Below are 119,738 nucleotides of genomic sequence, written 5' to 3'. Positions count from 1 at the left end.
GAGCAAAAGATGTTAATTCCTGCACAAATTCACACTAAAATATAAGATAAGGTAAGAAACACCTTTACTGTCCCACAATGGGGAAATTTGGGATATATAACATAAAACAAAACAATGTAAGAGTAGTTAAGCTAGTTTCATGAAGAAAGAGTGGAGCTATTTAACAGTAGCTAGATTGGCCAAGTCTTGAAAAAGGTGTTCTTAGTGAGGTGAACAGCATAAGAACTGAATAATGACTGTGGTGCTAGGTGTATTCAGGTGCCGCCTGTCTTCACATGTCATTTGTCAAAAGGCTTGATTCAAACTATTTTCAGTCAGGCCACATAGGGGCGAGATATCCCACACTTTATGTGTCAATCACTCTAGTCAAAACCATCTCATCACTGAGGCTGTTTCCACCTTGCAATTGTTCTAAAATAGATTCAAGTTCAAGGTTGGACATATTAACAATAAATATTTATAGGGACGTCCAGACATAAAATAATTCAAAGTTATCTTAAAGGCATACTATGCAACATTTTTCAGTTAGTTAATGTGTTCCATACCGTTTTGGATGATTAAATGAGTCATTTCAGGTCGAACAAAGGTTTTCTCGGCCGCCCTGGTGGTCTGTGGGGGAAATACCGCACTTGCAATGGCGTACCACGAGCAAGCTATTTTTAGAAACGTAATGTCACGATGACGTCACATCACGTGGTACGCAGTAGGGCAAGCTTGCATAGTCCGCCGCTGTGTCGCTGTAAAAGAGACGTGCGTTACCCTTGGTTTTACTCGGTAAACGACTGCTTTTTCCAAATCTAAGACCATGGTTTTTAAACATTGTTGCTATGGAAGGTGCAACAGCGACTCGAGGTACGCTGATCGGCCGCATATGAAGGATGTTTTCTTCAAGACTGCCAAGGAGAAATGTGTGCGCTGGGTACACCGGTGCGGTCAGCCTACACAACAGTTCAACCCGGAAAAAGTTACCAAATTCAAGTACATATGTAGCAAGCATTTTGTCGGAGGAAAGGGCACAACCGAAGAACATCCTGACCCAATTCCAGCGACATCAAGTCAAGGTAAGAGTATTTTGGTGGCCGACATGTTAATAATGAAGCGCCTGCTACCATGATAGCATATAGGCTATCATGGTAGCAGGCGCTAACATGATAGCCTGCTACCAGGATAGCCTACTCAAAAACATTTCAAATAAGACAAACATTAAACATTTCTGGATGGTGATTACAAACAAAAAAACGGCCGATGACTTCATGAACGCCGCGCAGGAAAAAAACAAAGCTTACCGTTCGATCAACTCGGCCCGTTTTCCGGTCTTTTTAAGCCCTCGACACTCAAGCCATCGTTTGAGCTGAAGGTTGGTGTGTTCTTCGACAGTGTGACCAGTAAACCGTGCGCCTGGAACATCGTCTTGGGAAAGTTTAACGGCTGCAAAGTCGGTCATATAGCTGGTTCTGTTGTGTGTGTAATAGCTGGTTGCTACGGGCGTTCTCTACCTGTATGCCCTACCTAAGCGGCAAAAGGGGCGTTGCTCTTGAGATGGTGACGTCACGTGCGCAGTACGCTATTGCAAGAGCCCTCGGCCCGCACCCACAGGCTCAGAAGTCTCGTGCACGACCGCAAGAGTCGGTCTTGCTTTACAGCGAGAACTCCATGTGTTTTTTCCCTGCCATTCACTATATGCACACGCGAAAGCATCAACAAAGAACCGCATGTTAACGTCAAATAAACATGCAAGCATATCAAGTTTTATTTTTTATATATTTTTTTTGAATATTGGCGAGCCGCCTCGCCAAGATAGCGCTGCGGGAAACCTGATGTTCATACTTTCACTGTGTTAGTCATTGTTTGTACTGCCGTTTTTTTTTACTTTTCGTTGCGTTCGCCTGTCTGCTAAGCTCAAAACAACCGCGCCTGGCTTGATGGAGAAACCAGAACAGCTGAGCATCTTTACGACAGTGCACTTTTACTTTCGCCCTCTGGGGGGAGCCTCGTTGGAAAATCAACCCCGGTTGCATAGTATACCTTTAATTTCTAACTTTAGTCCTATATTGTTATTGGTGCAAATAAGCAGGACTTCAGACAAACCTTTTTGACCATAAAAGTTTAGCAAGGTTGTACGCTCATACTTTGGACAGCCCATAAACTCGTTCCATTGCAGTAATGAGTTTATTTTTGACCAGATCTATGGTTCTTCAATGACCTTGAGAAAAAGCAGCTGTGTACACCGGTCTTTCACGTCTGATCACATTCTCATCTCAGGTGAGCAACACTCTGGAGCTCCACGCATGTTTGTTTGTAAACTCCTTCCTAATCCAGCTCAAGCTCAAGCATGTAAATCCTAAATCAACATTTTACCTCTATCTCCTCCCCAAAAACCACCCCCCTCTATGTACATCCTCTCAAAGGATCTGATTTAATTACCGGTAGCCCTCCTCCGCTATGGCTGTGGCAGAGACCTACAGTGTCACATTGCATAACCCATGCACAATGAATAACAAGCTCATTTTGCCCAGAGGTGACGCCGATAGCCTCAGCAAGATCATATTTATGGCTGACTCTTTTTTTTCCTGTAATTAGACATCCACAAACCTCTTCAATTACCCAAAACCCGGTGCGCTGACATTTCCACTTCTCATTAAAATAGGACAACGTACTTTACAAAGGTGAAGTGGACAAGTCTACACGAAGATATGTGGTTTGGGAGATACAATCCTTCTAGCGTCACCGACAATAGAGGCATTCTGGATGTAAAATAGCTCCTTTTCAGGCTGCTGAGAGGATAGCATACATCTTAATGGGCTTCAAATGAATCCGTTCCTTGAGCTGAATCCCACTCTTCAACAGTTCTAAGGAGACTATAAATGTTTCAGCATGGAAATGATCTATTTCCAGACTTAGAATTGCAAATTCACTTTCCTCCACCAGTTAAGGATCAAATTACCCTCTTGGCTAAATCGTGGCAGAATTTTACTGACCCGTGATAAAGCTTTGTCTTTCTTGACCCGAACGGGTTTGCAAATTTATGTCGACGTCCACCTCATCTTAAGAGATGAAGAGACAAAAAGAATATCCATCTTACTTAACATCAAGTTTCGCAGTGGGAAAAGCTTCAAGACATTACATTTAACGATGGTCATATTTTCTTTAATAATAAAGAGGAACTGGAGTATTAAAATGTGAGATAGAATAAGAAGTGGGATTAGCGCGGTCCAGCTATCTTGGCAGGGGAAATGTAAAGTCACTGTGTGTGGTCAGAGGAAAAAAAACTGCTGGGACCAAAGGTGATCCATGAAAAACTGTCCTGGGATGGGTTAGATCTAATTGCTGCAACATTTTCTACTCTTATTGTTTTAATAAAAAATAAAAAAAAAGCCCAACAACATACACTGAAGACAAAGTCTCTCCATGCGGCCAACAACTGGTGTCCACCTGCACCGGCTTTACCACTGAAGCTTTTGTAACCAGACGTGACAAAAAAGCGAGGTCCGAATGAAGCCCCTGCAGCTGTGCACACACGACAACACTGCAGGAAACTAGTAAAGTTCAACAGTCAAGCAAAAGGAGCCCAAACATAAAAGAGATGCAAGGCATTCACAAGCGGGCTGCTTATTTTCAGAAAAAGGAATCCCCGGACAGAGTTGGTAGCATTTATTTATGCCTCCCTGTCCACGTGTGTTAGCGTTATCTTTCTGCTTTTACAGCCCTCAAGAACGGCTGAGCTGAGTTTAGACAGGGGAAATATTGGAAGGAAGCCTTTCAGTCATCATGTGCTGGAATCTCATAATCATTTTTAATGTTTTAATTTAGCAATTCTTATTTCCAGATGGACTGACAATTTTCATTGACTTTTAAAGGAAGAATTGGTTGCTCAAGTTTGAATTTATTGTGGATTTTATCTCATCCACACAGATTGAAAATTATACATTCAGGATCAAATCGGTACATAAATCCCCCACTAATATTTGGATAAATGTCCCCTTCTAAAAAGAGAAACCAACCTTTTTTTGTAATCATTGTACAGTTCTGAATAAATAGTGGCTCACCCTTTGCAGAAATGGTAGACTTAATTCAAATTGATTTTCCCCTGCAGGGATCTCGCTTTTAAGCATAAATCACAAATAAATCTCAATGCAGTTCAAGTCGGGGTTTTGAGAGAGACCATTCTGAATATTGAATGTCAGCTTTTCCAAACCAGTTTTGTGTCTTTTGTGATCACTGTTCTCTTAAAAGAAATCTCAGGATGATCTGTTGGTTTGAGGCGAAGCTGTTGAGTTTGGAGTCTGTCCTTTTGTTGGGTTTAATCACTTTGGGAATTGCACCAGTACAAACACCAGCAAAAACACACTCACCCTTCTCATGATGCTTCCACCACCATGTCTTACTAGCATACTTGTCAGTAATGATAAACTGCTCAATGTTCGACTCGTCTGACCATAATCCTTTTCCCTGGAAGGCCTCCGGCTTCTCCATGTGGACTGCTGCAGATTTCAGTTGAGCTTGAAGGTGTTGATTATTGGAGCTGGCTGCTTTCTGGGTTTTATCTTCTTGGTCCACACTGATGTTGTCATGGTATAGATTTGGCTTGGCTGTCTTCCCCTGTTATTTTCCAGCACCTCCTCCTCTCACAGAGCTCAGCCTCCACTCCCTCAGCAATCAGTCACACCTGTTAGGCACCAATCAGTCAGAACTCACTCCACCTGCCAGCCTCTCTACAAAAGCCTCCCTCAGTCTTCTCTTCCCCGCCGGTTCGTCATCAGACTCCACTCACACCACGTCTGTCAGCCAAGTAAGCTCTCAGCTGTACTGCTGGAACTCCTGCTACCCCAGTGCTCCAAGTAAGCTCTCTGCGGTGCTACTGGATTTCCTGCTACCCCAGTGCTCCAAGTAAGCTCCCTGCGGTGCTACTGGATTTCCTGCTACCCCAGTGCTCCAAGTAAGCTCCCTGCGGTGCTACTGGATTTCCTGCTACCCCAGTGCTCCCAGTAAGCTCCCTGCGGCGCCACTGGAACTCCTGCTACCCCAGTGCTCCAAGTAAGCTCCCTGCGGTGCTACTGGATTTCCTGCTACCCAAGTGCTCCAAGTAAGCTCCCTGCGGTGCCACTGGAACTCCTGCTATCCCAGTGCTCCAAGTAAGCTCTCTGCGGTGCTACTAGAACTCCTGCTACCCCAGTGCTCCAAGTAAGCTCCCTACGGTGCTACTGGATTTCCTGCTACCCCAGTGCTCCAAGTAAGCTCTCTGCTCCACTACGGAATCTACAGCAGCTCCTGCACCTCCAAGAACTCTCTCCGCTGCACCTCTGGTTCCACTGCAGCCCTGCATTCGAAGGACTCTACCTTTGCTGTGCTCCTAGTCAGCTCTCTGCAGTCCTGCTCGTTCTCCTGCTACCCCTGCACTCTCTGGTGCTCAGTTCTCTCCAGTTCCCCAGCTCCTGCCATTTCCATGCTCCTGCTCCAGCCTCTGGTTACAGACTCTGGTTCTGTTCTTCTAAACTCTCTAAACTAGCTCCGTGTGTGGCGTATGTTCGGGTTCATCAGGACAAATTCTGACAGATGTTAAATTCACTTCACTGCGAACCGTAACATTTGTGTTACAGCAGCTTCCAGTTCAAAGTTCTGTGATGGTTTCTGGATTTTTCTTGAGCATCCTAACCGATGCCTCCTGTCAACTGAGGATGTCAGATGGTTGAAACCTGGAGGTAGTGTTGCTACAAAAGATTCATCCCAAACTACATAAAAATACCAACAGGCTTCTAGAATTTGAAGACTATGCTCAAAGGTTGGGTCTGTAGCATAAAACCAGCAAATTGTTTTGTTTTTGTTTTTTATCACTGAAGCTGCTTCTTGTTTCAATCCACGTTAAAATAAATCAATAAAGTGGAAACTATATAGAAACAAATGCACATCATGACCATCTTTACATTTTTCTCTTGCTCTGTGTGTCCTGTTTTACAACATCAGTGCAGCAAACATACAATCACAGCAAAGAAGCATAACAACAATGCTGCAGAAACAGCTGTGACAGCCAAAAAGATAATGAAAAAGTTGAAACAACCAATTTGTTTTGTTGGAATAGTTATTATGGTCTGGATACTTTATCGTTTTAATTCCTGCTAATCAACTGTTGCTGTATTTGAAACTGGTTGTCACTGTAAAATGCAAAACAAAGCAAGGCAATAACTGTAATAACTGCAGTGACAAATGATGGCACGGAGCCAACATCTTTATTGTTTCCATAGTGAGGAGTTAAAGCTCATCTAATTTTACATTCATAGGATGAATATATAGATTGTCCTTCATTTTTTTTCTACATAATCTTGGATGCAGGAAATTAAAAAGGCAGCTGTTTTGTTGAGATAAGCCAATGTTCTTTTTTCTCCTCATATTTATGGCATCTTGCATGCAAATCAAGTTGCGGAAGCTCTGTAATATGCTTTTCTTTTTTTTTTCCTCCCCCTTAAATCCTGTCAGGTGGTAAATTGTGAGAACCGTTCCCAAATCTGAGTCAGTTGTATGTTGTCTATGGTTTCTAAATGCTTGATCATGTGTGTATTCAATTAAGGCCCGTTTCAGACAGCACAAGCTAATTATTTGTCAGGCGGTCTGTGCAGACGTTGTAATGTTTGGTCCGCAGTAAAATAGCAACTCTCTGGTTTCAGAAGGGGGCATAAATAGGAGAAAAGATAAATATGCTTCCCCTGCTCAAAATGAGAAATACGATATATTTTTTAATGAGAATTTTCACATTCATGTCTCTTCCTTGCTTGAGCAGACAATTTACGAGCTTCCCTCCGTTGCTTCTGTTGCCGACTGTGGCTGTAATTTTCCACAATATCTAGGTTAATAGAATTTTGCGAATTCATACTCACACCTTATTACCAAAGGGATCAATGCTGGTGAACAAACACAGCTTTTCAAATGGCCGTCGTGCACAAGAACCATAGATCTTAGCATATTTCAGAGTGTCAAACTGACTCTCATTTGCAGCATTAATGTGATATCATTAAAGGAAATAATTCAGTCATAAAGATTCAAATTCAATTTTACAAAATCCTGATATTTGATCAGTTTTGATGCATGCAAGCGTTCTAAAAACCTTTTTTATAAGACGATTCAAAACCATTAACACCATGTAGCTCAGCGGATGTCATTTATACGTGTGTCTACAATATAAATGGATTTTATGCGATACTGATGTCCGCCGGAGAGCAGTAAGAGGTTTGTGTAATTTAACAGAACAGATTGTGATAGGCAATATTGTTGGAGTCATTTGCTATAATGATTTGAGTCACAAGCTCGTAAAAGCTCTGAAGCATCCCTTTAAAGATAATAACAGCATTTTGTTTTAGGCCATATTTCCAACGAGAACCATTTAAGCCCGTGGATCCATTCGTTTTCAGCGTAATCACTACAGGTTTGGAGATGCAAATGGTATTTGTTCCCTCTACTCCTATCTTAGAGCGCAACTTGGATCATATGCACAACCTGTTCAACTTTTACCTTTTCAACTGCGACTGGATTTGTAGGTCACAATAGTCATATTCATTTATTTATTTTCTTTTTTTTTTTTTAGAGGGGTGGGGGTAAGCAAAGACAGTCCAGCCTAATTTCCAAGAGACACAAACATCATAGTCAGGCATCACATAGCACAATAACCACTGATAGCAAAAGTAAAAACAGCAAAGTCCCCATCTAGGATGTGGTGTCTGTAAGGCAATGAGTTATATCTGGGGTATCCATTTGTAGCCCTCGAAATTATTTTGTGCAGCCCCCCGACTGCAATCCTTGTCGCTGAGAATAGCCTATGACAATTGACCCAAAAATGTCAGAAGTTGAATGTCTTTCGTACAATAAGGCAGAAGTGCGAGATCCATTTTATAGTTTGGATTGCATATGAATTGCGAATTCATTTCGTCATTCAAATATTCCATGCTTAGTTTATTGCTGAGCATGTAAAAGTGTTTAAAAAAATAAATGAAACGAAATGTTTTTTTGTGGGGTTTTTCCCATGTGGCAAAAGGTTTTGGATGCCACTCCTTTATATGGTGACTTGCTCAGTATGGAGCAGGAGGCGACCAGGAGAAATGTTGTTGTTTGAGCGTTAGCTCTGAGATAATCAAACCAGCACCTTACCCATGGATTTTCTGACCAACATTCTATGTTTGTCCATTAGAAAGATAGATTCTGTGAAGAAGACAACTCATTTTCGGGTTTCAACTAGGTAGCTCCACACCACATGTCATTGTCAGTTCATTCCAGGTTTAAAAGGGCGTAGCTCTTGCAGAAAAGTGCATTTTAAAATTGCTTCTCTGGTTCGACACACAAAGGAAATGCCAATTGTGATATATTTAGCTTTTGCAGTTTTTAGATCTTTATCCTTTCTGGCTCTTATATATTATTGTTGCTATTTAAACAGGCCATTGAGCTGCTAAACCTGTAGATGCTGCAAAGGATTATTCAATTAATCACTCAGGTCGAGATTGCCAGACTTTAATCAGCTCCACATAGGAAGAGCAATTAGAGGGAATTTCTTTAAGGTGATATAATGATCCTAGGCGGAGATCATTATGTCAGAGGTGTCTGAACACAATGCAGCGTGTGACACCTATGGCAAGAGAAGCACAACACACTGTGATGGGCTAATTGTTATGCACAGGAAGCTCAAACGGCACAAAAAGGTCAGTCTGAGCATCTGATGTTTACCGAAGCACGGCCGACGACTCGGAAGCACTGCGGCGGAATACAAGTTTGCAACATCTTCACTCGATGCCCAGCATGCAGACGTTTGCTTTTAAAGGGGAATAAATCTGAATAAATCAGTTTACATGAAAAAAAAAGTGTTGCTGTTCCTTCACCACACTTGATTTTTATGAAATTTAAGATTTGTTCAACTAATCTGCCTTTCTTGAATGTAGCAAGGTGGGTAATGAGTGATCAAGTTAAGGAAATAAGAGCCTGAAACATCTCAAAGTCTGTGCAAAATCAATAAGCTAGTCTTTGTGTTGGAATACCGCATATGATTGCTATATCACAAGTTAGCAAAATTCTTGGGATCAAGTAGCCTGCAATCTCTTCCACACAAGGTCTCATGGTTATTTTCAGCTCTGCTGACTTTATGCTGTTTCTATTCTAACACAATGCCGAGGCAACACAGAATACAGGATCCCCCAGTGGTATGGGCTTAAATGAAAGACTATTCTGTTGCTAGAATTGTTACAGCACAAGGCTGATTGTCATTGATTTTCCATAAAATTAGGCAGAATTTGATACGTGCATGGAGAAGCATCTAAGCATTTTATCAGTCAAATGGCATGTTAAGCACATCTGCTATGTTAACTTGGCTGTAATACGTTTAGAAAGGCGGCGTGTGCTCCAGCTGTGTTTGAGATGGCAGCCTGCACCCTGCAACTTTAAAGCCATTCTTTTCACTCTGGGGTGTCGCTCTTTCATGTCCTGCTCTTACATCAGTGTAGAATTCAGAGCCTCTCTGTGGCCATATGGGCAGAGAAGGACATTTAGTGAAGGAGAAGATTACAGATGTCAACTTCTGGCTTTCAGCACTAAAGGATGATGCAATGGAACAGGTGTCTTCCATATACAAGCCCTTGTATTCACACCAAATGAACCTTTTTAACATTTTGTCACTTTACAACCATAACCTTCAAGCTATTGATTTGTTTTTATGACAGGCCAGCATAAATGAGCTGGTATTGTTCAGTAGTGCCACTAAATAAAGTCCAGTGGAACCCGATTGCCACAAGTCCCGTAATTATTACTTTAGTAATTTAATCTAAGTAATTCTTTGAGGGCTTCTGGCGTTTGTTGAAGAAACAGCCAAGAAGTTCAGGGAAACTCTGGAGGACCTGCAGAGATCCCCAGCTATGGTGGGAGAACAGGTCAACAGGACAACACAAATCTGGCCTTTATGGAAGAACCACAAGAAGAAAACCATTATCCAAATGTTTTGACCAAATGCAAAACGTTATGTCTTTTTTGCAGAAAAACCAACAGTACACATCACCCTAAACACATTATACCCACAGTCAAACATGATGGTGGCAGCATCATGCTGTGGGAATCGTTTCCTTAGGCAGAGACAGAGAAGCTTTTGTGAGTCGAGAGAAAAACGGATGGAGCTAAATACAAGGCAATCCTGCAAGAAATCATTAGAGGCTAAAAAGCAGCTAGAGCTTTGACCCTAATGTACGATCGGATCCACAATGGAAAGTTGTACAACAAGATGTTCATGACTATTTGTTATCATGGCCTAGTCAAAGTCCAGATCTTAACCCAATTCACAATCTGTGGTAAGGCTTGAAAATAGCCGTTCACGGATTCAATTACACACGTTTCAGATTTGTAAAAGGAATTTCAAAAACCTGCATTCCTCTACTTTCCCTTTAAATGTATGCACTTTTACTCACATAAAATATCAACTACATTTGAATTTGTGGTTGTGACAGGACAGATTCTGAACAATGTTCAGGACTACGAATACTTTTCCAGGCCCAGTTATGTAGCTTTACGCAGACAGCGAGAACAGCGTCACATCTGAACTCAACTGGCGAAGTCGGGTCTCAAACTGCTTCAGGTTTGTGTTGCATCAGAGTCAGACTGGAGAATCCTAGTTGTTTCTGCTGCTTCATCCAGTCAGAAGGTTGGAGGGAAACTAGAGCGTAAGGAGAATCTGTTGAGGTGTTGAAGCTTGGAGAGGCTGGGAGGGTGGAGGCGGTGGTTGCAGTCTGATCCTAAAACACAGGTGCAGCCTTCCCCCTGCCTTTGAGCAAAATGTACACCATACACCCCCCACCCCTCAGCTGTGAAGTGTTTGTCCGTCTGATCCTCCATTAAATCCTGATTAGTATGGATTCGTCTTGTCCCAAACCTGTGATTTGCACAGATGAGCGTGATGGAGGTCATCGATGTGTAAATAGATCTGACGGTCGGGGCAAGTCGCTGGCAATCAAACCAAGAACTAAGGCATCAATTTCAACGCTGTTAAAGGAGCAGAAACTACTGTGAAATAGGGTAGAGAGTATGAGGCGCCGTCAGAAGACATGTAATTGAAGTGTCATCGGTGATTGCGCTCTGTGGATTTAGTTTCAGCTGGTTTTACAGAGAAAATACCGCTTTTTTTAGGGAATTTCTTTACAGCAGCCAAGACCTGAGCTGTAGCCCACTTCTCTCCAGTGCACAGCAATAACAGCAAGGGGGGGGGGGGGGGGGGTCTGGGGTTATTGGGGGGCTTCCATGCGGCGTCACGCAGAGCCCATCATTGTCTCTCTCACACTTTCTAACAAGCCATTTCACAACATCCACGCAGCGGATCGGACTGTGCGCAGCAGCGGAGACGCGCAGCAGCTTTGCCCTCAGGGCTCTTTTCTACTCTCACTCTCCCCCCCACCACCTCCTCCTTCCTCCACGTCTTCGACCATAACTAACAACCTGGATGAGGCCAATTACTTGGACTAATCTCTCATAATGTCTCCGTTCCGATCGACCGAGGTGGAGTGGGTTGAAGCGATGGCTGGGGAGATCCGAGTCCGCCGGGTGCGAAAGGTGGCAGCCTGAGATTAGAGAGACACTTTTGATCTGGCTGCGGAGCGGACTCGGGAGGAATCGATCCGACGGACAGCGCCATGCACGGAGCGGTGGATTTTCCACTCAGACAGCCCCTGAGTGCGTGTGATTTTGGATTAGTGTGACAGCCTGGCTGTCTGAAGGGAGATTTGTTTCCCCCCCCCTCTCCTATTTATTTTTTATTTATTTTTTTGGTCAGGAGTGCGCTTTCCTCCGGGTTCCCGCAGAACTCCCGAGTCGCAGAGAGCCCATGCAGCCGCCAAGGTTGGTTCTGTCTCCTGTTCTGCGTTGGTTTGACACGTTAAGCCTTAAACTTCCTTTTTTTTTTTGCGCGTCGTTCTTCGCGGTTTGTCCTAAATTGGGCTATATCTGCTTTCCCAGAATCGCCGCAATCTGAACCAACAGTTTGAGTCAGGAAACAAACGCAACTTCTCTTTAAAAAAAAAAAAATCCAAATGTACCTGCTTTGCTTACTCCTACAGCCTTTTTTTTTTCTTTTGCAATGACAGCATTTAGACTAGGAACAGCCACTTTAATGTGACACGCTTTAAAGTATGAGCTCCTAGCCTACAACAGGTAAGAAAAATGCGCCCGCTGGATGGAGATTTTCGCCCTTTTAAAGGCTGACAGCTCCAATTAGCGCAATAACCGAGCTGTCCATGCAGCTCACATTTAATGACAGGTTTGCTTGCCCTCGTAAAAGCCATGTGCGTTTGTGTCAAGATTTCAGCTCCCAGATCAGATCTAACAAGCGCCATCTGTTGGGGGAAAGGAGAGGCTGTCGAGGTGGATCCGGCTGCATTTAAGACAGAACGCAACAGCTCACTAAATGTTTCATTTTGATCTTAAAGTGTTTCCTAACACCAATGGGTGGCTTTTCGGATTTATTATGTAATAGGATGCATAAGACCACCTGATTTATGCATTGTTTAAAATGTTCATTCCACATCTAAAATGAGAGACGCACATGTCAGACTACCTGGCCGATACCGATACTGGTTTATTTTAAGGCCTGACCTGCTAATTCCGATTTCAAACATGCAGTTTTTGGTTTTGGGTTTTCTCACACTAAGGACTATAACACAGATAGAGATTAAAAAAAAACACACACACACACACACATCTGCTGCAGGTTCAATAATAGAAATTCAACAGTTTTGAATTCAACAGAAAGGGAAACAAATACAAGATCAACACTATTTATGCATCAAAGTCTCTTAACAGTCTGTTTTTAGTATCATAAAAAATTTAATAATTGATGTAAAGTAAATTGATGGTGCGTTTAAGGACTCTCTGCCACAGTCCAATCGAAGGAAAATCGGGCGATTCTGATCATAGGCCAGTTCATTGGTGCATCTCTGATCACAGCTGTATGGGAAGCCCACATTCCTAATTTGTAAATAGAGCCATGCATTCAGATGTGAAACCTTACTGACAAAATCCAGTCAACTAATCAAACCATGATATTTGGTATGCTGCGTATTTTTATTCCTTAAAGTGAGATGTAGCTTGATCAGAGCCGGCAGCTAGTGTGAAGGATTCCCAACCTCCAGCTGACATGGTGGCATGACAGGAATATGGGCTATGGAAACAGATTTAGCTTAACTATGATCAATGTATATTGAGCTTTAAAATATCCTAATATGACATTTAAAACTGCCTTTGTGAGTGTGCACTGTAGACTGACAACATCTAGCAGTAAAATGCACGATTTACAAGGACATTCAACTGAGATTTTAAAGGCTGGGAGCTGAAAGTGTTCAAATAATTTTGGACTGGTGTTATTCAAGAGTGCAAATTGGAAATCATTACAAAGTTCTGCTTAGGCATGCTTTATTTTATGCTTTATACAGTACAGTATTGACACAAACATTAGATAAATATGCAACAAGAACAAATTTGTAGTTCAAAATCATAAAAACAGTCATTATTACTACAGCTGCTAAATAATATCAGATGTTTATTATTACAGTTTATGTAATGTTGTCCGTAACATTTCTTAATTGTTTTTTGCATATTGATGCATAGACTTAACTTGTTATTTAGATAAATGCTGATAAAACTATCACAATTTAGGCAACAAAATTGGTGCAACAATTTGCATATATTTTATTTGGATAGATATTTAGTATTTATGAGTGGAAATTAATTGCATTTAAGCTAAAATACACTTAAAAGTAAAAACAAAACAAAAATAGAAATCTACATTATTTTAATTTATACTAATTTTAATTTCATTTTAATTCAGTTTATCATTTAAGTACTTCACAAATCAGTTGTATTCAACTTATTCTGTTTTAGATTGACTTAACCTTTATACACAACAGTCGATTTGCATTCAACCAGTTAAATATAACTATAACATGTCTCCACAATCACCAGTTTATAAAAATATGGTAATATGTGTTTTAGATGAGTTGAAAGTCTTTGGCTTGTCTTCTCATGTTAAAAAATAAGATTTGCTTGCTATTAAGACATGACAGATTATTGAAATAGTAATGAACTTTTGAAATCTATTCTAACAAGGTGGTGTGTAAACCAATTCACTGAAAAATACAGCTAAGATGTGCCATTTGACTACCTCAGCGCTACGAAATTCAGTTTACTAGCAAGTCTGACTTTAGGATTAGCACTGTTGCTGAACATGCTAAGGATGGATGCAAACCTAAACTCTTCCTTTAACGCATAACATCCTTATGACTTTCATTCTTTTCATATCCTGTGTTGTCATATTCAGTCATAATGGAACATCACTGTCATTACTGTTATCTGCTGAAAACCAACAAAGAACAACAATACCATTTGACTGAACCACCATCTTCAATCAATTCTAATTAAAATCTTTTAGGTAGGATTTGTTGCAAAAATAAAGCAGTTAATGTGATCAGAGTTCAACCATCCTTGAACATTACATTTACAAACGAGTTTGCTTGAATAAGATTTGCATCATTTAAAAGGCTAATTATCAGGATGCAAACTCTCTCAAAAACACTTTTTATACTGTATTTTGTATCATTGTGCACAGTTGTGCTTTCTTATCTTTAGAAGAGGAAAAAACAATAGGAACATAGGAAGTTGATGATATCTGTTATTTAGTTTGGCTAGCGGCTCTGATTGTTTGCCTAATGGATACACAGCTCATGTTGTCAACTGTAGCTTTAAAACAGTGTTACATAGTGTGTAGCGCTCGTTTAGTTTCCATACAACGTATAAAACGGCAATTTATTGTTGTTTGAGTGTCAGTGTGCACATGATCAATATCACAATGAACTTCTTGCCTGCAATACATATCAGTTGACTATACAAGTACCATGCATGCTGGCTTTCTATGGCAGTAATATTTTTTTAAAGTACCATCTTTTTTGGACTATAAGGACCGAACTTGATACACCGAGCTGCTCCAAGCAGGCGGTTGCAAGGACGCGCGGCATCACAGTCCCTCTTTGTTCTCACTGACAGGTGTGCGGTGGGAGGCTGCTGGAAAAGAAACGGCTCTAGGTAGCTAATCAAACATTTTACCATCCGTTCCGCCACTTCGTCCCACTGGCAGAAAGTATGGGAACTGTAGGAATTTGCCACAAGAAATGTTGGCAATAGTACGCTCCACTATGAAGGGTATAACATCCCTGAAGAGCCAGAGCGGAGTCTGCCAAGCTCACAGTATGCGCACAGTACGTCCGAGTATGTGGGAGCCTTTGGGCAGCCTGCGCCAAGAGTACGCGCTAGCAACAATAAACATAGTAAGTTAATTCAATATAAAAGTTAGGTTTATTTTGGGCATATGATAGAAACAGGGTAGTGTAGTCCAACTATTCTGTCCTCCCAACTGAGACGGATAGCTCTCCCTCCCAGGAGAGAGCTGTGTACGTGAAGGGGAGGAGTGATATTACACATTTGGGAAGAATATTTAGTGCGCCTTATAATCTGGTGCCCCTTATGGTCCAAAAACTACGGTATATAGTGATTTTTGGTTTTCAGTGCAGTAGAAAATGTGTTAAGAAGGCTTTAAGATGTTCTTCTAAAGACATTAAGAAACTACAAATAAGTTATGTAATAGCCAAAACATTAGACGTAACCAGGTTGGCATCAAATCCAGTGTTTAACGTCGGCGACATGACCAGTGTTTTGTAACTTACATTTGTTTTTAACAAAACAACCTAACTTGTCTTTCTTGTAAGCGAGAGTAAAGTGTAAAAGCCTTTTGTTTTCAGCCAGCTCTTGGGCAATGTGTAGCAATGGGAGGATGAATGATCTATAGATTACCAGTAAATAATGCAAAAAGTATACTATTTACGAAGACAAACTGAGATTCTAGAGGCTGGAAGCTAAAAGGGTTTGAAGTAACTGATATCGTTCAAGAGTGCTGGTGGGGGACAAAATAACACGTTTTACTTTAACTTCTGTATTTACTCTACAGTTAAACTTACTTTGCAGCTTCTTATAAGCATTTAGTGGCCTTTTTGTCACACATAGAGGCTCTAACTACAATCATTTGTTAACTAATTTTGAGCCTCAGCGAACTGTGCAACCAGTGGAATAAAAGATGGAACGCACATGGTCACGTTTGGTCTGCTCCAGGGCTTTTCCAGCCAGCAGTCGACCAAAAACACGTCATAAAAATATTCCCATCAAAGCCTTCAGGGTGTTAAAAGACAATTTAACTCCTGAGTTGTGCAGCAGCCACAGCCTTGCTGCCACAGCCCCAAAAATATTCCATGATTTATCAAAAAGATTTTCAGCGAGCTGCAGCTTAGAGCTTTCAGCTGCACTCATTCATTTCAGATGTGAATGCTGGGTATATTAGTGTTGGATGCAAGCCTTTACGCAGGGCCACCCCTGTTGAAAAACATGTGTAGGCTCAGACCTCATTGTATGGGAACGGATCCATCACCCGCGAGAGGGGACAGCAGCCACACAGACGTTCACCACTCCTGTGGAAAATTACTGTAGAGCCAGCCACAACCTGAGCGTATATGCAGTCATCCATCAGGTGGGGTTTCAGCTTATATGGCAATGAAAGGCAGCAGAAAGGTTGCCAATTGTGAAAACGAAAGCTAATCAAGAAAGTGTGTTGTCTGTAAGAGGAGTTTGAGTTTGGTTCTGTGAGGAAAGTTTGTCGAATTTGTTGACATGACATCCAAATGCAGTTAGATCAACTCAAACTAACATCAAAAATTAAATACTCTTCTTCTTCTTGTACAGGTTTGAGATGTACCAATCAGGTGTTTCACAGCTGATACAGATTTCCGTTATCTATGCCCACTCATCTGTGCAGGGACACAACCAGACGCAGAGACAAACAACCGTGCAGCCATACCTAAAGGAAGTTTTGAGAGACCAGTTAAGCTGACAGTCATGTCTTTTAGACTGTGGGGGGATAACAGAGTACCCAGAGAGAACACATGCAGGCACAGGGAGAACATTCAACAATTCAAAATTGAGTTAAGAAATGTCCAACAAATTATTAAAAACTGGAAGGATAGTGGAGACCCGTCGTCTTCGAGGAAAAAATGTGGCCGGAAGTAAATCTAGAATGATTGTGATCGGCGATCACTTAAAGCTACAGTAGAACTCTGGGCTGTGTTTAATAGTGAAAGAGCATTTCCACATGCACAATGCGAAGGGAACTCAAGGGACTGGAACTGAACAGCTGTGTAGCCTTAAAGGTATTATATGCTTAGAAAAGACAAAATGGATGGATGGATGTTTTTAGTGAAGTGGAAGTATATATTTTCACAAACGTGGTCCACAGCGCTGGTCTATTAGTGGGTCTTCGAGGGTAGAAAGATTTTAGTTCAGTTTGTGAACACAAATCAAGATCGATCGACTGTATCTGTGGCATGGAGCCATTGTTCTCAACCTGTGGCACACACACCGCTGATGGTGCTTGGGATATCTTTGGTGCTACTCTAAAGAAATACTGATATTAATTACTTGCAAGGCAGCAAATTAACTGTAACGTAGAGCTCATAAGCACCAGCAGCCAATAGAGATATTAATATTTGCTTGAAATGAAAGGTACTCAACAAAGCAGTGCAGTGGAGAAGATTAAGAGAACTCTCAGCACAAACTGAGGCAGACAACAGTGAACCAGGAACAAGCGCCGGTGGCCGGTGCTCCATGTACCTCTGAAGTCAGATCTGGAAACGACAACTAACTCAATATAATGAAAAGCTGCTTTGCTAATTGATAGGCTCAGTGGCAAGGCTAGAAACTACTACCAATGCTAGTCAATAATAACGGGCAGGGTTTACCCCAATGCATTTTACTTACAACTCCAACTCCTGCTCCCACTGGCAAGGCTCGGCTCATTTATTTTAAATACGTTCTTTTATTTTTTTACAGCCCGGTAAAAGTGACACCAACATTAGAATAGAATATAGGTGTCAAAATAATTGTTGCTTCCATTATTGAGAGCAACATACAAGGGTAAGTGCTCCTGTTTCTGCGACAGTGTTGTAGTTACCCCCCCACCCTGGACAACGTAAGCTAACGCTAGCTGTCATTAGCTTGCCGGACACAGAAAGCCCAATGACCGCCTTACTGTTGGTCTGAGCTCCCCCCTCAAGGTACCTAATGCTGCACCACACAAAGTTTCATGTGCACCCTACTAACCACCCCCCACCACCCCAGCCCCCCCTCCTCGTTTTTTACTAACTACTGCCAGGATTAGTTAGTTTTTTGGGGTAAACCATGATTATGCATATCAGTGCATTTTCCACTTTCCAACTATCACCACAATATGATTTACAGCATGCTTTTGAAAAATCAAATGACATATAAATCCTCCAAAGTACAAATAAGTCATTTCATTGGCAGCTGTCACTAAACGTTCCATGCAAGTCAGCCATATTGGATTTTAAGTTCAGGGATGGTGTGAAACCTCAAACATTACCATTTAAAATTCTGACTTCAAAGATCGTTTGTGGTAACGACGAACTAAGTCCTGTTGGAACACTGTTACTGTTGAAAAGGTATGTTTGTACTTAAAAACATCATTTACAGGATTGGTACTTTTTATAAAAAGTGTTAAAACCTGCATTAGTGAATAGAACAGGCTTAAAATATAAGTTTTTTGCACACATTGGGCTTTGTTTTACCTGCTGAACAGCAATGTAGTTGTCAAAATGTTCTGCTTAAGGCACCATCTGTCCAGCCACATAAAATCTGTAAGACCGTCTGCCATTCGTTTTCTCACAGTAACATGTTGTTTGGTTCTAAAACGTCTCTTCAAGCTAATGATATGCATCTGGTGGATGGGAGGAAAGTCATAATATGACATGCAATGTGATGTTAATCTGGCTCCGCTGTTGCATCTAATTATGCGGAGAGTGGTTATTTGTTTAATAAAAACAGAAATCAGCGTATCGTAGCCAAAGTGTAAATAACCCATTTTTCATGCCGGGTGTCTGTAATAAGTTTTATAGGCAAGTTAGCCACATGGGGCTTTTAAGGTCAGGGATGGAAAGAAACAATCCCATTTGGAATTTCAACTTCAAGGGACCCATTTGTTAATTTTTACAACAATAGACTGTAAAGCTTCAACTTTTGAGTAAGAATGTAATGCGCACACAAATGGTTTCCTTTAACCAATCAAGCAGTCTCTATTCTTTCTTCTTTTTATGACAAGCCCAAACAAACCAGTGAAAAAGTCCATCTCTTTACTCAGGCAGTACTTTGACCCATGGTTCTCATACTTGGGGTGCCTTTACTAGTTTTTGAGAACTTCCAGTAGGAACCGAAGTGGATGATGCTGAACCAGAAACAAGTGCAGAGGAATACTTGAGCTATGTCTCATTTTTTATTTTTTATTTTTATTTTTTTTTTACAAAAGTTGTAAATAATAGCATCAAATCTAACTTAAAAGGTAACTGACCCCCATATGAAAGCACAATCCTGCCCCTGGACAAATTAAAAAAATGTGTCTTATAGTGCTAAGACAGGACCATAGGACAACCCTGTTAAAACTTTATTAGCAAAAAAAAATTGGATTTGGAGGTGAGTTACCCTTTAAGAGTGTTCCAGATCCATAATTGAGAAGCAGTTGGATTTGCAAATTGATGTGCTCAGCAACAGTGGTGGCCAAAGGCTTTATAGGGCCTTAAGCAGAATTTGATTTGGAGCCGCTCTTCCTGTTAAGAACATCAGCACCACTAAAAGCGTTTCAAGTTTAATTGGGTGAGCTTAAAAGGATTATGGGCTAATTGGTTATTATTTGATGAGATGTATTTGTGAACAAGCAGAGCTCAAACACAAGGGAAAGACTAAAGTCGTAGCATCAGACGTTAACCATGGTAACGCAAAAAAACAATGACAATTTTTCGTTGCACTATTTCCATACTAAACATGGCAATTCCATTACATTTTGAATTTAAACTTAAAACAAATTGAAATTTTAATTTATATATGATGAAACCGTCAAATGCAATTTAACACCATCTTCATTCAAACGTAAACATTTTAGATCTATGGTCTGTACTGAAGTTCAAACATTCATGAGACACCCCTGACGACTTGGGGGCCCTGAGTTGGCTGGCTCTGCTCTTCAATAACGCTACTGGTATTACAAGCTAGTAATAAAAGACATTTTGATATACAAATCCTGAGGTTTTTTTAGTTTTAAATTGTATATATTTTTTATTATTGCAGCTATCACAAAGTTTTATTCATAAATGGCAACCATATTGGAATGACACATAATCAAACCCTGTCATTTAACCAACAGAGCAGTAACAATGGATACCATTTCTTTTATTTTTAACTCCTTGATTTGTTGTTGTTTTTAATGACACAACATAATAAAGATGAAAAAGTCCAGTTGTTGCACTACTACAGTTGTGTCCAAAACCTTTGCCGTGGGGGCCAAAAATGTCAAGTTTAAAGTATTGAATGGCCTCAAAATGTTTTTTTTTTAATTAACTTTGCAAAAAAATCATGCAAAAAAAATATAACCTTTTCATTTGTACCAGTTCAACAATAAACGAAACACACATTTTAATGAAACAAGTAGAAAAGGGATCTGCAAATCATTGTAGATTTGAAACATAAAAGAGTCTTCCAGCTTTGCCCTGTTAAAAAAAAAAACAGCGAATGTTTACCTAAATTTCTTTGTGTGCCTTTTTTAGCAGCTAGAACAGAACATGGCTCACTCCTGCTTTATATGGGCAAGTTTAGTAAAAGGGAGTGTGCAAGTCTGCTTTTTAGGAAGTCACTTGATGTCCTATTTACCAATAGAATGAAAAGATGAATATGTTGTGTTGCACTTTACATTTGCCATTTTAAGAAGATTTTAACTAGTAGCGTCTTGAAAATGCCTAGCATATTCGGAAATAGCACCCTAACATTTTTTTTATGTGTGTCTGCGACAAATTTAGGTAATTCTTGAAGAGGGATATAGGGCCACAAATATCTCCTGGGCCACACTTTGGACACCCCTGCACTAGTATTTATTTATTTTTACCTTAATAATGTTAACTGGTATTTAGGGGATTGGAACCTGTTACAAAAAGTTTGGGAACAACTGGCACAGACAGATTTATGTGAAGTGACCAAAAAAGGATATAAGTATGACAGCCAAGTCCTGCATGTTGTACATGCTTTTTTTTTTTCCTCCTCTGTTTATTAACATTAATCACTTCTTCACACTTTTTTTCCCCCCACTGAAGTTCTTCTCTTCTTGCAGTAAAACAAAGGTGTCTTGCATATGGCTTTGGGGGGCTGCAGCTCTGTGGGTCGTTAAAAGTCGAAAAATTCGCCACATTGAGGTGAAACATGAGACCCTCATGCAGAAGCGGGGTCGAGGGACGAGGGGGGGGGGGGGGGGGGGAGCGGCTGTGATTGGCTGAGTGAGCCCCGCTGGTCCCACTAGTCCGCGGAGGGAGGACGTACCTTCTCCGCTTCTCTGGGAGGAGCAGAGCTCCGCAACCCGCCGCGCTTAGAGGCGTCTGTACCCGCATACATGTCGGCTGTGTGTTAAACCCAGGTCCAGATTTTCTATTTGTTTTAAAAGGCTTTAAAAGCATAATCTATTTACCATGAGAGGAGGACGGCACCCGGATTTGGACCTGTTTTTGTGGAGCGTCTTGCTGGGAACGCCGCCGCAGCTCCGCCGCTAAACTTGTCTCCACTGTTTAATCCCATGTGAGCAGGAAGAGGAGCGAAGCTGGATGGATGGTTATGGGGGAAGGAGGGAGACCCTCGGCTCTTGACGTGTGCAGAGTCCTCGCTGTGTTCTTCGCACTGTTCCCCTCCGGTAAGAAACTTTCAAATCACTGTTCAGACTTTGCATGCTCGCCTGACACCCACACGGATAGAGGAAGGTTACACTGGAGAGATTGTGTTGCCTGTGTTTAACGCGTCTCTTTATAACCTCCAGGTCCCTTGTTTTGTTTGGTTATTTAAAAAAAAACACACAAACACAAAAGAAAGTAAACTTTTGTAAACAGTCATATTCAATACATTGTTGAAAAGTTAATTTATTTCAGAAACTCAATTCACTAAGGGAAATACAGTACATGGTATAAAGCTGTTATTTCTGTTAATTTAGATTTTCTCCCCCTCCAGCTAATAACAACAGTGTTTAAAATCAGTATGTTGCATCCAACTAATAAAAAAGCTACAGATATGTGGGCTTAATGAAAAGTATGTATTAAAGTTTTTTTTATAAGGTACTTTTAATCTGACACCCTCTCTAAAATGCATATTCTAGTTTACTGAATATGAATTATGGCTCGGCGATATGGACCAAAAATAATACCTTGATATTTTTAGGATAAACACTGATAAATGATATTTACCTCGATATGTTTTTCTTCTCATAAAGCAATTGTTTTCAAAAAGTGAAGACATCTCTGTATCAAAGCTTTAGCCCAAACGTCTCACAGGCAGATTTTTTTTTAACTAACAGCTGCAGATAAATATGAGAAACAGTTGAAAAATAACCTACTGGTAAGCATAAAAGTATAATTCTAATGCAACAAAGTCCATCTCGATATAAACAATGTAGTTTCAATTTTTTTTATCTCTAAATGTAGTGTGTGCGTGTGTGTTCATGCTATTCACTATCAACATTCAGAATGGTTTAGCTTGGTCGTCTAACAAGGACTTGATGTGGCCATTAGTGTTGTTATTATTAATTTTCATGGTTAGATTAAAACATCATCCAGTTGTTTAGTTTTCCAGTCTCTGTGCATTGTATGTTTTTTACTAATTGGACTTTAATGTAGTTATTGACTTTAGTGTCAGATAACATACTCTCCGAGCTGTTATTGCCTATGGATTGGTTTCTGGGTTCCTATGCATTTTTTCCCCCAAATTCACGTACCTTATTTATTTATTTATTTATTTTTGGGGGGTGGGGGGTGTTGGAATGTTATGGACATTTGAATGTGAAATGTTATCCACGATCTTAACTATAGGGATTATAAATCATAAAACAGCACAATGCTGAGACTGACTCTTTTGCCATCTGGACTCACTTCACATAAATCATCTCTGTTTCCAATTCCATATCTTGTACTGGTTAGAATAAGGAATGGCCAGTCCCGCACTAAATGCTAAATATTTGTGTGTTGGTTGGCATTTCTAAGTAGACTCAATTTAAGAACCACAGGTGCTGTTCAACTTGAATTTAAAGTAGTCTAGAGCCCATAAAAAGTAGTATAATAGCCTAGCATAATAGTGTGCATTCAGTCAGTAGGTCACAAAACAAAAATGTGAATGGTTAAAAAAAAATTATTTTTCAAATAAAAGATGAAGCACACATTTAAATATAAACTCATGTAAGATTCACTGAATATATAATCATTATATTATACATAATATAAGCATTGGTTTTGTCTTTAGAAAATTGAAGACAGATTATAAAGCCTGAAAACGAGTCCTTTTGTCCACGCTCAATTGTCTTTCATTTTCTAATTTCATCCAGACCTAGAAAATTATAGATTAAAAAAAAAAAAGATTCCAAACATTTCTTCTGGCTGTTTAAGACTACACAGAAACTGGGTGAGAAAAAACTGGATATTATATAACTGGATAGGAATTCGACTAGTTTACCCTTTAAAGTGCCTTACAATTATGTTTTCTGTCAATAACTGCATTATACGTAAGTATATATTATCAAATTCTCTTCAGAGTTACAGCTATACCCATCCAGAGTGACTCTTAGAATATATTCAGGTGATGAGGCTTACAGCAACCTTCTAAGCCTTTGGGATTGAGAAAGTGCTGACGAATAGAAAACGAACTGAACTATTCTGGTGGGCAACACCTCGCTCAGTTTATTTTGCACATTTCTCAGTATTATCAGCTTTTCCCACTAAACCACTGACCATTAAACAGCAAACTCATAAAGCGAAGATAGCTGAGATGAAGACCGTTTTATGTCAGGTGGGTGGGTGAGCGCTGAACGTGGCAAAGCTTTTTCACAGAAACGTTCAAACCGCGACTTCAAAGCGTTGCTATGTCTTTTGCCTTGTAGCAGTCGCCGAAACGGCCTTTACACATAAATGCCTTTATTAGTCCAAGGTGACGCTTTGTCAAACACGGTGTCGCAATAAGGCGTCCTGAGATATGTTTGAACAGTAATGGCGTTCAACCATCTCCAGAACAGCGCTGATAGATTATGAGTGGACTTGTAGATTAGTGCCAAAAGAGGGGTTTTAACCTAAAACTTAAACGCTAGAGAAATTCAATCCTTTATAATGAACTGCATGCCTTATATGTTGTTTTTTTTTTTATTCCCGAGTCTGGTTTTGCATCTGATAGATGGTTTAAACCAGGGGTGTCAAACTCATTTTGGTTGAGGGGCCGCATTCAGCTTTATCTGATCTCAAGAGGGCCACACGAGTAAACTCATTGCAAGATTAAATAGAACTAATAAATGTGGACTTATTGTTGATTTTTATGTTAAATTCATTTCACTTTTACACAATATATTATGAATAACCTCAGCGTTTTTAAGAAAAGTATGTACAATTTCAACAAAACTTTTACTCAGTTAAACATTTACTTGTGCATTATGCATAAGAACTGATCAGTGATTGGACAATGTTGAAAAACATTTATTCAAATTTTTTGGTACTTAAAAACACTGTCCTGCATGACAAAATACATCAAACAGATAAAAATTAAGAAATGATTTAAATTTGTCCACACCTGAAGCTTAATCTGCTAATTAAAACACAGCGCCCCTCGTGGACAATATAGGAACTGCATATTTTTAATTAAGCGAAGTACATGTTTTTTTCAATAATTGTTTTATCATTCTCTTCCTTTTATCTCCTCTTTCTTTCACCTTTTCTTTTTTCTTCTTGTTCTTCCTTTCCTCTCCTACTTTCCCATTGTAGTGTCCATATTATTTGAGATATTACTCGCATGAATCATAATAAAACTATTCACATTCATAAATCAAGCGGAGCACTATGGCAAAAGCAGTACTGCTCCACCAGTGAAAGTCAAATCCGATGAGCTCTTTTTGGCATTAAGACAAAAATTCTTATTGCCACATTGCATTAAGCCACAGGGCCGGCCCAAATTGTTCGGCGGGCCGGATGCGGCCCGCGGGCCGTATGTTTGACACCCCTGGTTTAAACTGTGAAAATGTTGCTTTTAACTCTCCGCATGCCAGTGTAGGCCATTGTAGATTAATTTTAGAAAAAGGAAAAAAAAAAGACTATTCTTTTTATTTACAGCTTTTGCACGTTGCCAGACGGGTTGTTGGTTACCTTGCCGATTCCCTTTGTCGCCCTGACAGTGAGCCTGCAGTGCAAGGTCATCAAGTGTACCACTGAATATCTGGCCATCACCTCGAACTCGGCGCTCGGGGAGGAGGAGTACTGCACGGCCCTGCGGGCGTACAAGAGCTGCGTGGGCCGACTGGCGCGGAGCTGCAGGGGCGACCTGGCCTATCACTCCGTCCAGCATGGCATCGAGGACCTAATGAACCAGAAGAACTGCTCCAGGGAGGGGCCGACGTTCCAGCCCCGCGCCAGGACCCCGCCTCCCCCGCCCCCGCCTCCCCCCGTCCTGACCGACAGCCAGGAGCGCTCCGACGGACCGGAGGTCTGCCACTACGAGCGCAGTCTCACGCGAACCTCGGCGCCGCCCAACTACACCCACTGCGGCTTCTTCGGAGACCCCCACCTCAGGACCTTCGGCGATGACTTTCAGACGTGCAAGGTGGAAGGAGCCTGGCCCCTCATCCACAACAAGTTCCTGTCGGTGCAGGTGACCAACTCGCCCGTGCTGCCGGGGTCTTTGGCAACCGCCACAAGCAAGGTGAGGGTCTTTCTCTTCGTCCTGTTCACTTAAGCCCAGTTTAAGGCTGGTTGCTCGTTCTTTAACACATCTGCTGGCTAACTTCCCTGCAGAAAAAAAGGCCGTTTTACATAACGGACATAAGAACTCTGACAGTCATAGTCAATGATTAATTATACATTTTTTTTGCTAAATTTATGTTGCTGACCTCATAAATTTGATGCACGCATGGTCCTGCAGGAAAACTGCTCGGTCAAACAGAAAGAAGTGTCCCGTTCTAAAACTCCAAAATGAATCTTGATTAGGATTTTCATTTCTGCTGTAAATATTTTATGGTTTTTTTCCCCGGCGAAAGAGGTTCGTCACATATTGCAAACTGTTAAATAATCGGCGCGTAACCTGGAAAAGGGACGCGTTAGACGGAGCTTTAAGTCCGTCGCAACATTTTTGTTGCATTCATTGCGGTAATGACCCAATTGATGCTGAAACGCATCTACAGATCCATTGCGGTCCGTTTTGCCGGGAGATTCTACGGTTGTGCCTGCAGGACACTGCAGGGAAATGCCTCACAAACACAAACGCTGCTATCAAAGTAACAAAATAAAAAAGCCCAGTAAGAACAACTTAACCATTATTGAACAGCTCCATCACTTCACGTAATCATATTTTTGAAGACCAGAGCAGGAAGGTGAGTGGAGTTTTGCGCGCGCCTCCTCCTCGATGTGGTCGGGCTCTGAGAGCTGCCAGCGCCGCTTCTCTCCTGTCAAACTCTGGCGTCTGTTTAGTGTTTGGAATTAGCTCCGTAATAACGGATCGAGAAGTCTCAAGTCCCGGTCTGCCATCGCGGGGATCTTGATAAGCCTCCTAAACGACATGTTGCAGCAGAGCAGCATCAGATGTTTACGCGGGGATTTATCTCGGCTTCGCCCCGGCCTGATGTTTTCTGCTGCTCGGGGTGGAGCCCATTACTGTCTGCATACTTGTTTTTTTTTTTTTTCTCATATCTCCATCTGCAGAGTGTACTGGATTATTACTTTGTTCAAAGGCACAGCGGATAATTTGGACGGTTGTTGTGAAATTGTCTTTTAGTATCATGATGGAGTTGGCCCGGATTTGGCCGAGCCTCAGGAGCATTTGTAATTGAGGTCCAAAACTGAAGTACTTAGATGGAGGAATAAAAGGACTCACGTTTGTAGAAACTGTAATTTTCTGTAATCAGGGCTTCTTAATGACTCTTATTAAGCATCCGTGGCTTATTTAGCTTTTAAGGGAATTACATTTTTTGTGCCGCTATTCTTGGAAGCGAACGAGACAGCTTTTTTTTTAAGAGCGCTCGATTCTGGATAAAAGGGGAAACAAAGCAGCAGCAAGTGCCACCTGTGCAAACAAGAGCCTTCTGGTGAAAGATCCTGCTTTAAATAGCAGAGCGCCATGTTGGTTAGTAACACCATTCACGCCGCAGCAAATAACCTTGAATCAGAGGGAGCACCGGCGGAGGCTGGTGCCTTTCGTCCGCCGCGGTGAAACGCTTAAGAGATGAGCGGCAGGAAGGTGGGCCGCAGGGTGGGTGCGACGCTTTAATTGTCAGGCTAATAGAGTGTCGTGCGGCCCCTCTGTCGGAAACAGGCCACAGAGCATTTGGCTGTCCTGGCGCTGCTGCTCGGACAATGGCCCATTGGTGTGTGTCCCCCCCCCCCCATGAAACGGAGCCTGCAGAGCTCTGACCGGCCTCGCTTAATTAGCTGCAGAGTGTATCGTTGTGTCCTGGCCCGACGCCACTCCCCGGAGCATAGTTCTGGGGGTTCACAGGCAGGTTTTTCAGCGCTATGAATAGCTCGTCTTTGTGTCTGCAAACTGAGGGCTGATTTTTACATGGCCAGGGACTCGTGTTTTTGGAGGGCGTTTACCTTGGCCTCCCCCCATGTCGAAGCCAGCCCTGAAACGCGACACTTCGCCGGGGTAGAAGGGGATAGATGTAGCACAAACTTGTCGTCTGTGCCAAAGTATAAACCTTTCCATTTTATTATTATTATTTTTTTATTCTGATGTTCGCAGCCTTGCAAAAGTATTTATCCCCCTTGAACTTTTCCTCATGCTGTCACATTACAACGGCAAAACTCTGCGTTACCTGTTTGGATGGGATATTATGTGAGGTACCGTCACAGAAAGTAGTGCATAATTGCGTAGCGGTAGGAAAATGAGACGTTGTATTTAAAGTATTTTATATATGAACATCAGCGGCACGCTTCTGATTACAGCCCCCCCCCTGGAGTCCGATACGCTGGGTTTGGACAGTTCACGGAGCACCGCTCAGGTTGTCATATAGAAATTGAAAGAGTTGACCAGAACTGCAAAACTACTGAGACGTGGCCCTCCGCCTAAAATGATAGGTCAGGTCAGGGGAGCATTAACCAGAGAAGCAGCCAAGGGGCCTCTCTGGAGGAGCTGCAGAGATCCGCTACTAGTCATGCACTCCACAAATCTGGGCTTGATGAAAGGGTGGCAAGAAGAAAGCACTGCAAACTAAAAATAAGTAAAATGTTCTTAAAGTTAGTGTATTTGTCCTTGATTTGAGCAGGTAAATAAGATGATTTCCCAATGGAATAAGATTTTTGCACTTAAAATAGGAACAACTCATCTCCATCATCTTATTTTAAGTGCAGTATGTCTAATTATCTTATTTCAGGGGTCAAAATACTCATTCCATTGGCAAATAATCTTATTTACCTGTTCAAATAAAGTACGAATACACTACAACTTTAAGAACATTTTACTTATTTTTAGATACGTTTTTGCAGCGAGCCAAAACTGACTGAATGTCATAAGAAGTCGTGTCGACGACTCGAGAAAGATGTGGAAGAAGGTGCTCTGGCCAAAACGGACATTTTAGACCTTTGTGCAAAATGCTAAGCATTATGTAAAAGTAATAATGCACCTCTAACAAAGCGTCCACACTGTGAAACACAGGGGTGGCACCATCATGTCGTGAGGATGCATTTCTTTAGCGGGGTTACAGAGCAATCCTGGCAAATAAACCTTTTAGAGGCCGCAAAGGACCTGCGCCTAAAACGGAGGTTCACCTTCAAGCAAAACGAGAGCTCTTAAACGTAGAGCCAGCGCTACAATAGAATGGTTCATATCAGTGCAGAACCGTGCATGAAATTGGCCTGTTTTATAGTTCATACCTAAATGTAATTAACTATTTATTTTTGTTTAAAAAAAGTTCATACATAAATCTGAGTATCTGCAGCAAGGCATGGAAACTGATGCTCACAGATGCTGTTCATCAAAACCTAACAAACGTGTAGTCAGTCGATGGAAGAGCAAAGCAGGCAGAGATATAACCTTAAAAGACCTGCAGCTATTTTTGCCTAAAAGGTTGAACTGACTCAGGAGGGGCCGGAAAAAAAAAGAAAAAAAGTCCGAACCCCCCACCTTTCAGATTTCTGTCTGTAAAGCAAACAGCAAACCATGTATCTGCTTCGTTCCACAATTACACAATATTTTGTGTTCATCTATTGCACAAGATTCCAATAAATTGAATTTAGAGATTATAATTTGACACAAATGTAAGTGCTGTTAATACCTTTGCAATTTACTATTGCAATTTACTGGATTTATTACAGTTTGCTGTGATTGATTATACAACCTGTCTTTTTTTTTTTCTTCTTCTTGCAGCTGACAATCATCTTCAGGAACTTCCAGGAGTGTGTTGAGCAGAAGATGTACCACGCAGAGACCGACGACCTGCCGGCGGCGTTCGCCGACGGCTCTAAAAACGGAGGCGACCGCTACGGGGCCAACACTCTGCGAGTGGTGGAGAAGGCTCCCGGGCAGCACGTGGAGATCCAGGCCAAGTACATCGGCACCACCATCGTGGTGCGGCAGGTGGGCCGCTACCTGACCTTCGCCGTGCGCATGCCGGAGGAGGTCGTGAACTCGGTGGAGGAGGGCGACACCCAGGACTTGTACCTGTGTCTCCATGGTTGTCCCGCCAACCAGCGCATTGACTTCCGGAACTTCAGAGCCCGGGCGGCGGAGGCGACTCAGGGCGCCAGTAGGACCAGGGGCGACGCCGGCACGCACGGCTTCACCTACAAGTCGGCGAAGGCCAAGTGCAAAGAACGGCTTCCGGTGGAGGATCTGTACTTTCAGTCCTGCGTGTTTGACCTCCTCTCCTCCGGAGACATTAACTTCACCATGGCGGCGTTCTACGCTTTTGAGGATGTGAAAATGCTCCACTCAAACAGCAAGAGATACCACATATATGAAAAGGACGCTCTAAACAGCGCGGCACAGGGGGGCAAACATTTCCTTCTGGTTCTGGTCTTCAACCTCCTGGCCGTACTGCTGTGTGGCGCGGCCCTTCTGTAGCTTGTCCGACGCGGCCTCCTCGTGTCGCGTCTGTCAGTGAATGTGGAAGTACCATCGCTGTGTCGTGTATTGACCCCTCCAGCAGCTCATTTTGGTGGTTCTGATGTCAGGCTGATGACAGGACGACGCTCACCACTCACTCGCCCGCCTGTCATCGCATGCATTTAGCTGCCTTTGCTCTTTGAAGGGAGCCCGGAGAGCTCAGGATGTCCACCTGGGATTAAAACGTATGAATAACCCCCAAGATGATCTTCCGCAGAAAGAGGGGCCCGCTGATCCTCCCCTCCTCTGATCCGCACGTCGGTGCCAGGGCCGGCCGTGGCTCATGTGGCCGAGCGGGGATTGGAGTGGGTGGGGACTGCGACCTGACAGGGGGCTTTTGTTAACCTGAGGCCAGAGGCAGCTCCATGTTTGATTAGTTTCCAGCTTTGGAAAAGCCTGAGATTCTCCGAGGAAGCTCCCAGCCAAAAGGATGTCAGAGCAACGTCTCCAGTTGTCTGCAGCGGAGATTAATGAGTCATATTGTTAGGTTTTTGTATGTGTGTGTGTGTGTGTGTGCAGTAGTACAATGTGAAGAGCATCTGTGCTTAATTATGTGTTTGTGAGAGCAGGACTTCCACATATATATATATATATATATATATATATATATATATATATATATATATATATATATATATATATATATATATATATATATATATATATATACGAAAACATCTCCTGGGGGAGAGATCTGTCTCTTGTCTTTGTGTTGCTCCCAGATCTTTTTTGAGAGATGGAAGACAAAACAGTCTCCATCGGCCAAGTCGCCGACTGGAATTAATAGAACCGCATCATTTGTCAGTGACACACACAGCCGTTGCCGCCATTGTTTAAGCTGAAACGGTGCTTTTCAAGCCTGTCATGTGAGCGCGGCAAAGAGGACCAACTTTTCTGCTGCTTCTGAGGAGGTAGATGAGGCGACGGAGGGCCCCCAGTTTTAACGGCGACAAAGACGGTGGCCGTTCGGCTCAAAAGCCGTCACATCTGGTTAGTTTTAAGCGTTTGCAGACCAAGAACGGACTGAGTCACAACGGCTGAGCAGCAAGCACGTCTGTAAGAAAGAAAAAGGAAAAAAAAAAAAAAAAAAAAAAAGGTGATCTCATGACTGAACTTGTTGCCAAAGGACGCCCTCCTGTGCCAACAGTTTGCCTGCTTACAACTGAATCTTCAGCTTTCAGCCTCAAACTCTTTACAGTAAGGGACGCTAATTTGTTGTACATAAGTCGTGATTGCCATACAGTGATGAACTACAGTTCTTTTTTTTTTTCTTATTCTGGTGTGTTCATGTTTATACATGCTCCTCGGCAGACGACATCTTCCAGCTGCAGCATCTGCTCCGTGCCGTCCCTACCTTCCCTCTCGGTGGTCTCGGCGGTCGTTTATGGTTTGCGCTGAAGTGTGTGTTCTCACGGCTGTTCTGAATGTGGGTTCTAAATACGCTCCAACAACACAACAACAACAACAACAAAAAAAGTAGTGGTGTCAAACCTTGTGTTAATAGATGTAACTGTGTGTTTTACAGTTTCTGGTGCGACTTGTATTCTGTGAGAATTGTACATATGTTTTGTGCATTGTTGTGTTTAGATTTGCATATCCCCAGTTTTTGAATTTATCCCTTCAGATTTGTAAAAAAAAAAAAAAAATGTTTTTGTCGTGAATGTGAACCTCTTATTCTTTTAAAAGAATTTTTTTTTTTTTATTATTATTTGTCAACAGCACAAACGCCGCAGAACAGTCTTCATGACAGTACACACGCTTGACGGACTGAGAATCTCCACTTGTTTACACTTAAACGTTTTAACGCAGCTCACCTTCCCGAAAAAGAGAATGTAGGAAAATGTTCTGTGGCGTTTGTGTGTTTGAGTTTGATGCACTTTATGTTTGTTTTTTTTTTTTCATTCTGATGGTTAAAATGAATGGTACAAAATAGCTGACCGGGAAAAGGCCAGAAAGATCAAACTGTGTTTTAATGTAAATGTTCTGTGGTCCCTCATGCCAGCTGTCGATACTGTAAGTTATTTATTGAATAAAAGACAACGTCTTGTCAATAAGCTGCCTTCCTTTGTCTCGGTGCTGTTCCAGTGACAACATTTTTATTTTATTTTTTTTTAAATCACTTTTTGCCAACGATTTGCAGTGTTTGACTGCCCCCTGCTGTTAAGGCGTGGATTGTGGAGAGACAGGATGTTTTATTGCTACTTTTAGTTTGTCACTCGGGAGAACGCGTGACTACAGCTTCACAAGATAAATTCAACTTTTACATTCTGCAAAGATAAATAGATTACATAGGCGCACATGTTACTGCTGTATCAGGAAGGGATGCTGAGCAAAATGTTTGTTGTTTTCTGTTTCATGAAAACTTCCAACTTACAAGGTTCCTATGTGATCTGGATATTAATGATTCGATTTCAGTATTCTCCAGGTCTGGATAAGTATGGAAAAAATATTAGTTTTTCTCCTATCCTATTATTTAACTTGTATGTTCTTCCTTCCTTTCCTTGTTTACTTATTTCCTTCAGTTTTTCCACCTCCTTTCTTTCTTGTGTCCTTTTTTTTTCATCTTACTGGTGGTCCTTCCTTTCTGTTTTGTCTTTTCTTCCTTATATTCTATTCTCTATCTTATATAATATTATATTCTGCCTATCTTCTTTCCTTTCTTTCTTCCTTCCTCGTCCACTTTCGTCTTTCCTTCTTTGTTCCAGTTCTGTTTTATCCACATAGGCCGAACACATTCACTCAAGGCGAACTTAAGTGTTTCATATCTTTATATAATAAAAATTAATATGAAAGACGTGTAACTCAGGCAGTTTGTGTTTGATGTTTTTACATTAAAACACGCGAAGGAACCCGGAACTCAGCAATCAGCTTCATCTTTTCTTCATAGAATTGGATTATCATTGACAAGAGTCCCCAAGTGAGTTCGGTGATTAGCTGTCTGCTGGATAAGGCGCCCCAGAAGCTCATCTAAGACATTTAATTATTTTGTAATTAAAGTTAAGCTACATAAAATGTAGTTTGAGGAGGAATGAAGTATTGTTCAGTGACAAAACCACATGCAAAATGAACAAGCTATCGATGTGCTTTTAGCTTCATTCCCTTATTAACCTATACGCCATTATATTGGTTGAGCCATACAGTAACCCAAACCTAACCCTAAATGTAATTTTAAGGATTTATATTTCAACACATTAAAACAATCACTCTATCCTTAAGTCAAATCTACGGAAGAGGATTAGGGTCATTCAAAAAAAAAAAAAAGTCTATTCAATTCTGACTTTTTTCTCAGAATTCTGAAATTAAAGTCACAATTCTGAGAATAAAGTCAGAATTGAATAGACTTTCTTTTTTTTTCTTTTTTTTTTAATGGCCCTAATCTTCTTCCATACTAATCCTCTTCCGTACAAATGCAAGATTTAAATGTTACCTTAGAGGCTAAATGAGTGTCCATCTTGAACGTTTCTATATCATTTGAACAGGTAAGCAGCAGCCTATCGCTACTTACCAAATGTATTCGGTGAGCTAATCAGATGGTGCGAATATCTCCACAAAGGTTTTAGATGTTTGGTTTGAAACACCACAGCACGAGTGAAACATGCAATGAAGCATACCTCAATAATTTAATCAGTGATTTCCAATGAAAAAGTCAAAAATTACGAAGCAGTTCCTCTGAATGGGTGTCTCTGAAGCTCCAACTTTGAACTGCTTAGAAAAACTACAAAACATGAAGACAAAAGAGTCCGCAGGGCCTAAGGGAGGCTGCTGAATGCTAAAGATAACTCAAGGTAAGACAAACGTGAAGATCAGATACGACCTTGGTCTTCAGTCATTTATCTCTGCTTATACTGACATACTGAGTGATACACAATGTTTCTGCTTTTATTTTACCAAAAAAAAAACTGAATATTTATTTACTTTTACAAGTAAAATGACTATGTGGAGTGAACAGATAACTATAGCAGCCTCCACATTTATTGGCGCTTCTGGTAAACATGGGTAGTCTCATAATGTGAAATTGGTAGCGGTAATTTTTATGATTGTTTTTTTCTTTATTCAATTCAATTTAATTCAATTTTATTTATATAGCGCCAATTCATGAAATGGGTAATCTCAAGGCACTTTACAAAGTCAAATTCAATCAGATTATACAGATTGGGTCAGATTATACAGATTGGTCAAAAATGTCCTATATAAGGAAACCAGTTGATTGCATCAAAGTCCCGACAAGCAGCATTCACTCCTGGGGAACCGTAGAGCCACAGGGAGAGTCATCTGCATTGTACATGGCTTTGCAGCAATCCCTCATACTGAGCAAGCATGAAGCGACAGTGGAAAGAAAAACTCCCCATTAACGGGAAGGAAAAACCTCCAGCAGAACCGGGCTCAGTGTGAACGGTCATCTGCTTCGACCGACTGGGGTTACAGAAGACAGAGCAGAGACACAACAAGACAGACACAAAAGCATAGAAGCACACATTGATCCAGTAATCTGTTCTACATTAGATGGTAATAGTGGGTGATCTGTCTTCCTTGGATGATGCCACAGCTAACAGAACGCCAGACCAGGTGTACCCACTATGAAGAAAAGGAGAGAGAGAACAAAAAGTTTAAAGCTGAAATGACGACAAACAATGCAAAACTGGAAAACAGTAGAACTCAGTAGAGTGAGAAAAATAGACTCTGATGTCCTCTGATGCCTATAGCAGCATAACTATAGAGGTAGCTCAGGGTAACATGAGCCACTCTAACTATAAGCTTTGTCAAAAAGGAAAGTTTTAAGCTTAGTCTTAAAAGTAGACAGGGTGTCTGCCTCACGGACCAAAACTGGGAGTTGGTTCCACAGGAGAGGAGCCTGATAGCTAAAGGATCTGCCTCCCATTCTACTTTTAGAGACTCTAGGAACCAGCAGCAGACCTGCAGTCTGAGAGCGAAGTGCTCTGGTAGGAACATACGGGGTAATCAGAGCTCTGATATATGATGGAGCTAGATTATTAAGGGCTTTATACATTAGAAGAAGAATTTTAAATTATATTCTTGATTTAACAGGAAGCCAATGAAGGGAAGCTAAAATTGGAGAAATATGATCCCTCTTGTTGATTTTCATCCGAACTCTTATCTCACCATTCTGCCTTCATTGTCCCAGTTTCTGTAGTTTTAAGAGTAGCTGACTGCTCTGGCTGTAAATATAGGAGTGAGCCGCTGTTTGGTTGTCCCCATTTCCTGTCTTATCAAGACTGAAGCATCTCTGTCAAATCTGGACATTATTTACTAGTGTATTTCCCATTTATAAGAGTGGCTAAGACAAATTGGCCTCTGTCACATTCACTCCCTTGGGGAATAAAAAGTTACTTATTACTGATGAAAGTTTCCCCGACACTATGATCAACTTCAGTAAAAGAGACTTTATGAATTCTCTTTTGTTTTATTGGTATTTTGGGGCTGCTAAAAAGTTTGTTAAAAATAATAATAAAATCTGTAAGTCCTATTTATTCCCAACAAAATAGATGTGCTCAAATTATAGGTTTTGTTTTGGAGATGAATTAGATAAAGGCGTTTTTCAAACCTTTACAAGAGATTCTACTAAACATTGCGCTGTAGATGTATGGAATCGCTTGAATGCTTTTGCAAAATGCAGGTAAGTGCTGGAGTTTGTTGTTTCAACCCAAAAGGAAAGACCCAAAAAACTGGCATGTAGAATGATTGGAAGGGTCAAAAATGTTTCACTTTTTCAATAATACCTAAAAATGTGATTAAAATATGAATAAAACATTCTTATTCATTAATTATTTGAAGAGTAAAACATAAAAATCAAGGAGCCTTTCATTTTTTTTAGAGGTCACTGTGTTTGACAGTCTGTCATGTTATATTGTTTATTATATAATATACAGTATATGGCTGTTGCCTTGCAGCAAGAGGGTCTTCGGTTCAAACCCATGGTTCGAGCTCCTGTTTACTATGAAATTAAATGAAAGCCCAAAAAAACAACCTCTTAAGACATTTCTTAACATCTTGTGTGTTAAGATTAGAATTTCTTTAAAATGTATTTCTGCATCAACTGCCTGTTGTTTGGGGGGAGGCATATGTGTACAATTCTTGAATTAAAGGTTGCAGGTCGCACACAGTCCAGACTTTGGTCATCCTTGATTCCTCTAAAGCTGCTAGCTAGTTCCTCAACTTTTACAGGATGTCCCGTTAAGATCAGAAATCCCTTTAATTAAACTGCCAAAATACACAAAATGTTTCCCAAGAAAGACTGCCTTTTATCCTGTTCCTGTTAAGAATGGAATTTTTTTTGTAGTCCCAGAAAACAGAGCAACAGTGTCTTCATGGGCCTGCCAAAGAAGTCAGACAGCTGCTGTTGAACTAGGGCGCTGCTCCCCGCGTCCTCACTAAGACTAAGAAAGTAGAGCACATCAGCCCAGGTCTAAAGTCCTTACACTGGCTCCCTGTATCTCAGAGAAGAGACTTTAAAATACTTCTGTTAGTCTATAAATCACCAAATGGCTGAATGGCCAAAAAACATCACAGACTTGCTGTCAGTGTATCAACCCTCCAGACCACTCAGGTCTTCTGGCTCATATCTACTCTGCATACCCAGAAGCAGAACCAAACATGGAGAAGCAGAATTTAGTTCTTATGCTCAACTTATCTGGAACAAACTTAAAAGGACTATAAAGTTCCTTTAAATCAAAGTTAAAAACCTATTTATTCAGAGTTGCCTTTGAATGTTAATGTTGAAGTTTGTAGTCCAATTTATCTCATATTTGGACCTGCAATGTGATTTCCCCTGTATGTTTTCTCTTATGTTCTGTACATGTTCAGCACTTTGAATTGTCTTATTACTGTAATGTGCTATTCAAATAAACTTGCTTTACCTCTCCTTGCTTTTAATACGGCAACCCTGCAAAAAAAAAAATTTTGATTTTGTGTTTAGCATGTAAAAAAGCAAAAAATAAAAAAAAAAAATCAGCATAAAATGTACTTTTATTAAGAGACTAATAAGATAAAATCAAAGACTCCATGGCATATAAGAATGTTAAGCCCAACAAGGTTTCAAATGAATTGACTTTTATAGCCTCCTGTCCTAGAAAAAATATTTCATCTAGGTTCAAGACAAGGCAAGCTTATTTATAAGGCACTTTTCAGTACCAAAGTGCTTCAAGAAAACCAATTTTCCCAAAGATAGAAGAGGCCTAAAACTGTGACTAACACTAAATTCTATTATAGTCTACTTAAAAAAAAAAAAAGTTAAACTTAAAATTTCGTAATAAACACCGAGGCAGGTTTCTAGTTTAATAAAAAGAAAGTTACGGTACTTTGATTTGTACATTGCTGTTTTAGAGCATAAAATCCTTCAGCGTGTCTGAAGCCATGACGCCCCAAATCTGATTCAAAGGGGAGCAAAGAAAAAAACGAGACGTTATGTTGTGTAACAAAGTTTATTACATATGTCAGAACATATGTACAGCACATTTCATGAAGAGTGGTTTTGTCACAAATATAAATTATTTAGACTTTCTTACAGAACATATAATACAGGAACTGTAGTTTGCTTTAAGTGGAAGAAAAACAAGAGCTGGTTGTTCACTGTAAGAAGCTGACTGTAAGTGCCCCAGAAAACAGAAACAAAAAAAACAAAAAAACACTTTATATTACGGTTTCTACAATTTCCCCTCTACAATCATCCGTTCCAGTAGAAATCTGCAGGAATTCCCAGAATGTGTTCTCCTTTGAGTTTTTAATCGATTTATTATATATCTGGGTGCGGCGCTGTTTCATGAACCAATCAGCAGTTTGATTCTGCAAACAGAAAAAAAAAAATAAGGGCTTAAGGAAGCTGAAAGAATAAAAAAAGGTGGGATGAAAGCAGATTTGGCACAGGAGGGGTAACGAGATTAATGACAACGGCATTGCACTACCATCTGTGAGCAGGAACGTCACATCTGATTGGGAGAGGAAGGGTTTCTGGCGCCGATTGCTTACAGAAAAAGTTTCATTTCTAAACCATCACAATACTGCAAGGTGTAATTAAGAATTGCTTGGATTTATAGTGTTATGAACCTCTGAAAAAGTCAAATACTGCATCGATAGCTTCAATGTTGGCGAGAAAAGTAGTTAAAGTGAACAGCGCAGAGGGGTTGCAGTGACTTGGATACATGTACACATGAAAAATATGGATCCGATTTAAAAAAAACAAAACAAAAAAAAAACATTTCAAATGTTCTCTTGAGTGACGCTGGCTTGTTTGATCAACTTTTCCAGCAACGTCAGATGAAATCCTCTTCATCCGCCCAGTGAAAACTCCCAAGATTCTCTTCAGCTACATGGTCAACATGTTTCCAAGGTGCAAAAGATTAACACAATCACTTTCTGATGACATCTTTTTGCAATACTTTAAGCATAAAGAAGAAAAAAAAAAAAAAACGTTGTCCATTGGTGCTCCGGGAATAATCCCATACATTTACCCTTCGGAAGGCCAACACTTTCAGGCACTTTTAGGATTGAGATCATTCTTCAGTTCATGGATCCAAATGTTCCTCCTGATAGTCCATGGGACTAAAGCTGCCAGAGTCAATCCACTCAGCCTCGTCACGATCAACTGAGGAGGCGGTTTATTTTAAATAAAGATGCACAGTTTAGTTTCTTTCCTTCTTTCTTTCCATCTGACCTTCACAAACACAGGGGGGAGAAAGTTTGCTGGTAAAGAAAGTTACGCGTTGGTTCCCTTTTTAACAGTCGGCTTAGAAACGCGGACTTTCCGCGTTCGTTCGTCCGTCAGCAGCAGCAGCGTGCGCTTCGACCCTGGAGCAAAAGGTTCAGATCAGGTCCTGAGGGCTTTATGTCTTCCTGCTGTTCCAGTTTGGGTCCGCCGCGACGCCGGGGTCCGCCGGGCGCTCCAGCGGGGAGCGGGAGTCCTGCGGAGACTTCTGAGCCTGCGGAGAGCGGGGGTCCAGCAGCGGGGTGGGTTTGTCGGGGTGGAAGGAGCGGTTGTAATGCTCCGGCCCGGGCGCACCTTGCGGCCTGTGGTCCGGCATCCTCCGGAAGTCCTGAGGGGGGCCGTCCCTTCCCTGGTGGTAGCTGGGGTGGAACTCGTCAGGACGTCTTCGTTTGGGGTCCGGGTGTCTGAAAGATAATTCAGGAATTGGTTTTAAAACGCATAAAGGATCAAATGGGTGAAATTATGCGATTATTGAAAATTGGTGCTTTTATTTTGCAGCTTAAGTTTAATTTTTAGAGGACAAACTCGTCCCATTTCCATCAGAGTTCCAGCAGACCTGAACAAATGGCCGCTGTACGAAAACCACACATGGCATCAGAAAGCTTTTTGAACCGGGAGCAGCAGCCGGCCTTTGTCCCCGATCTTGGAGATTTTTTTATAGCTCCACTTCATTTGAACTAATGGCACTTGGAGGTTAGTGTGCGACTCCATGCTTTGTCCTCTAAATGCTGTTAAAAATACATGACAGGGTTTGAAATTCTTGACTATTATGGCATCTCCGGACGGATTTTACCGAAAAATGTGAGACCAAGAGCAATTGCAAAGACATTTTGTGAAAGAAAAAGCACAAGCCTAGAAAATGGCCAATCATTACTGTAGAGCAGTGGTTCTCACATGTTTTCTGATGTGGCCCCCTTTAAAAATGTAACCTTTATCGTTTTCCTTTTTAATGCATTAAAGTTGTAATTCTGAAGATTACCTAGAATCCCTTTCAAAATTTATAACATGTATATGGGTCCATTTATAACATAAAACAATGGTTTCTAACCACTAGAATGTTTCAACATTGCCACACTAACTATATAATATTAACAACATAAATTACTTTTAGCTCAGCTCGTAGCTCCAGTTAACTTTTAACTAGTTATGAACCTCATATGGCAAAAATATCAAGCCAATAATAATGCAATCAAACTTCAGTTACATTTACAAGTTTTGTACTTTTTAGGAGTTTATTAATAGTATTCATCATACTACTGACCGCAGGTCCAGACCAAACAGCAGAGGACGCTGTTTCCACATTTAGAATGATTTAGAAGGCCTGTATAGTAACGCAACAAATGTAAAGGCACATCAGTTCAAGCCACACATTTTAATATAAATATATCGTGTGGGAGCGCACTACGGTTCAGGCCGCATTAATGTAGATGAATAAGAATAAAGAGTTCAGTTTAGAGGTGGAGAATGACGAGGGTCTCTTATTTTTATTAATGTTATTTGAATGTGACTTTTATACCTCTCGATTAGTCTACTTCTCTATTCTCTGGAGATCTCCGTTCTTTTCTTTTGTTTTTTTTTGGATCTGACATTTACATTTTTGTTTTTACAAATTTTTAAATCTAACAAAATAAATAAATAAAAAGAAAATAAATCCTTGGTGTTGTTTACCAGTAAAATGTCTTCCCATTAGTTTTTTTCCTGTCCACCATAAAACATCCCACATTTCCTTATTCCTCCTTTCCTCATAAAGATGTAGGGGCGGCTCTTTAAGAAATTATGCCCTGTATGGCCCCCCTCATTCTTTATCTATATCTATATCAAATAGGATAATATTGTTTGAATTTGATAACTCAAAAAACCATCATGATTTAGGCTCAGGTGTAAGCTGCGTCTACATTGCTGTTGTTTTCCTGCTGGCAAAAATGGAACTAAAAATAAGTAACATTTTCTAAAAATTTGTGTCTTTTTCCTTGATTGAAAATACTCATTCCATTGGCAGATAATCTTATTTACCTGCTCAAATTTAGGACAGAAACACTAATTTTAAGAACATTTTACTTATTTTATCCGTTTTTGCAGTGAAAAAGATCTCACACCCTCACAAAAACAAAATACATACATAATCTATATTCAAAACAGAACCACCCAGGTCCGACCAGTCTAGGTATCACATACAGTATTTTGAGCTAGACATGAACAAAAGGAAATTGAACGAAAAGTGAAGTGCTCCCACTGCTGCCAGATGAGACGCCACCCTGGGCAGTTGTCACATTTTTTTTCCCTCTATATTAGGATCATGAAGTAAAGCGGAGATGAAAAGGTCTCAGCTGACCTGTCATAATAGGGCCGATGTCCCCTGTGGTCCCTGTCGTTGCCGTACGGCTCATACGGCCTTTTCCGAGGAGAGGTGTTGTTCCGGTAGCCGCCCGAGCTTCGATACGTGTCTCCGTGCGGGCGTCGATCGCCGTAGTGATCCTTGTAGCGGTCGTAGGGATGGTGGCGGTCTCCCTGCCAAGGCTGGCTGCTGTTTCCTTGGTAGCCGTATTTCCGGTCCCTCGGCCAGTCTCCTCTATCTGTGACGACAAACAGTTCGACAGTGATCGCTTCGGCTGTTTCGGTTTAAAAAGCACCGCCTAAGCTTTAAAACCGAGGCAAGCAGTCCACACGCACCGTTGTTGCCAAAGTGCCGCTTGTTAGCCGCGTTGTACGGTTCCCTGTGGTGTCCGTGGGGTCCCGACTGACTCGGCAGGGATGAGGATTTGGAGGACGGAGTACCCGTGGAGTCTCTGCTGGAACTCGAAGGTTCGGGTCTGAAGGACTTTATCCTCCCCGAGGGATCTTCCTTCTTCTTGTGCTCCTTCTGGAAACGTCACAACGTGTTTAAACGGCGACGAGACACGGCCGCACGTCTTCACTCATGCGAAACTCCAGAAGGTCTTACCTCCTCGTCGTGCGACCGCTTCTTCTGGGCCATTTTGTAAAGCTTGTGGAGCTTTCTGGCAGTGAACTCTGTAAACTTTGACACAAAAATCCAGAGATTCCTAGGGGGAGGGGGTAAAAAAAAGACAGAAACCTGTTACAAGAGCTGAGCAGAGGAGTCTGGGATTGAATTTAAGCCAAATGTCAACTTTTTGGTTTTACCTGCGCCATATCTTGACGTGCTCAGGGTCGCTGTACGCTTTAAGGCACTCTGTGATCCGGTCTCCGATCTTCAGCAGGCAGATGCGCGTGTGCTGCAGCTGCTCCTGGTCGGACAGACCTTCGTCGGGTTTGTCCAGCTGCTTGAGGGCCTTTTTCACCGGCCTCATGCGCTCCTTACACTGCACACGGGAACATCTTAGATCAATGCTCAGGTGGTGCATTGAGGGTAAAGAAAAAAAAAAAACAAGCTCATCAACTCACAATACTAAAGGTTTCCTGGTCGAGCTCGTCGTCCTCCTTTCCTTCGATGGGAACGGGCTCAGAGCCGGCTGTGATGTGAACCGGGCCTTGGGTTTTCTTTCCTTTGGCTCCTTTAGCCTGACGGACAAAAATACAAGACGCCGTTTATGAACTATACTAAGGAGGCATATTAATCATGGAAATGTGGTGTTTCCACTTCAGAGGTGAAGTTCTGAGATACCTTCTCCTTTCTGGGCTTGGCGGCCTTCTTCTCCTTGTCGCCGTCCTTCTCTTTTTTAGGCGTTCCCTGTTTTTCTTTGTTCTCCTTGTTGTCTTTTTTCTTTTGCCTCTTCTTCCCCGGCGACTTCTCCGCTCCCTCTTCCTGCTCAAGAAACCGCAAAACAAAGCAGCGAAGAAAACAATGAGGGAAAGGTGGAGGAACGCATCGGTGTTTTTAAGAACAAACTGAATGGCTTCTTATGATGCTAATCCAGACATGAACTATGAGCATTTTAGATATGAAGATTTTTTTTATGTTATTGTACAAACAAGGGAATAAAATTCAACATTTATATTAAAAAACAATATATTATATTATAGAAATTGGTCAGAAAAATGTGTGTTAAATGATGTAACGACTGACCTTAACCTCTCCTTCCTCTGACGGGTTGTCGGACAGCCGGGGGGACGAGATCTCGTTCCCCTGCTCGTCTTTGAGAACCTTGGGCTCCTTCTTCGCTCGGGGCTTCCTCTTCCTCACTTTAACCTTGAAAGAAAAGCAGAGGGTTGCAAACTTAAATGCACATCGCACGCGGCGCAAAACCCGCTATTTGATGAGCTGTGGCGTACCTCGTCTCCTGTTTTAGACAGAAGAGCGCTGTCCTGCTCTTTTTTAAGCAGCTTAATCAGATACTCCGCTCTCGCCTGCAACTGCTTGCCCTGAGGCTTCTTGTTCGGGTCGTCGGGAAGAATCTGTGCAGGAGAATGAAAAATGTTAGTTTTCTCGTCCCGTGTTGTTAAATAGGCCTTAAAACAGGAAGTGCAGGCGTGGGAACGGATGACAAGACTTAGGCTACGTTCACACTGCAGCCTGAAGTGACCCAATTCCGATTTTTTTGCCCATATGCGACCTGTATCTGATCTTTTTATGACCGTCTGAACAACACAGATCAGATTTTTTTCAAATGCGACCCAGGCCACTTGGATATGTGGTCCTGAATCCGATACGTATGTGATCTTTTCAAATTGCACTTTACAATAGTTGTTTGCTGCTCTTACTGAGTGAATATATAATTTATATGATTGTTCAAAAGTTTTTCTTAAGATTTAAAAAGGTCATACACTCATTTATTTCCTGTTTATTTGAGAGTTTTGATTTTTTTTAAAAATGTCAACTGGTTGAAAGAAGACATTCGTTGGCTATACTATCCTGCACTTTAGTATGTTTGATGCCACTGACTGGAGATCAGTCATTAATTTCGTATCTTATTGTATTTATTTATTTATAGACTGTCCTGTTAAAATCTGACAGTCTTTAAGGAGTGGAGTCCATATGTTTTCTTTTTCTGCCTTCGCCTCTCTGCCTGCTCGGACGCTTTTTTCTCTGCTCCCTGCTTGCTTGCATTTTCCTGCGTTTTACTTTTTATCTCCTTTTTATCTCTTTGCCAAAACCACGGAAAGTTGGATTTAGTTATTTTTATTTATTTTCTTTTTATTTATTTTTGATTTTGATTTTGCAAAGATGCCTACCTTCACCACAGTGGACCTTGACACGCTTCTACAAAAGATCGCTGTTATAGAACAGAAGATATGCCGACTCGAACTGAATTATGATGTAAACGGCGCGTATGGAAATGAAACAACCCTGCCTGCGACTCCAAACGGGGACCACCAGCCCAGCAACTCTCTGAACAAACAGATCCCTGAGGAAAATGAGAATCCCTGGATCACTCAGGGTGCAAGACCAAAGGATCAACGAACCCCACGCCTAGACAAAGAAAACTGGCCGAGACTACAGAGAGATGTCCCAGGACAAGTGAAACAACAGCGGGCTGTTCCCACAACAAATGATAGGAGTAAACCTGCTGGAAATGCTGGAATTCCTTTACGAAACAGATTTGCTCCGCTCCAAAATGTGACCCAGGAGAATCATGACAACACTCAGAGGTACGTCAACGACTTTCGCTCTAATACATCAGAGAAAAGACATGCCACGGGGCCAAGGACCCTGATTTTATGCAGTGGGTCTGTATGTGGGATTAAACATTTCTGTAACAAGAAAAACACAGAGGTGTTAATTTATAACGATTCGAACTATGGCCTGGTGTCTGATTTATTAGACATCCTTCCAAGGATCTTGAAAGAGCGCCCGACCTTGGAAAAACTCATAATACAAGCTGAAGCCCTGGGCGACGTCACCCGGATAAGAAAATCAGAAGTATTGAAAGAGGATTACATTCGTCTGTTGAACTTAGTTCATGGCAAAAATGTCAAGGTGCTTCTCAGCGGCCCTTTCCCACCCGTGGCTTGTGGAGACGAGATTTTTTCCCGAATTCTGATGCTAAACAAATGGCTGGAAAAAACATGCAAAGAAACAACTGTAACCTTCATAGACAACTTTAACATCTTCTGGGAAAGAAGACATCTGTTCAACAGAGATGGCTTCTCTCTAAATAGGTCAGGTGCAAAACGACTGATTTCAAACATCTTCTATTCTGTGAACCATACAGCATCAGCTTTGTCCCAAAACAAAGAACATCCAGTGCCTAAACAAAAGATAAGCCCAGTGCAGCCCGAACAAACCAAGATAAACACGGCCAGAAAGATGACACAGAAAGAGGCTACATCAGAATTACAGGAGGATTCATCCCAGATCTCAGCAGGACAAAGAGGACCAAGAATCGCCATCGTCACAAACACCGATCCAGACTACACCCGCCTCGCCTTCCTCTCCACAAAGCCCAGAGGTTCCTTTCCTGGATTTTTCTCACACCATGAACAAAGTCCTTAAGATTGGTCTACAGTTGACATCCTCTCCACATATTAATTCTGAAAACCACAGTTCTGTGACTAAATCAGCATCTTCCAAAGGACGCAGAGGTCCAGATCCTCCTCCTCCTCTACATATCACAGAACATGCCTGTCCTGAAGACCTTCGGATAACGTCCTTGTGATATACAGCAGGCCCTGGCTGTACGTTTATCAGTCAAGACCGCCACCAGCATAAGCCTGGGCCTCCTGACGGAGAACATGGAATATCTGTTATGATACGTGGCAGAAATAAGAAAAGCAAAAGGAAAATAGACAGGAATAATCAGTCGTACTTAAAAGTCATAAACTGTCAGATGCAACCTGCCACAAAGACACCATCAACCACCAAATCATATAAACTGGGTTTATTAAACATTAGATCTCTGTCAGGAAAATCCCTTTTAATTAATGACTTCATTATTGACAATAATCTTGATGTAATGTTTTTAACAGAAACATGGCTGCATGAATCTAATGAAGAAGTTATACTGATGGAGTCGACACCCCCAAACTACAATTTTCTTTGTGAGAGCAGACAGCAAAGGAAAGGTGGAGGAGTAGCAACATTGTTTAATGATTCACTAAAGTGTAAAAAGGTGTTTTTGGGAAAATTTGACTCTTTTGAACATTTGGCTCTCCAGGTAAAGAGCCCGGTACGAACTATGTTTCTGAATGTGTACAGGCCTCCTAAGTCCACATCAAACTTTTTTTAATGATTTTAGTGACCTGCTGTCTGTGATATGTGTTGATTATGACTTTTTAATTATTGTTGGAGACTTCAACTTTCATGTTGACAACCCTGAAGACAGAAGTGCAAAAGAACTGTGTGACACACTTAGAAACTTTGGTTTAACTCAGAATGTTAAACAGCCAACACACAAACAGGGACATATTTTAGACTTGATCATCACTAAAGGTCTAAACATTTCACAGGTCAATGTAACTGATGTTGCCTTATCCGATCACTTCTCCGTTACCTTTGAATGTATCATTTCCAGTGATTCATTTAGCCAAAGGGACATCGTAAGAAAACGCACCTTTAAGGACAATGCCACAGAAAATTTTATTCAAGCTTACTTTGCTACTTCAACCTTGGGCTGCAACTCAGTAGATGAGCTAGTAGATAACTTTCAGTCTAAAGTCTCAGACATCATTGACTGCATTGCTCCAGTTAAAGTGAAGGTTTTTTACGGGAAGAATAAATCTCCTTGGAGAAATGCTCCATCAGTTAGAAGTGAAAAAAGGGAATGTCGCAAAGCTGAACGCAGGTGGAGAAAAAATAGACTCCAGGTTCACTATGACATCTATAAAGAGAGACTTTACAGATATAACTTACAACTGAAAAATGCAAGAGAATCTTTTTTCTCTGAGATCATTAAGAAAAACATTAATAACGCTCGTGTCTTATTTGCCACAGTCGACAGGTTAACAAATCCTCCTGTGTCCGTGGCTTCAGAACTCCACTCCACCAGGGCCTGCAATGAATTTGCTAACTTCTTTACTGAGAAAATCCTAAAAATTAGAGGATCAGTTTGTACTACCATATCAACACCAGAACCAATGCTTTATTCAGCTGGAACCTATCCTGACAAAATGTCCCAATTCAGCCAAATAAACCACAAAAGCTTAGAGCAGATCATTCAGCAGCTAAGTTCCTCTTCATGCTGTCTTGATGTTCTACCCACCGCTTTCTTTAAAAAAGTTTTACCTGTCATAGCGTCTGATTTGACTCAGATAATAAACACGTCCCTTCTGTCAGGTGTTTTCCCCCAGTCCCTAAAAACAGCAATTATCAAACCACTGCTGAAAAAGAATAATTTAGACAAACTTCTACTCCAGAACTACAGGCCCATCTCAAACCTCCCCTTTATCAGTAAGATTATTGAAAAAGCTGTATTTCAACAATTAGACACCTTCTTAACAACGACCTGCCGATTTGACGTTTTCCAGTCAGGTTTCCGCGCTCACCACAGTACAGAGACCGCCCTTATCAAGGTTTTTAATGACATCCATATAAATACAGACTGTGGAAGAACCACCGTGCTGGTACTATTGGACCTCAGTGCAGCATTTGATACTGTTGATCACTCCATTCTGTTAGAACGCCTGGAGAACTGGGTCGGCCTCTCTGGTACAGCTCTCCACTGGTTTAAATCCTACTTAAAGGACAGGGAATTTTTTGTATCAGTAGGTAACTTTACATCAGAGATTACAAAAATCACATGTGGGGTTCCCCAAGGGTCCATTCTGGGTCCCCTCCTCTTCAATATCTACATGCTCCCTCTAGCCCAGATAATAAAAAATAACAACATCAGCTACCATAACTATGCAGACGACACACAGCTTTACATCACCATGTCACCAGGTGACTATGGACCAGTTCAAGCACTGAGTAAATGCCTAGAAGAAATCAATACGTGGATGTGCCAAAATTTTCTCCAATTGAATAAAAACAAAACTGAAGTAATAATATTTGGACCAATAGAGGAAAGATCAAAAGTTAGCACACAGCTTCAGTCGCTTCAGCTAAAAACCACTAATCAGGCCCGAAATCTGGGAGTAGTGATGGACTCAGACCTGAACCTCCAAAAGCATCTAAAGACAGTTACAAGGTCGGCTTTCTATCACCTGAAGAACATTTCTAGGATTAAAGGACTGATGTCTCAGCAGGATCTAGAAAAACTAATCCATGCGTTTATTTTTAGTCGAATTGATTACTGCAACGGTGTCTTCACAGGTCTGCCTAAAAAGTGGATCAGACAGCTGCAGCTGATCCAGAACGCTGCTGCCCGCGTCCTCACTAAGACTAAGAAAGTAGAGCACATAACACCAGTTCTAAAGTCCTTACACTGGCTCCCTGTATCTCAGAGAATAGACTTTAAAATACTTCTGTTAGTCTATAAATCCTTAAATGGCTTAGCTCCTAAATACATCACAGACTTGTTATCAGCGTATCAACCATCCAGACCACTCAGGTCTTCTGACTCCAGCCTGCTCTGCATACCTAGAACCAGAACCAAACATGGAGAAGCAGCATTTAGTTCCTATGCTCCACTTATCTGGAACAAACTTCCAGAAAACTGTAAAAGTGCGGAAAGCCTGAGTTCTTTTAAATCAAGATTAAAAACACATTTGTTTAAAATTGCCTTCAACTGTCCTAGTTAACTGAATCACCACTTTTTTGTTCTATTTTCTATCTATATTTTATTCCTACTTGCTTTTATTCTGTTTTATTTTGCTATATTTTAATCATGTAAAGCACTTTGCATTGTCTTTGTACTGAATTGTGCTATATAAATAAATTTGCCTTGCCTTGCCTTGCCATATATCATGTTTCATGAAACATGAAAAGATGTTAGGTAAAACCATAGATTTGTTCCGTTTATCGTTGTAATCTGTGCTTTAAATAAATCTGATTTTTATGAAACAGATTTGTTTGTATACGTTTAAAAAGACATGAAAAATTAAACTGGGAGAAAAAAAATTGCATTAAATCACAATATTAAGATATTAATATCTTAATATTGTGCTGACTGAGCGAAGCGACACCTAGTGCCCGCCTCGGTTTGGTATTTAGACCCAGACGAAGAACAACAGTACCAGTTCAACCTGGATTTAAAGTTATATGTAGATAAAGCAGGTAATAAAATTACCCTTTTCTATTTTTCAATGCCAGTATTTTGGATGAATTTTTTTGACACGTGACATTGTATGTCAAAGATAAAGCGAGTCAACTTAATATAAATCAATGTAAAACCACTGCAGTTATAAGGCGGCTGGAAAATGATCAAACCAAACCCATCCATCCCACCCACACTTTTCACGTCTGTAAAGGAACCCTGAATTCAGACATTAAGACACTATAACTCCAAAATCGGCGGGAGGTGAATAAACTTACCTTATCAGCCAGCTGGAGGTCGGGATCCGTCTTCATCAGATCCCAGTTCCCAAAGCCGTGCTCGTAGATGCCGAGCAGGAGCTGGGTGTCATCCTGCAGCTCCCACTCCACGTCAAAGTGGGCAACTTTCACCCTGCATGTCAGCTTGAACCTAAAAGGAAGGGAGCGTTTTGCTTTAAACTGAGCAACAGAAACGAACTCGTCTGAACACCTTAAAGGTGACGGAGAAGATTCAGATTGTGTTCGGGTTTCCTACTTATTCCTCTCAGCGGGGTTGGAGGGCACGGCTTTGTGAAGCGGCTCAAACTCGTCCTCGTGCTGGATGATGGACTTGGCGTTGACCTGAACTCCTGAAATCTTAATGTTGATTCCTCTGCGTTTCCCGGGCCCTTTGGCTGCAAGACAAACAACTTTAATCAGCCTTTTGGGCTGGAAAACAGGAAAATCTAGTTTTATAAAAAAAAAAAAAAAAAAAAAAAAAAACACAAGCTTCACACCTTCGACTGGGTTCTCTTTGAGCTGTTCCTCGTGTTCCTGCACAGCTGTCACACAGCTGGAGTGAATCAGCTCGCCCAGCCTCTTCAGGTCTGCGATGGATTTGTCCACCAGCTCCGAGTCTCGGGCGATCGCTTCCAGCCTGGAAACACAAAGCGCCTTTGTCAGACCCGAAGCTGCTCAGAATCAAGCCGGAGGATCCATCCTCTAAAAACTTACCTTTCCAGCGGAGCTCCGAACTTCTTGTATGCCTTAATGAACCTGTTAAAGGGATCGGGAACGCATTTTTCATCATGCTCTTGAACGCAACTCGTTAAAAAAAAAAAAGGGACGCGCGGTTGAGACAATTCACCTGCGGATTTCTGCGTCGGTGAAACCCTCCACGTTGTTTTTGCGAGCTCGGGGTCTGCCTCTTTTCTTCGGCTTCTTGTCGTCGTCGCTGTCGTCCGTCTCGCTGTCTGAGCCCGACGAGCGCTGCTTCAGCTTAGAGCCCACGTCGCTGTCGCTGTCATTGGCTTGAGCCTGAGGAAAAAAAAAAAAGACAAGGCTTTGGCGTTTGTTCATTTTGCAAAGATTTTCTGATCTGTGAAAATAAAAAGCATCAATTCTGAAATCTAAGAACAAAACCAGCCCACCCCCAAGACATAAATGTGCCGTAATCCTACCCTCTTGTTGGAGCTCCTGCTCCTGGGCAGCATGAAGATGTCCTCCATCTCCCTCTGCTTCTCCTCCTCTTCGATTTTGCGCCGCTGCTCCTCGGGAATGATGTCGTCCCATTCCCGCACGGGCTTCTCCTCAAACTCCGAGGTGGTCTCTTCCATACTGGAGAAGTTGGCGACCTGAGAGGAAGGAGTGGAGTTTAAGAACCACATTTTTGCTCTGCGTAACAGGAAAAAAAAAGGAGAAAACAGCCAGAGTGCTGGCACCTTAAACTGTGATAGAAGCTCATCTGTAGCGCTGGAGCCTTGGTCGGTCTCTCTTGTTTCAGCCAACCGCAAGATCTCGTCGATATCCATCTCCTGCAGAAAAGAGCAAACGGCGTTTTAGTGTAGAAAATGAAAATCAAGTCCCAGAGCGAATCACAGCATCCACCTATTGTCCGACCTGCGGTTCGGATTCCTCCCCCTCTGCCTCTTTGAACAGCTCCTCGGCGCCAAATTTGAGAATAGCTGTCAGTTCTTCTTTATTAAAAGGGTTTGAACTGTTAAAAAAATAAAAATAAAAACAGAAGGAAAATGTTTTTTTAATTGAAACGTTTAAAACACCAAGAGCTGATTAGCAGAAAGCATCACATAGCTTAAGTCTTACTTTGAGTTTCCTGAGCTGTTGTCCAGAACCGTTCGGCCTGTGGTGTCCATTCTCTGAATGACCAGATGGTCCAAAACCATCTTCTTCTTTGCCCTCTCGATGATGTCCTCCTCCACCGTCCCTTTGGTGACCAGCCGATATATATTCACCTGCGAGGAAACGGCACGCGTTACAATAAAACAACAGCTTGTCTGGATAAATCTGCAACTTATGGAGGGTTAAACTTGATCCTTTTATAATTCGTATTTTAGACCCACAAGAATTACAATAAATAACGTTGTTTACAGGCTCTGGCGTTTCAGGTATCTAAACTTTGCACAGGATCAATATATATCACCTGTGGCGACTCTGCATTTGGGGCCAGGCCCCATCAGATGTCGCTGTGGAGCTCTATGTTTGCAATAATCAGCGGGACTTGGCTGTTCTTTATAGAGCAAGATTTTAAAAAAAGACAGACTCCCTTACCAATTAAATTATTGCAGAAACATTTGCGTCTATATATCCAAGTCTGCCCAGAAAGCTAACAAACTCAGTAGGCTAATTCCTCTTGATGCATCTTGATATTGGGGCCGGCCAATATCAATTTCAGATGTATGTTGTTTAAGTAATGAACATGTGAAATCGCTGTCTGCATGCACAACACGCTCTCAGTAGACAGCCGAGGGGCACAAATCCTACGGCCCCAAGCTCGGATCATCCAATGAAAATACTTGAATTGCACACGTTACGTTTATGTTCTGCCGGACAGTGTGCGACCGTCTGGGTAAGGCTAGACTAATTTATTTGCATAGCACATTTCAGTACAGGGACAATGCAAAGTGTTTTACATGATTTAAACATTGGAAAATTAAAACAGAATAAAATAAAATGTAGGAACATTTTAAAAACACATAGGAATATGGAAACTAAAAGCAAATATTAATCTAGTCTTGGTTGTCCTTGCTAGCTCATTGAAGGATTGATGTGAATCTTTTCTGTGCAATAGATGAACAACATGAGTGAGCCCTTATTTGTAATGTACAACCATAAAATTACATTTAGCTTTTATAAAATGGATTTTCTACTGTGTTGGTGATCAAAGTCAGGTTGTATGCATCAGGGGGAAAAACGGGTTGCTGCTATTAGTTGTTCAGTTTTTGTGCCCCACTTAACTTATCGTATATAATTATATTATTATTATTATTATATTATAATATTATTATCGTGCCAGAGACGCCACTGAACATCACAATAGTTACTGGCACAAGTCTCAGCCATCTATTAAAAAGCTGGGCTTTTCAGGCCGGACTTTGTTACCTAATTCACTACTAGATTCTTCTGAAGAATTTCTATTGAACAAAGAGTTTCATTTAAAATAAAGGCTCAATCAAAAGTTCATAAAAAGCTAAGAAAGGGTTAGACCCATATGCTTTTAATGTATATGTGGGGATAATCTTGTAATATCTTTATTTTTTACTGGATTTATTACTACAGCAGGTAAGACTTAGAAGGAAAATACAGATCTGTAATGGCCAGGAAGTTACAATAAAAGCTTAATCGCGAGTCTCACGATAAAAGCTGCTTAACGAATTAATTACTAATCACAAAACAAATCACTGCAGCCAATGCAATGAAAAAAGGCAAATAGATAAATGTAAAAAAAAAAAAATAAGAAAAATAGTCAATAGAAGAAGCAATGTGTGTAGAGATGTAATAAGACAATAAGATTTAAGCCCTATAATGGGAGGTCTGGATGAATTTATAACTTTAATAAACCCCCAGGTACCCTGTAATTAGCCAGAAAGTTACCTGCTTCTTCTGTCCGATCCTGTGGGCCCTGGCCTGGGCCTGCAGGTCGTTCTGAGGGTTCCAGTCTGAGTCGAATATGACGACGGTGTCTGCCGAGGCCAGATTAATACCCAAGCCTCCAGCTCTGGTGGATAACAGAAAGCAGAAGTCCTGCGAAGCAAAGGCAGCGCAGCAATGATCCATCAGTGTCATTTAGACATTCCCTCTGAATAAGGAGCAAAGAGATTCAGGATCCGACTCCATTCCAGGATATAATTAAATGTATTCATACCTCTGAGCCTTCTGCATTAAAGTGGTCGAGTGCTTGCTTTCGGATCTCTCCCTTTATGGAACCGTCCAGCCGCTGCAAACAGTGAGATTCGCCTGTTTAAGTATTTTCTGGTTAAGCATCCGCCGATCCGCATTAACAAGACCGTCCGCGACGGCGTAACGCAGCGACCGAGTCAGGAAAAACAATCCAAGTCGGGTGACTTGCAGAACTGCTGGTCCGCAGCAGGAAATAACTTGTTGGTATAAAAATAAACCCAGCCCGTGTCCAACAACACTGACATCCGAGCTTCATCTGAGACTAATCTGCTGAGTGCAACCTCTAAAGGACCCTTCACTGCAAACATGAATATGACCGAGAGTCAAAAACCGACATCAGTTTTTAGGAAAGAAACTGGTTCCTCTTCTTAGTGACACTAAGATAAGTTTTATTAGCAATAAATTCTGTTTTTAGGTCCGACTGAATTTGTGTGACAAAGCACAGCTGTTATCAGCCTACATTCAACAGAACGTGTAACCGACTGGCTCATAGCGTCGCTGCAGGCAGCGGTATCGCTCAAAATACCTGGAAAAAAAAAAGGCTTCCTAAACTGTTTCACTGTTAATTTGAGCTGAATGAAACCCTGGGTGGTCCGAACCTCACCTGAAAGGGGTATCGCTTCTTTGTGAGATATTCGGCCAAGATGTCCAACATCCTGACCATCTGGGAGAAGATCAGGACTCTGTTGCCTCGTTCGCGGAGTCGGGTCAGCAGCTTGTCCATTAGGACCAGCTTCCCGCTGCCCCTCACTAAAGCCTGGAAGAAAGTTTCAGGCTTTAGTGAAAGTTTGCTTTAAATAAATCTGATTATTATGAAACAGATTTCTTTGTATACGTTTAAAAAGACATGAGAAATTAAACAGGGAGAAAAAAAAAAATCGCATTAAATCACAATATTAAGATAAAAAAACGCAATTAGTTTCTAATCAATTTTCTGAGGATAAATACAAAAGTTCATCATTTGGTGATATTTATACAAAGCTTAGGATTTAAGTCTGACAGAACCTGCAAAAAAAACAGTCTTAAAAAAAGGATGGAGCGAATGAGGAACAGATTCAAAGAAGATTGGGGGGAAAAAAAGGATTGAAGGCAAGATCGTTTGAAAGAGGAAAGAGTGATTAAAGAAATACTGAAGGAAGGAGAGATGGAAGTATACAAGGGTTAAACAGAGCAAAACGTTAAAGTGAGTGGAGGAAAGGAACCAATCAGTGCAGGAAAAAAATAACAGAACAAAGTAAGAAAGAAGCTATGAAGGACTGAAGGAAGCTGGGGGAAAAAAAGGTTTATAAAGTGTTCAAGGAAACCAAACAGAAATGAACACCAAAGGAGGAAGGAAGCATTGAAAGAAAAAAGGAAGGATCCATTCAAGGACGGATAGGTTTGATAAAGGAAGAATTGGAGGACGGACTTCAGAAAGCGTTAAAGGGATGAAAAATGTATTTAACATTTAGATGCTGAGGCAGGTATTGAACAGTAAAAACAATTGGGTTTCTATCTGAACCTGAAAAACACTTAAAATGCCAAACTTCTCCATACTTTATCCCAGTGTAGGAACCCTTTCTAGTAAAAGTGACACCCAGCATCTGCAGCAGTGTCCGGAGGAGATGCTCAGAGCTGCAGGAAGTTCAGGAAGAAACAAACCTGCAGGCTCTCCAGCTGCGTTTCACCATCTCCCTCCTCGGGCTGCTTAATGAGGAAACTGTGGTTGCAGCACTTTTTCAGCTCCATCATGATGTTTAGGAAGCCACTGGAGCTGCCGCGGGTGCCTTTGGAAAGGGCTTTGTAATTTCTGGTTAAAATCCACCTGGAGGGCATAGTCAGCGTTTGTAAAATGCGGTGTATATGAATTATTTATGCAATTAAGTAATCCACCACTACCAAAAAAAAAAAAAAAAAGAAGAAATCTCATACTTATAGAACTGTTTCTGCTGCGCGGACATGTCAACGCGAAGGATTTGCTCCACCTTGGCAGGCAGAGACTTCTCCACGTCCTTCTTGACCCTTCGCAGCAGGAAAGGCTCGAGGACTTTGTGAAGACTCTGATAACCGTTGTCCCTTCCTTTCCCGTGGTCGTCCTCAAAGTCCTCCCAGGAGTCAAACCTGCAGTGAGAGCAGAAGTTCAACAGATCTCCCTCTCCCGTCGGATTTATTTAAAAAAGGCGTGCGGAGCGGGACGTACTTGTCGGGCATGAGGAAGTGCAACAGGGACCAGAGCTCTTTGAGGGAGTTCTGCAGCGGGGTGCCGGTAATGAGGAGCCGATGGTTAGACCTGAACTCCATTAGAGATTTGTAGAGCAGGGAGTCGTCATTCTTCAGCCTGTGAGCTTCATCCACGCCCAAAAAGGCCCAGTTAATATTCCCGAGGACGCCCTGGAGTCAGAGATGGTCACATTTTAAGGAGTCTCTCTAAAAAAAATGTTTTACAACCGGACCAGACGCCGACAGACAACTGTCCCGAACCTTGTCTTTGAGCAGGATCTCATACGTGGTCAGCAGAGCGTTGAAGCGGATCCGCTTGGTTTGATGGTTCACCCACTCGTAGTCGCGGATCTAAGCGCAAACACAGATCGCAACACGTGAGCGGCGAGATCCCCGGAGCCCGGATCTTAGTCGGGGTCCGGCTTAAACGCACCGTTTTCCTGCTCATGACGTCCCCCAGGTAGACGACCACGTTCATGTCCGGGGCCCAGGTGTCAAACTCCCTCTGCCAGGAGGTCAGCGTGGACAGAGGCACCACCACCAGGAAGGGCCCGTAGAGCAGGTGCTGGTGGAACAGGTAGGAGAGGAAGGAGATGGTCTGGATGGTCTTCCCCAGGCCCATCTCATCAGCCAGGATAACGCTGTTGCACCTAGAGGTGGAGAAGGCGTTCTTTACTGCTATCAGAACTCGACATTAAGGGGTGGGGGGGGTGGGGTGGGGGGGGGGATTCGCATCTGCCGGCCAATCACCTGCACCAGGAGTGAGCGAGCCAGTTCAACCCGTCCAGCTGGTAATCTCTCAGCTGGAGGTTCTCGTCACCGATGTACGACGGCTGTTTCTTCAAGGCGACAAACCTCGGCCTTTGCTTCAATACCTGGGGGGGGGGAAAAACAAAGAAACCTTACTCCTTTGACTCCACACTGCAAAAACAGAACTAGAAATAAGTAATCTTTTCTTAAAATAAGTGTATCAGTCCTTGATTTGAGCAGGTACATAAGATTATCTGCCAATGGAATAAGACTCTTGCACTTAAAATAGGAACAGCTCATCTCCATCATCTTATTTAAAGTGAATGATGTCTAATTATCTTATTTTGGGGGTCAAAATACTCATTCCATTGGCAGATAATCTTATTTACCTGCTCAAACCTAGGACAAAAAACACAAATATTAAGAACATTTTACTTATTTTTAGATCCGTTTTTACAGTGCAGAGGAAAGCCTCGTTTCGGGGGCTCCGGTTGAACTCCTACCTTGCAGTCTTTGGAGGGGATGGTTTTACTGGAGTTTCGGCTCATGAAGCCGTCGATGCAGTGCTGAAACTTCTTCTTGACCAGGGCGCCGTCCTCCCAGCTGCACTCGGAGTACGGCAAACCCATCCACTTGCACAGGTACTCGGGTTCGTTCGAGGCGGGGGTCTTGTGGCTGTGGGCTGTTTGAAAAGACAAGGGGAAGGAGGGATGGAGGGGGACCAAACAAAAGGAAGTGAGTTTAGACAGTTTTCTTTCCCCAGGCTGCCCGTCTGAAAACATCATCTCTCAGCCTGAGTAGTCAGCTACACTGCTGAGGAACAGAGTAAGCATATTTGCACTTTCAAAACCTCCTTTTTTCCTTTTTCTTTACATATTTAAAGAAAAAAAAAAAAATGTATTTAAAAAAAAAAAAAAAAAACACACAAACACATGTACATGCTGATATTTCTAAAACACTGAGCGCTGCAACCACAGTCCAATCCCCCTGAGCCTTTCGTAAAGCCATGGCCAATGAAGCTGCTCTGATTCTGACTAGTTCACATCCTTTTTGTGAAAGTCAAAAACTCAGAGATGGTACTTACAGGGAAAATCTGAGGACCCTGGCGTCTTGCCGGTTTTTGTCGCTGTTGGTCAAAATAATAATAAAAAAAAAATCATTTTAAAAGATGTTCTGCTTGTATATTAAATATGTGGAATAGCTATAAGTGATGAGGATTGGGCGCTGATGCTGAACTGGGAGGTACTTAAGAAACACACTTTCCAGAACAAACTGTTGTTTTTAGATTCTTGATCACAGGCAAACATTGAGTTAGCGGGTAACGCCACCAAACACAATCTAATAACAGTACATCAGAGGGGATCAGGTACTGATATCAAGCTAAAGCTGATCAGCTGTGTTTTCTAAAGCTATCGCGTTTTTCAACTAGATGCCGGAGAACGACTCGGACCGGCCGGTGTTTCCTCCCGCTGGATGGAGTAACACTGCTTTATCGGCTTTATCCTCGCTTACGCTGTTAACTTGATTTCTTTATGTGAAGGTATATGTGGTATTTAATGGATGCCAAACCAAAGGAGTTTGAAAAGCAACGGATGGGTGTAAGCATGCAGCTTTTCACCGACAGGACATGGAATAAAAGTCTGGAAATACAAATGTGTTTTTCTAGATTCTAATTTTCCTTCCATACTTATTCAGAGCTGGACAAAAAAAATTAAATTAAATAAAAATACGAGACCCTATTCCATGTTTTTCCAGACGGTGAAGGAACGGTGTAAATATTTAATGTCAATCAGGAAGTCGGTATCGGTAAAAATCCTCACAGCACGTCTTACCGATGATTCGCTCCACAATCTGAAACTGCTTCGTCAGGTCGGATGTGAGCTCCTGCTGGCAGTTATGAAACTCCACATCCTCGGGAGACGCTTTGTTTAACCTGAAGATCAAATGAACCAAGATTTAAGCGTTAGGTTTGGAGACGACTTACTAACATGCAACAGTGATGTGAAGGCAGACCCCCCCCCTCACCAAGCATTCAGCTCGTCATTTTTCTTCTTAAAGTTGTCCAGCTTTTTCAGCCCCTTGACCTTCTGCTGCGTTAGCGAGTCGATGCTCTCCCACGTGTTGTGGATGTACGACCAGCCCTTCCACTTTATCAGATACTGAATCTCTCCTTCCTCTTTCTCGGGATCAAAACCTTCACTCGGGTCCCCGTTTTCCTCCACGGTGTACACGGTGGTGGACGCTCCCGTGGCTGGAAAAGCCCCAAACAGTGAGCTGCAAACACTGAGCTGAAGCTTCTTTTTTTTTATGTTTTTCCTGCTTCAATGCTGTTTGTGAAACAAGGAAAAAGGGGGAATCACCTCCTTTCCTCCCGGTCCTGCAATCCACAACCTTCTCGATGGTCTCGCTGTCGTCGTCCTGCTGCTCCTCGCAAGCGTCTCCGGTCATTTCGATCAGGTCATCGGAGTCCGTTTCAAAGTCATGTTGATCTTCTTTATAGCTGAAAACAAACCAAGAGGACCGAGTTCACTTCCTAGTGAACGACTTACAAGTATGATCATTTAGTATGAAAGAATAAAAATGACTTAGAGGAGTTCTATCATCTTCTGATGATCTTATTTTTGGAAAGGCGCTGCAGGTGATTAAGTGTCTAAATCTCCGGCTGGACCGACACGAACCCTCTAGGAAAAACAATAAATAAATAAATCACCTTTTAATTTTCGTCGCCCCTCTTCTTCGAGTCTGTCTCTTTGGAGTGTCTTCATCGTCGTCGTCGTCATCATCATCGTCGTCTTCATCGCCATCGTCGTCATCATCCTCAGCTGAAGATTCCTGTTTTCTAGACTTCCTTCCTTTCTGAGACTGCTGCTTTTTCGAGGATTTGGTCTGAGGCCTGTGGGTGGGAGGGGGAAATGAGCAGAGAGAAGGAAGCCGTGAGACAGACACAACGAGGCAACGTTACCATGACAGCGCCTTCAAAGAGCAGTCATCACACCCCGCTTTAACTTCCTTATTCTCTTACGTTAAAACCCCAAACTTTCATGCGTTCTACTGGGATTATATATGACAGATCAACGTAAAGTAGCAAGTAATTGAGACGTGGAAAGGAAACACACATAGCTGACAAAATAGTAGTATTAGTAGTTTACTACTTTTAGTAGATAAACAGTATCTAAAAATCAGGGAGTGCACTGGAATTCAGTTCCTCTTAAGTCGATACACGTGGAAATTTTTTGGGGAGCGTCTCCACCAGCTTTGCACATCTCCGGAGACTTTGTCACAACTTGGATTATTTCCTCATAACTTAACTCTGCTCGGAGGTCTTCACACACTGCAAAAACAGAACTAAAAATAACAAAAATCTTCTTGAAATCAGATAATTTGTCCTTGATTTGAGCAGGTAAATAAGATGATCTGCCAATGGAATAAGATTTATGCACTTAAAATAGGAACAACTCATCTTCATCACCTTTTTTCAAGTGCAGTATATCTAATTATCTTATTCTAGGGGTCAAAATACTCATCCCATTGGTAGATAATCTTATTTACCTGCTCAAATCAAGGACAAACACACTCATTTCAAGACATTTTTACTTATTTTTAGATCTGTTTTTGCAGTGCAGAACAGCTGGATTTATACTGAGGACTTTTTTTTTCTTTCGCATGGACTTTGTTTAACAATTAGGAGACTTCTGAAAGCAAATCGTTTGACTGGCTTTTATTTGGGGGTATCAGAGTAAAGAGTGCTGAATACTAGTGCATGCCACACCTTTCTGCAATTTGTTCATAAAAAAAAAGTGAAACAAAAGTCATATTTTCCATCTTTCACAGTTATAACGTTGATCTTTCGCTTAAAATCTCAATTAAATACAATGCAGATTGTAGTCCTCTTAACCTCTTTTTAACGGATTATGCGTCAGGCTGGAGCAGTCTGGTTGTTATTTTTATTTTATTTTTTTTAATGAAAGAATGAGTAGTAAACTATGAAATGACAGAATGATTTGGTGACAAGCAGTGGGTAGCTGTCTGATGGCCAGGTTTTGTTACACTCTTACCTTCTAGCAGGAAGTCGTCTGGATCTAACTTTTTTCTCTTCCTGCTCACTGTCTGAACTGTCGGATGTCTCCTCCTCCTCCTCCTCTTCATCAATTGAGTCATCATCTTTCCAGATATTTCTTATAACAAAGAAATGCCACATGTTCACCCTCAAGGCCCGTCACAGCCATTTATAAATCGCAATCCAAATCATATTTAAATGGCGGGCCACAAGGCGCTCGGCGTGACCAGATTCAAATCAGAGATGGTGAGCCGTCGATCCGACCGATCAAATTTGACTTAAGTGTAGAGCACAACCTGGCTGATAGGCACAAACTGAGCCCATTCTGGGACAAACAGATACCCATTTACAAAGTAAGTATTTACGTGACAAGACTCACAATGTGGACTCAAACTGGCTAAGGAATGACACGGACGTAGAAACAGAAACAGAACTGTATGGATGAAATGCTAAAAAAAATGAAATATAAAATATAAATCTCACCGGCAAAATGTATTTTAAAATAATATGTCTATGGCAGAATATTAAAAGAGAAACAACATATATTCCAGATCTTCCTACTTACTCCCTTTTCTTCGTTCGGGGAGATTTTCTTTTAGGGCTCTCGCTCTCAGAGTCACTGCTGCCCTGTGGGGGGACAACGGCGTCGAACATGAGTTGTTGCACTAAATCCCCACTAGATGGCACAAGTGAGCCACGCTGGTGAGCGGATAGAGTTGACTCCACAAGAACGGCCTTTCAGCTTCCATTGTTGCCTCCTGGGCCTGCTTCGCATTCGCTTACCTCAGCTCCGATGTTGAGACGCGCCGGCTCCTGTCTGCTGCGATTGGACCTCCTGACGCCGTACACATCTGGGTGTTCTTCCCACATCTGTGAACACAGAAGAGGGGGGGAATGTCAAATACCTTGGTTTACACCTTTGATTTTCTGCAGACTAGATGTCTAGTCGGACTGAAACTTAAGCGTTTATGACTTATGGTTCATATCATGTCATATCCAAACTTAAGCGTTTAGATATGACAAATCTGGTCCTAGTTCAACGTGTCACTGTTGTTGTCACCGACCAGCGACACCTCAAAGATTTATTTAATAGTTCTACAACCTAAAAGTTCTAGTTATTGTATAGTTCTACAATAAAATTGAATTGAATTGAATTGAATAAAAAAAAATAGTTTAGAGTAAAATGCCATAACGTTCTTTTTCCTTTATCAAAGAAGATTACATCATTATTCCAAATCAACTCCAACTCAATTGGGCTTTGAATGCATCAGTTAATTAAAATGTGTGTAAAAGGGTTGACTGCCGTCGGTCTGGAGGAAGAGCGGGTCATCTAGACGGGTCTGGGCTGGGCGTTGGCTTTCGTGGGCCAAATGGGGCCAGCGCGTCTGTTCTCCCTGGGAATGAGGTGTGGGGGTTCTGGTGTGGAGGCTTTGGTTGGGCGGCGTGCGGCTTCTGTGGGGCGACTGGTTAGTTGACTCGGTGCAGACTTCGTGGCATGGGTGTGCCATGTGGGGGCGGTGTAACCGGCTGGTCTAGGCATCTCTGAGCCCGGATCTCAGCTTGTGGTTCGGGCGGCCTGCTCTCCTCCATCCTAGTGAAGAAGATCACCTCCCGGGTCTGGTGGCCTTTCTGGGCCTGCGGGGGTAGGGGTTCATGGGCCCATGGCTGGATCTGCTCTGCTGTAGCTGGATACCGGAGGAGCCCGCAGGCTCGTCGCTGCAGCCCCCGGGGGGCTTCAGCACTGTGGCTGCTGGGGGGTTTCCTGGGGTTCTCCTCGGGGATGGGGGAGGCAACTTTCCCTGTGTTGGTCCTTTTTGGGCTCCTTTACTCTGGGGGCCCTTTTGGGCATCTGGTGTTCTGGTTTCCCTGGTCTCTGCATCGGCATCTGGGGGGCAGGCTTTTGGCTCCTCACAACCATTATTGAGCATTCATCTTATGGATAAACCTTACATACACACTGCAAAAATGGAACTAAAAATAAGTAATCTTTTCTTAAAATTAGTGTATCTGTCCTTGATTTGAGCAGGTAAATAAGATGATCTGCCAATGAAATAAGACTTTTGCACTTAAAATAGGAACAACTCATCTCCATTATCTTATTTCAAGTGCAGGATGGCTAATTTTGTTATTTTAGGGGTCAAAATAGTCATTCCATTGGTAGATCATCTTATTTACCTGCTCAAATCTAGGACAAAAACACAAATTTTAAGAACATTTTACTTATTTTTAGATCCGTTTTTGCAGTGCACAAGTGCGCTCTCACAAACACCTACAGGTGCTTGGATTCAGATGCTTACAAATTCACTTCTATACAGAAACCCCTATAATCAGCCTTGGCTGTCATTAAATACATCTTGTATTAAACAACACTGCATACTTTTCAGCGATGGTATCAAAGGCGGTGGTTGTTTGTAGCTGTGATACATTTTTTGGTTGGTTTTGCTGTTCTTTCTAGATCTCTTTCTGCAGGTCTTTTTTTCCCTCTGTTTTATTTTTGTCACCTTTTCTCACTTTTAATGTTTTGCCTCATCATTCTCCCTTAATTTCTCTTTTACCTTTCCATTTCTGTGTCCATTGAATTTGAAATAATCCCAACATATTACCTAATAAAGGCTTTTGCATACATATCAAGCGGAGCACTATAGCCAACGCAGTAACGCTGTAGGTGAAAGTAAATCTTTTGAGCTCTCTTTTGTATAAGAAAGTGATTCTTAGTGCTACTGCCAGACAGGACGCGTAAAAAAAAAAGTGTGTAAAAATGGGGGAGTCTGATTCTGCAGGTAGACCAAAAATGTAAATTTGGAGACGATTTTAATTGTTATTTCAACAATATTACAAGTTTATATCTGCCATTTTCTGCAGTTTCAATATTTTTTGCAGGCTATTGTTGCCAGAGTTTCCTTTATGATAAATTACTATTAATTTCCTTTTTAAATGTTTTCTAACATATGGTTGCCACAAATGATGCTTTCCTAAATCCCTCATTAAAATATAAATCAGCGTCTGCTAACTTTACCCTTTTTTCCTTTTACTTTTGTGTTGTCTATGCCAATAAACGTAAACAACTACCAACGTTGAGAGGAACTGGGGTAAGAACAACCTAAAAATGAAGATGCTAATATCTTGACCTTTTTGAGGAATAAACTAAAAAAAAAAAAAAAGGTAGGATCCCTATCTTATCACTTTAACCTCTCAATTTAAGACCGACCTGACACAATTACCCTAATCACAGCTCCAGTCCAACACCCACCCAAGCGTCTCACAGAAAAGGAAACTTCCTGCGCAGGAGCGAAGCCATAGGAGTCTTGCGTGTCAAACTTGATTGCATTTAGAGCCCAACTACCTAATCCAATTAAAGGTCAACCTTCTTTTCCTGAAAGCTGGGCCTGTAATCTGGTTCATAAACACTGACCCCCGCCCACACACACACACACAAGTCCTAATCTAGCGACCTTTACCTTCTTCACATCAGCCAGTCGCTCCTTCTTCCTGACTGGCTTGTCTTTGGCCTCTGAGCTGGCCTGCTGCGACTTGGACTCGGCGGACTCGCTCTCCGACTCGGAGCGGCTCTCCGACTCAGATGAGCTGTTTGACTCGGAGTTGTGCGACCGCCGCCTCGCGCTGCCATGCTCGCTTTCTGACTGGCTTCCCGACTCTGAGGCGGAGCGGTTGGACTCCTCTGATGCAGAGTTGCTATAGAAAAAAATAAAACACATTGATTCTTTTGAGTGCATGGTGCAAACTTTAGTTTTTTTTCTCCCCCTCAATATATGGCAACAACTTCAACAAGCCGGATCAGAGCGCGCTCAACTACATGCACTCTCACAAAGAGAAACAGAAACTTTATGAAAACGGATCGGTCGTCAGCATGGTTCCGGCATAAATCTGGCTGGATGTTTGGCAATACAGGCCAGCGCTATTCCAAAATGGCAATTCAATTTAATTCAATTTTATTTATATAGCGTTAATTCATGTCAAACATGTCATCTCAAGGCACTTTACAAGTCAAGTTCAATCATATTATACAGATTGGGTCAGATTATACAGATTGGTCAAAAATTTTATATATAAAGGGAACCAGTTGATTGCTTCAAAGTGCCGACAAGCAGCATTCACTCCTGGAGAAGCGTAGAGCTACAGGGAGAGTCGTCTGTCAATGTAAACCCAGTTCATCCATCACAAAACATTGATTTTTATCTGTGTTCGGGATCACTGTCACATGTTGGAACACTGTTGCCTCAGATCCCAGAAAATGGATCAGGATGTTCACCAACAACCCAGCAGCCAGGAAGTGCTGAACCCACGGCTCTCTGTGCCTGCAGAGAAATACACTTTACATCTCTGGGGACGGAGAGGATGCTGGCCAAGAAAGAAGGCCCCGCTACCAATTTGACAACTTCAAGGTAAAATCAAATGTTTATCTGCACGCGTAGTCCAGCCAGATGTCTTTCGGAGAGGTTTTGCGGGAAAAGACTGAGCTATTTGACCGCAGTAAGAATATGCGAGCAAATAATCAAAACGTGGCTTTCAAAGTCACGTGAGAAAAAAAAAAAGCGTGGCGGCGACAGCATCATGCAGGATGTCTGCTTTAGCGTCAGAGCTCCTGGTGCCTTGCAGAAAGTCGATTAAACGGTGAATCAGGTGGACTACCTCAAAGTTATTTCGCTTGGCTAAATGAAACCTAGAATGTTGAAACTTAAAACACAATCAGATGTGTTTTAACAGAATAATAACCACAAACTCATCTAAACTAGTTTGGGAACGGATTAAGCAATCATTAAGCTTCTGCACTGGCCATGCTCCCAGTCCTGTTGAACATGTGCGGATTACTCTTTAAAGTCAAGTATGTGCCAGGAAAGCCATCCAATTTAAAAAAAAAGCTATTATTTCCAACAATAGAATTGGTCAAATATCCATGAAAAATTATTCCAAGTTGATTGCAATAAAATGGGACACAAGCTGAAATATTAGTATATATTTGAGCCTTTGTGTACAATTTTGAGTGTGTTGAATTGAGAAAATCTACATTCAATTCAAACATGTGCACCTAATTCTTCTTTTTTTTTTTTTTAAATCAAGATTGACTCAAAGTGTAAAGGTTCTCATTAAGCAGTTCGACATATGCTCTTGGAGAGTATGCTGCTTATTTTAGAAAAAACAGATGCAGAATTCACGAGTAAAAGTCTGAACCAAGTGGGTCCATGACCCGGTCACTCCTTCCTAACCGTATTATCTTATCACTCCTTAATGCACTTATGACCCTTCACCACATGACTTTAAGTGGTCCTTGACAGCAGGGTAACTTAAAAGGGCTTTATTTAGGTTTAGAGATGCATCAGGAAATATTTACATTCAGGATGCGACAATAAAATAAAACAAAACCTTTTTGTCGATGGCAAAAATCATTCAGCTTCTCAGGCTCATTTTTGATCTCCTTAAACCTGAACATCCACTCAGTGCTGAGGTAGGAGCTATACAGAACAAAAAGGTGTAGTTGCATTTAGAAAATTGTTCTAAGCCGACCTCATTCACCATGTTATAAATGTAAAGAAAAAAGGCAGTTATGATAGAGGCTTGCTTAAAACCGCTTGGCCTTGTGGAGCAGCGTTCCCGGCTTGCAGTACCTCTTTTGTACACTTGGGGTCACTATTGGCTACGTACACTATAAATAAATGTGTGACTCTGCAACCGAATGAATGTCTGAGTCTAACTAAAAACACAAGATTATACCACTTAATATATACAGTGTGTGAGCATACCTTGAATTTTATCATTTAACATGTATCGTCAATTTTGAAAGAATTAATCCTGTCTGTTCAATTTTCGTAACGTTTCATTAAAACAAAATTGTTAAAAGGGAATTGATTTAGAAAATAACTTTAGAATAATACATTAACACAGCATTGTTGTGCTATGTTTATATTGTAACACTCATGCAGGAACAGCCATCGTCTGAGCTGTTCCTGCTCCTTTAAGAGCTGTATGGAGCGCGTGTGACAGGGCTTTCTTCTCGAATTACTATTGGCTAATGAGCCATTGGGGTGACGTCAAACCAATAAGGGAGCTGAGCGCAGGATGTTGTAAAGCCCGGGCACTTCCGGTTCCTCCGGTGTAGTCCTGAGCTCAGTTTTAATAGACAACTGAGGAAACTAGCCACACAGTAATGGCCATTTTGTGACTCACGGGTGTTTATAAATTGTGCTTTTTATGCCATATATTACCAAAATTAACAGTTCTTTCTGTTGCTGCCTTAGTTGATCTAATTGTCTGCTGTGCTCATCTTTAATTGTGGAAAAATGCTGAGCTGTAATCACAGGACACCATTTTACTCTCATCTTAAAAATACTAAAATGGCTGCCTGGAGATCACGTAGAAGACTACAAAGGTGATGTAACTTGCTGCAGTGTAAGGCTGAGTGGGAAATTTGCTGCATTTGGCTTAAAAATATGTTGCATCTTCATCCAAAAGCAAGCCAAATGAAGACAGCTGGGTTATTTAATATGACAAAGGGCTGCAGCAAGCAGCCCTTTGTCATATTAGTTTTAGAATAAAACTAGTAACTTGGAAAACAGCATCTCTGAAAAAGAAATAAAAGAAATACATTTTAAAATGGCTGATCAGGTCTGACCCAACAGTACTGCATTGTCCTGACACAATATATGTCAAAAGCTTTATTGATCAAAGTATGTTTCCACGTTCGAAACTTTAAGTCACAAGACATCAAGACTTTTACAATAAGAAAAAGAAAACAAATGTCACCGTATAGAGTTTACAGGATGACATTAAAAAACTTTATGAAAAGACAAAACATTGTTTGGCTACAGAGCTCAAAGACATTAGCAGGAGAAAATGCTTTACACACACACAAAAAAAAATATTAACCCTAAAATATCCAATGCAGAATATTAAAGGGAAAGTTTCATATCACCTTGTATGCAAGCATGTCACTGTATTAAGATATTCCTTGTTGAATTTTTGTACATTTATGTAAATGTATCGTAAATTCAGTACATTTGTGTTTATTTATGTATATTATATATACACATAAATAAATAAAACTAATCAAACTCCATTCATATTAAATTGCAACTGACTGGACATAAATGTAAGGTAGAGGCTTCCTGCTTTTTAAATGTTGCAAACACTGACAACTTTTAAACAGAGTAGAGGAATCAAGTTGCACAACTTTGTCTTCCACAAGTATTGTGATGTACACCAATAAATAAAGCCACTTCAATCAGTACAGAAATAGTGCGCATAATCAAACACGAACCTCTGAAGCCCTTTTTTTGTTGTTTAAAAAGCACACAAATAAAAAAAGTACAATGATACAAAAGAAACAAATAAGTGCAGCCTCATAATAATGAATGACCAGTACAGCATCCAAAATACTGGATATCAATCTGTCCCCACAGGTAACATAGCAAGGTAAGGTTTGTGAAATAAAAAGGAGTCTAAATATTTATAATGTGGTGCATTGCAGTACCGACGTTTAAGACAAGGTCACATAAACACACAAAAAAAATTACACAATCTCATTTACAATATGGTACAGGATATAAGAGATTTCATGAGATCCAACGTCTACATCTTTGTGGGCAATGATGTCTGAACACAGGCCTAAAAACCTCAGTGCTAAGAGCAAGAAATGGCAGGAAAAATCAGGGTGTGGCTATTAAACAATAGCAAGGTCATTCATGACACTGGTGAAGTTCTTTAAAAAGCAACGTTGCAAATGCAACACAGGTGATCAACCATGCTTGAAAATGTAAACAAACCACATTTGGGAGGGTGGGGGGGAAAGGGGTAGTGTAAAAAAAATATAATGGATCATACCTTGAAGCGTTGCTCTGAGTAGATCCTTCGTCCTCTTGTTTTTTATTCTTATTCTTCATCATGGTAGTATCCTGAAATCTGGACGAGGTGATGATTTGTCCTGGTATTTACTGTCAAAAAAGTTGAAGGGACCACGAACTATCGTGCAAGTCCCATCGGATTGCTCCTTCTCAGGTGGCAGATAAAACCCAGACGGTGCGACACGAGAGAAAATAAGAAATCGATGGATTTGAAAATCATAATTTAAATCGCTGAATTAAAATGAAGCCAACAATGATGGTGGGTATCGTTACAATAAGTCAAATCTTAAGCGTGTATCCTTGAAAAAAAAAAATTCAGATACAGCCGCATGCCGTGAATTTTAACTGCGTCATCGCATGAAGCATTCCAAAAAGAATATTTACAGGCAAGAAAATCGGTAAATTAGTCCTTACAAAATGTAAACAAATCAAATCGATGTGAGAAAAGGTCCTAACCAACGAGACATGTATTCCGTTTTTTAATTTTCTTTTTTTTTTGCCTCGTCGCGGTTTAAATATTTATCCGACTCGGATAAAAAAAAAATAACCCGTAAAAAACTATAACTTTACAAATAACGAGTTTGTTTCGAAAAGCTTTCAGGCCTTTAGAGGTCTGCAGTGCCCGACAGGGCGACAGAGGCGAGGAGCAGCAGCACAGTAAAAATGGAGTCGCGCCATGGCTGCCGGAGCCCAGTATGGAAAACAACGACAAGCACACGGCCAGCACAGACGGCTTCTCCAGCGCTCAAAAAACAGCCCCAGAAAGACACAAAACGCACAAAAAAAAACCTAAAAAGCCACCGCGTTTACAAAGACTACGGTTTTAAACGGAAACAAGCCGCGCTGGTCGAAGACGAGCTACAGAATCGGTCCGACAAAAACCCAGGGCAGCCTTCCCAAGGCTCAGCCGCCATCTAGAGCTCCTTCCCTGCTCTGAAAGCTTTGCCTTTGATTGACGTTATTTCCATTTACCCCACACTCAGGTGATGTCTAAGTCCCACCCCTTTTATTATGTTTTAATGTACTTTATATAAACTCACGAATGGTTTACATCTTAGCAAGCAAGCCCCAAAGTGAAACGTTTTTTCCACAATTACCCAAAGGTTATGATAGAATGTAAAAACTATATACTTTGCAGCAGTTACATCACTTCCTGCTCTGGCAGGAAGAAGGACAACCAGTAGCCATTTTTATAAAGGCATTAAGGCTGTGCTTTGGAAACCATTTGAGTTCAGAACAAAGCATTCTGATTTATTATACTGGTTTATTAATTAATGATTACCCGTAGAAAATATACGCCATAATTACGAATCATTTATTGATAAAATATCAAACCTAGTCATGATAATCCCACCATCATTGGACACAAAAAGTAGGGAACCATCTTAAATCCATTTAAAACACCTTAATCTGCGTGATATGCAAATTCAAGATCAAAACATGCCAGACAAACTTTTCATTCTCCCAAGTGTTCAGCTAATGAAACAAGGCCAGTGAAGTATATACATACGAGGACACTTTATTTAAAACAACATTTGAATGTTAAAACGTACAAAGGCTGATTTTCTCAGCGAGTATCGGCGATCCACTGTCCATGTTGCGGTATAAAAAGAAATATATAAAAAACAAAAAACAAATCCAGCGACAAAGTCCAGTTAGAAAAAGGGTTTCATCGTGACAATATTTGGCTAACGGCCAAATCGCTTGCCATCTTCGCGTTAAACAACGCTGTCTCCACTGCAGCAATATCCAGTTGATTGGGGTCTTGATAGGATAAAAAAAAAAACAAAAGAAGAATTGTAAGCCCACAGTGTAACTGAAATGAGATGTGATTTACTGACTAGCAGTTTAAAATCGCATAATAAAACTAAAGTAAAACAGTTTACACACTTGGCTAGCTTTCAGTCGCATTAGCAAGTACTGTACGAGAGCACAAGTCATTGGAAAATGTCAGTGTTTTGCAATAAAATATTAATGTATAAAGTAAGATTTTGTCAGGAAAAATGGTCAAACTGCCTTTATCAGTCAGTGCTGTATAAAAAAGTGGATTTGTCTACGTTCGTATTCTCTCTTGCATAAATGTTAGCAATAGGTTACAATATACACGTGGGACTCGTTAGCATTAGGTTAAACTAGAATGCAGTAAGATAGTGTCTCACTGCTATTCTTGCTACTTTTGGTGGGCCATCAAACATTTTTTTTGTACTTCCCCTGAAGTAATTAGAAAAAAGCTTGACCAAAAATGTACCAGGTGGTGGAAAATGCAAAATAACAACAAAAAGTCCTTAACTGGCCACCAGGGGACAATGTATATACGTACAGACCAACAAAAACATGTTTTCTTAGGGAAGAACAAGTTGTTTAAACAACAGTTGGAACCAAATTACAATCAGACCAAATGTAAAATCAGCAGATTAGCAAACAATGCACATCACAAACAAAACAAAATCCATTGTTTTTAATAGACCAGGTTAACTTCTAAATAACCCAGTTCCGACCAACAACAGATTAGCACGCTCACAACCTGATAAAACTGTTATTCAGACTGTGGTAACCTAATGTATGCCTCGACAGTAGAAAGGGGATGTAATGCTTTTAAAGCATAAAAATAAAAAAAATGAAAATTACAAAATATGTGTATTTGGTTTTGTCCATTAGGGTAAATACCTTCTTGACAAATCAGCAAAATAATAGCGGCAGCTTGTAGAAAAATTTAGCTTTTTCTTACAAGTGCCAACACGAGGCAATACAACCGATATCTAAAAAAGCTTTCATTAATTTTCATCAAACATTAAGTCAGTTAAGAAAGGTGCCTTATGCATGTGCTACTATTAAAATGCACTAACACCAGTGGTTTGAAAATGCCTCCACCGGCTCACATATTCTTTCTAGGCAAGCTTTAGAACTAAAAATCCATGTAAGCAAGAAACACATCATAAAAAATAGAAGAAAAACAAACAAACAACGTATTTAAACTTTTTTGAATTGTATTTGAGAAAGTGAATAAATATTCTTAACATTCAAATGGAAGAAACTTACAGAGTTGTCTTCTTTCGCTTCAGAATTGGAACATCTTCTCACCAGTCCCCCGTGTCTCTGCTGAGAAAAAACAACAAAAAAAACAATTAATGATAACCACTTAACCTGCATGAGGTCTACAACATTTTCCTTTTTTAGTACAAGACTTCAAGTATCAAAAGCTATGTGGTAAATATGGTTAATAAAGACACATCAAACCTATTTCAAACTAGTCTGAACCCATTACGATATTATCACACTAAATGGGTCCATGTATTTATCACCATATGCAATTCTCTAGTGTTCCAGATATTTCAAATCTCCTAGTCATCACTGCCATTTCCCTGTTCAAATGACACCATCTTGTTTTGCAATTTTGAGTCTGAAATTTGTGTCTTTACAGCGAAAATGCAGTGTCCTCCAGTAGTTTTTATGATATAGGTAATGGGTAGGACTAGACAATATATCGTGAATGTATCATAAATGCAGTATTAGTGTACGCTAGGGTTGTCACAATCGTGATGCTAACAAAATAAGTCAGTACACTATACTGTTTGATACTACAGCAACATGGCACAAAGCACAGGGTTTTTTCTGGGTAAGAGCAAAAATAGGAGATATTCAAGAAACTTTAATTGGGCCAAACCAATAAGTAGGGGTGTCATCATTTAGAGAAATATATAATTTACAATATTTTTCAGACATGAGGCGCACTTAAAATCCTTGTTTCGTCTCAAAAATTGATGGTGCGCCGTATGATCCGGTGTGCCTTAAATATCATCAAACGTGTGTTTACTGACAGATTTTATGTGGTACAATGCGCTCAAAAGTCTGTTAAAATGTGTAAGTACGCCACTCTGTACCATAATGCTCTGAATATCCATTGAGCAGTGTGTCACTACCTGATCGGAACCCTGAGCTGTCTACAAGACTGCCTGACTGTAATGTCAAAACTAGAAGTGCATTAATGTAAAGGCCCTCACTTACTCGGGCGTAGTTCACCCCGCGGAGGTCCGCGTGTACTCGAAGCGTACTCAAGGCGGACTCTGCGCATACATGTGCGTGTCACACTATAAACCTCTCAGAGGCAAGTAGTCTTTACATCGCCCTGTTTTATATGAGACACCGAGCTTGACACACTGAGCTGCTATAAGCAGGCGGTCACAAAGACGCACAACATCACAGTCCCTCTCTGCTCTCACTGACAGGTGTGCGGAGGGAGCCTGCTGGAAAAAAATGGCTCTTGGTGCTCACCTAGCAATCACATTTTACCATCAGTTTCACCACTTCTTCCCACTGGCAGAAAGTATGGGAATTGTAGGAATTTGCCACAAGAAATGTAGGCAACAGCACACTAGACTATGACGGGTAAAACGTCCGCGGGGAGTCAGTGCGGAGTCCGCCAAGCTCACAGTATGCACGAGTATGTGGTAGCCTTTAGGCAGCCTGTGCCCGGAGTACATGTTAGCAACAATAGGCCTAATAAGTTAATTCAATAAAAGTTATTTAGTTTGGCCTTATGTTAGAAACAGGAACGTGTAGTCCAACTACTCTGACCTCCCGACAGAGACGGATAGCGGACAAATGAAGACTTTCTAAATTAAAATAGTCTTTCAAAACAAACGTGGATCCTACGCTCCACCATACCCTGTGTTATTAGACTCCTATAGCTTTACAATTGACGTAGAAATAATGGAAGGGGCATACTGTTTTGTTTTGTTGCTTCACTATTAGTCAACTGAGCTTTCAGCACTCTTTCCTACCACAGATTGGAGCAGAAGCGCAGATTGATGAGGGAAGCTTAGATTGACAGAACTCTGTCATTGGGTTGTGTCCAAAAAGCTAATATGTAAAGAGAATTAGCTTATGTCATCCAGGATGTGTACTACTTCACTGATGCAGATACAGGAGCTTTACTGATCTTTTTACGTTGGTCACAAACTTACCATGTGTACCGTTAGCTTATAGCATTGGCTTGTAGCTTTGGCACACCATTTAATTTTTTCTTGTCCCTTCTGCTTCATAGGGAAGCTCATTCGTACGATGCTTTTGTGTCATCAATAAAGAGGGTCGCATATCTTTCTTTGGTTGTAGTCAACTTAGTAAGAGTATAACTCCTAGAAGCAGATCATTGTTGAGATGAGTGGCTGAATCGGGGATTATTTATTGAAAGTCATTTCGTTATTGCAACATTTACATGCATTATTGCATATTTTCAGAATATTGTGTAGAGCAACAATGTTATTTGTTAGCTGTTGTATTTTGTTTGATATTGTGGGTGTTTAATTGGCACAACTGAAATGTTAATAAAGCAGTGTGAAACTCGACAAACACTTTGAGACTGTTTAGGAAGTAGTATCAATAATGACGTGGGTTTTTAGGAGTGTCTCATTTTCTTTTGGAATTGTAACCACTGCTTTTGAAGACTTTGATTTAAGGATACTGACAAAAAATTGAATTCACCAATATTCCATTAATGAATAAAATTAGTAGCAAACCGGTTGATCAAATTGCAAGCTATATGTAGTAAGAAAACAACTTCTTTGAAACCGTGTGGCCATTTGATGAAATACAGGTTTGACATGTGTGTTAATTCTTCATCTTCCAACAATGTTGGTAGTGCTGTTTTGAAACACAGTATGTAATTACAATAGATAATATCTATAAAGTATAGTAATTGTAGGCCCAAATCAGCTTGTTTTAAAAAAACTACAATTAAGAAATGACTGTTTTCCTAAGCTAGCTGTAAGAAAAAAGTTAATGTATACATAAGTAAACTAAAGTGAACATAAGTGTGTTAATATCAGTGTTACTGCATATGATGCACAATAGTTTCATTTTAGGAAAGTAAGTAAGAATGGAAAATGGTCAACTACAGCCCTGTACTGTGTGATAAATATGGCCATGTTGTATGCCAAAAAAAGATTTGGAGCAGAAGTTGTTGACGGCACCACTAGGGGTAGTCAAACACCCTGTTAGCCTGGCCTCAACAACATATTTCATACCTCGGTATTTACAAAATGGCCGAAACAGATTTCAGTATTGTAAGTATTCTATCATTGCTGTGCTTGTTGAGTTGGTAAAGGAGGTAGTCACAGACTGGAGCTGGTGAGTCGGTGCGACGGGGGCATCAAGATGTCATAGTGCTCAGTTCTAATTAACAAAGCTACACCAGCTGCAGGGATTCAGTCACAATGACTTGATTTGTATCCAGCAGAGGGGTTGGCTTGATTAGTCTGAATATCTTGATGAACAACTAGAGGTAGTTTAAAGACTGGCATATATTTGCAACGGTCAGTCGGGTTTTGCCTTTGGCTTCTTTCTACCGCCACCCGCAGGACTGGAGATGTAGTGCAGTTTTGTTTACAACTTCCCCATTCGTCATTTGGCTGATGCAACTACATTTTCCACTGTCTTTCAGAGCAGTGAAAAACAGAGTGAATACATTAATCGGGATTCTATTATGCCCAAGGAAAAAATCCCAGGTATTTAAATCCCAGGACCCCTTTTCCATGCTCAGTTTATTTGTAACTGAAACTATGAGCTAAAAATGTATGCTCGCTAGCTTTTGAAAGACATTACCAACCAATGAGCATATGAAAGCTTTTCATCACAGAAGTTGTTCATTGTCTACATGGTTATAACATACTAAAGTTGACCCCATTGTTGTGGCTTAGAACCCCGACGGGTGAGGTAGTCACAATAGCTTGACAGTAGATGTGAAGTGCGTGCGTGTGTGTGTGTATGAGGGGGGTGGGGTGGGCGGGTCATCCCTGCATTATTAGAAATAGCACTTATCATTCGCTGGACCAGCGATGCTAGCTACAATGTCGCAAGACATGCCATCTGGTGTATTACTCGTTACCAAGAGAGTCATAAAGGTTGGTTCTAGTCTGCAAATTTGTCATGGAACTGTATTTTAAGTAGGGGATTTTTATATAAATGTGATGTGGGGGGAGGGGTATTCCTATATTATCATAAATAGCACTTCTGTCAATCGCTGGACCCGTGATGCTAGCTACAAATCGTCACAAGACACGCCCGCTAGTGTACTATGAGTTACCAAAAGAGTCATAAAGGTTGGTTCTAGTTTGCGAATTTATCACGAAACTGTATTTTGAATAGAGGATATTGATATGATGTGTGAGGTTAATCTGCCAAACACAGATACAACTTTTGATTTGAAATACAAAATCTATGCTAAAAACTAGCTGCCGTCATGGGAACCTAGCATCAAGCTAGCCATTACGTGGTCCTACCTAGGTACCTTGTCATATATACACAATTTAGAAGTACTCGTTTCTTACATTTTACATATCCTTCTTAAGATAATACAAAGTAGGGTCAGGAGATGTTATTAAACATACAACACTAATATCTATTTGATCGTCTAATAAAATCGGTGTTGGAAAAAAAAATACTTACAGATTTCCATTGCAGAATGAATTCCACAAGTTCTTCAATTCGTGGCAGCTAACCTTCAAAATAGAGACATAATAATTTAGAATAAATGAGAGACAACAGCACACCCTACTGGTTACAGACACATATAGCAGTAAAGACAAAGAAAATTGCTGGCCGCAAAGTACAGCTTCAAGTACTTAAAATAAAACATACCATTCTACATCCTTGTAAAGATCTTTCTTTGGCACTTTCTGCAAAACCTTGAAGGGAGTCGCTGCGAAAAACAAAAACAAAGCATAATTACGATTAGTCACAGAATCCAAATTTGCAAATTCCTAACTACTGTTGCCAATAAAAGCAGTAATTAATTAAGTGTATTTCATAGTACCTACCTAAAATGAAATGTTAACTGGTAATTGGTTCATTAAATGGCAAGTATCTGCATATTTAGTCAATCAAAGGTCTGATTTTTAAGCGCCTTAGTGGCTTGAAATCCAAGTAACTGTCTAAAACCGTGACATCCATTTCAGAACAGCCTGTAGTCGACATTTTGTCTATGGGCAGGGTGGTAGTAATCCTATGAATTTAAAAGTATTGCCTGATTCAAATAGCTAATTTAAAACTTGGCATCGTCTATGGCAGTGTCCTTAAAAGCAAATGTTTCAACATCCTTCTTCATGAAACAGAAATTTAGATTATTTTCTTTCTTTATTTTTTTTATGTATCAATTACATTTTCTTCAAGTCAACATAAGTTTAGTTAGGATTTCTAACTTCAAATTATTTTTCTACATGTATTTAAGTGCTTATAAAACAAAAGTTTACATAAATATTCATAATACTTCTCTATTCAGTACCTCAAAGGGTTAAAAGCCAACACCCTATTTTTTATTTCGACGTATGTCTAAGCTTTTATAACATAAAGAACCTTTACTTGACAATCAAGTCAAATATTGTTATTTGTGGGGTCCAGAATTAAGTAATTATAGTCACAAGTCATTTTTAGCATTTTACCAACTTCTCACAATCTGTTCCAACTGTTTAAACTGATTAAGTATTACATAAAACGTTTTATAAAACATTCTACAACAAACTGTGTCTGTACCCTGTATGAAATGGTTGTACCGAAAAATGAGATATTTTTGTTTATTTTTTTGATCTTTCTAATCCGAGGAAAAAGCTCAAAAAAGGAATAAACTGAAAATAAACAAAAATGTGCTTAAGGATGTATTGTTGGTGTCGACTGGTCTCAATCCAACGTTTAAAAAACGAAAGATGGAGGTAATTGTGCCGTTTTTCATCGAGTAAAACCAAAGAAGGGCATTTTGCCCTCTCAAGGACAAAGCAAATTTTAAATGCGTAGGTTAAAATAACTCCGAATACTTCAAGAATAAACCCACACGTCCACATATGAACCGAGTTAGCTCGAAACACTGATAGCAAACATGCAAAAATGTGTCAACTAAAACACAACCGTGAGCTTTTTACACTATGTTAAGGGTTTTCTCCATTCTTCGCAGGCAGCACACCATGGCCATTTTTACAACACTGCGCCTAACTGTCGTTCTTTCCACCATATTGCCATGCGCGCCTGATTCGGATTTTTCGCCTAATAATGCAGGATTTCTTGCAGGTTCTTACCCATTTCATCGGCCAGGGCTACCCCCCGTCGTCTGCCACCGCCACCGTCGCATTTAGGGGCGATTTTCGCCGTTTTCGTGGGTCTTTCGGCCGCTCCGTCGCTCTCTTCATCCTGGCCGTCCTTCGCGCCTCGCTCCTCTGCTGTGTCTGTCCTCCTCTCCGCCTCTGCCTGCGATCATATCCCTCAGCGGCTCTGCCCACTTTCCTCTCAACGCAAAGCCAAACTCCACTTCCTCTACAGCCCCATCCAGCCCAGCCAGCTGGGGCGACCCAAGTAACCGGAGAAAGATCAGAGAAAAACTACAGTTAAATTAACATAGACACGTTTCATTTTCTTTAAATGAAACGTTTCTTTAAAAAAAAATAAATCGTTCATGTCAATATAGGAAGCTATAACGACAGAATATATCTTGTTTTCTTTTTTATGTAACTGGATGGTACACAAAAAACTTTCAAATAATTAACTTTCTCATCAGCAAAAAAAAGTTCATGTGGATTTATTTTTTCTTTAGCATCAGATTTTATTAAAAATACATCAATTAGTGTTTTGCTCATAAACAGAAAAACAACATTTTAATTTGGTCCTCTCTCTGTTTGGCTGAGTTGGGTGTTTGTTGATAACCTGATCACAACAAGCCATACAAAAAGCTTTTATTATAGTTTTTCGATAAGTTAGTTTCATCTGTTCTTGTTCATAGATATTTGTTTTAGTGGCAACAGTAACAACATGGGACAACACATTGGAGCTGTTTTGATCTGTTTGTGGGTGATTATTTTTTTTACTGTTTTATATGTTAAAATAAAATCAAAGCAAATTTGAATTCCTACTCGTTTGTCTTTGAACAGAAAGAAATTAGAAATGAATTGTAAATGTGAAAATGGGTAGAAGAGCAAAAGTGATTCGTTCCCAGAGGATAGCTTTAATAGGGTACTTATATTGTCAGGTAGGTGCACTTAATGTACACTTAATGTGGCTGCAAATTAAAAACTGTTTTCAGTAAATATGTGAACTTACTCATATTTATAGTACATTTATGAATGTCACTCTTTCGGGCTGAGATTCAAGGTTTTCCTCTATTTCTCACTCTCTCACTCAGACCAGGTAGTTCTCCCAACAAATAGGGGAATGGCTTGCTCTTAAAGCATAACAGTTTTAGTGTGAAGGTCATCCTACAATTTGCCATTTGGTAACTTTGCAGTTTTAGTCATTTTGTACCATAGTTTCTTTGATTTGACAAGGTGCAATCTTCTGTGCGAAGTTTTGCGCTGACCATGCGTAAGTTTGCTCCTCCCAAAGTAACACTTTTTAACTACATTGACAAAAGAATAAATAAACTTATATGCAACCGTTTGCTTGAAGGGGGACGTATCATGCAAAATCCACGTTTTTAGCCTTTAAATGCATTTTGTAGTGTACTTAGAGACTTTAGGAGTGCAGAAAAGTTCAATTTAGTCTCTCCAAGTGCTGCATATCTTTATATTCTGCTTGGGTCATATGTTTCAATTTGTTGAGTTTTCTCTATGCCCTATTACTTATTATTATTATTATTATTATTATTATTATTATTATTATTATTATTATTATTATTATTACTACTACATCAGCATTTGCTGCAGGGATGTGAAGTGCCTCCTTTGCATTTAAAGAGACAGCACAAAAACAAGTTGCTCTCAGACACACCTCAGAACAGGGGCAAAAAAAGGACTGTGGGGCAGAAATGACCAGGAATTCAGACCAAAGCATTGCAGTTCCACTTTATACTGACCACAACTAAATGATTTATATGTATAAAAAAAAAGAAAGAAGGCTATCAAAGCTTGCTCTGTCCCCTTTAAGTGCATTGTTATAAAATAATGTATGTTCAAAAGAAGAAAATGAAAGTAGGAAGGGACGAAATTAAGATTGATTTGTATGAAATGGAGTAAGAAACTGGAAATGAAGATAATGAATAAGAGTCCATTTTTGCACTCTGATTTTGTAAACACAGTCTCCCTGTGCAAATTTAAATTTAGACAAAAAAAGACTGAAAATATAAAATCATATGTGGTATTGTGTTGTTGTTTTTTCACCCTTATTTTAGTTTGTGGTTGTAATTTATTTCTCAGTCACATGACTGCATGACCTGTCCGAGCTAAAATGTAAACAAGGCTGAATCAGGTCATCTTTATTTAAACAATTTTGCCATAATACACTTTTAAAACAGTGTAGGCTCATATAAACATAAGACCTCTTCCTGGAAGCTGACTGAGATGTTCACATGTGCAACACACGATGTGGATAATCTGACATTCCTACTGTAGCCATGTCAGCTTCTTAATGCCATGCACATGGAAGAAGATACAGCATCAGCATTACATCTAGGGAACATTTAAATGTCTTGTTTTGAATAAAATTTTCATATTTGCAGGAAGGCTGTATCTGACGTGTGTGTGTGAGTAGAATTAGAGCTGTGTTCTTTAAATAAAACCCAGTCAAATACAGAAAAAAAAAAGAAATCCCTCTTCTTGGGTCATGACATCATTCCTCAACTTAAGCCTGTGCAGTCCTATAAAAAAAAAAAAATAGAAAAGACCGCAAAACTGTTTAAGTTCCCGGATCCCATTAGTTGCTCTCAGTCTTTGTTCTTTTGTTCAGCAGTGGAAGCAGGCCTCTGGAATGCACCCCTCCCCCATCGCTGGCCAATGAGAGCACCAGGACACAGAGCGCATGCTCCTTGCGGTGGAAGATTGCTTTAAACAGATCTTTAGCCTAGCAACAGCGGCGCCATGACACTACTGGTATGATCACTGTGGGGCTGATCTTCGAGGATCTAAAAAAAAAAAACAAGGAGCGCTAAATTGCTTGTACAAAAACTGTTGCACGTGCATCAAGTCGGCGTTGCGGATGATCTACAAATATTGCTTGTGCAAACGACAAAAGCTGCAAAAGTCGCGCAGACCCCAGCGTTTAACGAAGGTTTTTTTTGCGTGCGCTACCGGCTGACATGGAGAGTGTCGGAGAGGAGAGCGGCCGTAAAAGAAAAAGGAAGTTTGAAGCCATTGAGTTGAAAGTCCTGGTGGAGGAAGCAAACACACACATTGGTGAACTCAGGCAGAAACAGCTGTGCCTTAGTAGAAGAAACGCGATTTGGGATTCCATCTGCGCAAAGGTGAACGCCGTGGGCAAAACCAAGAGATCTGCCGATGAAGTGAAAAGAAGATGGCAGGATTTCCGTAGAAGAACCAGGGAAGAACTTTCCCGCAAAAAATCTTTGGCGCAGAAGCAACGTTCACAAAAAGGGAGCCCCGACTTTCCAGAAACGCTCTGTGAAGGGCAGGTTCTTGGAATCGAGGGATATGACTTCCTCCAATCAAACACAATAAACCAAGGTAGGGCCATGAAAATCACATTTATTCATGGAGAGAAAATAGACTCAATCTGTGTGTGTGTAATACTTGATTTTCACCTTCAGCCCTTTGGACGGTTAAAATAAATAAAAATAAATGTACCGTGAAATAAAAAATATATATAGAATGAAATAAATGAATGAAATATGAAATAAAATAATGAAATGTAAAATGAAATGAATAAATGTACCATTAAATGTTACATTGGATAATTAAATGTACCATTTCTTGAATGCATCATTAAACAATTAAATGTGCTGTTAAACTTTTGAAATGTAAAATTAAATATTTAATGCGCCATTAAATAATGTCATTTTTGTTAAAGTCATTTGAATATACATTTTATTATTTCACTCTGGATTTATTTATGTAATGGTGTCGCGCAGCAGACCCATCATAAAGTCATTTAAACGGTCACCTTCACATCAAACTAAGTGGGCGGGATTAGGGAGACCCTGACGCCTGATTGGCTGCTTCACACCGAGCAAGACAACTTCTTCCTCCTGGTTGAATATTGACTCCGAAGTTAATATTTTTACTGTAAAATGCAGAAATAACTTTAATAAAGTGTTGCACAAAGCAACTCCCGTTTCTATATATCTAGTTTGTTCTGAAAAATATATTAAAAAAAAAAGTTCACCAGAGAGCTCGCTGCTCAGTGGGTGCCCAGCATGAGGGAAGCTGTGACAGACCGGATCAACCTTAGCCCCGCCCACTCGGTAGCGTTCTCACACAAACGTTATAGAGATATTTTAGACCAAACTAGGGGTAGCTCTGTGGTAAACCAATTGCAACACGTTATTTCGGCACTTTACAGCAAATATATTGACCAGCACTGGGGCACCTGTGCGTGTGTACTTGTATTTTGTCTTCAGAATTTTGTTAGTTTTGTGCATTTGAGCTTACATTACAAAATGTAATGCAAGTACCCAAACTGACATACAAAAAAAAACATTTTTTTCCCCCTCAGTTTACAAATCAAGTATTTCATACACACACACATATTCAGTCTATAATTTAATCTGAAGTGAATGTACTTTGTAGGTGTTGTTGAATACAGGCGAAATAATTTCATGCGTGAGATAATTTTAGTATTTCAATACGTTTCTGTAAGTTGTCAGATGATGACCACTAAAAAAAAAACTAACATTCGCTTTATTCTTCACCGGAGAATCTTTATCAGATGTCCAACAGGCTCCGCCGCACTCCTCTGATCTGCTTACGTCAGTGAAGGTTCCAGAAGAGCCCCGAAGGAGTCCCGTCACTGATGACATTTATCAGGAGCTGCTGTATCAACAAATACATCAGACAGATGCGCTAGAGACCATTGCACAGGAGGTCAGAGCAGTATCCAGTGTTGCACGCGCTGTCCGCGGGCAAACCCGGGCCATCTTAGCGCACACCAGGCAGCTGGTCGGTGCTTTGTCTGGACTGACGATGGCCATCAATGCTCTGGCAGCAGCCGGGAGGTCATCCGGGGACAGCGGTCCTTCAACTGTGCCGCCAGAAAACGAAGAGGAAGGAGGAGAGGACGCAGGTGGACACCAGAGCGGCCTGCGAAAACGCAAAGCCCCAAATAAGAACAGTGATTTGTAGAAAAGACAATGGAGACAGCGTGATTCCCACAATGATATGTCTCATCTCGGTCAAGTTGTCAAAGTTTGTTTCATGATGTTTTTTTTTTTTAAATTTTATTTTGTTTTTCTGTTTCAATGAAACGCATACCTCAAATGGCACATGGTAAGAAGGAAAGCACTTTTTGCAGAGAGGAGAGGAGACGTGACACGGCTTCTATTTATGTCTGGCTCCTAGTCATCCAGCAGCTCAAAATTAGCATTGCCTGATAGACGATATGTCTCTACAACTTTGATCCAAAAGTGTTGACACCTGTGTTTGGCTCTTACCTTGCATAACCTCATTTTTTTTTTTGCTTTTCTTCTTTTCTATAAGCCACTGTTGTCAAAAAAAAAAACATTTTAGGATTAAACACGTTTTAAAACCATATGTTAAAATATGTGTCCAAATTAACAAAATTAAAACTTATGTGTTGTTTACTATTACAGGATCAGTTACAACCAGAGTTCAGGGCAACTAATCTGAACGTGACGAAACACCATCAGCTAAACGTATACTGATCAGAATTTAACATTTGTGACCACCTGGTAGTGTTGCTCCCCCTCTTCCTGCCAAAATAGCCCGGACCCTTTTAGGCTTGGACTCCTCTTAGGGGGTGCTGTGGGACCTGGACCCAAGACGATTGCAGATCCTTATGGCTCTGTAAGTTGTAAAGCTGGGCCTCAGCGGATCAGACATCCAGCCGATGCTCCATTAGATTGTAATGTGGAGAGAACAAATCAAAAACTCCAGTTTCCAACAGCCATCGGGGAAGACCGTTTACATAAAATGGTGTGCATTGTCTGCAGCAATACACAGGTAGGTGTCTAGCTAACATCCACAGGGAGCCATGGTTTGCCACAAGAATATTGCTGCCAGCATCACTCTCCTTCGGGCGGCCCGCCTTCTTCCTAAAGTGCATTCTGTTGCCATGCACTTGGCTGTCCATGTGCTTTAAGAGAAAAAGTGATGAATCAGATCAAGCCTCTTTCTTTTGGCCTGCGGTCCAGTTTCGATGCTCATGTGCCCATTGATTCGTGCATTCAGTGGTGGACAGGTATTTTTCGTGGTCTTCAGCCCTATAAGCAACACGGTCTGTTCCTTTTTGTGATCCTCTTCTAAAAAGCTCCCCAGTGGAGACCGGGAACTAAAAGAGCTACAGTTTTTGGAGGTGCCCCCTCAAATCGACTCAAATCCGAGTACTTGCTTGTTGTTGCGGCTTTGAGGAGACCATTTTCACCTGCTGTCTCACATAACAGAATCACTAACAGGCAATTATTGTCAATCACTTCACCTATGAGTGGTTATAATGTTATGCTGAATCAGTGTACGTATAGCGTTATTGAATGGAGCGTCGTGCCACGCATTTTGAATCTCACCGACAACTTTGGCTTACGCTATGCTTCAAACAGAAACCACTCAAAAGGAAAAGTGAAAGTCTTCTGTTTAGCTTTGAAGCCAGAAGTCAGATCTATAAACCAGCTTTACCGTGCTTTAATCCCAGGTTTGAAAACAAGTGGGCTTAATAGTTAAAATTCTCTGTGATCAGGCTAACTGATACAACGGGTAGCAGTGGTGGATTAGTGGTTAAGGAGCTCAGCTGGGCATTTGTATGTTGGAGATACTACAAAGGTTGTCGGTTTAAAACTCAATCTGTCGCTCTGGGTTCTTTTAGCAAGGCGCTTGACCACGTATTGCCACCCGTGCGTCAACCAGTGTGGCAGCACACTGCTCCTAGGGATGGGTTAAACGTAGAGACAAAGTTCTCTTCTGTGGGACTACAGGGAAATATTTGTATTTATTTAATGCAAGCTAGTACTGATGATGATCACTCCATTTTATTTTTTTTTACTTTCAGACACCGTAGCTACATGTATAATAGTGTGTGAGAAATCTCCTGAAGGGCAAATAAAGACATTTCTTTAGCAGCTGTCGTTACATTACACTGAGTTTTACATGTAAGGCAGGCAATTGTAAGGTTGGAGTTAACTTTTTCACCTAGAAACATTAAAAACTGCATCAGTCAACAGGGGGGCAAAAGTTAGGACATTTCCAATGAAACAGAAAGTGTCAAATATAAATAAGCTTTTGGGATGATTTAGATTTTATAAGAATGTATGTTTCTCTCATTGCTGTTTTTATGATCCACCATAACAAACTAGAGGAGTCCAGGACAACATGGTTGTACTTGGAAATATTTCTACTATATATATATGAAACTATTGCCTAAGGAAGAGATTACTCATGTATTCTGAAATCTGAAAATCTGAAATCTAAGCAAATTATGAGAATAAAACTTTTCAGGAAACTACAACTTTTGTCATTTGAATATTTTTCCAATATAGTTATGGATTTAGAAGGTCAACTGTGCTGCTGAATGCTCAAAGTCCTTGTTTGCAGGAATATGCTGTTCCCATCATGTTTGGGTGCTGCCACCTGGTGGCCCTGGATAGAAAATAAACAACTCATTGGCAGATATATATATATATATATATATATATATATATATATATATATATATATATATATATATATATATATATATATATATATATTTAAATAACTCAGATCTCCGATGTGGTTCTGTTCATAAAAATAATCCCAAGAAGCAAACCACACAAACGTGGCAATAGAATAGCTATTTGCCTAAATGCAACACATCTAGCAAGCAGAGACGTTATGGGTTCAAGTAAACAGGAAGGTTTTTCAAAAGTGAGACGCAAATAGAAATTACACAAACCATGTCTCCTCTGACACTTAAAAAACAGACTCAGGTCATCTAGGAATTCCTCTCATTTATTCAAAGGTTGCCGCCGTCATTACCTAAATGTCTCCTCTGGGAAAACAGCGCTGTTGTCTGCTGGCTACAGCCACATGGTGGCTTCAGGTGCTATCGGAAATTTGTAAAAAGCCTGTCAACCTTGGGTTAGACGGTACGAGACGTTAAATGTCTTCTTTAAGCTGTTGTTCTGTAGATCACAATCCACTCTGACTTCAGTTCACTCATCAATAAATTAAAAAAATCTATCTTTTGTTGTTCTTAGATTGCTACTAGATTTTGTATGTATAAAATGTTATGTTTACATTTAGATGATGTGATACATCGAAATGAATAAGCCAACGTTTAATTAATTCATTTTAAAGTAATGTACCTTACTTCATTTGATCAAAGTTACTTGAAGTTATAAATGGTAATTCACGTAGCCTATTTCTGTTTGCCCGAAGTAGGCCAACAACATGGTACAGATGCTGGTTTATTTCAGCAACCAGAAACTATGGCTGGTTGAAGACCAATACTTATTTTCATAGGTGGGTAGAGTAGCCAAAATTGTACTCAAGTAAGAGTAGCACTACTTCAACATATTTTCTCTCCATTAAACGTAAAAAGTAGTCAGCCAAGAAATTACTCAAGTAAGAGTAAAACAGTGTTCAGTAAGAAGGCTACACAAGGTACTGATCATGGCAGCTGATGATTTAATATTTGAAAATTATGTAATCAGACAGACAAAAATATAAAAAATATACAAAGAATAACATAATTGCAAAATAAATTCAGGCAGAAGAAACTTTTTTCCATAATTTATTTTAACATTCAACTTGAAAGCAATTCTTAATGTAGTATGTTAGAACAGTGCAAAGTACTTCCAGTGACAATATCCACTGTTTACTGTACATATCTTTGACCTCCAAGTGGCTCAAAGAGCTCAGATGATAGAAAATAACATTAAAATAACAAAGCTTGTGTAAAAATAAGTAATCTTACTTTAACATAAACTCCAGTTTTTTTTTTTGTTTTTTTTTTGTCTCTGGTGCGTTTCTGGTTAAAACATGTTCTTTATATATAAATTACTTGCAGTAGGTAGAGTAGCCAGAAATGAGAAACGATACTTGAGTAATTATATTTAATTTAATTTTATTTATATAGCAACAATTCACAATCAGTCATCATGACTCAAGTAAAAGTAAAAAGTAAGTGCAGTAAAACTACTCCTAAAAGTACATTTTGTTCAAAAGGTTACACAAGTACTTCCGATGGGCTCACCACCTGTCGGAGGGGCCAAAGGGGTCGGGTGCAATGTGTAACGGGTAGCAGTGGAGGGCGGGGACCTTGGCGTTCCGATCCTCGGCTGCAGAAGCTGGCTCTTGGGACGTGGAATGTCACCTCTCTGGTGGGGAAGGAGCCTGAGCTTGTGCGCGAGGTTGAGAGGTTCCGACTAGAGATAGTCGGACTCACCTCGACGCACCGCTCTGGCTCCGGAACCAGTCTCCTTGAGAGGGGCTGGACATTCTTCCACTCTGGAGTTGCCCATGGTGAGAGGCGCCGAGCTGGGGTTGGCATACTTGTTGCCCCCCATCTCGGTGCCTGCACGTTGGGGTTTTCCCCGGTGAACGAGAGGGTGGCCTCCCTCCGCATTCGTGTGGGGGGACGGGTTCTGACTGTTGTTTGCGCTTATGCGCCAAGCAGCAGTTCAGATTACCCACCCTTTTTGGAGTCCTTGGAAGGGGTACTGGAGAGTGCCCCTCCTGGGGACTCCCTCGTTTTACTGGGGGACTTCAACGCTCACGTGGGCAATGACAGTGGGACCTGGAGGGGCGTGGTTGGGAGGAATGGCCCACCTGATCTGAACTCGAGTGGTGTTTTGTTGTTGGACTTCTGTGCTCGTCATGGATTGTCCATCACAAACACCATGTTCAAGCATAAGGGTGTCCATATGTGCTCTTGGCACCAGGACACCCTAGGTCGCAGTTCAATGATCGACTTTGTTGTCGTTTCATCTGACCTGCGGCCGCATGTCTTGGACACTCGGGTGAAGAGAGGGGCGGAGCTCTCCACCGACCACTACCTGGTGGTGAGTTGGCTCCGATGGCGGGGGAGGAAGCCGGTCCGACCGGGCAGGCCCAAACGCACTGTGAGGGTTTGCTGGGAACGTCTGGCGGAGTCCCCTGTGAGGCGGAGCTTTAACTCCCACCTCCGGGAGAACTTTAAACACGTCCCGAGGGAGGCGGGGGACATTGAGTCTGAATGGACCATGTTCCACGCCTCTATTGCTGAGGCGGCTAGTCGGAGCTGTGGCCGCAAGGTTGTCGGTGCATGTCGTGGCGGCAACCCTCGAACCCGCTGGTGGACACCAGCGGTGAGGGAAGCCGTCAAGCTGAAGAAGGAGTCCTACCGGGCTTTTTTGGCCTGTGGGACTCCGGAAGCAGCTGATGTGTACCGGCAGTCGAAGCGGCAGGCGGCTCGGCTGGTCGCCGAGGCAAAAACTCGGGCGTGGGAAGAGTTCGGAGAGGCCATGGAGAAAGACTTCCGTACGGCTTCGAAGCGATTCTGGTCCACCATCCGGCGTCTCGGGAGGGGGAAGCAGTGCAGCACCAACACTGTTTACAGTGGGGGTGGTGTGCTGCTGACCTCGACTCGGGACGTCGTGCGTCGGTGGGCGGAATACTTCGAAGACCTCCTTAATCCCACCAACACGTCTTCCATTGAGGAAGCAGAGCCTGGGGACTCTGGGTCGGGTTCTCCCATCTCTGGTGCTGAGGTTGCCGAGGTTGTTAAAAAGCTCCTCGGTGGCAAGGCTCCGGGGGTGGATGAGATTCGCCCTGAGTACCTTAGGGCTCTGGATGTTGTGGGGCTGTGTTGGTTAACGCGGCTCTGCAACATTGCGTGGACATCGGGGGCAGTTCCCCTGGATTGGCAGACTGGGGTGGTGGTCCCCCTATTTAAAAAGGGGGACCGGAGGGTGTGTTCCAACTACAGAGGAATCACACTCTTAAGCCTCCCTGGTAAGGTCTATTCAGGGGTTCTGGAAAGGAGGGTCCGTCGGATAGTCGAATCTCGGATTCAGGAAGAGCAGTGTGGTTTTCGTCCTGGCCGTGGAACACTGGACCAGCTCTATACCCTCAGCAGGATTCTGGAGGGGGCATGGGAGTTTGCCCAACCAGTCTACATGTGTTTTGTGGATCTGGAGAAGGCATTCGACCGTGTCCCCCGGGGGATCCTGTGGGGGGTACTCCGGGAGTATGGAGTACCGGACCCTTTAATAAGGGCTGTCAGGTCTCTGTACGACCGGTGTCAGAGTCTGGTCCGCATTGCCGGCAGTAAGTCGGACTCGTTTCCGGTGAGAGTTGGACTCCGCCAAGGCTGCCCTTTGTCACCGATTCTGTTCATAACTTTTATGGACAGAATTTCTAGGCGCAGCCAAGGTGTTGAGGGGATCCGCTTTGGTGGCCTTAGGATTGCGTCTCTGCTATTCGCGGATGACGTGGTCCTATTGGCTTCATCAGGGCGTGATCTACAGCTCTCACTGGAGCGGTTCGCAGCCGAGTGCGAAGCGGCCGGGATGAAAATCAGTGCCTCCAAATCCGAGACCATGGTCTTGAACCGGAAAAGGGTAGAGTGCCTTCTCCGCGTTGGGGAGAATGTCCTGCCCCTAGTGGAGGAGTTCAAGTATCTTGGGGTCTTGTTCACGAATGAGGGGAAGATGGAGCGGGAGATCGACAGGCGGATTGGTGCAGCGTCTGCTGTGAAGCGGGCGCTGTACCGATCCGTTGTGGTGAAGAGAGAGCTGAGCCAAAAGGCGAAGCTCTCGATTTACCGGTCGATCTACGTTCCTACCCTCATCTATGGTCACGAGCTTTGGGTCGTGACCGAAAGAACGAGATCCCGGATACAAGCGGCTGAAATGAGTTTTCTCCGTAGTGTGTCTGGGCTCTCCCTTAGAGATAGGGTGAGGAGCTCAGTCATCCGGGGAGGACTCAGAGTAGAGCCGCTGCTCCTCCACGTCGAGAGGAGCCAGTTGAGGTGGCTCGGGCATCTGGTCAGGATGCCTCCTGGACGCCTCCCTGGAGAGGTGTTCCGGGCACGTCCCACCGGGAGGAGGCCCAGGGGAAGACCCAGGACACGCTGGAGGCACTATGTCTCCCGGCTGGCCTAGGAACGCCTTGGGATTCCTCCTGAGGAGCTGGCCCAAGTGGCTGGGGAGAGGGACGTCTGGGCCTCCCTACTGAAGCTGCTGCCCCCGCGACCCGACCCCAGATAAGCGGAAGACAACGGACGGACGGACGGACGGTTACACAAGTAAATGTAACTGAGTAAATATTTTTTTTGTGTGTCTTGTCTGGCAATAGAGCATTAAAAATTGTTTTCTTAATGCCAAAAAGAGCCCAACAGATTTTACTTTCACAAGTGGAGCCTTACTACTTTCACCGTAGTGATCTGCTTGATTTATATATGCAAAAAGCTTTATTAGATTTTAGTCTGGAACTATTTCATGTTCAATGGACACAGAAACGGGAAGGTAGAAGAGGAAAAAAAAGGAGAAAAACAGACAAAATGCTAAAAGGGACAAAAAGGTGAAAGAGAAAGAGGAGAGTTATGCTGTTATATGTTAGTGTGGTGGAGGACATCAGGGTGTATTTTTCTTCCTGTTGAGTTCTCCTACTGTTCTCCAATTTGCATTGTTTGTTGTTGTTTTAACTTTTAACTCTTTGTTCTCTGTAATTTTTCCCTTCATAGTAGGTACACCTGTTCTGGTGTTCTGTTAGCTGTGACATCATCCAGGGAAGACAGATCATCCGCTATTACCATATATATAACATAGAAAAGATTCCTGGGTAAATGTGTGCTTCTGTGTCTCTGCTCTTTCTTCTCTAACCCCCAGTCGGTTGAGGCAGATGGCCGTTCACACTGAGACTGGTTCTGCTGGAGGTTTTCCTCCCTGTTTAAGGGGAGTTTTCCTCTCCACCATCGCTTAATGCATGCTCAGTATGAGGGATTGCTGCAAAGCCATCAACAATGCACACAAATGTTCACTGTGGGTCTACGCTCTTTTAGGAGGAGGGAATGATACTTGTCAAGACTCGATGCAATCTACTGGGTTTCCTTAAATATGAAACTTTTTGACCAATTTGTCTGTAATTGTTTTTTTTTTTTTTGGTCGAAATAAAATGGAATGGGAATGTTTGCACTGATTCCTCATTATTGTTTCCCCACAGCCCCTCCTTTGCTCCCGTTCTGAGGTGTGTGTGTGTGTGTGTGTGTGAGAGAGAGAGAGAGAGAGAGCAATTTATTTTTGTGCTGTCTCTGTCAGTTCCACTTTATATAGACCACCACTGAACGAATTAAACGGGGAAAAGTAAGGCATTGAAAAAAACAAAACAAAAAAAAAAAAACGTAATATGTCCCCTTTAAATCTGCCAAAACTCTGCTCCGTGTGACAGCAGCTCAGCTGGAGTTAGGATGTACGTGACCGACCTGAAGGCAGCACCAGCCCTCATAACACTCCTCCTCAGCACCGGGAGCAGAGGGCCAACCCGCAGAGCTCTTCCGGAGGCGGATTATCCCCTCATCTCTACACGCAGTTCGAGAAGGGATTTGCAATAAGTCACCTACAGGAAGACACCTTCTGGCAGCTCCTGCCAGTCACGCCTCAAAGAGAAGCCCGGAGGTGCGCACAAATGGACATCCGCGTCTTACCTTGCGCGTCTTGGATGTAAATGGACACATCTGATGAGTGAATGCTGTGGCAGATGGTGCTTGCGGGGAAACTATTCACATCTGTACTAAGTGTTTATTATTTCGGCAGCATGTCGGTGACGCACAGTCTGGCTTTAAGTTTAATTGCGGCGGCTCTCTGGCGGATCGGTGGCGAGCCGCTGACCCCTTCATCCGCGACGCAGTTAAATTCAACATCCACGTCCCTCGTCGTCCTCGGCCACGAAGGACCGACGAGTGAAAACGACACGCACAGTGCCGTGGGATCCCGGATCTCACCTCTGATGACTTACCTGCCAACTCTGAAGAACGTCGTTATTTTCATCTGCGTGACGACCGCTCTCCTCATCACATGCCTGGTCGTCAAAGTGATCAGGTAGGCTGCTCCCAGACTCTACCCAGGCTCAAACGCTGATATTGTGGCTGATTGACAGGTGCTCCGGGGGGGGAAAAAATCTAGAAGAAGAAGAAGGAATGATTTTACAGTTGAATTTGTTATTTATTTGTGGTATTAAAACAAAAAAAAGCATAAACTGCTCTAAAAATATTAAAAGAAAAGAAGATACATTGTTCAAAGTTATAATAATATACACTATAATGTTTATCTATCTATCTATCTATCTATCTATCTATCTATCTATCTATCTATCTATCTATCTATCTATCTATCTATCTATCTATCTATATATATATATATATATATATATATATATATATATATATATATATATACTTCCACATAAAAATAAGACAAAAAAATCATAAATAATGGCTAAATTTTGTTTTAGTTTTTAGTTGCTTACTCCTGATAATATTGTAGCCATTTATGGTTATGTTTATTATTGAGTAACACAGACTGGTACTAATCTGGTTAGAACCTGCAGAGTAGGCTGCCTAACAGATGTGCCACAGTTGCTGGCTTCAAGCAGTCAATCAATCACCCTTTATTTGGACGTTTCATAAAGATGAGTGTAACACAAAGTGCTGTATACAGGTTAAAAACAGAAGGACATGAAAACACAATAAAAGTGATCAAGCTAAATAAAGCAAATAAACCATAAACTGAGGAATTATAGAGGTTGGGGAACTGAGGAAAAAACAGAATTAAATACTGAAACTTGTAAAGACTTCTAAAACCTTACATGTTTAATAGAAGTGCAAGAATATTTGTGATTTCATATATATATATATATATATATATATATATATATATATATATATATATTTATTTCAAGTTATATTTATTTATTAAGATTAAATCTTAGATGTTATTTATGTGCTTGTAAGAACATTTGCTCTTATAAATCATTGTTTAAAAACACAAACCTTAGGAGTTAATGAATGACTCTGCTTCTATTTCCACCCTTTGGATTGTGAGTGTCCTTCACTCGTGCAAGTTTTTCCAAACAGCCAATTTTGTCTTTGTAAACGACGAAAAGCTGCAGTAGCCTTCTTTCAGTGAGCTGGCCAACAGTGCCCAGCAACAGGTGGGGGAGGTGCAACGCAGTGTGTGCCGTGAAACCAAAGAAAAGGCATGCCACTCCTACACTTTTTCTGATTTCTCATTCAAAGAACTTGGAATTGTTGGGACAGGATTAAGAAAAATAAAAACTCTTTTAAAACTGTGCCTATTTAATACCTTGGCATACCTCGATATGCTAACATTTCTAGAATACTGTAAGTTAATATATTTGTTGTTCAATAGTTGCTACCACAATTTTCCAAAACTGTATTAGCTGTGCTTTTCAATAAAACAGGAACATAAGCAATAAGCTGGAATTGTTCCAAAAAAACTGAGAATATGGTTGGTAAATGACTGAGTATTTCTCTTTGCTGGTTATCTGGTGTATTGTATTAACAGGCACTCTTATGATCTCTTTCCCATATAGGTCTGGCAGAAAAATCAGGAAAACGCGAAAATATGACATAATCACTACACCGGCGGAGCGGGTGGAAATGGCCCCTCTGAACGAGGAGAACGATGACGAGGACGACTCGACCCTCTTCGATGTCAAATACAGGTCCGTTCCTTTCAGATGACGAGACACAGGCAGCGCGTTGGCCGTCTCGTCAGTTAAACACTAAACACAAGTCTCCTTTAGCCTTTAACGGCACTGTCCAACATTCAGCAAGGGCGTAGCAGCCATGTTCTCAACACATGCAAAGTCAAGTCAGTTATTTGTCAGATTAGGGGGAAAAAAAGAAGAGCTGGTGAATAAATGAGTGAAGGAAGTGTGAAAGTATAAAAGGACTGAAAAACTGACAAGTTGTAAAGGCAATGATCTTTTTTGCCTGACAGAAAGGTGAGAATGTCCCAAAAAAAAATAGCCTTGTGCTCCTCCTACAAAGTAAACTTAGACAAACCCAGTTTAAGCTAAAGCTGGTTTACTTTTTGGTGTTTTTGGCTCCTTGTGTAGCCATAAAGTGGGGTTTGCTTACATGTAAAGTAGCTCGTACTTCTGCTTTGACTGTGAAACCTGGCAGATAAGATTCCTGACACGCAAAAAACCAGCTCTACGTCCTCCTGTTTTCACTCTGTATCATTTCAAGTACACAAAGGGGGTTTGGAAAAGTACTAAAGCCCATGAGAACCATTAAAGTTAATGATTTTCTTTTGTTGTTTTTTTTTTGCAATCAAAGAAACATGCTTCTTTAAAAGATTAAGCATGGCTGTAATGTTGACTTTAGGTTTCACCCTTCCGCGCTCTCAATTGTTCTTCGACTGGCGAACACAAACGCACTTCCTAAAAGGAAGATGTGACGTCCTGTTTACCTGACATTCCTGACTTCCAAATCAGATGGGAGCCCGCTTCCTCTTCGTCGTGTTCGTGTGTTACGTACAATGCGAACCTCTTAGACTAACGGCGTTTTTTCTCCTCTCATTGCAGGTGAATCCCATCGGGGGGCTGCCGCTTCTGTTTTTTGTAACTCCGTCTTTTCCGCCTCAACTCAACCCTAGTGAGGTCGCCATCCAAGTGTCGTCACGCCAGCGACTTCTGCTGCCTGTGTTTTACCTCCTGCGTTGAAATTAACAGATGTCGCCGTCTGCCGTTAGGCAAGGATGTCTGTTGTACTTTCTAGATAACTTGCTCAGTGTTTCTAAAATAAGATGCTTGTCCGTCAAACTTTAAATGGTCCGGAGTTGTCTTTTTTTTTTTTTTTTTTTTTAAAAAGCACCATTCTTTATGTTGCCTTTAATTTTTTTGATGTACTTTCTACACCTGGACTGCAGTATGCTGGACTAAGTTAGAGGCAGAAGGAACCGACGTTTATCAGCAGGGCCTAACTGGAGGGAAAGTTCATTGATTGCCAGTGAAGGTTTTAAGACGATCAGCAGCACAAGATATTGTGCAAAATAGTTTATTTGTCTATAAACCTCACAAGAATCCTGTGAGCTCCAGTCTCATCGTTCATTTATGCCCTCCGACCACTTCCTTGTGCTGTTAAATGTACTGTCAAAGGCTCTCTGACGTTTGTGTCTGCAGCGTTTGTGTTGGTTTCGGATCCAGCTTCATTTTGCTGCTATCAAGCTGATGTCAGTCGGTGTTGTCAAGCTGGACCTAAGAGTACTCTCAGGATGTCTGTTGAAACGTGTTCGCTATGAATGTGAATGGTATAGTTCCAAATATTCTATAAATATAATTTACGACGGAGCCGCGTCAGCAGCGGGTTTCAGCAATTAAGCACCATGGCAACATGTTGCCGGTGTTACAGAGTCAAAAGAAGATGAAGGTCTCTTAGTTGAGGTCCTGAAGTATATTTTTTTGTGTGTAAGATTGTTAAAAAAAAAAAGAAAACAGAGAAAAAAAGGTGGGTTTCAGTCCAGTTTCAGTAAATACTTCCTTTTACATAGTGGACCAACAATCGTTTTCGGGCGGACGTTGTAAGATTTTAAAGTTATTTTAAAAACTTCAGTGTAAAATGACCGCTTAAGACCTTTGATAATGAAATATGTCCATTCCGTCCGCCCCTCGTCTTTTTCAACAAGCCTTTTGCTTTGACGTTGTCAAATCTTCCTGAAATCCAAGCAGTGTTCTCACATGTTTACTGCAGCCTTAGAAATTTAAGTAAACATGTTGAAATAAAAACTTGCGAATAAAAAAGGAAAAAAAAACAAAAACATCAAGGGTGGAGCATTCGACTCCACCCGTTTCAGTACACCCACAACATGGGTGTACTGAAAAGAATCCGACGCCTGATGCTTTATGTGATGTGACCAAATGGAATCTTGTTTTTTTTGGGGTTTTTTTTGGGAGGGAAAATTTTAGCCTTATTGAATTAAGGTTTACAGCAAACTATGAAAACTGCCTTTTGCAGGTTGTTCCGTAGGTATCAAACTGTATCTGCATTTCAATGGATTATATAGAAAAGTCTGGTTTGTATCTTTAAATACAAATTGTTTAACAAAATCACAGGTGCCACAGTTATTAGGCCATCAAACAAAAAGCGTTTTTGTAATGCCCCGTGAGGGATTTAAAGTTGATGAGAGTGGAATCCGGAAAGTTGTGCTTATCTGGGCTGTAAATATGACAATGCACGTGTCATATTTTCTTCAAAATGAGAAAGACAACATAACATACCTTTTAACTAAGACAAATGCGTATTGATTTTCATAGTTTGGCAAATTCCTGCAAGAAAAAAGGCTTCTGTCTTAGGAAGTTTGGGATCAGGCTACTGTAACAAAATCTGACTTTATTTTAAGGATGTTTTACACCTCTACCAGTGATGCTAGTAATTGAGGAGATTGCTGCAAAAAGCTGGTCAAAACTGATATTTCTCCCTGTTTCAAAAGCTGTTTAAATTAAAGTGAGATGGGGTAGTTGTCGTCCTGATTTAATGTGCTGTTTTTACAGCTCAAGCTTGTAGAATCACGGACCAGTTAGCTGCCCTTGCTTTTTTAATTTCCTGTTTTCCAAAATGTCTCTAGAAGCCGAAATACACCACTCTACAACAAACATCCCCAGCTTCAAACTCCTTGTATAGGTTTAACCCAAATGTGCAAAAACCTACGAGTCCCCTTTTCTCTTTGCTCAGTACTGAACAGGGCCAGCTCAGGTTAGGTTTCCACAGCTGATGTGAGCATTTGGAGGTGACCTTCTGTTTTTATCCAAGCTGTTACTTGATAGCGCACCACGCTGTCTACGTGAAGCCACTGACCTTCATCTTAGTTCAGAAAAAAAACCCTGCACCTTCTGTCAAGTAGAAAGAGCACCAGAGCTGGCCCATAAGCAAAGGACGCTGAGCGCATTAAACGGAGGGAAATGCTTTGTTATTAATTTAAACTGGAAATAGAAGTTAACACCACAACAATGAACAATTGGGTCCCTAAAACAGAACCCTTCTAGAGAATTGTTGACATATCCAGAGGACTTAATCTATTGTAATCTGTATAGGACCAAATAATGTATGCAGAACTGTGTTGAATGTCTTTTTTAGTGTACTTTTTCTTTCTTTGCAAACTGCGTATTATGTGTACAATGTGTATGACCACTTCTCATGTTGGTATTGTTCATTTTTGAAGCATATTTCTTTTGCTTTACGTCTAGAAATCTGCTGATCAGCTAAATTTCTCTCAGGCTTGCACCGTGGCTATTGTCACTCAGTCTTTTTTTTTTTTAATCCTGTTTGTGGGTGTATAAAATTGTGGAAAAATCCTCCTCATGCAGAGTTGCTAATTATAGACTTTAATTAGTTTGAGTCGTCTGCTACACAGAGTTGCTCTTGTTAAAACAAATCAGTTGTGGCTGTGAGGACGTAAAGAAGAAGAAAAAAAAAGCAGTTTAAACCGTTTTAAAGGTTTCTGGAAAACAAGTTTGACACAGATGTCGCATGTAAACCTGGTCTGTTTCCTCAGTTTCCATGTCTTTACAACGCTACTGGAATAAAACTGCATCTTTTTGAAGCGTTGACTCTTTAAAAGGGAGAGGCTTGAAATTATTTCCCCCAGTCTGGATCTTTTGTGTTACATTCACAACGTCACAGCGGAGCAGGTCCGAGCGTCCACGAGTCATACTAAATAGGTTACAAAGATTAAAATGCGCACAAGTCAAGACAACCATGCAAAAGTTAATATTGGCTGGGATTCAGACAGCAATACAAAATGACAGACACTGTACATGATGGAAAAAAGTAGGAAAACAGCACAACAGAATCCCCTCATTATTCCAGGAGGGGGCCAACATGTTAGAAAGGGATCCAAACTGTGGCAAACTCCAGATTCTGGGGTAATTAACCCTAATAGCATCGGTCACAGAATGTTTCTATATTTACCGAGTCTCAGACAGCCTCTCACAAATAAACCCTTCATTGCTGCAGTCTCCTGACGTCTCTGGTGCAACTTTGAAGTGGATTCTTAACTTAATTGGCGGGGTAATAAGGGGGCCAGCAGTGGCATTTTGTCAACCCCCCCCCCTCCCGCCCCTCCCAAAACAAAAAAAACACAACAACAACAGCTTTTTACAGACAAAAATCACATGGCTGCGGGCGCATGAGAGGCATCTTGTTGGGCTGCAGAGAAGGCCCTGGAATACTTCGGATGTTTCTGCTAATTCTTGTTAACATTTTTGTTTGCCCGCAAAAGACACAAATTGATCATCGGGAATACAAAAACAGCTCCTAGAAACCTTTTAAAGAAGCAGAACATCGGCAAAGTACAAAAGTATCAATCAAGCCACAAAATGTTTTGGCTTCAAAGTCCTTACAATAAATACTTAATGCCTTAAAACAACATGTCAGCCCTCGAGTTTAAACTTCTTTGTTTCGTTTGTGTATTTGTGTGTATATAGTTTATTAACTATCTTTCAGAAAAATCAAGACAATTACAGATCCAGTAGGAAGTCTACATCCAATCATCATGTATTATTATTTTTTTGTCTTTTTGCAAGGTGAAACATTCAAACATCATTTTGATATAGTTTAAAAAGAACAATTCCTAAACATGACATTGTGGATTAATTTTAATCAGTATAAGGGTACATTTAACCCAATAAATACTGAAGCCTCGATGTATAGTTTTTGCTCTGAATGGATATTTGACCACTTTTATTGGCAGGGTTGGTTGAATTGGTTGGTATTCCTGCACAGACGAGGCTTTTTTAAAGCCTTCATGTTCAACAGGTCTGACCTTTGGGCCATTTAGTAATCTTAATAAAACCAATTTTAATGTGTGTTTAGGATTCTCTTTAGGATTATGTCCAAGTTACAACCGTCTGACCCAAGCTGTCAACCTTCAAACAAAAATACAGAGAGTTGTGGCAACACAGATGTCAACGTACGGCAGGGGAGCCAGTTTGGGTTCTGGCCAAATACGAAGCGCATGCTCCCAAATGGACACTTCTGAGCTCAGATTTGAAACTGCGTTCAGGAGAAAAGTTTTTTACAAAGAAAGATTTGACCCACAACAACAAGGAGTAAAGGGGGAACCAAGATGAGGGTTTCAATAAAAAACCTTCATACCAACTGTCAGGCATGAAGGTGGTAGCATCATGCTGAGGGTCTGGTATTGGATGGAAAAAAAGGCACTATATTCAACCTTTTCATCTCCACTTCAAATCATCAACTAGATGGTTAAAACTTGGACATCAAAGAGGTGTTGCGAACATGGATCCCAAACACTCATCTAAACTAGTTTTGGAATAAATAAAAAGCAGGCTAACGTTGAGCTTATGGACAGGCCCCCACCTCAGCCCTAATAAAGACTGATGAACTATTCTAAAAATCTAAATTTGCTCAATTCTAAAATAAATTTGAATGAATTATAATAGTTTGGATAAAAAAAACATCGCAGAATCTTGGTTGATAACTAAAAAAGGAGTTTTGGTCATTCAGTACCTTGCTGGGATATTATATCGGTAGGATATTATCCAAATAATAGCGGGCGTGTATGTATATATTTGAGCTGTTAATGTATAACCATGAGAAAATCCACAATAAACTTTCATTTGTGCACCATTTTTTAAATCCTTGCAGTTGTATGATGTATAGTCCCTCCAACCTAAAAAAAGAAGAGCTGTTTAAATACGTCAAGAGATGACTAAAAAAAACTTATAATCTGACATTCCTGCCAGTGAAAAGTCTGTTTCCTTCTGAGCAGAACTGTACGTAAGACCTTTTCTGTCATGAATCCTGAAACCTTTCATTTAAATATGTCAATGGTCCTTTTTAAAAAAGGTTGGCATTTTGATTATAGGCACCAAACAGTGTCAGCTACCGTTAAATATACTAATATCAATGTCTATAAATAGTTGTTTAATATTAATCAAAAGTCCCTATATGCAAGTAAGAAGTCACATCCATTTTTCAAAGACAGAAAAACATTACCTAAAGATCACAAGGCTTTACCTTGTTTCAGCGTTATTGCACTGAATCGTCTTCAGCTACAAATGAATCTAAAGCACATTCTTGTGTCTCATTTCCTGTAAGAAAGTCCCTGGTACATTCATTAAAAAAAAAAAAACAGCGAGCAACCTTCTGACCTCCCGTTCCTCACATGTCCAGTGCAGGAACTTTTGAGGAAACCCTGCGAAGACTAAGTGTACCGTTGGCTGGGCAAACATTCGTGTGTGAACAGCTGGCACGCCGTTCCTTTATCCCCACGGGAGGCACAGGCAACGAGGCGAGCTTCCATTCAGTCGTTTGGTTCTCAAGGCAACCTCATCAAATGTTGGCCCCTGGGCATCACTGGAATTTAAGGTGCTCTATATATATATATATATATATATATGAAGCTAGAAAAGCACAATTTTCTTTTTCTTTTCAAGATAAAAAAAAAATGCAAAAGGATCACATCATTTCAGCTATTTCAGAATAAAAAGAAAGAAAGAAAGCTGTTGCTCAGCTTGGACCTTTGTACCGTCATTGTCCCTGATTATTCAGTGCTTCCATCTTGTGGCCCACCGAGAGATCACAAGCAGCACCTCACCATGCAGTGGATATGCCAGAGTTAGGATTACAGCCTTTTTGAATGGACCCCTCATACATAATAAACTGCTAATCGGAATCCCTTTATCATGTCCTTGTTCTCATTTTTTTTTTACTGTTTCTTAAAATTGCTTACTTCACAAACAGCATTGCGTAAATTCAGCAGAGCGGGGTTACAAGTGAACATCCTTTCCCTCGTGTACAGATTCCCGCTGCGCCGTAATCCAAACAGTTGACTCTAAAATGGAATTACGGCCCATTTTTCTCCGAAACAGCGGGGAAAAATAACCCCTGCTGGTTTGTTTTCCAAACCTGTAGCCCCAGGTATAGAACACAAACCATCTGCTGCCTTTGTGGAAGCTCACAAATGAACCCCCCACCCCCCCGAGAGATATCGGTTGCCATAGAAATCTCATACGTAATCTCAAAATACGTATAATGAGCCAATACAAAAGGCTGTGATTGACGGTGGTTCCATTCAATTCGTCCTTCAAGTTTTAGCAGATAAAGCAGTAAAAAGAGCAGCGTTTTGTGCTGACTCTGCCCAGACCGCCAGGCTTCAGCTGAGATCTCTCTGCGGCCCTCGGTCCAGATCGCAGTATCCCGTGTGGAGCCGCAGCGCCCCCTGTCTGTGCAAAGTGCTCAAGGTCCGGAACTCCAGGGGCATGGTGTGAGGGCTCGAGCTGGACGTGTACTGGTACTTCAGAGTGTCGTAGTAGTGGTATTTAACCGGCCTGCCGTGCGGGCCCAGGGGAAACGGCCAGAAGCCGTAGAGGTGGATCTCCTCGCAGAAACGAGTGGCCATCGTGTACATGAGGAGGCCGGTGGTGGGACGCTTGATGTGGACGTTGTTAGTGAGCCAGTACCTGTGGACATAAGCACACGGCCGCTGTTAGCTGCAGTGAAAGCGAAGCAAAAAAAGAAAAGAAAAAAAAGGGGTGAATTCATCCAAGTTGTGCACAGCAGCTATAACCGTGAATGTACATATGACATCATCTGCCTACTCCGATTTTTTTTGTATTTTTATTCTTATTTTTTCTCATTTTATTTTTGATTCACTGTATATATGAAGATACACTGTATATAACTGATGCACCTTTCCCTACTTTTGGCACCTTCTTCTGACTATTGATTGACTATTGAGCCGATGGGACAAGTGAATTTCTCCAACGTGAGATCAATAAAGCTTATCTTATCTTATGTGGTCTGTGCTGCAAATGTTAGAATAACACAAGTAAAGTTTTAAAAGTTAGAGCAGAGTTCCCTCAAACTTACATTTTGCTATTTTTAATCACTACTAAGTTGAAAACCATGATCAATATGAAGATATAAGGGTCTGATGTTCAAGCTTGAGGTATTCTGAGACGTTTTCCGTTTCGCTCTAGATTTCCTGTCTCGATCCAAGATGCAAGATCGTGGACCCAACAACGGTTTTCTGATGAGTTCAGAGTTCCTGATAAAACCCAACACCCAATACTTGTTGCACCATCTTCGTTTTCACGTCTGCAGACAAATTAAAATCCTCTTTAAAAAGTATTTAACTTTTTTAAGCCACATTTTGTGCTTTTACATTGATTGCATAGTAAATACAATCACAGACAGTTACTTATTCAATATCAGTCTTTGATTCCCTGCTTCTTTAAACTTGGCCAAAAAAGGTCTTTTCATAGAAAAGTGACCCACATTTGTGAAATATTGTGTGCTGAGTTTATATTTGAGCAGATACCACGAAAAAACACAATAAAACCTTTTTTTGTGTTTCTAATAAAAGAAAAACTGCAGCTTTAGAGGCTGATCCATGAGTACGCTATTCCGAGATTTCCCCAATAATTCAACATTTAGTGCAGAATTAAATAAAAAAACAAGTCCGTCATAATTTCACTTTGTTATTCACCTGTTTTTTTTTGTTTGTTTGTTTATTGTACTTTTCCTTTCCCTATTAGGCAATACACACACACAGAGGTCTTCTCCACGGCTACTGATTACATCTTCACTCGACATGCTTCCCTCTGCAGCAGCAGCAGCTTCAGCGACACAAGGTCTTGCGGCCTTTACTCTCATTTTCCTCCTTTTAAAAAGGAAAAAGCCCGTTTGTTCAGCCTTGACGCTGTCATTGCCTCCTCGATCTCCCCCGGCCGTCTCTCCGCGCGATTCTAAGCTTGTTAATATTTAGAAACAGTTCACGGGCTTTGCTTCATAATTAAACTTGGATGAAATAATTAATCAAAGAATGCGCCGTCGGTGAATAATTTGGTGAAGTTAGACGCGGCTCATTTTAATATCGAGCCGTGAGGAGACTACGTTTTGCAGCGAAAATGGATTTTCGCTGTTAGAGCGGGGAGCAGAAAGCCTGGCTTGTGTGTGTGTGTGTGTGTTTTTTATTCTTTTGCAAGACAGAGAGTTATTTGGAGCAGACAAAATAGCATTATTTGGTCACTGACCAGCAGAGGAGGTTGGGGTTTTAACAAGGCTGGAATGAGTTGGAGCAGAGTCCTGCAGAATAAAAGAGCCGAGAGCAGCAGAAAACGAAAAAGAAAACGCTGAGAAGGATTTCTGTTTGAGCCTGAAAAGACTGAAGGATGCACTTTACAGATCCGCAGGAAACTGGTCCAAAAGGCGATCCGCACTCAGACGGCAGTCAGGAATAAAAGATTAAACGGCTGGCCCAATAGAATAGCTTACCGTAATTGGATTTTAAATTTAATTCTAGTCCATCCAAGAGCTCCAGCTGACAAAAAGAACACAACTTTATTAATAATTTAAGCAAAGTTGAAACTAATCTGCTTTGCACACTGTTGAGAACCAGATTTCAGCTGCAACCCGTGGAAAGGGGAACGTGAGAAAGCGACGGCGTGTTGCCTGCTTCCTTGGTGTGAGCTGGACTGACAACGTGAGGTCTATCTGTCAAAAGCTCTCATCCTGCATCTCTTGCCGGTTGCCTGGCAATCTCCCGGTGACGACAGGACCCGCTGCATCCTGCTGTTTATTCCACCAAGATAAAGTCAGGCCGTCTGAGCGCTTTGCCTCTCTGGAAATCACTGGCTGTGCCTCGGCCCCAGATTGATTGGACTTGCCCCAACTTTTAACACGGAGAGGCAAACATTTGTGCCCCGATTTGCACTGCCTGGATTAAATATTTTAGCTTTTATGAACCAAGGGTTCGAGGGCAGGAGTGAACATTTGCAAACATAAAAGCATTTCCCTTAGACTGCGATTTGATGACATTTGATGATATGGCAGCCAAATTGCACGTTTTGTTTGACAAAAACTGGGTTCTGGCTCTTTAGGAGGCGTTTGGGAATTTTGAAAGGAGAAAATGACGCATCTGAGGGTTATTCAGTTTGCTGCCATCTGTAATTTTTATGCCTATCAGTGTCGCTAAATCTCACATATGTTATTGCAGGACAGGTACTGAATGCGGCACCAGTCCTGTCTTGGCACTCCATGCTATGAAGCTGGTTGCCTACATGTGACCGGGCGGTTCTGTTCTACACAAAGCATTTCTCAAGACAGAAATGACTTGATGAAATCAAGACTGCATCCCCTGTAATAGTAACCTGTGCTACGACCTTACTTTGTGTGTGTGTGTGTGTGTGTGTGGGCGAGTGAGCATATGTGAAGAAATACGTGCGTTTTGTGTTGAGTGGGTGTCTGTGAGAGAGAGAGTTTGTCACTTGGAGGTGAGTTGCGAGCTCGGTAGATGGCCTGCAAAACCTAGCAACCAAAAAAGAGGAAAGGACAGCTGGACTCGGCTACGGTAAGGCTGCAGCAGCCCCAGGCAGAGAGACACTAGCAATCCCCTCAGGGCAGCCACACGCCCCGCACACAGGTAGGTCGTCTGAGGCACGGGAGCAGCAGCCCCCAGGCCAAAGAGGCACAGGGTGAGGTGTGGGAAACGGAGCCACCACGACCCAGCCTCACCGCCGGCAGCAAGACCACCCAGCATTAAGCAGGAGAGACCCCCTTAGAGGCGCCGACAGGCACCAGCCCACCACGGCAGCCAGAACCTGGTGGGACCAAGGTAGGGACACCATCCCACCTAGTGAGCTACCCCTTGGGAGGTCAAGAGGGAGGGATGTCCACTAACCTGGTTAGCCAGATTGATCATGTCTGGCACTCACCGTTCTCCACATTATCAATCTGGGACTGCTCCCATCGAACCCGTTCAGGGAAAGGAGGGACATTCAGCAGAACTCTCTGAGCTGATTAGGCGAAGCGACACCTAGTGCCCGCCTACCAGACGTTGGTTTTAGCCAATCACGGCATCAAATGAAAGTGTAAGCAGCATGCGTCATGAGAAGCCACAACAAGTTGCGTTGGTCAAGGCACTTCCTGCTGTTTCAAAAAAAGAAATCGTGGATTCTGCCGAAACAGACGTGACAGCAGCAGCTAGGCGTGCGTGTATTCAGCATAAAAAAAAAAAATACAGCTTCAGTTAGACCAGCGCAGAGTGGTGGATAACTGTGAAGTGAAAGAAAAAAAGATGCTTGGATAAATCTGAAAAGTGTGGCTTGTATTTGTAAAGCAATTGTAATTAGAGCTGAAAAGTGTCCTGGGGTCTCTCCCAGCTTTGCCCTTTTAGAAACGAAAAAGAAATAATCCATTCTTCTTTGCAAAATATCTCAAGCTAAAAAACAACAACAACAGCAGCTTTCCAGTCTTGATACAAAATGGCCCAGTCAAAGTTCAGAACTAAGTCCCATTGAAACTAAAAAACTAAAAAATGAATATGCTTTGGCCAAGACCAGTGAATGGGGGATTAATAGGCTATTGCAGCATTTAATGACATGCAGATGTGGAGCAGAGGCACATCTAAGCATGAAGACCTGGATCAGGACTGAGAACCGCTGATCTAAACCTTTCCACTGTAGCACTAGCTGTAGGTTTTTGGTTATTGTTGTGCCGGAAGGTGAACCTCATGCTCAAGTCAATTTGCAGTTTCTAACCGGTTTTCTTCCAGGATTTCCCTTTATTTAGTTCCATCCAGCCATCAACTCAAACCAGCTTCCTTGTCGCTGCTGGAAAACAACATCACCACAGTGTGTCACTGCCCACATCATGTTTCACATTGACAGATTTTATGCTCAGCGTGATGTGCTATGTTAGTTTTTCATCACAAATGACAAAAAAGTTCAGTTTTATGCTCACCCCCGACCTCCGTGTGTGCTGTACCACCTACACGGGTTATCTTTCAACATTCATTTAACAATGGTTTTCCTCTTGTAACTATTACACAAAGACCAGATTTGTGGCATAAATTTCTCTACCAATCATCTGAGGCCTTCAACAGATTTATTCAGATTTATTTCATTAATTCAGAGATTAAACTGCACGCAGGTGAATTTACTACTTAGTTGAACGCTGACGGATTTTGGTTGCCCTGGATTCTTATTTCGGGGTATAAGACTAAAGGGGTCTGAACAAATATGCACGCCACACTTTTCAGAGTTTCGTTAGTAGAAGACAATTTGAAAATTTAAAACGTTCACTATTTACTTTACATTCACAATTATGAAGCAATTTGTGTTGATCAATCACGGATCACCAACCTTTTTAAAGTTGAGAGCTACTTCATTGGTACTGTGTCATACGAAGGGCCACCTGTACTGAACTAAAAGAGTCAGAGCTCACCTTAACTTTATGTAATATACACATGTTTTTAATGCATTTATCATTTTAAATCTATGTAAGTACAAGTATAATTAAAAAGGAAGAGCAACTAATAAAATAACTGCAGGATTGTGTTATTTTTAAACAGACTTGAGGGCACCACTTATGGTTTTTGGGGGTTACCATGATGCCTGCCGGCACCATGTTGGTGACCCCTGGTCTATCACATAAAATCCAATTAAAATATGGGGAAATCTGTGGTTGTAATGTGAGAAAATGTGAAACAGCTGAATCCATTTTTTGTAAGACTCAGTGAGTTAGTGGTGATGGTACAAAAATACAGTAACCTGGTTTTCCTGCTGGCTGTCTGTGGGTTGCTGACTGACAAGCACCATAAGCGGAAAAATATCACATTGTTCAAAGTTATGGAGAACAAGCATATTGCACCAAACGTCAAGACGATGCCGCCGAGCAATCGAGACAACACCAAAAGACTAACTTCACAGGAAACAACTGCAACTAGAAGAGGGACGTGATAGTGAAGCGACAGCTCCCTCGCTGACTGTCCCTGATGATGAGCTGTGAGGCTCCGGTTAAAAATAGCCACCTGGGCCTGCAGATTAGAGTTTGCCAACACTCCTGATTATGCCGCTCGCAGGTGCTCCCGCGAAGATGCGGCAGCTGCGCCTGCGTCTCGTCTTACCCTCTGACGGCGTGGAGAAGGCGCAGCGACGGGAAGGCGGTGCGCACGTCCACCGTGTGCACCCGGATGAGGCGCAGGGCCCACTCCACCCGCTCCTCGCCTCCCTTCGCCATGAAGGCCGGGATCCACAGCACGCTGCCGCTGAGGTTGCGGAGGCGCTGCAGGAAGCGCTCCTTCCACTCGTCGCTGACCAGGTCCTGGAAGGCCCGCTGCACCACGGAGGGGTTCATGGTCACCAGGTTGGTCCGCCGGCCCACATCCTGGGAATACTCTTCCACTGGGGCCAGGTTACACCTTGAAACAAGGGAACACAAAGATGCTTTTTTTTTCATGATAAGGAAGGGAACCAGTCTCTGAGTTCCCTTTATCATTTTCATGGATAAAGTAAACTCTTTTTCTTGCCACTGATAAGAAGCGTTTCTCTCCAATTTGTGCATCGGCGGGTTTGTTCTGCCCCCGACATCAGGAGAAACAGAGCGGGGACCGATAACGATGTTTACCTCGTTTTTCAGGAGTAAAGCCAGAAACTCTTAGCTGGTTATTATCTTCACTGGGTAAGTAAATGATGTAATTAGCGCTAGTTGCCAGCCACAACTCCGAGGCCGGTGTTTTTCCTCACCTTGTGATTTTCATGGTGGGCAATCATCGTAAAAAAAACGTGCTCCAGGTGACACCTGCTGCGGCGCAAACCGACACGAGGTAGTCATTGGAGCACGGATGTTGCCGCGTCTGTCTTCTCTGCGGCTGATTAGTGTTACAGCACTGCAAGAGGCAGCGCTGAAAAACGCACAGATGACCAGATGAAATCAAAAGCAGAACAAAGTGAACGGACCCCTACAGACCAACTTCATTTTTTTTCTTTGTTTCCTATAAAGCTTGGTTCTCATTCTGCTTTTGCAGGTGGCGTTTTTTTTTCATCAAATGGTAAAGGCCTTTTAAGAAATCGCCTTTCCATCTGCGCCAAGGTTTTAATTGTTTTGCAGGCTTGATTGGTTTTAGTTTAGTTTTTAACAATTTGTATTTAGTTTGGCCTTCAGGTTTTCACTTCTATTTTAGTTTGAACTAGTTCTTAGCATTTGTTTGTTAGTGTTTATACACACACACACACACACACACACACACACACACACACACACACACACACACACACACATATATATACATATATATACATGTACATATATATATACATATGCATATATATATATATATATATATATATATTTTTTTTTTTCTTTTTTTTTTTTTTTTTTCAAAGTACACGTTGCATACCAGGGACAAGACTGAAATTTTTTTTTGAAATAGTTGTGTGTAACAAACATCTAAAAAGCATGTCATATTCAAAGTGATCCCAAACATTGGATTTCTAGTTTTCGTTATTTCATTAGTTTTCGTCAGCGATATTAACCTTGAACGGTGCAAGATGAACACACAGAGCTCTCTAGGCGTGAGCATAAAAATCCAAGGTGACCAGAGGTTTTTTTCTGCTCATTTGGAGCCCGCCGCCTCATCACACAACACGAATATGGTGGGCTGAGGGAGATTTGCATAGGAAATGTCCTCACAGTCCTAACACAATGGGTCTTCATAAACAAAACTGTGTTTTTGGAAGGCTCATAGTTCAAATGCCGGCAAAAATAATGAAACCAGATGATTTTAACTTTTTTTTTTTTACATTTAATTTATTTAAGATGTGTTTTTATCTTCTTAGGCCACAATTTAGCAACTGTAAACAGATCAACATGTGGGGAAAGTCTTGAAATTTATGGATGCATATTCAAAATCCGAAGACTTCATATAAATACAACGATTTTTAATCCAAAACCTTTGGAAAAGCCTATTTTCTGTGTTCCCGTTTAATATTCCAATGAGCATCTAGTTGAATGAGCAATTGGTATGCAAACACTGTTGCTGCTCTGTACCTTGTACCTCAAACCCCATCAACCTACTTTGTAGAAAACCAAGCGAAGGCAGAGAACTATATTTAGCCGAGACATTATCTTCTCATCTCATATGTGAGTGCCAAAGCAAATTCCTCAGCTCTTCAGAATGACACATCTCCTGCTAGCTGCCTTCAGCCGATCATTACCGCGGAGATTTGATATTATTATGGTGCAGCTGGAGAGCAACCATGACCCCTTCCACATCAGCACAGGAATCCAGACAGCTGAACCCTTTCCATCCCGTGTACGGAAAACGTGCACGCAGGATCCGAGGCTGTAAGCCTGCTTACTTCTCTATTTATGCGGCAACATTAAAGTGGGTGATTTATGGAGAGGGAGTTTTTCCACTACCTCTGCACGTTCTGCTAGATTCCATCGAACTCTGCACAGAATCAGAAACACGTCTTTTTTTTTTTTTTGTATCTGCAATCGCAGCAAAGCCAAAAACAGGTGTATTTTTCTTCCAGAGGCAGCTGTAAATAGTGATACATAAATCACACAGAGAGTGCTTTCTCTGCTCGCACTCTAACAGCAGCGCAGAAAAGGCTGATGGCTTCACAAACAGCGTCCTGCTTGGAAATCGGAGCAAGAAGCCGGGGAGAGCCACAAAGTTTCCCCTGAGAAGCGCGGCACGCTACTGGTGGGGTGCGAAAGCAGGTTAAAAGTCGCATTTATGCATATTTTTACATGAGGGAAAATACAATTCAGTTGCTGACATTTAAGTTAAGGAAAGAAGAGAAGCCCCTCACCTGATTACAAAGTCATGCGAGTCGATTTCTGGTCCGCAGCTGCTGTTCAGCAGGATCCCAGAGTTCCCCACGATGGCGCAGCGCCTGTGGTACTGGTTTTTCATGGGCGACGCGGTGGGCAGCAGACGATAGAGATCCTCTGAGATGTTTGTGGTGCTCTGGCGATCGAACACATAGTGGACGATGTCTCCCGGCTTCAGCGTGCCCTTCAGGATCGAGATGTCTCTCTCTGGGTCAAGGAATCGGAGAACGTTCTTCCTGGAATCAGGAGCAAGCGCGCGCCGGTTTAAAAACCGCTCGTCTCGGCGGACCTGGAGGAGGCGTCTGTGACGGTGGACGAGTGGAAACGTACCTGATGAGGTTGGAGAGGGTCTTGTTGAAGGTCCAGCTGCTGGACGAGGGTTTTGCGGCGGTGCCGTTGCAGCTTGGCGCGTGGCGATTCACGTCGTTGGGGATATTTGTTGTAACAGTGGGATCTGCGTCTGCTGCAGCCTTTCTAAATTAAAATCATAACAGAAAAAGGAAAATGTTGACCTTTAAAAGTCTGATAAATGAATGTGGTCTTTCTGTCCAAACAATGATGCTGTTCTTTTTCCTAACAGGCCCAAAACACGTTTTGTTAGACAAAACATCAAATATTGATAAAATACACTTTTTGCAACAGACACCATCACTTTCTCGCATTTATAGGGTGCTGAAATTTTAATCTGAACCCTAGGTAGATAGGTAGGTAGATAGATAGATAGATAGATAGATAGATAGATAGATAGATAGATAGATAGATAGATAGATAGATAGATAGATAGATAGATAGATAGATAGATAGATAGATAGATAGATAGATAGATAGATAGATAGATAGATAGATAAATATGTTCTCATTCTGTCACTTTCACAATCATATTCTTTCTTGTATTTTATTGGGATATGTTTTATAACATATTAAGCCAATATAAAGTTAGACTTCACTGTGAAATCAAAAGAAAATGATGAGCCTTTTCCAAAGATTTGCTGCAAATAGAAACAGGAAAAGCATGACTTGTCAGTTTTTTTAATACCCGTGGCTCAATATTTGTTGGAAAAAAATTTGGAAAAGTCATTTTTTTTAAGACCTTGCCAAAGGCTGAGGAGAATGAATGCTTTTGCATGGCTCTGCATGTTTACTGAAACCTACCCATTGGGCGAGTCTTCTAAGGTAATGCGATGCGACATGAACGCTTTTAGGGATATCTAATCGTACTATTACAATCACCAGAGTTGAGCTAAATAAGTGACAGTCAAATCAAAAGAAGCTTAAACTTCACTATTTAACGCCACTGATACGGCGTTTAGGTCAGAAATGCAGCTGACAATGTATTAACAATCCAAATCACCTCCACATGTTGCATTATTGACTTTAGCTGAAACTGACCGACCAGACACGAACTACCGAACTGACGCTTTTATTACTTCAGAGTAGTGGTCAGGATACTAATTAGTTGTTGCATTCCTTGTAAACGTCTTATTTGTTGTGCGGACCCTGGCCCAACATCGCCACTATCATTTGAAAGTGATTAACAAAGTTCAAGCTGATTTGTTGACTTCATCCTTGGATTTACTACCCATTGTCTTCGCAGATCTGCGTATTTATAGCAGTCCGTTTTGAGTGGCCCTAACTCATTCATGGAGATATTGATTTTATTTCAGTTGCGTAGCTAAAAACTGAGCTCCGGCTGTGTGAAATACTGCGGTGTTTATTCAACATTATTCTTCCTGCAGATGTATCTCATTGACAGCGCTGCGTGACACATAGCTGGGTATTTATATCCGCTGCCTTAAAAACTTACGACACACCTACCGTCAGTGACTCACTGTGTTATCAAGGCTGCAAAGGACTCTGAAACATGACAAACACACGGGCCGTTTGGTTCTCGACCGCGGCTGTAGGCGGGCAGCTGCGGCTCAATAAATTAGAGTATCATTTAAAAGCTGATTCTTTGAAGTAATTCGATTCAAAAAGAGAAACTTTTTTCGTACAGACACGTTACGAGACATTCCAAGTAGGGCTGGACGATATATATAAAAAAAAGCATATTGATAAAATCGACATCATATATTGATTGATATTGATAATTCTCAAGAAAATTCAAAACATACATTTTAAGTGCAGCCCTGCCCATTTTATGCTGTTGCTTAATGGCCTATTTCTAAATAAATAGATTCAAACGCAACCCTTTAATCAACTAACTTTTTATCAAAACCAAAAAAACAACAACACATGATCTCCGAAGGCTGGCGGAGCTTTCCTAGGTCTGTGTTTGTGATTGGTTGGGAGGATTAATGACTGTAGCATTAACCCACATGATAGGCTAGAATACACTGTTCTTTTATTGACCTTTTTATTGACCCCCCCATTTTTTTCCTAATGAACCACACGTCTATCGATCGATATATATTGTTATTGAATTATCGTCTAGGCCTAATTTCAACCATTTGTTGCAGTTTATACCCTGCCTCTTGCCCAGTGAACGCTGGAGATAGGCACCAGCAACCCCGCGACCCCATGAGGGATTAAGCGGTTTGGAAAATGGATGGATGAATGGATGTTGCAGTTTATTTTAGCGATTCTGGTTTACAGCTAATGAAACCCCAAAATCTGGTAATTAGGATCTATCAGACCAGAAAACCAAACGTTTCAGACATATCAGTCCACTGAAAAGTATGTGTGTGGAAACGTCACCCTTGCCCTGAAGCATCTTGGGTGCTGTGCCTCCTCGCCCTTCCTCCAGACTCTGGGACCTTCATTTTCAAATGAATTGAAACATTTAAGTTCGGTTGAAAAGAGGACTCTGGACCATACCAGTTCTCTGTGACCCAAGAAAGATGCTTCATTGTTTATGGTTTGGGAGTGGCTTAACAAAACTGATTCAGTGTTTGTAGCCAATGTGATACATGTGGTGGCTCTGGAAGCTCTGACTCCAACTGCAATTTGCTCCTTGTGAATCTACCCCTCTAACTTCTAAATTAACTTTGCTCTGCAATCCCTTCAAGCTGTGGTTACATTTGTTGCTTGTGCACCTTTTACTTCCACAGTTTTTCCTTCCACTCAACTTTTTTGTAAACGTGCTTGGATTCGGGAGAATGTGAGCAGCGAGCATCCTAGAGCTGCACACTCCATCGTATCGCAGTCGTTACCAAAAAACTAATTCGTGCAAATACTGCAATCCCAAAGAACTGGTTGGTTGCAATATTTGGGAGAATATTATACTGATCATATATTTGGCTAGTTAGATTCACTCTAACTGTCCTTAATTGCCCACATTTGGTGTGTATTATTAGTGACTATGATATTAACCACAAGAAGAGTGGTGGGGAAATGCTGTATTGGTAAAGACATAAATGTGAGTTAATCATATTTAATAATCTCATCCCAGTTTTCAGCAAGAGATTTATCCTGGTATGGTACAGCCTAACATTCTCAATCACTGTGTTGTGTATATCACACAAAACCCCTTTTACTGCGTGTGTACTTTTTTTTTCCCACCACGAATTTTCCTTCCACTAAACTTTCCATTCATTTGCTTTCATATAGCCAGCTTCTTTAGCAATATCCTTTATGTGGCTCAGCCATTACTGTCTGCTGGACAACAGCCAAGTCAGCAGTCTTCCCTCTGACTTTATGTGAGCAATGATATGTTTCTGTACAAAAACGACAACATTTTTATTGCTTTAAACCAACATTCACATTTTCTAAAAATCCGAATTGTAGCTTTTAATTGGTTGTGAGCAAAATAAGGTAAACAAATGCTTGAAATATAAACCTTATTGTATATGGGTTTCGCTTTTTGAAACAAATGACTGAAATTAATATATTTTATAAGTGTTTTCTAATTCATCAAAGCGTTCATGGATATGAACTACTCCTTTCATGTGTAGGATTTCTGACCTGTGAGGAGGGACGAGCTGGTGTACGTTGGTCTTCTTTGAGAGCCCAATATTTCTGGGGGAGAAAAAAAAAAGAAAAAAAAAAGAGAGAGATTCAGACAGAATAACATTTCACTGCAGGCAGCTTACATTCGCAGCTTTTACATCCAAGGCCTCTACTGGATTCAGCATCAGCTTCTTTTGAAGAGAGTGAAGGTGAAAAGAACTCTTCAGGGTTTTATTTCACTTTGAGAAACCCACTGTGAGGCCATTTGCTGATGTAATAAGGAGAAATGTGGCCTTAATGGAGCCTTATTAGGGCTGAGTAGAGGTTTTCTTTTCACAGGGAAGTGAGCAGGCTTGCTCCAGAGGCGCCTAAAACATCCTCCACCGTGCATTTACAGTAAATCTGCTGCATCTGCACTCAGGTTTCCCAGCGTCAGGCACTTTTGAAAAAAAAAAACAAAAAAAAACAACACTTGACCTTGATCATATCCGACAGGTTTATGTCAGTCTAACAGAATCAGTCTAAATGAAGCAGTGCTAAACTCCCTGATCATTTTCACAATCCCTGTGGCCTGCTGCTGTTAAGCTGCGTTTATCCAGAACTGGTTCTGGGTTTTCTCCCACAGCGAATCACAGGGCAATGTGACCTCATTAGAAAATGAGCCACAGCAGGGTAATTGCACTGAAAACAAGATAGAACAGCTCTTGCAGAAGGGAGGAAAAAAGGTGAGAAACAACAACAAAAAAAACCCCGGCTTCCCACTAAAAGTGAATAGATCAATACTTATTCAGTCAAATGTTGCACAAGGTTTTTTTTATTTATTTATTTATGACCAAATTAAGAATGGATGCTCTTGCAATAAAAAAATGAAAGTTGGGGCAGAGGACCGTAGATGACCTGGAGCGATGCTGCTGCACTGCTCAGCATTTCAAAGTCAGAAAGAGGAAAATAGAAAACCCTTTTAGTTGTTTGCAATCCGTTTTCCTTCCCCTTGTTTAATTTGCCCACCTCTCTCTCTATCACACACGCACACACACACACACGGTTCCTCAATTTCACAGCCTCTCTTTGCACGCTCTTATAGTGGAAATGTATCCTACATCCCGCATGCAGGCTGCTGCAAGACAAATAGCCTAATCCTTGGAGACCCGGGCAGGGAGGCAGGCAGGCAGGCAGGCGGGCGGGCTGCTGTAGGAGCAGCTGCACACCACTGTTACAAACCCAGGGAGAGGAAAGCTCAGCATTTCAACTCCGAACTTCAATCAGCCCCGAAGTAACTCTTTTGTTTTTAGCATCCTAAACCACACTCTCTCTATCTCTCCTATTTATTCTTCCTCCGTGCGCACCAGATAGATTAGATCTAACACCTGCCGGGCTACAAACAATAGGCACAGAGAGAGACGGAGAGAGAAAGAGAGAGAGGTGTGGGATTGGGGGGGGGAGGGGGGGGGGTACACTGATTGGATAAATTACGCTGGGTTACTTACGCGCTTTCTTTTTCCACTTCTGCAACATCATCAACGATCAAAAGCACAACCAGCAGCGTCAGAAAGCCGAACAACAGGGAGCGGAATACAAGCGGCATGGCTGAAAGGAGGTGGGCTGCAGCCGCCGGCCCCCGGAGTGAGTCCCTCTTCCTCCCTTTCCTTCCTTCCTTCCTTCCTTCTTTCCAGCGAGCTCCTCGTTACATCCACCTCATCCGTAAACCCGGCTCTTTCTCTCTCTCTCTCTCTTTTTCTGTTGTGTCTTTGTTCCTGTCGGACACTCCTCCCTCGCTTAAACTGTGGTCCTTCTCTCTCCTCCGATCATGCCCCTTTCCTTCCCCTTTGGATGTTGTGCGCTTTTGTCTCCCGGCGGGGCGACGCGCCGCCTCCCGTCGTCTCTATTCCCCCAGTGAAACTTTGAAAGCGTGCACCTACACAGCTCCCCGCCGGAGCCGCGAGACCACATGCAGCCTTAAAGGCGCAGAGGGCGTGAATGTCGGAAGCCTCTCCATCCACACCCCCGGTTTTTGCACAAGTAGGGTACGCTGGTTTGTCCAAAGCTGGACGTGCGCCTCCGTTGTTGCATAAAGAAGCCCATATTAAACAGGTTTCCGGGGTTTTCTTTTTTCACCTCTGGAATATCGCCAAATTTAGAAACATTCTGTCCAGGGGTGATGCTGAAAAACTAGTCCATGCATTTGTTACTTCAAGGCTGGACTATTGTAATTCTTTACTATCAGGAAGTCCACAAAATGCAGTTCAAAGTCTTCAGCTGATCCAAAATGCTGCAGCAAGAGTTCTGATGAAAATCAACAAGAGGGATCATATTTCTCCAATTTTAGCTTCCCTTCATTGGCTTCCTATTAAATCAAGAATAGAATTTAAAATTCTCCTTCTAACGTATAAAGCCCTTAATAATCAAGCTCCATCATATATCAGAGCTCTGATTGCCCCGTATGTTCCTAACAGAGCACTTCGCTCTCAGACTGCAGGTCTGCTGGTGGTTCCTAGAGTCTCTAAAAGTAGAATGGGAGGCAGATCCTTTAGCTATCAGGCTCCTCTCCTGTGGAACCAACTCCCAGTTTTGGTCCATGAAGCAGACACCCTGTCTACTTTTAAGACTAATCTTAAAACTTTCCTTTTTGACAAACTTATAATTAGAGTGGCTCATGTTACCCTGAGCTATCTCTATAGTTATACTGCTATAGGCTTAGGCTACTGGAGGACATCGGGGCCTATTTTTCTCACTCTACTGAGTTCTACTGTTCTCCAATTTGCATTGCTTGTCATCATTTCAGCTTTTAACTTTCCGTTCTCTCTCTTTTTTCTTCATAGTGGGTACATCTGGTCTGGTGTTCTGTTAACTGTGACATAATCCAGAGTAGACCGATCACCTGCTATTACCATCTAATGTAGAACAGATTACTGGATCAATGTGTGCTTCTATGCTTTTGTGTCTCTGTTCTGTCTTCTGTAACCCCAGTCAGTCGAGGCAGATGACAGTTCATACTGAGCCTGGTACTGCTGGAGGTTTTTCCTTCCCGTTAATGGGGAGTTTTTCTTTCCATTGTCGCATCATGCTTGCTCAGTATGAGGGATTGCTGCAAAGCCATGGACAATGCAGACGACTCTCCCTGTGGCTCTACGCTTCTCCAGGAGTGAATGCTGCTTGTCGGGACTTTGATGCAATCAACTGGTTCCCTTATGTAGGAAATCTTTGACCAATCAGTATAATCTGACCCAATCTGTATAATATGATTGAATTTGACTTTGTAAAGTGCCTTGAGATGACATGTTTCATGAATTGGCGCTATATAAATAAAATTGAATTGAATTGAAAGAAGACGTGAAATGTCAAACGTGATAACATTAATTATGTTGTTAGTAAAAAAAAAAAAAAAAGCCCCAGAACCTTAGCTGCCTCCCAAAGGTAACCTATTGATAAGCCCTTTTTTTCCACATTTGCTCAGATTACAGCCACTGCAACATACTAGAATTAGGCCTACGTGTGATAAACCAACACAAAGTAGTGTGTAATGGGGAAGTGGAAGGAAAAGGATAAATAATTTGCAAAACTTTTCACATATGAAAATAAAAGAAATGTAGGTGTGCATTTGTATCAGCACTTCTACATCTTATGCTGCCGTCACAGTTTCTGGGTGTGTGTCTCAGCTTTGCACATCTAGAGACTGTTTAGCCCATTTGTCTTTTCAAATTGGCACAAGATCATTCAGACTACGTTAAGAGCATCTCTGGACACCAATTACAAAGTCTTGCCGTGTATAGTGCTATGGTGTGGACTTTGACTAGGCCATTCTAACTCATGAAGGCGCTTTGATCTAAACCTGTACTTTTAGGGTCGTAGTCCTGCTTGAAGGTGAAACTCTTCTCCAGTCTCAAGTCTATTTCAGCATTTAGCAGATTTTCCTCAAAGAATTGTCTCGTATTTAACTCTTTCTTCAATTCAGCCCTATGCCAGTCCTTGTCGAAACCTGCTCAGAAAAAGCACCCTTACATAATGATGCTACCACCACACAGATATGAGCTACTTTGTGTTGATCTATTACATAAACTTCCACTGTGTGGTTTTAGTGTGATAAAATACAAAAAGAAAAAGTTTAAGTTTAAAATGCACAAAAATGGTTTAATAATGATTCATTAACATCTCATTCACTGTTTCACGATAGATTCAGATTCATACGGATTCCATGGGAGCAGGTTTGATAATGTGCAGAACGTAGAGAGCTACACATTATCAGTCTGGCTGTCCAGGTTAGGGAAAACCCAGAACTTGCTGGATAGACTTTAAATTCACTCTGGCCTGGCAATGCCTTGGGGTCCCGCAGACTTAGCTGGAGGACGTCACTGGGGAGAGGGTTATCTGGGTTTCTCTTCTGGAACTGTTGCCCCCATGACCTGATCTAGTCAGTTGTCATGTCTATCATTAGGGAGAGGCTACTTTACATGGACATAAATGCGTTCATTCGTTCACTGCTGTGCAGGGCAAGCAATTGAATACTAATCAGTCCCTGCTTCTCACTAGTTAATTTGTAACTAAGAACATTGTTGTGCCAATTAATGCAGTGTTATGAGTTTCTGTTACCCATTGGTGTTGTTTGCACCAAACTGGTTCCAGTGCTAGTTCAAAGTCAGTGATGCAAGCACAAAGCCTTTGTTTCAGTAAAACACTATCTTTATTGTTCAACTTATTTTCTCCACTATTGTGAACTAAAAATCCTTGAATTATTGTCTTGTTAGTTTTATGTATCTGTGCATCTATTTTGTTTAGCCCATCTAAGATCTGCTCGTACGGCAATAGTAGGGCTGGACAATGCAGAAAAAGAGCACATCGATAGAATAGGAATCATATTGATCGATAATTATCAACAAAATCAAAACATATATTTTAACTGCAGCCCTGGCCATTTTATACTGTTTCTTGGTTTTGGATACAGAACACACAAACACAGAATTCATACTCAACCCTTTAGTCAACCAACTTTTTACTGAAACTGCAAGTTTTTAAAAAAGAAAAAAAGAATGTGTGCTCTCTGAACCCTTTGAAGGGGGCGGGGCTTGTTGACAGAACATTCCTGGATCTGTGTTTGTGATTGGTTGGGAGGATGTAATGACTGTAATATTAACCTACACGATAGGCTAGAATGCATAAGGAAGGAAAACTTTTATTCTATTGCACTTTTTATTGACCCTTTTTTTTTCTATCATCGATATATGTCTATTGATCAATATATATTGTTATTGAACTATCGTCCAGCCCTAGGCAATAGAGCCAAGCCAAGCCACATCCCTCTCCCCAATGACACCCAGCAGTTTACAGTATCTAAAAGAGTTTCCGAGTCAAATGGGAACTATGATCCTTTCAATCTGAGTCTTCCCCATGGTCTCCTCCAAGTGGGATGAGCAGGGAATACCACCAAGGTGGGCATCCAGGAGACATCCCTATCAGATTTCCGAACCAACCCAATTGACTCCTTTCGATGAACAGTGACTATACTCTTAGCTCCCTTCAGATGATGGACCTCTGCACTCTATCTCTAAGGCTGAGTCCAATCACCCTACGGAAAAGCTCATTTCGGCTGCTTGTGTCCAGGATCTTGTTCTTTTGGTCATCATCCATTTCTTATGTCCACAGGTGAAGGTCGGAACGTGGAAAAACTGGCAAATTGTGAGCGTTTTGGCTCCGCTCTTCCTTCAACACACAGACTGGAGCAGTGCCCCCATTACTGCAGACAAGGTCCAAATCCATCTGTTCATCTGCTGCTCGTGAACTAGATAAAGAGATATACTTAAACGTCGCCTCTTGAAGCATTCAGCGTGTTTCAACATCAACCAATATCTTTTAGTTTTACATCAGAGAAGATATATAGGCTAAAAGCTAGAAAGGCTTAGTTGGATTCACTAAAAATGCACATTCTGTTTTTTAGGTGCAAAGATGGAGATTGATCAAATTACTCAGCCTTGTGGGACTATTGCTATCACAGGCCATGTGGTTGCTCTGTCTTCCTTCCTGTGTTGATGCTGAGAATGCACTTATGTTTTTATGGACTTTTACAGTCAGAAACTAATGAAGGCATGAAAAGACTTACGCAAATTGCAGAACTATAAAACAAAGAACAATACACAAACTATGTTATTAAAAAAATATTCTTCTTGTTGCTATTGTGTAAGATGTCTTTTTTTTACTCTGATTTATTGTTTCATACTGTAAGTGTTTGAAAATTAGTTTTCCGTTTGAAAGTTTGCTTTTAGTTGTTTAGCTAAAGTTTTCTTTTTGTTAGAAAAACGCTCTCATATGAAATGAATGAAAATCCATCTGACATAATCGAGCATACATCCCTATGCGGGGAAGTAATTACAGTGTTGTGAGGGGCAGTTTAGAAGTACATTCAAATGCTGTTTGACATCTGAACGTCAACATGAGACACAACACGCTCATTAATAGCATCAGTCTGCCTCATCCTAAAAGTCTGCCTTGTCCAATATCACTTACAGATAGACACATGGCAGACGTTTGTTCATGTTTGTTTCAGGAAAATGAAGAAATCGTTGGTCTACACAAATCTACAGTGACAGTGTTCCCTTCTTTCACAACCTTTGCATTGATTATCTAACAAGTTCAGTTTCACAGACGGGGTGGGGGGTGGGGTGGGAGTAAAGGTCTGATTTGCATAAACCGAGAGGTGCAGCTGGAGCTTCGAGAGCATGCAAAATAACAATAAACATAATGAAATTTATCCAGGTAAGGAAATCAGAAGCTCTCATTCCCCTAATGGATTGTATGCAAATTTATGAGAGCTGGCTTTTGGCATTTGGTCTTAATTTGCAGCTTACATTTGCATCCTCTTTAAAAGTTTCTGATTTGTGAGTAGGAAGTCGAATTCTCATTGGTCAGCAGCTATTTTGGGTTAACAGCTGCCGAAGCAGGCGGACAAACAGGCAGCTCAGGCGAGACAGCAGTCGATGTACCCCAGTGTCGATTTACTGCTTTATATTCTCTGCTCTGCTGGTGTCACAATTTATCTCAATAAAGCACTCGTTAGGTTAATTGACAGCTTTTGATTAAAAGAGAAAAGTCCTGCCTGCAGCTGTCGCTGTGCCGACTGGTGGATTTATTTTGTGCATTTCTGACTTTCAACAAGGGCACCTCAAAGCTGCATTCTGTGTTTGTGTGTTTGTATCGCCGAGTATTGTGGAGATGCTTCTTTTGTCTTCATGAAGAGCCTCATTGGTTTATACAGGTTCCTGAGAACGGAACAGAGGCAGAATAACAAACAGAAACACAACACGCCTCCGTATTTTAAAGCCT

At 41.4% G+C, this 119,738-nt stretch overlaps 5 protein-coding genes across 12 annotated transcripts; 3 read left to right on the top strand and 2 right to left on the bottom strand.

Annotated features, from left to right (window-relative positions):
- Window positions 1-11,266: 11,266 nt before the first annotated feature.
- rgma (repulsive guidance molecule BMP co-receptor a) lies at window positions 11,267-30,891 on the top strand. The gene is made up of 4 exons (XM_012855012.3): window positions 11,267-11,844; window positions 21,729-21,832; window positions 25,334-25,857; window positions 29,515-30,891. Exons 1-4 carry the CDS (start codon window positions 11,831-11,833, stop codon window positions 30,208-30,210), a joined length of 1,338 nt encoding a protein of 445 aa, XP_012710466.2. The 5' UTR covers window positions 11,267-11,830; the 3' UTR covers window positions 30,211-30,891.
- Window positions 30,892-37,675: 6,784 nt separating this feature from the next.
- Window positions 37,676-77,410, bottom strand: chd2 (chromodomain helicase DNA binding protein 2). Of its 6 annotated transcripts, none has more exons than XM_036150020.1 (42): window positions 77,102-77,410; window positions 75,675-75,735; window positions 75,483-75,530; window positions 71,079-71,135; window positions 68,020-69,803; window positions 63,642-63,876; window positions 60,967-61,053; window positions 60,749-60,810; window positions 60,182-60,301; window positions 58,837-59,019; window positions 58,487-58,626; window positions 58,152-58,377; window positions 57,959-58,059; window positions 57,211-57,252; window positions 56,630-56,808; window positions 56,127-56,251; window positions 55,810-56,026; window positions 55,638-55,727; window positions 55,357-55,547; window positions 55,089-55,277; window positions 54,819-54,981; window positions 53,782-53,934; window positions 53,143-53,214; window positions 52,872-53,021; window positions 51,084-51,232; window positions 50,880-50,976; window positions 50,702-50,794; window positions 50,441-50,614; window positions 50,128-50,297; window positions 49,995-50,036; window positions 49,778-49,917; window positions 49,537-49,675; window positions 49,281-49,431; window positions 43,202-43,324; window positions 42,996-43,118; window positions 42,594-42,734; window positions 42,374-42,490; window positions 42,113-42,291; window positions 41,913-42,012; window positions 41,642-41,831; window positions 41,304-41,544; window positions 37,676-39,375 (listed from the first exon to the last, which is right to left on the bottom strand). In XM_036150020.1, exons 5-42 carry the CDS (start codon window positions 68,079-68,081, stop codon window positions 39,090-39,092), a joined length of 5,442 nt encoding a protein of 1,813 aa, XP_036005913.1. In that variant the 5' UTR covers window positions 68,082-69,803; window positions 71,079-71,135; window positions 75,483-75,530; window positions 75,675-75,735; window positions 77,102-77,410; the 3' UTR covers window positions 37,676-39,089. The 6 variants fall into 6 exon arrangements, with proteins under 6 accessions (XP_036005913.1, XP_036005910.1, XP_036005906.1 ...); XM_036150017.1 differs by having other exon boundaries at window positions 75,483-75,535; window positions 77,102-77,409; XM_036150013.1 differs by having other exon boundaries at window positions 71,079-71,138; window positions 77,102-77,409.
- Window positions 77,411-79,523: 2,113 nt separating this feature from the next.
- LOC105919645 (myb-related transcription factor, partner of profilin) lies at window positions 79,524-84,416 on the top strand. 2 transcript variants are annotated; one of them, XM_021312012.2, is made up of 2 exons: window positions 79,524-80,470; window positions 81,672-84,416. In XM_021312012.2, exons 1-2 carry the CDS (start codon window positions 80,086-80,088, stop codon window positions 82,082-82,084), a joined length of 798 nt encoding a protein of 265 aa, XP_021167687.2. In that variant the 5' UTR covers window positions 79,524-80,085; the 3' UTR covers window positions 82,085-84,416. The 2 variants fall into 2 exon arrangements, with proteins under 2 accessions (XP_021167687.2, XP_021167686.2); XM_021312011.2 differs by having other exon boundaries at window positions 81,660-84,416.
- Window positions 84,417-90,331: 5,915 nt separating this feature from the next.
- Window positions 90,332-95,774, top strand: fam174b (family with sequence similarity 174 member B). 2 transcript variants are annotated; one of them, XM_012855010.3, is made up of 3 exons: window positions 90,341-90,969; window positions 92,483-92,614; window positions 93,482-95,774. In XM_012855010.3, the coding sequence occupies exons 1-3, from the start codon at window positions 90,617-90,619 to the stop codon at window positions 93,483-93,485; spliced, it is 489 nt and encodes a 162-aa protein (XP_012710464.2). In that variant the 5' UTR covers window positions 90,341-90,616; the 3' UTR covers window positions 93,486-95,774. The 2 variants fall into 2 exon arrangements, with proteins under 2 accessions (XP_021167681.2, XP_012710464.2); XM_021312006.2 differs by lacking the exon at window positions 93,482-95,774 and having other exon boundaries at window positions 90,332-90,969; window positions 92,483-92,648.
- Window positions 95,775-99,554: 3,780 nt separating this feature from the next.
- Window positions 99,555-114,041, bottom strand: st8sia2 (ST8 alpha-N-acetyl-neuraminide alpha-2,8-sialyltransferase 2). The gene is made up of 6 exons (XM_012859700.3): window positions 113,915-114,041; window positions 112,443-112,496; window positions 108,870-109,013; window positions 108,518-108,775; window positions 105,826-106,119; window positions 99,555-100,378 (listed from the first exon to the last, which is right to left on the bottom strand). Exons 1-6 carry the CDS (start codon window positions 114,010-114,012, stop codon window positions 100,072-100,074), a joined length of 1,155 nt encoding a protein of 384 aa, XP_012715154.2. The 5' UTR covers window positions 114,013-114,041; the 3' UTR covers window positions 99,555-100,071.
- Window positions 114,042-119,738: the final 5,697 nt, after the last annotated feature.

This window comes from Fundulus heteroclitus, chromosome 2 (genome assembly GCF_011125445.2).
Source record: "Fundulus heteroclitus isolate FHET01 chromosome 2, MU-UCD_Fhet_4.1, whole genome shotgun sequence".
Lineage (NCBI taxonomy): Eukaryota > Metazoa > Chordata > Actinopteri > Cyprinodontiformes > Fundulidae > Fundulus > Fundulus heteroclitus.
This window is presented reverse-complemented; position numbering and strand designations above follow the sequence as displayed.

Coding starts and splice junctions, on each gene's coding strand:
- rgma (XM_012855012.3), top strand. Junction 21,833..25,333: donor CTTCGCACTGTTCCCCTCCG/GTAAGAAACTTT, acceptor TCGCCCTGACAG/TGAGCCTGCAGTGCAAGGTC. Junction 25,858..29,514: donor TGGCAACCGCCACAAGCAAG/GTGAGGGTCTTT, acceptor TTCTTCTTGCAG/CTGACAATCATCTTCAGGAA.
- chd2 (XM_036150020.1), bottom strand. CDS start 68,081: ATGATGAAGAATAAGAATAAAAAACAAGAGGACGAAGGATCTACTCAG. Junction 60,811..60,966: donor GTCTCAACATCGGAGCTGAG/GTAAGCGAATGC, acceptor GTCCCCCCACAG/GGCAGCAGTGACTCTGAGAG. Junction 42,735..42,995: donor CAGAGGAAGGAGAGGTTAAG/GTCAGTCGTTAC, acceptor TTTCTTGAGCAG/GAAGAGGGAGCGGAGAAGTC.
- LOC105919645 (XM_021312011.2), top strand. CDS start 80,086: ATGGAGAGTGTCGGAGAGGAGAGCGGCCGTAAAAGAAAAAGGAAGTTT. Junction 80,471..81,659: donor ATCAAACACAATAAACCAAG/GTAGGGCCATGA, acceptor TCTTCACCGGAG/AATCTTTATCAGATGTCCAA.
- fam174b (XM_021312006.2), top strand. CDS start 90,617: ATGCTGTGGCAGATGGTGCTTGCGGGGAAACTATTCACATCTGTACTA. Junction 90,970..92,482: donor CTGGTCGTCAAAGTGATCAG/GTAGGCTGCTCC, acceptor TTTCCCATATAG/GTCTGGCAGAAAAATCAGGA.
- st8sia2 (XM_012859700.3), bottom strand. CDS start 114,012: ATGCCGCTTGTATTCCGCTCCCTGTTGTTCGGCTTTCTGACGCTGCTG. Junction 106,120..108,517: donor TCGCATGACTTTGTAATCAG/GTGAGGGGCTTC, acceptor CCTTGTTTCAAG/GTGTAACCTGGCCCCAGTGG. Junction 100,379..105,825: donor CTTCTCCACGCCGTCAGAGG/GTAAGACGAGAC, acceptor TTATGTCCACAG/GTACTGGCTCACTAACAACG.